This window comes from Narcine bancroftii, chromosome 1 (genome assembly GCF_036971445.1).
Source record: "Narcine bancroftii isolate sNarBan1 chromosome 1, sNarBan1.hap1, whole genome shotgun sequence".
Taxonomy (NCBI): Eukaryota; Metazoa; Chordata; class Chondrichthyes; order Torpediniformes; family Narcinidae; genus Narcine; species Narcine bancroftii.
In genome coordinates this window covers 250,979,437-251,123,615 of record NC_091469.1, presented here as the reverse complement: position 1 = coordinate 251,123,615, position 144,179 = coordinate 250,979,437, and the positions used below count along the sequence as shown (strand labels likewise).

At 43.0% G+C, this 144,179-nt stretch overlaps 1 protein-coding gene across 11 annotated transcripts; it reads left to right on the top strand.

Annotated features, from left to right (window-relative positions):
- Positions 1 to 24,805: 24,805 nt before the first annotated feature.
- Positions 24,806 to 115,392, top strand: LOC138741135 (oxysterols receptor LXR-alpha-like). 11 transcript variants are annotated; one of them, XM_069894762.1, is made up of 12 exons: positions 24,808 to 25,302; positions 26,040 to 26,196; positions 26,715 to 26,761; positions 76,390 to 76,440; positions 78,721 to 78,930; positions 87,555 to 87,827; positions 88,798 to 89,003; positions 91,444 to 91,623; positions 96,994 to 97,090; positions 100,718 to 100,831; positions 108,077 to 108,171; positions 114,731 to 115,392. In XM_069894762.1, the coding sequence occupies exons 3-12, from the start codon at positions 26,725 to 26,727 to the stop codon at positions 114,875 to 114,877; spliced, it is 1,410 nt and encodes a 469-aa protein (XP_069750863.1). In that variant the 5' UTR covers positions 24,808 to 25,302; positions 26,040 to 26,196; positions 26,715 to 26,724; the 3' UTR covers positions 114,878 to 115,392. The 11 variants fall into 11 exon arrangements, with proteins under 11 accessions (XP_069750857.1, XP_069750847.1, XP_069750839.1 ...); XM_069894756.1 differs by lacking the exon at positions 26,040 to 26,196 and having other exon boundaries at positions 24,806 to 25,302; positions 87,558 to 87,827; XM_069894746.1 differs by lacking the exon at positions 26,040 to 26,196 and having other exon boundaries at positions 24,807 to 25,302; positions 26,718 to 26,761.
- The last annotated feature ends 28,787 nt before the right edge of the window (positions 115,393 to 144,179 follow it).

Below are 144,179 nucleotides of genomic sequence, written 5' to 3'. Positions count from 1 at the left end.
TATATAACATTGTTGTATTTTCAAATTATCTTCCAATTTCCAGGTTGACATAATACATTTTTTTGCTACAGCTAGGGCTATCTTAACAAATCTTTTTTGTGCATCCTCCAAGTCAATTCCAAATTCTTTATTTTTTATGTTACTTAGGAGAAAGATCTCTGGATTCTTTGGTATATTGTTTTCTGTTATTTTATTTAATATCTGATTGAGATCATCCCAAAATTTTTCTACTCTCTCACATGTCCAGATTGCATGAATTGTTGTTCCCCTTTCTTTTTTACATCGAAAACATCTATCAGATACTGTTGGGTCCCATTTATTTAACTTTTGCGGTGTAATGTATAGTCTGTGTAACCAATTATATTGTATCATACGCAGCCTCGTATTTATTGTATTTCTCATCGTTCCAGAGCATAACTTCTCCCAAGTTTCCTTTTTTATCTTTATATTTAAATCTTGTTCCCATTTTTGTTTAGTTTTACCATTTGTTTCCTCATTTTCCTTTTCTTGCAGTTTAATATACATATTTTTTATAAATCTTTTGATTAACATTGTATCTGTAATCACATATTCAAGGTTACTTCCCTCTGGTAAACTCAAGTTGCTTCCTAATTTATCTTTCAAGTAGGATCTCAGTTGGTAATATGCCAGCGCTGTATCTCCCGTTATATTGTACTTATCTCTCATTTGTTCAAAGGATAAGAATCTACTTCCTGAAAAACAATTTTCTATTCTTTTAATCCCTTTTTTTTCCCATTTTCTAAAGGCAAGGTTGTCTATTGTAAAAGGGAGTAGCTTATTTTGCGTCAATATTAGTTTTGGTATTTGGTAATTTATTTTATTTCTTTCTACATGAATCTTCTTCCATATATTGAGGAGATGGTGTAATACTGGAGAAGTTCTATGTTGTACCAATTTTTCGTCCCATTTATATAATATGTGTTCAGGTATCTTTTCCCCTATTTTATCTAATTCTAGTCTCGTCCAGTCTGGTTTTTCCCTTGTTTGATAAAAATCTGATAGGTACCTTAATTGTGCGGCTCTATAATAATTTTTGAAGTTTGGCAATTGTAAGCCTCCTTGTTTATACCATTCTGTTAATTTGTCTAGTGCTATCCTCGGTTTCCCCCCTCTCCATAAAAATCTCCTTATTATTTTCTTTAACTCTTTGAAGAATTTTTCTGTCAGTTGTATTGGCAATGCCTGAAATAAGTATAGTATCCTTGGAAAAATGTTCATTTTAATACAGTTTATCCTTCCTATCAGTGTTAGTGGTAGCTCTTTCCAATGCTCTAAATAGTCCTGTAATTTTTTCATTAGTGGATTGTAATTGAGTTTATATAATTGGCCTAGATTTTTGTTTATTTGCACACCTAGGTATCTTATTGCCTGCGTTTGCCATCTGAATGGGGATTCCTCCTTAAATTTTGAGAAATCCGCGTTATTCATAGGCATTGCTTCACTTTTATTTACGTTTATCTTGTATCCCGACACTTCTCCATATTCCTTCAATTTCTTATATAGTTCTTTTATTGATAGTTCTGGTTCTGTTAAGTACACTATCACATCATCCGCAAACAGACTGATTTTATATTCCCTGTCTTTTATTTTTATTCCTTTTATATTATTATCTCTTCTTATCGATTCTGCTAGTGGTTCTATAGCTAGCGCAAACAATAATGGTGATAGTGGGCATCCCTGCCGCGTTGACCTGCTTAAGTTAAATTGCTTTGATACATGTCCATTTACTGTCACTTTCGCTAACGGTCCCTTATATAATGCTTTAATCCAATTAATATACTTCTCCGGTAAACTGAATTTTTGCAATACTTTGAACAAGTAATTCCATTCTACTCTGTCGAAGGCCTTCTCTGCGTCTAAAGCAACTGCTACTGCCGGTGCTTTATTTCCTTCTACTGCATGAATTAAGTTAATAAATTTACAAATATTGTCTGTTGTGCGTCTTTTTTTGATAAATCCAGTTTGGTCTAAATTTACCATTTTCGGTACCTGTTCTGCTAATCTGTTCGCTAATAGTTTAGCTATTATCTTATAATCTGTGTTTAGCAGAGATATTGGTCTATATGACGCTGGTGAGAGTGGATCTTTCCCTTGTTTTAGTATCACTGTAATTATTGCTGTTTTACATGAATCTGGTAAGTTTTGTGTCTCATCAATCTGGTTGATTACATCCAGGAGGGGCGGTATTATTAGGTCTTTAAATGTTTTGTAGAATTCTATTGGGATTCCATCCTCTCCTGGTGTCTTATTATTTGGTAAATTTTTTATTATCTCTTGTATTTCTACTGTTCCAAATGGTTCTGTTAATTTATTTTGTTCCTCTATTTGTAGTTTTGGTAGTTCAATTTTAGTCAAAAATTCATCTATTTTCCCTTCTTTCCCTTCGTTTTCGGTTCGGTATAATTGTTCATAGAATTCTCTGAAGTTTTCCTTAATTTCTTTTGGATTATATGTAATTTGTTTGTCTTTTTTCCTTGTTGCCAATAGCATTTTCTTAGTTTGCTCTGTCTTAAGCTGCCATGCTAGGATTTTGTGTGTTTTTTCCCCTAGTTCATAATATTTCTGTTTTGTCTTCATTATATTCTTCTCCACCTTATATGTTTGTAATGTTTCATATTTTATTTTTTTATCCGCCAATTCTCTTCTTTTGGTTGTATCTTCCTTTATTGCTAATTTTTTTTCTATGTTTATTATTTCCCTTTCCAACTGCTCTGTTTCCTGATTATAGTCCTTCTTCATCTTGGTTGCATAACTTATTATTTGCCCTCTAATGAATGCTTTCATTGCGTCCCATAGTATAAACTTATCTTCCACTGATTCTGTATTTACTTCAAAGTACATTTTTAATTGTTTTTCAATAAATTCTCTAAAATCCTGTCTTTTAAGTAGCATGGGGTTTAATCTCCATCTATACATTCTTGGAGGGATGTCTTCTAGCTCTATTGCCAATAACAGGGGTGAGTGGTCCGATAATAGTCTAGCTTTATATTCCGTTTTCCTAACTCTCCCTTGTATGTGGGCTGATAACAGGAATAGGTCTATCCTTGAGTATGTTTTATGTCTAGTCGAGTAGTATGAGTATTCCTTTTCTTTTGGGTTTTGTTTCCTCCATATGTCCACAAGTTTCATTTCTTGCATTGATTTAATTATAAATTTGGTTACTTTGTTCTTCCTGTTAATTTTTTTCCCCGTTTTATCCATATTTGGATCCAAATTCAGATTGAAATCCCCTCCTATTAGTATGTTCCCTTGCGTATTAGCTACCTTCAAAAAGATATCTTGCATAAACTTTTGATCTTCTTCGTTAGGTGAATATATATTAAGTAGATTCCAAAGCTCTGAATATATCTGACATTTTATCGTAACATATCTCCCTGCTGGATCTATTATTTCCTCTTCTATTTTGAATGGCACATTTTTGCTAATTAATATAGCCACTCCTCTTGCTTTTGAATTATACGATGCTGCTGTTACATGTCCTACCCAATCTCTCTTTAATTTCTTGTGCTCCAATTCAGTTAAGTGTGTTTCTTGGACAAATGCTATATCTATTTTTTCCTTTTTCAGTAAATTTAGTAGTTTCTTCCTTTTAATTTGGTTATGTATTCCATTAATATTTAGAGTCATATAGTTCAGCGTAGCCATTTTATATTTTGTTTATCTTCTCTTTCCGTTTTTCCATCATTACCTTTCCTCCTTTTCCATTTCTGTTTTCTTATTTTCAACTCTTTACCAGACAACATTCCTACAACATCCAACATTTTCCTTATTCTCCTATTTCTATCTTCTTTATCCCCAATCTCCCCTTCCCCTCCTGAGTTGCCCTTTATCCCTTGTCGGACAACCACATCTCCCCTCTCCATTTGGATTTGCGAATCCACTCGCAAGCGTCAACTGATTTTGCAGTGACCGCTCTTTTCCCCCACCCAGCCCCCCCCAGAAAAGATTTCGTTTTTTATATGTCACAAAGGTCACTCTTTTAGTTCCCTCCTTATTCTCTCTATTCCATTACCTTCCCTTATTAATTCTTGTCTATACTCTCTATGTTTTCCTCTAATTACAGATACTTTCACATATGCCCATTGTCTCTATTCACTCTTATACCTCTTTACCCGCATACATATCAATCGTGGTCATTTTTACCCTCCTTACCCGTCTTCATCCCTCAGTCTATTTTTGTCTTTACCCACATATATATCAATCGTGATAATTTTTGCTCTCATTACCCGTCTTCATCCCTCAGTCTATTTTTGTAATTGTTCTGCAAATTTTCGTGCTTCTTCTGGATCCGAGAATAGTCTGTTTTGTTGTCCTGGAATAAATATTTTCAATACCGCAGGATGCTTCAGTGTAAATTTATATCCTTTCTTCCATAAAATCGCTTTTGCTGCATTGAACTCTTTTCTCTTCTTTAGGAGTTCAAAGCTTATATCTGGATAAATGAAGATTTTTTGCCCTTTATACTCCAGTGGTTTGTTGCCCTCTCTTACTTTTTCCATTGTCTTCTCCAGTACCTTTTCTCTTGTAGTATATCTTAGGAATTTTACTACAATAGATCTTGGTTTTTGTTGTGGTTGTGGTTTAGGGGCCAATGCTCTATGTGCCCTTTCTATTTCCATTTCTTGCTGTAGTTCTGGACATCCTAGGGCCTTAGGGATCCATTCTTTTATAAACTCCCTCATATTCTTGCCTTCTACATCTTCCTTAAGGCCCACTATCTTTATGTTATTTCTTCTGTTATAATTTTCCATTATATCTATTTTTTGGGCTAGTAATTCTTGTGTCTCTTTAGTTTTTTTATTAGATTCCTCCAATTTCTTTTTTAAGTCTTCTACCTCCATTTCTGCTGCTATTGCCCGTTCTTCCATCTTGTCCATTTTTTTCCCCATTTCTGTTAAGGTCATATCCATTTTATTTATTTTCTTTTCTGTGTTGTTTATTCTTCTTCTTAAATCATTGAATTCCTGTGTTTGCCATTCTTTAAATGACTCCATGTATCCTCTAACAAGAGCAAGTACCTCCTTTACCTTGCCTTTCTTTTCTTCTTCTATTTCCCTGTACTCTTCCTCTTCCTCTTCTTCTTCCTCTAGGTTGACCATCTGTTGTTTCTTTGCTGCCCTTTCCTCCTCTTCTTTCTTGTTTCCATTGTCTTCTGTGGTCTCTTCTTGCTGCAGGTGTTCTGCAGCTGTCGTTGCCGGCTGTGGAGATCGACTCCCCAGCTGGTCCCCCCTCCCGTCGGTGTGTTTTTTTTCATGCGCGGTTGCGCACTTTTACTCGGCTCTGTGAGCCATTGTTGTAGTTCTCTTTCTACCGACCTGAGGTAGTGGGGTCTTCTCTCCACAGCGGGCCTCTTCGGACAGGTAAGGCCTTCACCTTTTTCCTCCGTTGTCTTCTCTTCCTCTCTTCTTTCCGTTGATTTTGATTTTTCTCCTTTTGTCTCCATCTTCTTTCCACCTTTATACTCACTTTTCTTTAACTTGTATTTCTGTGCCTTTGTATTTTCTCTTGTTTTTCCCGACTTTTCTGGAGAGGGCTGGAGTTCACCGTCCGGCCACTACTCCATCACGTGACTCCCCCTACAACAAGATTGTTGATTAGCCCCTTATCATTGCATAATACCCAATCTAAAATGGCCTACTCCCGAGTTGGTTCCTCGACATATTGGTCTAGATAACTGTCCCGTAAACATTCAAGGAATTCCTCCTCCTCAGTATTTTTACTAATTTGGCTAGTCCAATCTATATGCAAATTAAAGTTTCCCATGATGACAGCTGTTCCCTTATTGCTTTTCTAATTTCTCTTTTAATGCCTTCCCTCACCTCTACACTACTATTTGGAGGCCTATATACCACCCCCACTAACGTTTTCCGCCCCTTGCTATTCCTCAGTTCTACTCATATAGATTCCGCATCTTCCGAGTTGATATTCTTTCTGTCAATCGTGTCGGTCCATTCTCTCACAATCAATACTACTCCACCCCCTTTGCTTTCTTGCCCATCCCTCCTAAATATCATATACCCCGGGATGTTAAGTTCCCAGCCTTCCCCACCCTGCAGCCATGTTTCTGTAATCCCAATCAAATCATATTTGTTTATCTCAATTTATCTACCTTGTTCCGAATGCTTCTTGCATTAAGATATAAAGCCTTCAGATTTGCTTTTTTCACCCTCCTTGCTCTTTCTGATTTTTTACTTTCGCTGCCTAACCTAACTTTTCCTGTTTTATCTTTATCATACAGGTTCCCACCCCCCTGCCAAATTAGTTTAAACCGCACCCGATGGCTGTACCAAACCTAGCTGTCAATATATTGACCCCTTTTGGGTTTAGGTGTAACCCATCCTTCTTGTAGAGGTCATGCCTTCCCCCAAAGAGATCCCAATGATCCAAGAAGCCAAAACCCTGTCCTTTACACCAGCCCCTCAGCCACACTTTCATTTTTCTTAACCTTCCATTTTTGTCCTCAGTTGCACTTGGCACAGGTACCAAACCAGAGATCACCACCCTGGCTGTCCTATTTCTTAGTTTCTGTCCTAGCTCTCTGTAATCCTTTTTTAGTACTTCCTCCTTTTTATCTATGTCATTGGTACCCACATGTACCAAGACATCAGGCTGTTCGCCTTCCCCTTTTAGAATACCCTGGACCCGATTGGAGATATCCCGCACCCTTGCACCAGGGAGGCAGCACACCATGCGGGCATACCTATCTGGCTTACAGAATCTCCTGTTTGTATTTCTGACAATGGAGTCCCCAATGACCACTGCATTCCTCTTTACCTTTTGGTCCACCATGCCAGGCTCAGTGCCAGTGACCTGGTCACTGCTGCCAGCTTCTGTCAGGTCATCTCCCTCAACAGCATCCAACAAAATATACCTGTTACTGAGAGGGATATTCACAGGTGTGCTCTCCATTTTCCTGGTATTTTTCTTCCCTCCCCTCACAGTTACCCACTTACCTGACACATCTGGTCTTGGGGTAACTATGTCCCTGAAAGTTGAATCTATCAACTCCTCACTCTCCCTCACCAGCTGTAGGTCCTCAAGTTGCAGCTCCAGTTCCCCAACTTGGTCCTTAAGGAACTGCATCTCGGTGCACCTGACACAGATGTGGCTATTTGGGAGGGTGGGACTCACCCTGGTTCCCACATCTGACATCCAGTACAAAGCACTAACCCCATAGGCATGACTGAGCTAAAATAATGCCACTTACCCTTCTCCTCGCCTGCTTTTGCCTAAGCCTGTTGAGCCAAAGGCTGGAAGTCCCACTCCTTCAGTGCCCCACTCACTCAGTGCGCTGCTCCTCGCTGGCCGCTCCCTCCCCTTTTACTCCTTTTACTGGCCCCTTGACCAATTAACCCAGTCACTCTCTCCAAGCTCCTACTCCTCTGACTCACAGCTCAAACTCCAGCTGCTGCCTGCTCAGACTCCCAGCCTGATTTGAGTAGGCCCAAGCCCCAGTAAGCCCTTGTATTTAACTGCTTACCTCCACGTCACTCTCTCCGAGCTTCTCCTCCTTCGACTCCCAGCTCGAATTTACATATAGATTGGACTAACCAAATTAGTACGTCCAGCTATTTATTCTACTCACCCTCTGATGCTGTCTCTTGGCTCCTCCTCCTCTCACCCAACACCAGGCACTGACTCACTGTCTCCTCCGACCCCGAGTCTGACCTTTCTGAGCAGGGTAGTGAACTACAGGTTGCCGACCATGAGGGGGTGAGAGGACCATAATATTGCTTCTTAGCACTCTTGAGGTGGCACTGAAAGTCCAACCCCAGCAGCACTGCTGCGCAGAGCTGTGACATGATAAAGAGTTTAAAGTCCCTGTAAGTCATGGTCCCTGTAAGTCAGCATCAGTGGGACTTTGAGGCTAGGGTTCTAAAGCTTACAGGGCTTGCTTTAAGGGAGTAACACTGCACCGTATCGGGGTGGATAAAACTCTCAGTGCTCCTGCTGTTGAAAAGCCATCTTGTAACCTGATCGTTGATCGTCCATCATAGACTGGGAGAGTTAATGCAGGCTACTTTGATTCAGTACCACAGAAGCCGTGTTGGTTTGTGGTCAGGCCTGTAATTACTTTTGTGGCACCCACGTGGTGGCGTGGTTATCCCTGGAAGTTTGTGGCATCCAAGATGGCGGCCTCCATGTCACAGCATGGTCATCTCCAGAAAAATACAGCTGGCAGGATGGTGGCCCACGTGCAGCGGCACTGGGACTGGAAGCTGGCTGTGATCGCCATACCTTCACATAGAGTCCCTTCTTTCTGCACTTTGCTGGGCAGTGTTTTCAGGAATGCTTTGGTTGGCTGCAAAAGTAGCATTTTGGTTGCTCCTGGGAGACCACGGCTGTGGTGGGCTCACTCATTGGACGTGGTAGCGGACTTTAAGCGTCTGTCCCAAGATGGCTGCCTCGTGTGGACCCACGTCATTCATGAAGAAAGCTTCCAATGATTTCACAAGGTCGATCGCCCTTTTTAAGTCCAACTTACTCTGTTCAAGTCGCCTCTGGGGCACGTAGTCGAACTTGACATCTGTGACATAGGCATCCCACATTAGGTCCTCCATGTTTTTGGCATCCAACACTTACTGGAAGTTGCATGCTCGTTTGAATCCCCGCAGGGTCCGAAGAAACTTGTCGCTTGATTCATCCGGTCTCTGTCTGTGGGTAGCCAGCATGTGCCTGGCATATACTTCGTTGACTTTCTCCCTGTACTGGTCCTTGAGTATGTGTGGTGAAAGGCATTTGCATAGATATATGGACTGGCTAGTCCGAACCTTCCTGACCATCCCTGACCTTTCCTAACCCCTCCCTTGGCTTCTCCCTGGATTTCCCAATTGTTGGGCACTACCAGTTGCCCCAATAACCACAAGGACAAAGACTGAGGGGAACGATAGGCTTTATTATACAGAAGACTTGAGCTGGCCCGGATCAAAGCTAGGGAAATGCCGGGAAGGGAGAGGTGGCCCGACCTTTATGGCCTGGGTCCCAGGGGAGGAGTCCAGGTAAGAGTGTCATCGGGGGCAGGCCAGCCCGAGCCAATTAGTACACACAATCCATACCATTACACCAGTAAAGGCTGGCATGCCCGGACTTGCCTCCTCTTGCTCCTGTACCTGGAACCTGGCCAAGTCGTGTATCAGTAATGCTCAGGTTTTTGGTCATTAAAGCCGTTTGATCACTCCATCATGTCGATGTGATTATTGTGTGCACCAAAGTATGTCCATTGCCTCCATGGCCACAATTCCAGAGGAGTTTTGCAGAAAGACCTCAAAGCAGTGTAGCCAGAGTTCAAAGCAGTCTGAGGCGTTTGCAATTGCGGGTTAATCTCCAGCTTATTGGGCTTCAAGAGTTGTTCCATCATTGGAAAAAAATTATTGTAAATAAAATTGATGTGCTATCAATTACTTGAAAGATGGGAGTTACAGAACAATAGGCTTTTATGGACAATAAACTTAAATGTCATCCTGTGCTGTGACCCAGGCTTTTTGGGGAGGGGCTATGGTGTTGGAGCCTTTATACAGGGTCAAGAGGGAGGAGCCACGGATACAGTCACAGAGCATGGCGGAGCCAGGCAAATGAGTGTACAGCAGTTCACCACACTGAGTGCCCTGGTCCTCAATAAAAGCCTGCCACATTTGCAGTTTTGAAGCAGGAGCAAATCATCACATTAATGCAAGAGATACGAGGACTTCCACAAGAATGCAATATACAACAAGTGATTGAGCAAAGCTCTTTGGTGCCCATCAGAGTCAAAGAGGCTGTTTTCATAAAATGCCAAAGATCTCATGAAAAAGGAACAGTAGATTCTTGTATCATTAGGCACATTCCCACAATCTCCTTGCACTCTCATATATGCTAGATCATTCTTTTTTCTGACATTGCCTCTAGATTCCTGTCAACAATTGCAATCAGCTCCTTGCTGACAGCTGTTTGCTCCACCAGGGCACTGGAGCAAGTGAAACCAGTGCAATCAACCCCTATCTGGTTCTTGCTATCATTGACAATGCCCGTCACCTCCCATGTGTCTGGGATGAACTACTGGCTCCACTGAAAGTCCTGTGGAAGTTTAGAAAAGGGGTCCTATCTACCTTTCGGCAGCTGCCAAGTGTTTCCACAGGCCTGACAATACGACACACAGACTGAAGATGCTGGAATCTGGAGCAAAAATAAAATCTGCTCGAGGAACTCAGCAGGTAAAGCAGCTTTTGTGGGAGAAAAGTAGAGTTGACATTTTGGCATGTGAGCCTGCAAGAGTCTGAAACATCGACCATCCTTTTGCCTTCACAGATGCTGCTTGACTGGTTGAGTTCTTCCGGCAGGTTTTAGAGTCATAGAGTTGGGTCCCAGGTTCAACTTGTGTACCTTAGTTAGTATAAATATTGACCACTTAAATGTTTTCCTCGAGTCCTTCTCGTGGAGGAACCCCTCCTCACCAGAGTCCTTCTGATAAGACCCTTCTTGAGAACTGATGGACTAACTACCCTCAGCTTCTGTTCTGCTCTTAGTTGGCTAGTTCCCGATGCCTCACAATATGAAACCTGCACATTCTTTTGTTGACTTAAGGGTATTTCTAGTTTACATTGGTGTTAATTAATGCATCAATTATATTAACACATTAATTAATTAACAAAAATATTAATACATTTGTATAAAACTTTGAATGTGTTGGATTTTATGAGACTGATGTAGTGGGCGCACAGCGTGATATTACAAACCGCCACCGTCAGTTCACAGACTTACCTGACGCTTCGCGGGCTAGCAGTGCTGGGCACCAAAATACAGCGAGTGGATCAGATGAAGCCCCTGTCTAAAGGCACGGGGCGCTAATGGCTCATAGTTTTAACCTGCTGGTCCACAGGACCAGCAGCTGTTCACTAACGAGCTCATTAACAGGCAGGGAAATAAAGGTCTGTGTATGTCTGCAGTAAACCAGTCTTGAGTTGACTACCTTTGTGTGTGTTTGCCTTTATTTAGTAGCATCTACCGTAGTAGCTGCTACAAATTGGTGACCCTGACGTGATTCGAACTCGCAGCCATTTGATCTACACTGAGCTCATTACAGTCTGAATTGAATTTATTGTTCTTGAACTTTCCTCTGCTTTCAATTGCCAGGGCAAGACTTTATGTGCTTTTCCTCCCAATTCATCTTTGTTTAGTTCTTAAAATGCTTTTATTTTTCAATTTTATGTGTTCAGTGCATTATATTTGTTTACAAGCACTTAATATATTTCCTTGGAGATGGACTGTTGAAACTACTTTTCCAATTGTAGAATTTCTGTTTCCAGTCCTTCTATGTCTTCCATGTATTTCTTAATACCTTTTGTATATGAGATTATCTAAGGAAGGCTTTTAGCGTGTCCCATAAAATAAAATTATTGGGAGCAGAGGGATAGTTTATGTCACAGAACAACTTTATCTAGTCTCCAATAAATTTGCAAAATTTTGGTATTTTGAAAGTTTTGTACAAATTTATATAAATCAGAATCCCAAGAAGATCTAAGATTGATGGCTTCTTATCCATTGTTGACCTGCCCAAACTTGACCAAGAAGGTCGAGCAAATCTGGCCTTCCCCTTTACTTTAAAGAAACTGAAAAAGCCTTAGGCTCACTACAGTCCAATAAATCACCCGGGAGGCTGACTTCCCGCCAGAATTTTACAGAGAAATTAAAGAATTACATATCCATCATCATAGATGTAATTAATTTAGCATCTAAAACCCAATCTCTTCCTGAATCATTTTCTACTGCAATAATAAACTGATCCATACTAAACTGAGATTACAAATTTATTTCTAAGGCATTAGCTAACAGGCTTGGCCAATACTTGCTGAAATTAAGAAATCCAGACCAGAGTGGCTTTATTTTGAAATGCCAGTCAGCCAACAACCAATGTAGGCGCTTCAATATTATCCACTATACAAAGTATAAGGTTGAACTGAGTGTTGCTGAGGCTTTGGATGCTGAGAAAGCCTTTGACAGGCTGGAATGGCCATATTTATTTAGTCCTGGCCAGCTCAGGTTTGGGCAACTGTTTATTAACTGGGTTAAAACTCTTTATTACAGATCCAAAGCCAGGATCGCCACTAATGGATAGATTTCGGCAGTGTTCCCTTTGAGCAGGTCGAGTCAACAGGGTTGCTCCTTATCTCCAGGATTTTTCATCTCGACTACTGAGCCCTTAGCAGAAGCAATTAGACAAGACTCGGATATAACGGACTTTATGGTGGGTCAGACAAATCACAAAATTAATCTAATGGCAGGCTATGAAATCCTGTACATACTAGATCTGGTTAATTCCCTTACCAACAGCAAAGTTTCAGGATACAAGGTCAACTGAGAAAAAAGTGAAATCACCCCACTAACAAATTTTGATCACACTGAGCACCAGCAAAGAAGTTCATTCAATAGCCCTCATGTGGCATTAAATACCTTGGAATCTTTAGAATTTATGCAAACTTAATTATCTCCCACTACTTAGTAAAATTGAGGAAGACTTGAGGAGGTGGATGAACCTGCCCATCACTCTAATTGGCAGAGTCAACTGTGTAAAGATGAATATATTGCCAAGACTGCAGTACTTTTTCCAGTCCTTGTCAATTCCACTATCTCAAACCTTTTTTTACAAACCCGTAATAAGCATGTTGGACAGATTAATGGAACTGAAAAGAACCCATGGAAAAATTAACGTGGCATTATAGACTAGGAGGCATCCGGTTGCTTTGTTTCAAAAAATATTATTTGGTGGCCCAAATGAGATTGATTTCTGCATTTTTTTGAGGGTGATGATGTCCCCTCCTGGGTACAAATTGAATTGCACTCCCTAAAAGAGAAGGTGTATAATAATTTTATTCATAAATGGAATTCCAGAATTATAGCCAACTGGACTAACAACCCCATTTTAAAAGATTTGGTTAGAATATGGGGTGAGACCTGTGGAAGCTCTGGACTGAAAAGAGATTGTTACCGAAAACACCTTTAAGACAAAATTAAAATTATACTCATGACTTTGAACAACAAATTCTGGAAACTTGGTACCATAAGGGGATACAACGTCTGGAAGATTGTTATGAAAAAGGACTTCTCACATCATTTGAACAGTTGAAGAAGAAATAACTTGCCCAACAAGATCTTCTTTTGTTACCTCCAGTTAAGCCAATTTGGGCCCTGAAATGACTTTACTGGGACTCACTGAAGTAGAGAAATTACTGCATGAAGGAAGTGTCTGTAAATTACACAATGATAATTAAAAAATTTGTAACAAACATGTACATCAAACTGCAAGAAAATGAGAACGTGGAAACAAACGGTAAACCTAAACAAAAATGGGAACAAGATCTAAACATAAAGATAAAGAATGAAACATGGGAAAAGCTATGCTCCGGAACTATGAGAAATACAATAAACATGAGATTACGCATGATACAATATAACTGGATACACAGGCTATACATCACACCTCAAAAGTTAAATAAATGGGACCCAACAGTATCAGACAAATGTTTTCGCTGTAAAAAAAGGAAATGGGAACAACAATTCATGCAATTTGGACATGTGAGAAAGTGGAAAAATTTTGGGAAGATCTAAACCAGATATTAAATAAAATCACAAAAAGCAATATACCAAAAAACCCAGAGATCTTTCTCCTAAGTAATATAAGAAATAAAGAATTTGGACTCGATTTGGATGGAGCACAAAAAAGATTTGTTATGATAGCCCTAGCTGTAGCAAAAAAATGTATTACGTCAACCTGGAAATTAGAAGACAACTTGAGAATACAACAATGGTACATAGAAATGAATAAATGTATTCCATTAGAAAAAATAACATATAATTTAAGAAATAACATCACAATATTCGAACAAATATGGGAGCCATACATGAAATACAATAGAGAAATCCTACCATGGACTTCCACCACCTAAAATGACAGAAGGAGAAGACAACGAAAAGAACTGACTCAGTAAAATTTCTTGTTTATTTTTATTAAGTGATAACATTGTTTAACAGGTTTAATGTATCTTATAGATTGAACTTCAAATAAATGGGAAGGGGGGTGAGGGAGGGAGGGAAGGGAGGGGGGGGGAAAAGGGGGAGAAAATGACACTGTATATATTCAAGAGAAAAAATGTCTGTATGTATCTTGGTCAATATGGTTTATAGTGTGAAAAATAAAAAAATTTAAAAAAAAGTAAGTGTCTATAAATTTATTTCTAGAATGTACTTTTTATTGATGAGTGAAAGCCCAAAGCCAGGTATACATAAATCTAGAGTGAGATGGGAGTCAGATTTAGATAGAACAATTGCTTATTGGCTTCTATCAATGCCAGGTTCACTATAATTTTCTTCATCAGCTCTACCTCACCCCATAGAAATTATATCAATATAAACTTGAGATATCAGAGATGTGCTTTAGGTGTGGGATAGAGGTTGGTTCCTTCTTACGCTCCACCTGGCTCTGCACAAAGATGAGACTCTTCTGATATAGCCTGTGTGACTAAGATCAGTAGACCCAGAGCTTTGACTTCTGGGGAATTTTACAAATATTAGTAGATTGCTAACTAAATTTCAAAGTAAATTCACAGAAGTTGCATTATGTGTGGCCAGAAAATGCATAGCAATAACATGGAAATCTGACTCCCATCTCCTCATTGATAGGTGGTCTTCAAAAATGAACAACTGCATTCCACTTGTAAAGGTCACATACAGTCTCAGGAGGGGATGTAATGCCTTCCTAAAAATCTGGCTGCCCTACTTAGAATATCTAGATACCTCAATGCGCCACCATAGGGTTACGATCACTACTGATGAGCCAGCAGACCTCTAAAGATTTTAACATTGTGATACCATCATGTCTCTATGTGTTTACGCACTGACAATGGGATCTTTCCGTTTTTATTCTTGGGGAGGAGGTTGGAGGGATGGGTTCTCGTGTCGTTTTGTATTTTGTATGGTTGTTGATTGCTAAATATATTTAAAATGATAAATAAAATTTTACAAAACAAATTAATACAACTTGATTTATGCTTATGCTGGGATAGTTGCAGATACCGAAGGACAGTGAGGAGGACCCAGGATGTGTGTTGGTTAGCAATGACAGTCTAGTTAATAAAATTTCACTAGCCCTGATTTCTCTAAAATCACGTGACTTACAAGAATAAGGGGAACCAAAACTAGGGCACATCTCTGTAATTGGTCCACAATATGGTGCAACAAGGTCATTGCATAGTTGAGTGTCAGGTCACTCGTCTGAGAGCAACTGGTACCACGTAACCAAGTACTACTTGTCACATCGTCAAATGGTCAGCGACTAAACTGGCTCCCCCACCAGGCTTGCCTCATGCGGAGGGTGGCTAGCCACCCTGCAGGATGAAAAACAAGACCTGTCAAAGGGCGGATGAACCCTCTTGTGGGGTCAATGGCTATCTAGCAAACACTTGCTGTGAACCGTGGAAAGGGCATCCCTTGCATCAAAGCTTGGTCTGGCCATTCACTACAACAGAACTTCCCCCAGCCATCTTAGACCTCACCATGCTGCTAGATGTGAGGTGATGTCGAGAGGATCGGACTGGACCTGTGCAACCCTCTACTCATCTAAAATCCATTCACCCACATGTTGTACCTTTCTGAGGAGTGGGGTATCCTCATATCAAACCCTGAAAACTGACTGAAAGGAACCATCATCATCTTATGGGATTGATAGCCAATATATAGTTGAATGCTGATCAATAATGCTTGCTTCATAGGGGGAGACTGTTTTGAGATTGGTTAATATCAGATGCAATTGGAATATATAAACTCATGCATTTGTGTTTTCAGATAGCTCCTTGATCCTCTACAGAGGTGATAGACCTCCCACAGACCTGCTATATTGAATAAAGGAAATTGACTGAAGAAGATGAGACCAAGTCATTCATTCCTCAGGGGAATAAACTGCTGATTAAGTTCTCAGACAAGGAAGAGGTATCGATACCGATCCTCCACACTCTAACTTGAACCAATCAATGATCCATGAAGGTAATTGGAGGTGTGAAGCAAGGTGCTGCAGGCTCCTCCCTTCTTGCTAGGGTCTTCCTACATCGGATTGGTTAGGATGCGAGGCAGGGCTCTTGCCTCCTACCAGTTTGCAAAGATAAAAGGCACAGGATAGATAGAGTGATAGTGTGGATAAGGTGAAACCTGGGCAGGCAGTTGAGAAGGCTTGGATACTGCATGGTTTAAAAGTTACCTGCCAGCCTTGTTTCAGTGCCTGCCTGTCATTTACTTAGACAGGCACCTATTCACCTATATGAGGGTTTGATGTGTTGATCAGTTTAAATAAGGTTTTCTTAAACAGGGTTCAAAGAATTATTCAGGACCCCTAACATCCATCATACTGTATTTTTGACCCAGTAGCATCAAGATGGAGATACAGGAGCATCAAAATCAGGACTGACAGGCTGGGAAATAGATTCTTCCCGCAGGCTGTGAGATTGATGAACTGTATCCTGTAATCGAGTAAATCATTCTAAAATATTTATATTTATATTGAGACAGAATTGTGTTATTATTAAACTTTAGTTATAAAATATGTCATTTTAGTAAAGTTATTTAGTGGGTTAGATTTAGGGACACACAAAGACACATGCCCACACATAAACCATTTTGAGAGAGAAGCCTGGTGTCCTATCTCCAGCTGTAAACCATCTTGTATCACTGTTCAGTGGAAGCTGTGTAAACAGCCATAAAAACTGAAGTGATTGTTCATTGAAATGTTGAAGACAATGAATGTTTACTCAACAAAACATGTGTGTGCACAAGAAACCCATCTGTTGGTTAGCTGTGCAGACAGTCCAGAAGCATTTGCTCATTAACTTTTGGAAGAGAGGAACTTCAAATAAAATCAGCAATGACATCTTTAATATTGTACCAGTTTCTTCTGAAGTCAGAGAAATGCCAGTCTTCAGTGAAAGGGGTCCTGTTGTGGTGTTCTTCTCATCATGGGAGATGCACAGAATTAGTGGCAATGAAGAAAAGCCACTTCACTGTCTCTTGGTCAAAAGAGAGCCATTCTACTGTGTATATTTCTAATTTAACCCTTGCCTGGGTTTATGAAATCCTCATGGGAAACACAAGTTCTGAAACCTCTGTGCAAGAGAGGGGGATTTGTGGAAAATCATTGGTATGAAGAAACATTTCTCTGAAAACAAATCTACAAAGAATTTATGAATTTGAGAACTTTTGATCGACAGTTTTAAAGACTCTGAGTATTAACACAAAAGATTTCTGAGATTGAAATTTAAAATTAGAATTATGCCTGAATTGTAATAGTCAAGATAAAATGAAAGTCTAGTATGGTTAAAAAAAACAAGACATGGAATTATTAATCCAGGTAATAAAGTGCTAATTGTGTTCCCAATAAATTCTAATCCTCTTTGGGCAAAATTTTCAGATTGTATGAGATAGAATCGAAAGTAAATTAAATCAATTATGTAATTAAAACATCTGATCAGAGACGTAAAACACAGAGTTACCATGTCAACATATTAAAACCTTATTTTGAGAATTTGGATGTTAGCAAGAAGCAGCCTTCACCAGAGGTATTAGTTATTGACAAAAGTGAGGAGTTTATGGATCATGTGATGATACAAGCTGATTATTGTGAGGGTCATTTAAAAGAAAACATTGTTCCACTAATTCAAGTATTTTGCAGAATTTGGAGGATAAGTTGGCTCATCTGGCAGCCTCAGGAAAATAACATCTATATAGAACGAATATTGAAAAGTGCAAATTGGTAGATCAAGAAATTGAATGCAAGTTAAAGAATGATATTATTAGATGTTCTATCTCAGATTGGAGTTCACCTTGTGTCTTGGTACCCAAATCAGATGGAACAGTTAGATTTTGCACTGATTATAGAAAAGTTCATGTGGTAACAAAGACAGAGGCAAATCCTATCCCTAGGGTGGATGATTGTGTGGATAAGGTTGGAAAAGCTAAATTTCTTTAGAAGATGAATTTGTTAAAAGGTTACTGGTGTGTTCCCTTAACTCTGAGAGATGGAAAATTTTCTGCATTTGTAACACTGTCAAGTTTATATGAATACAGAGTTCTTCCATTTGGTATGAAGAATGTTCCAGGAACATTTCAAAGGATGATCAACTCTGTGACTCAAGATTCATAGCAAACAGATGCTTATATTGATGATTTGGTCATGGGGAATGGTACCTGGGAAGCATATATGTTTACATTAGAGAAATTGTTCAATAAACTTTCAGAAGCAAACCTTACCGTTAATTTAGCTAAAAGTGACCTTTGTCATGCTATGGTTCCTTATTTTAGTGATGTTGTTGGTGAAGGAAATTTATCCCAGCAAAAGTTCAGACCATTTCTGAGTTTCCCAAGTCCATGGGTAAGAAAGCTATTAGGAGATTTTTTAGAAATGGTAGAATATTATAGAAAGTTCTGTAAAAACTTTGCTGATATTGCTCTTCCTTTGACTAACCTTTTGAAAGAGGGTGAAAAGTTTATTTTGGCAACCATTTGTCAGGAAGCATTTGACAAACTGAAAACCACTTTCTTTAGCAGTTGATGCTAGTGATGAAGCGACAGGAGCTGTTCTAATACAAAAAATGACTGTGATAATATTGAACATCTAGTGGCTTACATATCTAAGAAACTCAATAAACGTCAAAAGAATGATTCTACTATTGAAAAAGAATTATTGTCCCTTGTAGGGTTCTGCAACATTTTGAGGTTTACATTTGCGACGTTATGGGACCAATTGTGGTTTACACTGCTCACAATCCTTTAGTGTTTTTGGGTAAAATGAAAAATAAAAATAGACAATTATTAAATTGGAGTTTTATTTTGCAAGAATATGATTTAATAATAACTCATATTAAAGGCAAGGATAATGTGATTACTGATTGCCTTTCAAGATGTTGAATTTGGATGTTGCTTCTGCAGTATTTGTTTGCATTACATTGTATAACATAAGAATGTAAAGTTTACCAGATAAATGGTAGATTGCAGTTTAAAAATGTGATCTTTAAAAAGCTTGTGACGGTGCACAGCCTAATGGCGAACCGGCCCCACTTGTATCACCACATGGTGGGGCAGCCATGGGGAAATGGCATTGTTGGGGGTTTCTTTTTGACTCCAACATCCCTTCCAGCGCGCACCCTGGGCAGCGATTATGACGTCACAATGCACCAAGTGTCTGAGCTCATGCTGCCCTTAAAGGGGGGCGCTGAACTTGAATAAAAACAGTCATTAATGACCATCAGTGTGGTGGAAGCTCCTCAGAGCGCCACTCTGGTGACCCCAAAGGGTCCAGACGGCCTTCTGGACCCAACTAATGATGGACACGGCAGCGGTTAACGCGGTAGCCCTCAAACTTCCCCCTTTCTGGCCACATCGACTATGGATGTGGTTTGGCCAAGTGGAGGTACAATTTCACCTTCGCAAAATCACAGCTGATACCACCAAGTTTTACCATGTCGTGGGTGCCCTCGATCAGGACACGGCGGCAAGGGTGGACGATATCACCCATTGGCCACCAGCGACCGAAAAGTACATAGCCCTCAAGAATCTGCTACTGGGGAAGTTTGGCCTCTCACCCCAGCAGCATGCGTCCAGACTCTTACATCTAAACGGGTTGGGGGACTGCAGCCTCTCAGCCCTCATGGACGAGATCCTGCCCTGGCAGAGGATTATGAGCCGTGCTTCCTCTTCAGACAGATCTTTCTAGAACAGATGCCAGAGGGCATTCAGCTCCATCTGTCTAAAGAGGACTTCTCCAACCCCCACAAGACAGCAACTTGGGTGGATGTCCTCTGGCGAGCTAAGGAGGAGAATGAGGCAGCACTCAGCCAGGTCTCCAAGCCAGCACCCCGTCATCAGCAAGATGCCCCCAGTGGCAAGCCCGAAGAAGCCCAGTCATTGTGATGCTTCTACAATCAGTGCTAGGGGGCTAAATCCCGTAAGTGCCGCCAGCCCTGTGATTACCAGGGAAATGGTCAGGCCAACTGCCGTTGATGGCTGCGATGGTTGGCCATGTGAACAGCCTCTTCTACATCCAAGACAGGTCCACAGGCCTCCGGTTCTTAGTCGACACAGGGGCTGAGCTGAGCGTCCTTCCCCCCCAAAGCACTGGAAACATGGATTCGAACTCCTGGTCCAACCCTGCAGTCTGCTAATGGTTCTGCAATCAAAATCTTTGGCAATCGTAGGGCACAGATACAGATCGGGGAAGAGAAGTTCACTTGGAAGTTCGTCCTGGCCTTGGTGAGCACGGCGCTATTGGGGGCTGACTTCCTAAGCATTCACGGCCTGCTAGTGGATGTGGGGGGAAGGAGGCTGCTCAACGCCCACACCTTCCACTCGGTGCGCCTGGGCATGGCAGACGACGCCAGGTCAGAGATCGCCACAATCGCCTCCACCGAAGATGAATTCGCTGGGATCCTCAGCGAGTTCTCTGCCATCCTGGAGCCTTGCTTCGACATCCCCTCCCCCCGACATGGAGTATTCCATTAAGTCTCCACACAAGGCTCCCTGAACCACATCAGGGCTAGATGGCTGCTGCCTGAGAAACTGAAGAAAGCTAAGGAGGAATTCTCCAGACTCCAGGTGTTGGGTATCGGTTGGCGATCGAACAGCGCTTGGTCGGCGCCACTAAACATGGTCCTGAAGTCATCGGGAGGTTGGAGGCCCTGCGGAGACTACAGACAGTTGAACAATGCCACAACTCCAGACAAGTACCCAGTCTCCCATATCCAAGACTTCGTGGCCAACCTCCACTTCATGTGGTTCTTTTCAAAGGTTGATCTGGATACCACCAGATCCCAGTCCACCCCGTCGACGTTGGAAAGACCACTATTATAACCCCCTTTGGCCTGTTCAAGTTTCTCTGCATGCTATTCGACCTGAAGAATGCTGCTCAAACATTCCAGCGCCTCATGGACGCAGTGGGTAAGGATTTGGACTTTGTCTTTATCTACCTAGATGACATACTGGTAGCTAGCCACAATCGCGAAGAGCACAAGGCCCATTTCCATACCCTGTTTGCCCTGCTGGCAGAATTCGGCTTCACGGTCAACAAGGCCAAATGCCAGTTCGGGAAACAAACTTTGCAGTTCCTGGGGCACACCATTACAGCATCTGGGGCAGCTCCAGCACTGGAGAAGGTGACAGCTGTCCAACATTTCCCCAAGCCCTCCTCCCTCAAAGGGCTACAGGAATTTGTGGGGATGGTGAACTTTTACCATTGATTCATCCCCAACGCTGCCTGCATCATGCACCCCCTGCTTACGCTGATAGTGACAAAGGAGAAGACCTTCGCCTGGTCAGGGGAGGCAGACAAGGCCTTTGCAGCAATGAAGCGGGCCCAGAAGCACACACAGTGCTATTGGTCAATGCTTCTGCCACGGCGGTCGGAGGGGTGCTCAAGCAGTGGCTGGATGGACAGTGGCGCCCGCTAGCCTTTTTCAGCAGGCAGTTGCGGCCTCCCAAACTCAAATACAGAGCATTCGACTGGGAACTCCTGGTCTGTACCTGGCCATCTGTCATTTTTGATATTTCCTAGAGGGCAGGATTTTTACTGTCTTTACCAACCACAAGCCCCTTACCCAAGCACTATCGATGGCCAAGGACCTGTGGTCAGCCAGGCAACAGCGCCAACTGTCCTACATCTCAGAATTCACAACGGACATCTGGCACAGGGCGGGTAAGGACAAAGTAGTCATTGACGTGCTCTCCCGCCCAGCCATCAGCACGCTAGCTCCCGGTCTCGACTACGCACAGCTCACACAGGCCCAACAGCGCGATGCTGCAACCCAGGCTCTCTGCACTGCAGTATCAGGGCTCCAGCTTGAGGATATCCACCTCCCCGATTCCACCTAGCTGCTGCTCTGCGATACCTCCACTAGCTCACCACACCCAGTAGTTCCACAGGACTGTAGGGCTAGGGTCGTCAGTTCCATCCATGATCTTGCCCACCCCTCAGTAAATACGTCCGCCTGGTGGCTCAGCGATTCGTCTGGCACAGCCTCAAGAAGGAGGTCGCAGCACTAGCCCACAACTGCATCCGATGCCAGACCTCCTAAGTCCACAGGCACTCGCAGGCCCCTGTCCAACATTTCGACCTTGCACTGAAAAGGTTCCAACATATCCACGTAAATGTCATGGGTACCAGGGAGTTGTGATACCTATTCACCATAGTGGACAGAGCTACCAGGTGGCTGGAAGCCATCCCGGTCCGTGAAGCATCAGCAAAGACGTGCACTAAAGCCCTGGTCGGCCAATGGATTGCTCATTTTGGCGTGCCGGTGCATATTACTAGCGACAGGGGCACTCAATTTACCTCCGCCCTATGGTCACAGCTGGTGAGGCTTTTAAGGGTAACACTGCACCACACCATGGCCTACCACCCACAGTCTAATGGGTTGGTAGAGAGGTTCGATTGTCACTTAAAGTCCACCCTGATGGCCAGGCTTTCCGGCCCTGACTGGATGGACGAGTTGCCCTGAGTCCTCCTTGGAATCAGAACAGCGCCCAAGGAAGACCTGCAAGCCTTGTCAGCTGAAATGGTCTACGCCGCACCACTCTCCCTGCCAGGAGAATTCTCCGGCCCACAAGCGGAGGCCAAGCACAGCGAAGGTGAGCAGCTTGCTGACTTCCATAAACACCTGGGCAACCTGACTCTCCGCCCCCATTGCACCACGGCACTTGACCGTCTCATCGACCCAAAGAACTCGCAATTCATCTTTGTCAAAAGGGGACCACAGAGAGCACCGCTGCAACACCCTTACGAAGGGCCGTACAAGGTTCTCCGGTGGTCAGGCAGAACTTTTACTTTGGATGTGGGGGGCAGGGAGGAATTGTTTACCATGGACCGATTGAAAGTCGCCCACCTAGACTTATCTCAACCGGTTCAGGTGGCCGTGCCCAAATGGTTGCCCAAGCAACAGGACCCATAGCCAGTTCTGGGGGGGGGGTGGTGGGGGGGGGGGTTGTGTGGCGACGCACAGCATAATGGCGAACCAGTCCCGCTTGTATCACCACGTGGTGGGTAAGCCATGGGGAAATGGTGTCGTCAGGGGTTTTTTCTTGACTCCAGCATCCCTTCCAGCGCATGTCCTGAGCAGCGATTATGACATCACAATGCACCAGGTGACTGAGCTCATGCTGCCGTTAAAGGGGTGCACTGAATTTGAATAAATTCAATGACCATCAGTGTGGTGGCAGTGATTTACTTCAGCTCCTCAGAGCACCACAAGCTTAACATTTCTTTTGTTGGAAGGAGGTTGATGGAAGTGTGTTATTATTGTTCTTTAGTTATAAAATATGCTGTTTTAGTAGTAATTTTGTGGGTTGGATTCAGAGACACATAAAGACACATACATACAGAAACCATTTTGACAGAGAGAGAGACAGTTGACTCCGACGTCCAGCTGTAAACCAGCTTGTATCATTGTTCAGTGGAAGCTATGTAAACAGCCATAAAAACTGGAGTGAATGCCCATTGAAATGCTGAAGACAATGAATGTTGTACACCTGTGTACAAAAGAAAGCTTGGTTAGCTGCGCAGACAGCCCGGAGACATTTGCTTGTTAACTTTTGGAAGAGGAACCAAGCAGAATTAGCATTGATGTGATGTCATGTAATTAAAGACAGATCAAGGAGACATCTTTAATATTGTCGAATTTAGAGAGTGCCATGGTCTTCAGTGAAAGAGGTCCTGTTGTGGTGCTCTTCTCATCATGGGAAATACAATCAGTGGCAATGAAGAGAAGCCACGTCACTGTCTCTTAGTCCAAAGAGGGCAGCTCAAGAGTCCATTTGTAACAGTCACTTCTTTTAACCCTTGCATTATTTTATGAAATCCTCATGGGAAACACAAGTTCCGAAACCTCCATGCAAGAGAAGGGGAATTGTGGAAAATAATTTGTATGAAGAAACATTTCTCCGAAAACAAATCTACAAAGAATTTGTGAGTTTGAGAACTTTTAAAGACTCTTGAGTTGCAACACAAAAGATTTCTGAAATTGAACTTTAAAATCATCTCTTCAGAATTATGCCTGAACCGTAATAGTTTGGGATTTTCCACACACACACACACACACATATACATTTGCACATAATGAGGTTAAGTTTAACCATATAACCGTTTACAGCACGGAAACAGGCCATGTCGGCCCTTCAAGTCCGTACCGGTTTACTTGAACAACTCCACTAACTCCACCGCAAACTCCTGAGGAAGTAGAGGCTTTCTTCATGATGCTTTAGATTAATAAAAAAATATTGTTTTGAATACACCATTATCTTGGTGAATTTCTATTGCTGCTGGTCTAGCTTGTAACAATGTATATTTATTTAATATTATATCTTTATTTCTATATGTATTAATCAATGATTCGTGGGAGCCCCATTATTGATGGACCCTGGTGTGCTTCAGTAACCTGCCATCAGCACAGGACCGAGCCCACAGGTTTGCAAAGAATATTTGGTTAAAATACAGCGCGCCATCACCGCCACGGCTTGAAAACAGCCACCAAAGTGTTCAAGAGCATTCAGCATATAAATCCAACCCCAACCTGCTAGAGGAACTCAGCGGGTCAAGCAGCAGCAATGGGAGAACAAAGAAGGGTTGACATTTCGGCGGGGGGCGGGGGCAACTCCTTTTCCTCCCCCTGATGCTGCTTCACCCCAATGAGTTCCCCCAGGGTTTGCACCTAAGTTGATGCTGTTGCATTACACTTGCAACACTGTAATCTTACCCCGCTCCACCAGCCCTCGCCCTCAGAGACGAGGGGGGGCCCGGTGAGCAGAAGGAGAGAGTGGCGAGGTCACCACCAGATACCGAACCGCCGGGATCCCCGAATGTTCATCGAGCGGGTTATCGGGATGTTGCTGTACGGCGTCAAGTCGAGATCTGCGCAATGGACTTGGGTCACGTTTTGACCAGAGTTTGCATGAGATTACGTGTTGTTTCAAGCAGGGATTCTGATGTCCACACCACACCTTTACCCCTACCTTGCTCGCCCTGCGTTTCGGAAGCCGAGCAGTATGTTGATCCTTGGCTATGTGTCAGGGAGAGAGTGTGCGACAGGGAGGGAGGGGGTGGAGTCAGGCACCAACCGAGAGAGCAGAGGCATGTGACGGCCACTGTTGTAGCAGAACACTGTCGGCAGAACAAGCTGGAAAACTTGGGCCGCGCTCCACACTCACCCTGCTCGCCTGATAGTGGGGTGACGTTCCCTGCTTTAAATTTCTGACTGCTCAAGAGAAGCGAATGCAAGCTTACAGGTCAGTTGTGTGCGGCGGACAGGTAGCACGTAAGTTGACGTTGCACCGCAGACGAAGTTTCCTGGTCATAGCAAGACTGGTCTCACTGGTCATTAGAGAGACCCGGGCTGCATTGCCTCTGTGTGAGTTAAGTCTGTTAAGTGTACCCACCCCCCCCCCCCGCACTTGCCCCTCATCATACTCCGTGTGGGAGAGAGTGACTTTAACATCACTTGAAATCAAGTCAGAGCGCATTTAAGCGTCAAGAACGATACCAATATCCACTAGAGATTTAGTTAGTCGCACAGGAGATCTTGGAGGCTTCATTTAGATGAGATGTTAAATCATCGTCTAGTCTACTCATTCAGTCTCATGGAACAATTTGTAGACATTCTCCCCATTGATCTAACTTTTAATTCCCTTCGCCCCTTCAATCCACACACACCACTAAAGAGAATTATTTCTGTGTCTATCTCCTAGGCATCAATACATTGGTGCAGGGAGGGCGGAGGTGTGGTTGAAACCTTGACCAACAATCCAGAGAACACAAGTTCATAAATTGACTATTTTGGAATTTGTAATCAGCTTTAAAACTATCTAAGGTGTAATGTTATCCTCAGTCAAAGTGATCGTGGAAACCTGCCAATCTCATCCAGTCTTGGAAAAAGGGTCCCGACCCAAAACGTTGACGGTCCATTTCTCTCCGTGGATACTGCCTGACCACTGAGTTCCTTCAGCTTTTTTTTTTATTTCTCAAGATTCCACCATTTGCAGTTTTATTGAGTCTGGCCCCTTTATATCCTCCACACCCTATCCAATGTGGTTGATCCTTGGAGCGACAGTTGTATCAAAACTATCAACATAGGTTGAAGAAAAAGGCTTGATAACACCATCACGGTTGGGTGGCAATGAATGGTGAGTTTGCCACTGATATCTATGTCATGAGATGGAGAGCTTGGCTAGTTGGGTTTCCTACACCTTGACAGTAATGCTTAAAGTACAGTGCATGTATTTTAGTTGTGAAACAGTCTTGGGTTTGAGGTCTTGTGTGATGTACAAATGTAAGTTACTTCATAGTTAGTCAAAAATAATGTTAAATTAAACAAAAAAAACCAGCAGATCCCGGGGTTGAGTACATACACACTGCAAAAATGCCAGAGAAACTCAGCAGGCCACACATCATCTACAGAAAAAAAAGCAATCGACGATTTGAGCCTGAGCCCTTCCTCGGGATCCCCAACAATGGGCTCAGGCCTGAAACATCAACTGTCTATTTCTTCTTATGGATACTGTGTGATCTGCTGAGTTTTTCCAGCACATTTGTGTATTGTAGTCAGAAATAAGTTACCTTTATTAAGCTCTTATTAACCTTAATACTTTTCAGCAATAACATTCGCCTGGTTACATTTCTTTTTTTCTAAATGTCTTCCTAGCAGGGACTGGATGAAATCAGGGGAAAGGCACAATTATGACGGGGATGGTGAGTTATTAGATAAAGAGTTCGAATACCACATAGGTGGCTCTAGAGCTCGAATTACGTGTCAATTTTAAAATCTATAATTTTATAGTTTCCTTACAAAATTTCAGATTGGCATAAAACTCAACTGGTTGTGTGATGTCATTTTAGACTGTGCTCTCTGCACTGAAACGATAGTCACTGAGATGGGGTGATAGTTACTACTAATGGCAGTCATGATTTTGAACATTCTACTAACCTTCTCCACTCTAAAGAAAATAATACGAGCATCTTCAGTCTCACTGGAAATCTTGTGCTCTACATTCTGAGTAATTAGTCCAGTAAATCTTTTTGACATTCTTTCCTTGACTTTGACATCCTTCTGAAGCATGAAGCCCAGAAATCCACACAGTTGTGATCCATCCAATACTCTATGTAATTTAGAACTTTCTGCTTCACAACATTTCACCGTAAGTAAAGTTCAAGATCCCATCTTTTTTTCCTGGACTTTACAAGTTGAAGTTTGTCGTCACATGTACCAAGATGCAGTGATAGAGATTATTTTACGAGCAGTCCAGCTAGACATACAAGTAAGGCACAGTACAGAAGTGCTGAGTTACAGAGAGAGATCAGTTGATACAGAGCAAAAGCAACATAATTTTACTCTTCTGATAATAGCAGGAAAGAAACTGACCTTGACTCTGGTGGTACCTGATCTTGTACCTGTGAATCTTCTTCTGACAGGAGGGAGTGAATAGTGTGGTCAGGGTGGGATGAGTTTTTTTAATACGTTGTTTGCTTTTCCAAGGGAATGGGCGAAATAGATGGAGTTGGTGGAGGGGAGGGATGGGAGTATGTGAGATTTCTGAACTGCATTAATAACTCTGCAGTTTCTTGCAGCCTTGTACAGACTAATTCCCACATTAAGCTAGATAATTTTCCTGTATTTTAAGGAATTCTCTACATAAATTCCCTAGATCTCTTTGTAATCCCCATGTCTAAAATTGTATTATTCTTTCCACCAAAACCTATTGAATTGTTTATTGTCAGGTTACTGAAATACTGTAAAAAGCTTTTCTTCTGTACTATCCAGGCAATCAACTCACATGTCAGATGATGCAATATAAACAAAGAAATGATCAGGTACAAAGCATAAGTCAAATAATTTAATTTAAAAAATGAAGACATACAGCATGGTAACTTGTCCTTTCAGCCCACAAGCCTTTGCCGGCTAATTACACCCAAGTAACCTAAATCACCCAGTAGGGAGGGAGGAAGCCCACGCAGACACGAGGAGAACATACAATCTTCTTACAGACAGTGTGGGGTTTGAACCCTGGTCCTGACTGCTGGTGCTGTAACAGCATTATGGTAACTGTATGCTAACCATGCCTGCCCCCTGTGGCATAGTGTTACAAGACACAGGGTGTAGAGAAAAGTAAAGTTGAAACAGTGCAGGGGGATCATCTTTTACCAGCGAGAATTTCATTTCAGAGTTTCATAACCACAGGAAATAAAATTTCCTTGAATCTCAACATTCTTATATTCAAGTACATGTATCTTCTATCTGAGGGGAGGGGGGTGGGAGGGAAACTCTATGACTGAGGTGGAATGGGCCCTTTAATATATTGGCACCTTTCTTGAGACAGAAAGCAATCTAGATGGCGTTGATGGAGGGGAGGTTGGTTTGCATGATGGCCTGAGCTGTGTTCACAACTCTCTTGGGAAGAGCAGCTCCCATCCCAAGCTGTGATGCATCCAGTTAGGATTCTTCCTTGGTAACATCACCTGATAACACACTGATTGCTTCCACGTGTGGTGCTGATGACAGCAATGCAATCATTGCAACCAACATATTCAATCCCTCCATGGCTCTTCAGTGGAAGAAACAGTCCTGTTGAAGGGTTCCGGCACAAAATGTTGATTGTTCTTTTTCTCCCACTGGTGTATTGTAACTTGCCGAGCTCCTCCAGCAGATTCTTTTGTTGCTCCAGAGTATTCACAGCCCTGATGTTGCATTTGACCCCAATTTTAACTTCCATCCACATATATGCTCCATCACAAAAACCATCCATTGATGTCACCTCCATGATGGTCCAATTCCAACCCTTGTTTATAAAACATAGACCAGTACAGCACAATGTAGTACCGACCTTTAGACCTACCTCCCACGTAACCCTCCATTTTAAATTCATCCATATGCCTGTCTCGTAGTCTCTAGAAATTCACCAATGTACCTGCTTCCACCACTGACCCAGGTAGTTCATTCCATGCACCAACCACTCTCTGGGTAAAAAACTTTCCTCTAATATCTCCCTTGAACTTTCCATCCATTACCTTATTGAGTATTGAGCTGCCACTCTATCTATTCCTCTTTATATCTTGTATACTTCTATCATGTCTCCTCTCATCCTCCCCTCTCCAAAGAGTAAAGCCCTAGCTTCCTTAATCTCTGCTCATAATGCATACTCTCAAAACCTGGTAAATCTCCACTGCACCCTTTTCAACGCTTCCACGGCTTTCCTATAATGAGGTGACCAGAACTGATCAGCTGATCTGTTGTTGAAACCTTTGGGCTTATTACCATCTTTCATTTTCCAACACACGAAAGGTGTTCAATCAAAATTGCTACTCTATTCCTTTTTCTTTCTTTGGCTTGGCTTCGCGGGCGAAGATTTATGGAGGGGTAATGTCCACGTCAGCTGCAGGCTCGTTTGTGGCTGACAAGTCTGATGCGGGACAGGCAGACACGGTTGCAGCGGTTGCAAGGGAAAATTGGTTGGTTGGGGTTGGGTGTTGGGTTTTTCCTCCTTTGACTTTTGTCAGTGAGGTGGGCTCTGCGGTCTTCTTCAAAGGAGGTTGCTGCCCGCCGAACTGTGAGGCGCCAAGATGCACGGTTTGAGGCGATATCAGCCCACTGGCGGTGTTCAATGTGGCAGGCACCAAGAGATTTCTTTAGGCAGTCCTTGTACCTCTTCTTTGCTGCACCTCTCGGTGGCCAGTGGAGAGCTCGCCATATAACACGATCTTGGGAAGGCAATGGTCCTCCATCTGGAGACGTGACCTACCCAGCGCAGTTGGATCTTCAGCAGCGTGGATTCGATGCTGTCGGCCTCTGCCATCTCGAGTACTTCGATGTTGGTGATGAAGTCGCTCCAATGAATGTTGAGGATGGAGCGGAAACAACGCTGGTGGAAGCGTTCTAGGAGCCTTAGGTGATGCCGGTAGAGGACCCATGATTCGGAGCCGAACAGGAGTGTGGTTATGACAGCGGCTCTGTATACCACGTTTATGACACTCCATCCCCGGTAGTATCTTGAGATGGGGTAGAAATTCATCCTCAGTGGCTTCTGTGGAAATGCATATACAAAATAACAATTTTCTACTGATTAAGTTCAAGCATAGAAAGCAGAAGAATGCTTAATGAATAATGATTAATATTTTTCAAATTTATTTAAATTTAGTCGTACAGCATGGTTACAGGCCCTTCTCCCCCAAGAGCCCATGGTCCCCAAATACACCAATGAACCTACAACCCCTGTACGTTTTTGAAGGATCAGAGGAAACCAGAGCATCCTTAAGCAACTGGGTTGAATTTCTGCTGTTTTATCTTTTTTGCTTACAATTCCTTCCCTACATCCACAGTCGAATGATCCTCTGAGGTCAATTCTCTTAATACATGAGCATCCCTGAGTTTAGTCACTCCTCTGTTGTCAGCTTTACTTTCAGCATAATGGAAGTTCTTATCAGTTTCTTTTTCTCTCATATTTAAAGATGCATTTTAAATTGCTGTGGTTTAGTTTCAGAATTGTTTAATAGCCCTTGCATGTAATTTTAGGAGGTTTTCTTTTTTAAAGAAACAGAAAGAGTAAAATATAAATTATTTTTAAGAAATCTGTTCTCTGAAAAGGAACAGCTGGCTATGATGGTGTAACGTGAGATTTAAATAAGGTTCGGTGGGTTCACAGAGAAGTGCGTCCAGACACAGGCTAAAAACAAAGGATGATCTTTATTGTACACACAGGGACTTCGTACAAGGGAAGGCACAAAACAGCACTTAATACTAAAACTACATAGGCTATCACATCGGATTACAGGGATCTCCATTACCAGTGGCTGCCTACTCTCTTTTTATTACACACGTGCAGTAATATTCGGTAATTAGCACACTCTTACAAGACAGGGATCTCAACACTCCTGATTCCCTGTAGCATCGGGGTGCAGCTCAGTGCAATACTGTGGTCTAAATGCAGTGCCCACCTTACCAATGACTCTTCCAGTCATTTCCACAATTCGCAACCTGGCACAGAGCAGTGTTCTTAGTCAGGACCAAGGAGCAAAGAGACTGATCAGCTGAATGTGGTAGGCTTTTAAAGTGCAGCAAGCTGTGGAGTCCAGCCCAGGTAATCAGTAAGTGATTTAAATTGTCAGTTGTGCATGAATAGGTGGGCGATTCCCACCTTGATTGACAGGTGATGCGACTTCTGACTAGGTTCCAGGCGAAGAGGTCACATGGCCCTCCACAATTCACATTCCCACCAAGTTCCAGCTGGAGAGGCCACATGACCCTCCTCAATCCACACTACAGATGGAGCCCCTAGATCTTTCCATATTAACTGAGCTGAATATAGGTGATGACCTTAGTCATGTAGCTACATGCATTCAAGTTGACCTGGTAACAGGACCATCCCTCTTTCTTCTCATTGGCCTCCATTGGTTTTCTAGTACTTGCAACCATATCCTCAACCATCTATAAGGTGATGGAAAGATCTAGGGGCTCCATCTGTAGTGTGGATCAAGGACCAAGGCTTTGCATTGCAGATGGTTCATAACTAATGAGTAGATCTTTAGCCTGATGCTGGCTTTCCTTGATATTCTTGATATAGTTTCTTCGAGCCACATGCATTCTAAACTAAATTGTGCTTAATGCTCTTCAGGTATGCCACAGTCATCACTGGCACTTCTTCTCTCCCCGACCTCTGCCTGCTCCACACTACAGTGGTGTTTCTCAATGATAATTTTTATATTTGGCCAAGATCTATTTACTGGTCTAATTGTTACATTGTGACATGGATATTGTATTATTTATTTATTGTGTTGTTTCTTTATTGTCACATATTGAGATACAGTGAAAAACATTGTTTTGCATGCTATCCAGGCAAGTTGACCCAGATGTACAACAGGTAGTGAATAAAATGAGGATATGCAAAAAGGTGCCACATTTTGTTGCCATTTTTTAGGCTCCTCTTCAGACAAACTCTCCTCTGCTTTCTGCCTGAAATTCGCATGGTTTTCTTACAACACACAAGTCTACTAGGTCCATTAAAACCATGTGCTCTCAGAGCACAATCCTATCTCTCTTGAAGCAAAAATCAAACTGCTGGAGGATCTCGGAGTGGGGTGGTGGGGGGGGGGGGGGGGGTCAAACCATCACTGGGAGAAAAGGAACAGTGAGCATTTGAAGTCGGAGCCCTTCAACAAGACTTGATGCTGATTGACCTTCCAGCAGATTGCTTTTTGCTCCAGGTTCCAATATCTGCAGTCTCTCCTGTTCCTATTCTTCCGATATTTACTTCACATACTCCCCCTATTCTCCTCCTATCCTCTTATACAGTAGAGGTAATTAATAGTAACCAAGTGACCTACCAACCATCTTTTGGATAGGAAAAATTCCACAACCCTGGGGGCAGGAGAATGTGCCAGCTCCACAGTATCAAGCTCAAGTCACTGGACTTGTGAGACCTCAGTATTACCCACAGTATCGTTATGTCATTCTTAGAACCCTTGCATTTCTTATAGTGGTGAGGAATATGATCTTTTGGCACAATCAAGAGATATTCTCAAAAACCTTCTTTGCTACTTCTGATTGAACCGAGCATGCAACAGGCTGGCAATAGCACACACCTGGTTACATCTGTCACATTTCAGTCTCTTGGATAGAGTAAAGGCAAGCTGGCTTTTTCGAATGAAGCTGGGTAAGACAAGAACTAGAGGACATACATTAATGGTGAAATGTTTAAAGGGAAAGAGTGGTGAGAGTGCAGAAAGAGCTGTAAGCTGAAGAGGTGAATATGGGCTCGATTTGACATTTAAGAAAAATTGGTTAGGTACATGGATGGGAGGATATGGAGGACTATGGTCTGGATGCAGTTCATTGGAACTAGATAGAATGATACTTTGGAATGGAGTAGATGAACGAAAGAGCCTGCTTCTGTGCTGTCATGTTCTATGGTTCTGTGGAAGGGTAGTTTAATTAAGCGATACATCATGGTAACAGGCCCTTCTGGCCTACAGGCCTATGGCGTTCAAATCCACCAATGAACCTATAAGTCCCACGGAAGGAAAAGGATCCTATGTCCAAAACCAACCACCCTTTCTAGTACCTAGTGTCTGCATGGCCCACATTGACCTCTTCTGTCTCCTCGGGGTCCACATTGGCCTCTTCTGTCTCCTCGGGGTCCACATTGGCCTCTTCTGTCTCCTCGGGGCCCACATTGGCCTCTTCTGTCTCCTCGGGGCCCACATTGGCCTCTTCTGTCTCCTTGGGGCCCACATTGGCCTCTTCTGTCTCCTCGGGGCCCACATTGGCCTCTTCTGTTTCCTCGGGGCCCACATTGGCCTCTTCTGTCTCCTTGGGGCCCACATTGGCCTCTTCTGTCTCCTTGGGGCCCACATTGGCCTCTTCTGTCTCCTCGGGGCCCACATTGGCCTCTTCTGTCTCCTTGGGGCCCACATTGGCCTCTTCTGTCTCCTTGGGGCCCACATTGGCCTCTTCTGTCTCCTTGGGGCCCACATTGGCCTCTTCTGTCTCCTCGGAACCCACAGAACTAGAATGGAGCAAATCATATTCAACCCAAGAGGCTACTGACAGTGGAAAAATGAAGAGAGAAAAAGACTTTTATAAATCCATTACATCTTTCAAAATGCAAATTAACATTGTTCTCTCCAATACCATTATATTCGGCTGCATTTCAAGTTCATTAATTTTTATCTTCGCTGTATAAAGGACACTACTTGACCTGCTGAATTTCTCCAGCTTTGAGTTTTACTTCAACCAAGGAGTTTGCAGAGGGAGTCACGTGATGGAGTAGTGGCCGGACGGTGAACTCCAGCCCTCTCCAGAAAAGTCGGGAAAAACAAGAGAAAAACAAAGGCACAGAAATACAAGTTAAAGAAAAGTGAATATAAAGGTGGAAAGAAGATGGAGACAAAAGGAGAAAAATCAAAATCAACGGAAAGAAGAGAGGAAGAGAAGACAACGGAGGAAAAAGGTGAAGGCCTTACCTGTCCGAAGAGGCCCGCTGCGGAGAGAAGACCCCACTACCTCAGGTCGGTAGAAAGAGAACTACAACAATGGCTCACAGAGCCGAGTAAAAGTGCGCAACCGCGCATGCGCGACTCCTCGCGCATGCGCGATGCGCATGAAAAAAAACACACCGACGGGAGGGGGGACCAGCTGGGGAGTCGATCTCCACAGCCGGCAACGACAGCTGCAGAACACCTGCAGCAAGAAGAGACCACAGAAGACAATGGAAACAAGAAAGAAGAGGAGGAAAGGGCACCAAAGAAACAACAGATGGCCAACCCAGAGGAAGAAGAAGAGGAAGAGGAAGAGTACAGGGAAATAGAAGAAGAAAAGAAAGGCAAGGTAAAGGAGGTACTTGCTCTTGTTAGAGGATACATGGAGTCATTTAAAGAATGGCAAACACAGGAATTCAATGATTTAAGAAGAAGAATAAACAACACAGAAAAGAAAATAAATAAAATGGATATGACCTTAACAGAAATGGGGAAAAAAATGGACAAGATGGAAGAACGGGCAATAGCAGCAGAAATGGAGGTAGAAGACTTAAAAAAGAAATTGGAGGAATCTAATAAAAAAACTAAAGAGACACAAGAATTACTAGCCCAAAAAATAGATATAATGGAAAATTATAACAGAAGAAATAACATAAAGATAGTGGGCCTTAAGGAAGATGTAGAAGGCAAGAATATGAGGGAGTTTATAAAAGAATGGATCCCTAAGGCCCTAGGATGTCCAGAACTACAGCAAGAAATGGAAATAGAAAGGGCACATAGAGCATTGGCCCCTAAACCACAACCACAACAAAAACCAAGATCTATTGTAGTAAAATTCCTAAGATATACTACAAGAGAAAAGGTACTGGAGAAGACAATGGAAAAAGTAAGAGAGGGCAACAAACCACTGGAGTATAAAGGGCAAAAAATCTTCATTTATCCAGATATAAGCTTTGAACTCCTAAAGAAGAGAAAAGAGTTCAATGCAGCAAAAGCGATTTTGTGGAAGAAAGGATATAAATTTACACTGAAGCATCCTGCGGTATTGAAAATATTTATTCCAGGACAACAAAACAGACTATTCTCGGATCCAGAAGAAGCACGAAAATTTGCAGAACAATTACAAAAATAGACTGAGGGATGAAGACGGGTAATGAGAGCAAAAATTATCACGATTGATATGTATGTGGGTAAAGACAAAAATAGACTGAGGGATGAAGACGGGTAAGGAGGGTAAAAATGACCACGATTGATATGTATGCGGGTAAAGAGGTATAAGAGTGAATAGAGACAATGGGCATATGTGAAAGTATCTGTAATTAGAGGAAAACATAGAGAGTATAGACAAGAATTAATAAGGGAAGGTAATGGAATAGAGAGAATAAGGAGGGAACTAAAAGAGTGACCTTTGTGACATATAAAAAACGAAATCTTTTCTGGGGGGGGCTGGGTGGGGGAAAAGAGCGGTCACTGCAAAATCAGTTGACGCTTGCGAGTGGATTCGCAAATCCAAATGGAGAGGGGAGATGTGGTTGTCCGACAAGGGATAAAGGGCAACTCAGGAGGGGAAGGGGAGATTGGGGATAAAGAAGATAGAAATAGGAGAATAAGGAAAATGTTGGATGTTGTAGGAATGTTGTCTGGTAAAGAGTTGAAAATAAGAAAACAGAAATGGAAAAGGAGGAAAGGTAATGATGGAAAAACGGAAAAAGAAGATAAACAAAATATAAAATGGCTACGCTGAACTATATGACTCTAAATATTAATGGAATACATAACCAAATTAAAAGGAAGAAACTACTAAATTTACTGAAAAAGGAAAAAATAGATATAGCATTTGTCCAAGAAACACACTTAACTGAATTGGAGCACAAGAAATTAAAGAGAGATTGGGTAGGACATGTAACAGCAGCATCGTATAATTCAAAAGCAAGAGGAGTGGCTATATTAATTAGCAAAAATGTGCCATTTAAAATAGAAGAGGAAATAATAGATCCAGCAGGGAGATATGTTATGATAAAATGTCAGATATATTCAGAGCTTTGGAATCTACTTAATATATATTCACCTAACGAAGAAGATCAAAAGTTTATGCAAGATATCTTTTTGAAGGTAGCTAATACGCAAGGGAACATACTAATAGGAGGGGATTTCAATCTGAATTTGGATCCAAATATGGATAAAACGGGGAAAAAAATTAACAGGAAGAACAAAGTAACCAAATTTATAATTAAATCAATGCAAGAAATGAAACTTGTGGACATATGGAGGAAACAAAACCCAAATGAAAAGGAATACTCATACTACTCAACTAGACATAAAACATACTCAAGGATAGACCTATTCCTGTTATCAGCCCACATACAAGGGAGAGTTAGGAAAACGGAATATAAAGCTAGACTATTATCGGACCACTCACCCCTGTTATTGGCAATAGAGCTAGAAGACATCCCTCCAAGAATGTATAGATGGAGATTAAACCCCATGCTACTTAAAAGACAGGATTTTAGAGAATTTATTGAAAAACAATTAAAAATGTACTTTGAAGTAAATACGGAATCAGTGGAAGATAAGTTTATACTATGGGACGCAATGAAAGCATTCATTAGAGGGCAAATAATAAGTTATGCAACCAAGATGAAGAAGGACTATAATCAGGAAACAGAGCAGTTGGAAAGGGAAATAATAAACATAGAAAAAAAATTAGCAATAAAGGAAGATACAACCAAAAGAAGAGAATTGGCGGATAAAAAAATAAAATATGAAACATTACAAACATATAAGGTGGAGAAGAATATAATGAAGACAAAACAGAAATATTATGAACTAGGGGAAAAAACACACAAAATCCTAGCATGGCAGCTTAAGACAGAGCAAACTAAGAAAATGGTATTGGCAACAAGGAAAAAAGACAAACAAATTACATATAATCCAAAAGAAATTAAGGAAAACTTCAGAGAATTCTATGAACAATTATACCGAACCGAAAACGAAGGAAAAGAAGGGAAAATAGATGAATTTTTGACTAAAATTGAACTACCAAAACTACAAATAGAGGAACAAAATAAATTAACAGAACCATTTGGAACAGTAGAAATACAAGAGATAATAAAAAATTTACCAAATAATAAGACACCAGGAGAGGATGGACTCCCAATAGAATTCTACAAAACATTTAAAGACCTAATAATACCGCCCCTCCTGGACGTAATCAACCAGATTGATGAGACACAAAACTTACCAGATTCATGTAAAACAGCAATAATTACAGTGATACTAAAACAAGGGAAAGATCCACTCTCACCAGCGTCATATAGACCAATATCTCTGCTAAACACAGATTATAAGATAATAGCTAAACTATTAGCAAACAGATTAGCAGAACAGGTACCGAAAATGGTAAATTTAGACCAAACTGGATTTATCAAAAAAAGACGCACAACAGACAATATTTGTAAATTTATTAACTTAATTCATGCAGTAGAAGGAAATAAAGCACCGGCAGTAGCAGTTGCTTTAGACGCAGAGAAGGCCTTCGACAGAGTAGAATGGAATTACTTGTTCAAAGTATTGCAAAAATTCAGTTTACCGGAGAAGTATATTATTTGGATTAAAGCATTATATAAGGGACCGTTAGCGAAAGTGACAGTAAATGGACATGTATCAAAGCAATTTAACTTAAGCAGGTCAACGCGGCAGGGATGCCCACTATCACCATTATTGTTTGCGCTAGCTATAGAACCACTAGCAGAATCGATAAGAAGAGATAATAATATAAAAGGAATAAAAATAAAAGACAGGGAATATAAAATCAGTCTGTTTGCGGATGATGTGATAGTGTACTTAACAGAACCAGAACTATCAATAAAAGAACTATATAAGAAATTGAAGGAATATGGAGAAGTGTCGGGATACAAGATAAACGTAAATAAAAGTGAAGCAATGCCTATGAATAACGCGGATTTCTCAAAATTTAAGGAGGAATCCCCATTCAGATGGCAAACGCAGGCAATAAGATACCTAGGTGTGCAAATAAACAAAAATCTAGGCCAATTATATAAACTCAATTACAATCCACTAATGAAAAAATTACAGGACGATTTAGAGCATTGGAAAGAGCTACCACTAACACTGATAGGAAGGATAAACTGTATTAAAATGAACATTTTTCCAAGGATACTATACTTATTTCAGGCATTGCCAATACAACTGACAGAAAAATTCTTCAAAGAGTTAAAGAAAATAATAAGGAGATTTTTATGGAGAGGGGGGAAACCGAGGATAGCACTAGACAAATTAACAGAATGGTATAAACAAGGAGGCTTACAATTGCCAAACTTCAAAAATTATTATAGAGCCGCACAATTAAGATACCTATCAGATTTTTATCAAACAAGGGAAAAACCAGACTGGACGAGACTAGAATTAGATAAAATAGGGGAAAAGATACCTGAACACATATTATATAAATGGGACGAAAAATTGGTACAACATAGAACTTCTCCAGTATTACACCATCTCCTCAATATATGGAAGAAGATTCATGTAGAAAGAAATAAAATAAATTACCAAATACCAAAACTAATATTGACGCAAAATAAGCTACTCCCTTTTACAATAGACAACCTTGCCTTTAGAAAATGGGAAAAAAAAGGGATTAAAAGAATAGAAAATTGTTTTTCAGGAAGTAGATTCTTATCCTTTGAACAAATGAGAGATAAGTACAATATAACGGGAGATACAGCGCTGGCATATTACCAACTGAGATCCTACTTGAAAGATAAATTAGGAAGCAACTTGAGTTTACCAGAGGGAAGTAACCTTGAATATGTGATTACAGATACAATGTTAATCAAAAGATTTATAAAAAATATGTATATTAAACTGCAAGAAAAGGAAAATGAGGAAACAAATGGTAAAACTAAACAAAAATGGGAACAAGATTTAAATATAAAGATAAAAAAGGAAACATGGGAGAAGTTATGCTCTGGAACGATGAGAAATACAATAAATACGAGGCTGCGTATGATACAATATAATTGGTTACACAGACTATACATTACACCGCAAAAGTTAAATAAATGGGACCCAACAGTATCTGATAGATGTTTTCGATGTAAAAAAGAAAGGGGAACAACAATTCATGCAATCTGGACATGTGAGAGAGTAGAAAAATTTTGGGATGATCTCAATCAGATATTAAATAAAATAACAGAAAACAATATACCAAAGAATCCAGAGATCTTTCTCCTAAGTAACATAAAAAATAAAGAATTTGGAATTGACTTGGAGGATGCACAAAAAAGATTTGTTAAGATAGCCCTAGCCGTAGCAAAAAAATGTATTATGTCAACCTGGAAATTGGAAGATAATTTGAAAATACAACAATGGTATATAGAAATGAATAAATGTATTCCATTAGAAAAAATAACATATAGTTTAAGAAATAATATTGAAATATTCGAACAAGTATGGGAGCCTTACATTAAATACAATAGCGAAAACCTACCGGGAACAAACATTACCTAAGTTGATGGAAGGAGAAGAAAAGAAAAGAATGGACTCAGTAGAATTTCTGGTGTATTTTTGTTGAATGACAACATTGTCTAACTGAATTAATGCAACCTAGATTGTATAACTAAAATGGATGAGAGGGGGGGGGATGGGGGGGTGGCTTGGGAGGAGGGAGGGGGGAGGGAGAAAAAGTCACTGTAAATGTGTGGAAAAGAAAAAGTGTATATCATGGCTATTGTGATTTATGGTGTGAAAAATAAAAAATTTAAAAAAAAAAAAAAAAAAAAAAAAAAAAAAAAAAACCAAGGAGTTTGCAGATTTTTGTATTTTACTTCATTATCATTTGAATATACGTAAACAATCAGACAAGACAGCATTTTTCTGGACTAGGTGCATACAAATTTAATACGCAGCACATCATAATTTCATATATGCATAAAGATAAAATTTAAAATGCTAATATATAAAATATATTACAGCACCAGTGATCTGGGTTCGAATCCCATACTGTCTGTAATGAGTTTGCATGTTCTCCCCATGTCTGTATGGGCTTTCCCCAGGCACTCTGGTTTCCTCCCACCCTTCAAAAAACATAAGGCGGTTGTAGGTTGATTGGTGTATTTGGGTGGCACAGGCTCATAGGCCGGAAAGGTTGTTACTGTGCTGTATGTCTAATTAAAATTTTAAATGTAAATGTTTTGGGGTGATTTACTTAGTTACATGATACTGTTCATTAATCTCACAGCTTGTGGGAAGAAGTTATTTCCCAGCATCCTGATTTTGATGCTTCTGTACTTCCTTCCTGATGGTCGTGGGTCAAAGATACTGTGTGCTGGGTGGAAAGGATTCTAAATAATTCTTTGAGCCCTGTTGAAGCAACATTCCCAGTGAATGCCTTCAGTAGAAGAAAGGGAGGCCCCATTGACCTTCTAGGCCGTTTTGATTATCCTTTGTATCGCCTTCGGGTCTGATGCTTCCCAGCTTCTGTCCCACATGGTGATGCAGCCAGACTGTTGGTGGTTGCACTTAAACAATATTATTCTACATAGTTTTCTATTTCTTTGGCATTACCTTTTTTCTAAAGAACAGCGAGAAATTGTGGCAGAGCACGTTTTGCACATATTCCCTTCAGTAACCTAAGATGTATTCCATAGATAATATTCTCCACTTTTAATGATGGTTGATCTTTTGGTATCAACTCAATATCTATGTTTAAGCCCATCTAATACTGCAGCTGGCTCCTCCTTCCCTGTTGCAGCAGTATCATCCTCTGCTTTGGAAGAAACCAATGCAAGCTATCCATTTAGAATCAACTCAACCATGACCAATGCAATATGCAAAAACACTTTTGCTCCCTGATCAGACTCTCCTTTCCTCTGGACTGCTTTCCAGTCAATATATTTTTTAATCAATAAAAGGACAGGACAGGTAGACCAGTGATTATTGCTACACCAGTGACCTGGGTTCGAATCTGGTGCTGTCTGTAAGGACTTTCTATATTCTTATGTATGCATGGGTTTCCTTCAGATGCTCTGCTCTCCTCCCACCCTCTTTAAAAAAACACACACATAAAGGATTTGTAGGTTAATTGGTGCATTTGGGTGGCATAGACTCAAAGGACGGAAGGCCTGTTAACTTGCTGCACGTCTAAAAATGTACAGTTGGCATCTCCCCTCATCACTGTTTTCATTTTTCCTTCTCATATCTTTCAACCTTGCAGACAGGAATATTAAATAATCTTCTGTGTTATAAACTGAGGAAACCTGGGACTATTTTATGCTAGAACATGCACACTAACACTGTAAGAGCCATATCACACTTGAGGGTGGTGCGTGCTCTAGCATAAAATAGTCTCAGGTTTCCTCAATTTATAATATTCTGTAAGTAGTAATTAAAGCTGCGTAAACTGCTAATTTAAATCAGAGATTAATAGGTGTACAGTGATCTGGAGCCAGTACAATGAGGCAACAATGAAGAAAACACACCAACAACTCTACCTTCAGAAGAGTCTGACGAGGTTTGACATGTTGTCAAATATTCTATCGAATGTCGACAGTGTACTGGGGGAAGTCTACTGACTGGTTGCATCACAGGTTGGCTTGGAATCTTGAGTGTCCAGCATTGCAGAAAGCTGTAGAAAATGGCAAACCTAGCTAAGTCTGTGACGGGCACCAACCTCTCGTCCATTGAAAACATCTAGGTGAGACGCTGCTGCAAGAAGGCAGCCAACATCATAAAGGACTCCCCTCACTCTGGTCACGACCTTTGGACAGAAGATAGAGGTTCCTGAAGTCCAATGCCGCTAGTTTTTTTTACAACAGCTATTAGGTACTTGACTCTCCCTGTCAAATCCTAATCCTAACCATAAACTACTTTGTCCGTGTATCCGAAAGGTCATTTTTTTTGCACTATCTGCAACTGTAAATAGCTATCCATCTATCTATTTATGCTTAGTATCTCATTTCCTGTCTTGTATGTTGTTATTTAATGTTGCTGCATCTTATTTACTCATTTGGCTGCAGCAGGTAAGAATTTTGGTCATCTCATCCCACCAAGATATAAAAGGAGATGTGGAAAAGCTGAGGAAATGAAGTTCACATACTTACGAACTATGATTACTATAAATGGCAGATCAAACTCGAGCAACTAGAAGGGCCGAGATGGCCTGTTTCCGTACTGTAATTGTTATATGTTATATGGTTATATGTCTAATCGTCCCTCTTTAACAGTTATTACCACTGTACTGCAGTACACAAAAGTGCTGGAGAAACTCAGCGGGAACAAGCCACTGTGAGGGGTGGGGGGGAATGGCAGTGCCCATGTGGAGGTTTGGAAGTGTGAACAAGATTGGGGTGGAGGGGGATGGAACCAAAGAGGAGGATCAGAATAGGTGGGGTGTTGGGTGGGAATGGTTGGGTGGGAGTGCTGTCACACCTCCTTCATCTCCACACTCCACGGTCCCAAACAGCCCTGCCAAGTGAAGCAACATTCCATATACACCTCTAATTTAAAAAAAAATGTGGGTATATAGAATAAGATGCTGCTTGAGGTGGGTACTATTTCAAAACTTAAGAAACATTTGGATGGATGCATGGATAAGGTGTGTTTAGAGGGATTCAAGTGAATGGTGAAAGTTTGCAGATTGTAGTAATGCTGGAGGAATTCAGCAGGTCTCAAAGTGTCCATAGGAGGTAAAGATATATAAATGATGGTTCAAGCCTAAGCCCTTCTTCAACGTATGATAGGCACCTGAATTAAAAAGCTGGGGAGAAAGAAAGAAAAGGCGGGAGAGGAGTACAGACCACAGACAAAAGGTCTTAACTGGATATGGGTAGGAGGACAGGAGATGAAAGGTGAGAATTGATGGGGGTGGGGGGGGAGGGAGTTTGGCTCTGTGAATGCAGAGCTGGGAAAAAGGAAAGAGAGAAGAGACTGAACTAGAGGAAAGAATGGGGATAGATGGGAGGTGGGGGCTAACGGAAACTGGAGAAGTCGACGTTAATGCCATCTGGTTGGAGGGTACCAAATGGTGTTTTTTGTACAATTTGCAGGTGGTCTCAGTCTGGCAGTGCATGAGAACATGTCTACAAGGGAAAAGGGCAGGGAATTGAAATGGGTGGCTATTGGGAGGGATACGAGCCAAACACATGCAGGTGGGACTAGTGTGGGTGGGACATTTACGTCAGCATGGGCAAGTTGGGCCAAAGTGACTGTTTTTATGCTGCATGACGCTATGATTCCAAATCTCCACATTTTCATCTCAAAACTGCTGCTTTGAAATCCAACATATCTCTGCTGATGTGTGATGCTCAGATCTCAACATGGAATTGGAAATGGATCCATCTCTTTGCTGTGTTAGTAATAAGCTCACTAAGGGTATGGAGACCCTGGGCAAGATCTCTTATCAGTCACCAGTGCTTCTCCATTTACCCCCTCATTACTCCGACTTGAAGATCGTTGGGCTCCAGCAAACTTGGAAACTCAACACAACTTTAGCCTCTATTCCAGTTCCTTCCTCAAGCTCTGGCACGGCTTGAACTCAACTTAAAACACAATCCCCTCAGCTTCAACTTCATTCTCAGCCATAATTGCAATATTTAACATATCTCATGAAACAAGGTTGTCAGAGCTGGGGCTTTTTTGAGTGACAGAGGATGAGAGGTGACTTAATAGAGGTATGTAAGATCATGAGGAGCTTAGATGGGATGGACAGCCAGCACCTTTTCCTTGGGGGACAATAGCAAATACCAGAATCCATCCGTTTAAGGTGAGTGGAGGAAAGTTGAGGGGACGTCAAAGGTAATGCTTTTTTGCGCCGAGAGTGGAGGGTGCCTGGAATGCATTGTGGAGGCTGGTACAATAGAGACATTGAAAAGATTCTTAGATGTAGGTAAAATAGAGGATTATGGGTGTGAGGCAGGGAAGGATTTGATTGTCGTGGAGTAAGTTTGTATAGGTTGGCTGAACGACATGGGGTTGTACTGTGCTATAATATTCTATGCTCCAGGTTGTCTCCAGACCAAAATTCAACATAATGTCAACTATAATCTGAAAGTCAACAACAATTGCAACCTCAACCAAAAGCTCCAAACTAACTAAAATGCCAAACTCCATTGAAATCTAAACTCCAATCAAATGGCAAACATGACACTAATCAAACAGAACCACCCAACCCCACATCAAACAGGAGACCCTGGGGAAGACTTCTCATCAGTCACCAGTACTTCTGAATTTAATCCCATCACTCTGGCTTGAAGATTGTTGGATTCCAGGCCAAGGTTAATCCTCATCTTGAATGAACCTTAATACTGGCACAGAATTCATTGTTAATTGAAAACAAACACTGCGATCGCAACCTAAAATGCTCAAACTCAGCAAGGACAAATCCTAGTCTCAATCCTGACTCCAAACCTCTAAAATAAATGGTGGCACAGTAGCATAGCAATTAGTGCAATGCTATTACAGTGTCAGTGACCCCGGTTGGAATTGGTGCTTTCTGTAAGGAGTTTGTATTTTCTTCCACATTTGTGCAGGGTGTCCTCCATGTTCCAAAGATGTACAGCATTGTAAAGTTAGTTGAGTATTTTTGAGTGATGTGGGCTCATGGGCCAGAAGCTGCATCTCTAAATTTTAAAAAAATTAAAAAAAAAATTAAACAGGCCTGGCAATTAGAAAACAATGAATCTAGCACCAATAAGATTGGACAACAATTTTTTACATAAGGTTTTCTTCCTGAAATCGGGCATTATGATGGACAACTTTAAGATGAACACAAAGATAATTTCAGATTTACTGTATCATGTAGGAAGTTGGAGAAATATTGAATGAACTTTTATTGAATTTAGCATGTTTAATTACATAATGATGCTGACTTATTGTGCTTGTTCAACTGACCTAAAATATTTTGCCACTAATTTTCATTTGTACTCAGCATCTGATGCCTCTCATGGCAGTGTCTAGCATTGATGCATTCTAGTTGCCCTGATACCGCTTTTCCATGGTCGCAATGTCCTGCTGAAACCTTTCACCATGTTCGTTACTGACTGAACCAAGATCAGCAGGGAAGAACTCCAAGTGCGAATTTAATAAATTGTTAAGTACACTCACTACGCTATTGCTTGAAGAACATGTGCATCAGCATGTGTTCAATCTATATCAATGTAATGTACAGCATCTGTATATGTGAGCTGCTTTTATGGCCTGTCTGCATGTATCCTGATTAAGCATGCCCAGGCCTAAGACAACATCTGTATAGCACCTGCACTGAGTGCATGCCCAGGCATGCTTGGACTGACCAAAACAGCTTGTTTTGTTGACAATATAGTAGTAGACAAAATTTGACAGGAAATCACAAAAATAGGTTATATCTAAAAAAAATGGCATATGATAGGAAAGTTTTAAGGTAATTTTTGTGATCAGCAGCCCCAAATCCATAAAATATACCCACGTGTTCAGGAAGAAAAATCTTTGTTGTCCAGCGTAATCGGGAAATCCAGTGCCCTTTCATAGTTTAAAGATAGGACATATCTAAAGCAAACTCACACAGGATCTCGAAAGGTATAATTTTCCTGAGGCCTTGGTCTGAACATCTTCCCTAATTAGTGAGCACGATTGCTCCTTCAATAAGAATTTGGATAGTTATCCTAAACTCAACAGTTTAACCCCAGTTTAACCCAGTACAGAAGCAAATAGAGTTGGATTAAATGCAATGAAAATATGGACCAAATCAGATTGGGACTAACAGTGACACCATCTTCAATTTCAATCCCAGCAAACATAAAATCCATTCAGAATTCCAAGCCCAACCTCAATCATAATGATAAAAAACAATTGCAACCATAAACTCTCCCCAATTCAACTCCAATATCACCTCAATAGGCCAAAACCTCAGTTCAATCCCATCCTTACATTCAGCCTCAGACCCAACTCCAACCCAAATAATAAACTCAAACCCAACTTTAATAAAATGTTTACCCCATGTCCTACCCAGAACCTTAGACTTTCTTTCCCCCCCCTCTCCCTATTCTTCCTACCCTACCATACCATTTCCCATCAAACCTCAGGCATGTCTACTTCAGTCACAACCTTGCACTGTATTAGATTAGCTAATTCAAAACAAATTACTCTTGGGAACATTTATTCCTTCTTCACCAAATAGTAATATGGCGGCATGGTTTGTGTGGCAGCTACAGTGCCAGAGACCCAGGTTCGTGCAAAATAATCGAGGACCCCTTCCACCCCGCACTCAGCATCATTCAGCTGCTCCTGTTGGGAAAGAGATACAGGAGTATCACCAGGCTGAGAAACACTTTCCTCCCACACTCCAAAACCTATAAGGGTGAATGGTTAATTGAGTGTAATTGGGTGGCACGGTTTCAGTGGCTGGAATCGGCTTCTTCCTTGTGGTAAATAAATAAATTTAAATTTTATTAACAGCTTGAACTCCACTAAGCTCTCCATTCACTGAAGCCCCTTTTCCACTGGCATTCCAGTTAATAGGCTGTGCAGTGTCCCTGAGATAGGAAGCCCTTTGTGCCGTTTCCACTGGGCCACCCTTAATTGGGACACTAATTGCTTTTCCACTGAACACAACTCATCCCCGGGGATCGGAGGGTTCTACCTTCAAATGGAAATGGGTGACTTTCTGCTGTCCCTTTTCCACTGGTTTTATCAGCATGCTGACATCAGCAAATGCTGGGGATACAAGTAGGGGTAGAGGTAGTTAATCCCCGGTGTGAAATGATGTCATTTAACGCTGGCGTTCGGACAGTGTTCCTTTTCCACTGGACCCTGTCCCAGTAAGTTCCCAGGAATCAACTAGGAATTTACTGGGACAGGGTGCCAGTGGAAAAGGGGCTTAAGATACTGGAGCCATGAAATGTGAACCTTAATGGGATATAATTCCAAATTTTTCTTCTGTTCTTTCTGTCTTATTGACTTCTTCAATGTTGTTTTTTTGGGATGGGAAATAGAGGTCAGTTAATGCTGGTTGTGTAAGTGTACCCTTATAGGAAGAGTAGGTTACATAAAGAACTGAGCATTTTATAGCATTTTAAGCTATTTCAACTTGGAGTAAGGTAAATAGGATTTGAGACAATCAATGCAGGGTCTAAGCCATTGACCTATCGGACACAGAAGATGGGGAGCTCAGCAGAATATGACTAGCTAGAAGAAATGCTGACAGGAAGTATGTTAGCATTTTTCTGTATTTAAAAATTTATTTACAGGAATTGTAAACAGACAAATTTGGGCTCTTCTCTATATTAGTTGCACAATTTGTTCTGAATTTCCTATAGATTTCACTTGAGACTGCATATTAAGGGTTCGAGTAAAAATGAATTGAAAGCTTATTGAATGCTGTTGCCTCAGTATTACTTCCTTAGCTCCCAGCCTACATGTTGCACTGCCTCAGGTATGTGAGTCATCACTCAGCGCTCTCATGACTTGAAGTCAATGGGAAATCTCCAGGCACAGATGAATTTTTAAAGATCACACATCCAGCCCTGCTGTTAATGCACCCTGGTTTCAATAGACTAATCTGCTTCCTCGAGGGGGAAATGATCATTTAAATATTTTGGAAAGGTAGTTGCCTCAGATCTGATTTTAATGACTGCAAACTTGGTGTCCAAAGGATCCTAGCAACTGAAGACATTTGACAATGGTTACATCTAACAGCTCAATGGATTTCCTGCATTCCACGGGTGGCTCAGAAGGGGTGGTATGTTTTCATCTAGGCCCACATGCACACCTTGCTTTGTGCCACTAGCTAATACACCTCTGCATTCTGATTCTTCCAAACCCGCAGCTCCAATATCTCTTAAAACCAATTTCCTTGATCTTTGATCTCCTTCACACCTTCCAGACTACCTTAAACCTCCCAACCTCTGATCCCCTCACTCCCATCAGCTTCCTGATGGTAGCAGTGAGAAAAGTTCATGGCCTGGGTGGTGAGGGTCCTTGATGTTAGAAGCTGCTTTCTCGAGGCACCACCTCTTAAAAATATCCGTAATGGAGTGAATACTAGTTTAAAAAAATTTTTTAACAGGTCAATTTGATCCTACGAGTCCATACCGCTCAATGTGCACCCCATTAACCTACGCCCCAATAACCTACGCCTCATTAACCACCCCATTTACCTACACCTCAGTACGTTTTCGAAGGGTAGGAGGAAACCGGAGCCCGCTGACAAAAACCCATGCAGCATGGGGAGAACGTACAAACTCCTGATCACTGGCGCTGTAAAGGCGTCGCACGAAACCAAACGAATGCAAGTTTACAACCCTTTGTAGCCTGTTCCTGTCCTGTGCATTGGCACCTCCATATCAGACAGTGATGCTGTCTGTCAGTCTGGTCTCCACGGTGCACCTGTAGAAATTTGCAAGAGTCTTTGGAGACATACCAAATCTCAGCAAACGCCTAATGAAATAGATTGCATCGATATGATGGTCCCAGCATAGGCTTTCCCAGATGTAAAATGATTTTCTACCCATTTCACTGGTGCTCACTCGATGTGTTTTCCTGGCTTCCCCATCAATTACTTATTTTTACTGATGTTGAGTGCAAGGTGGATGTTGTGACACCGCTTATCTATCTCACTCCTGTACACTTCTTTATTGCCATCTGTGATTCTGCCCACAGTCACAGTATTGTCAGCAAATTTGCTGATGGCATTTGAATTAAGCCTAGCTACACAGTTATGGGTTAAGTGGGCTAAGCACACATCGTTGAGGTGCACCTCAAGGGAGGAGGAGATGTTGTTACCATTCTGCACTGACTCTGGTCTTCCAATGAGGAAGTCAAGGTTCCAGTTTCAGAGGGGACTGCAGGGGCCCAGGGTTTGAAGCTTGCTGACCAGTACGATGGGAAAACTGAGCTATAATCGATTCCAGCACAGTACAGGCCCTTCAGCCCAAGATGTTGTGCCAACCTATGTAAAACTACTCCACAATAAATATAACCTTTCCCTCCCTCACACCCATAACCCTCTATTTTTCTTACACCCATGTGACAGACTCTTTTGAATATCCCTATTGTTCCAGCCTGCACCAACACCCCCAGCAAGGCCGTCTGGGGATCTCTGTGTGTGGGGAAAAAAATTACCTCTGACATCTCTCCAAATCTTTACTAATTCAGATTGGCTGAGAAATATAGAAAGAGCAGGAGTGATAAACAAAAAGAAAGAGAGAAAAAGGTATACCCAAATATCTCATCTCTCATGGCCCATCCCTTCGCAAGTGAAGATAAACACGGTGCCTTGTAGCTCTTCTGTCCCACAGAACTTTTGTTCTGTTTTCCATGGAGCTTTAGGCACCATGTGCCAGGGCAATGACTTGGAGGCGAGTGCTTGCCCAGGACAAATGCCTCCCTCTGGGTCCCACACCACTGGGCCTGGAGGAGTGCGAGGCATGACAGCCAGAGTGATGCGGGTGTTCAAGACCATGCTCGCTGGCCATTGTCCTTACGGATCCTTCACCCACCAAGTTTGCTGCTGCAAATTGCTAGGGAAACTGTTTCCTGCGCTCTGCCACAGCTGCCAGCCCCTGCTGCCAGACTGACATGTGCTATTTGCCCATAGCTGGGGCCCTTTCCAGCTACTGACGGCTGGAAAGAGGAAAATAGAAGAGAGAGATAGCAGTCAAAGAATGAGAGAAGGCAAGAAGCAGAGAAAGCAAGAGACAAAGGTGGACGGCCAGCACCTTTTTTCCCAGGGCGACAATAGCGAATTCGAGAGGACAATTGTTTAAAGTGAGTGGAGGAAAGTTTAGGGGAGCTAGGTTTTTTTTCCACACAGAGAGTGGTGAGTGTCTGGAATGCGTTGCCAGAGGTGGTGGTGGAGGCTGGTACAATATGGACATTTAAAAGATCCTTAGATAGGCACATGGATGTCAGAAAAATGGAGGGTTATGGCTGTGAGGGAGGGAAGGGTTGGATTGTTGTGGAGTAGGTTCACACAGGTTGGCACAACATCATGGGCAAAGGGGTTATACTGTGGTGGAATGCTTGATGTTCCACAGATAATAAAGTGATGAGATAGAAGGTGAGAAGCGCAGGTACGCATGGTGAGAATTGAGGTAGATTGTCTAACAGACTGAGAAAGAGATAAAGGAAGACCAATCCAGGCCCAGCATGGAGTTGTTATGAGATTTAACCCTTGATTTATTGAACCAAGGTTGAAGCTGGATGCAAGTTATCTGCTGTAAACCTCTATTTTCTCTGCAGTCTGTCCTTTGATAGCCAAGTGTCATTCTTTGATCACATCATGCAACAGTCAGTGACCTTGCATTGTGTGAAATGCTCATGAAAGATAGAGAGAGGATGAATAAAAGACGGCAAGCTGTCAAGAGCCAGGCAAGCTGGAGAGAGTTACATTGCTTGTTATTCCAGAGAGTCAACTTATTCAGCTGTGATTTCACTGAAACCTCACCAGACTAACTAAAACAAGAGATAGATCTCCCTGGGAATAGAGAGGAAGGAACCCCATGGAGAGGAGGGAGGAAGGGTCAAGCAGCTTCATGCAGCTAACAAGACAGGCCTTTCACTGAAGGAACTGAAAAGTTGAATGCTGCACTTATCTTGAAATTTCTGTTGCTTCTAGAGTCTTTATGACCCAATTGAAAGGAGGATAAACTCTCTACTATTGTGGGAAAGCCTTAGAATTGGGACTAAAGGGATCATGTTAGGTTATTGACCTCTGTAGAGTCACCACTGAAACAGGTTTCTGTCAAACATTCTCACAGGGAATATTGATGGCGACTATTGGCACAGAGGAAGAGTGGGAGGAATAGGAGTTCAGTTAAAGTAAAAGCATGAACATTTTGACAATGCTGTCCATGTACTTTTTCTGCTTTGTCCAAGAATCAGAGTATTTGAGGCTCTTTCACTCGCACACTCTGGGGAGTTGGACATGCTGGGTGTAAAGAATTCTAACAAGGCTTCAGTTACATGGTGCAAAGGGTTGAGGATGCGACAAAGGAGGGAGATTTGGATGAAAGTAAAGCATAGCAGGTAGATTTAGCATCAAGGCTTTTGAAAGTGGGTCATCGTGGGTGATTTAACCTAGTCCTAAACAACTACAAGCTCTACATTCTTGCTTCAAAACCGTTCACGCCTGCACTAAAACAACCAACACATGCCTCAATCATGTACATCATTTTCAAACCTGACCAAAAGCACTCACAAACCTATGAATCACATCACTTCCAAAACTGTAGCAATTTCCAGTCCCCAGCCAGTTCAGCTCACTGCAAAACGAGTTCAGCTCACCGCAAAGCCAGCACAATCGCACTACAAAACCAATCCACCCGACCATGCTGATTACTGCAGTCTACGTTCCACTTTCAGCTAATAAGGGTGAAGCAATGAAGGAGCGTTGCAGTGCCATCTGTGAAGCCCTGACCTCCCACGATGACAGTGCCATTACTGTAACCATGACAATCTAAAAGCAGTTTTACCACAGTTTCAACAGCATGTAAACTTCAGTCCAGAGGAGAGAACACCCTGGATGCGCACAAACTTGCCACTTGCCCTCCACCTTAGATACTCTGATCATCTATCAGTCCTGTTAACCCCAGCATACAGACCGCTGGCAAAACAAACAAAGTCAATTTGCAGGGAAATCAGGACATGGACAGGGTGGGGGTGGGGTTGGAGATGGGGAAAGGCTCTACAGAGGCGCTAAAGGACTGGAGCTGCTTCAGGGATCAGGGAGGTGGTCACCTACAACAGTCATGTAAACATCAAGGAGTACATAAGCTCAGTGACTGGCTACAGCAGCAGGGGGATTGAGGATGTCACTGAGATCAAATGCTGCACAACCAGGGCTAAACAGAAACCATGGTGGGACACAGAGCTCCAGTCACATCTCACAGCTTGTGATGCTGCCTTCAGAACAGGATAGGATGGCACCAAGACCAGACAGGGGAGAATTCTCCTGTCAAATTCAGAAGACAAAATGTTGGTATGCACAGAAACTTCACAGGTAGCTGGCGACGCAAGGTACATGTGGCAAGATATCAAAAGTATAACAGACCACAACACAACCTTGCAAGTCAAAGACAATGATACCTCCCTTCTGGACAGACAAACAACATCTTCTATGCATGGTTTGATGAGAAGAGCAGGTTGACACCGAGGAAAGCTCCATGTACCCCTAATCAATGAGTTCCCTGGATCACTGTGGCCGAGGTGAGTAGAACTCTATCCAATGTGAACCCACAGAAGGCAGTGGGACTGGACAATATACCTGGCGGGATACCTGAAGGACTGCCCAGACCAACTGAGGGAGGTCTTATAGACATCTTCAACACATCTCTGCAGAAGTCCATCGTTCCCATGGGTTTAAAGACAGCCACCATCATCCTGGTACCAAAGAGGGCGACAGTAACAGGCCTCAATGACTGTGGCACTGACCTCCACTATTATGAAATGCTTCGAGCGTCTGGTGATGGGATGCATCAAAGCACACCTCTCAGAGATGCTGAACTCATTTTAATTCACCTACAGACAGAATCATTGAGGCTTGTCCCTCCATCCTGACCCACCTGGAAAATGACACCTCATACGCCAGGCTTCAGCTCAGCATTTAATATGATCATTCCCCAGAGCCTGGTACAAAAGCTGTCCTCACTGGGACTCAACACCCCTCTCTTTAACTGGGTTCTGGACTTCCTAACAGAAAAACTACAGTTATGTCCTTAATGGTAGCAGAACATCGAGCACTGTCGCACTGAGCACTGGTGCACCTGAGGGCTGTGTGCTCAGCCTGCTCCTTTTCATGCTACTGACCCACGATTGCATTGCCAGATCCAGCTCTAACAGTGTCATCAAGTTTTCAGATGACACATCAGTAAGTGGCCTCATCAGCAACAACGATGAGTCAGACTACAGAGAGGAGGTGGAAAATCTTGTGTTATGGTGTGAGAATAACAACCTGAATTTCAAAGTGGATAAGACAAAGGAGATGATTGTAGCTTTCAGGAGGACAGGGATGACCACCCTCCACTACACACCTATAGTGGAGAGCATCAAGCTTCTTGGAGTCCACTTTAGAAGTGACCTATCCTGGTCACACATCTCCTCACTTGTCAGGAAGGCACAACGGCAACTGCACTTCCTGAGAAGACTGAAGCGGGCAAGGCCACCGTCAACAGGAGCTCTATCAATAGCGTCCTGGCCAGCTGCATCATAGTGTGGTACGGTTGCTGTAGAGCAGAAGATTGGATGTCAATCCACAATATCATAAGTGTGGCAAAGGATCACTGGGGTCTCCTTCCCCTCCCATCGTCGTGATCTACTGGGATTGTTGGAAAGTAGCTTGCAAATTGTTAAGGACCTTTACCACCCTGCACACAGCATCTCCCAGCTACTCCTGTTGGGAAAGAGATACAGGAGAATCAGAGCTAGGTTGAGAAACAGCTTCTTCCCACGGGCAGTGAGTCTGCTGGACATCTGATGAAGTGCTCATACAAACCCTTCAAAAATTGTCTATTATTTAGCAATATTTATTTATTTTTCTATATGTTCTGCATATAAATCACTTGCAAGCATATGTACTATGTCTATAAATATGTTTGGATATATTTACTCCAAGGACTGGAGAAATGCTGTATTGTCCAGTTATACTTTACAATTATATGATAATAATGAGCTTGAACTCGCATGGGGAGACCAGACCCACACACAATGTTGTAAAAGCAGTCTAAATTCTCTTGCAAAAATGATCAACGTTCCATTTGTCTTCTTTATTGCTTATAGGCCCTGTACCTCCTCGCAGACCACACTACCACCTAGCTTTGTATCGATAACAAGCATGGGTATATGTTCTATATGATAATTTCATTCACATCATTGATATAGGTTATAAACATTAGGGGTCATAGCGCAATCCCTCTGACAGCTTAGTTCTCAAAACCTCCCAATGTGATAATATGCAAATCTATACTCTTCATTTCAATCTCAGCAAAACGAAGGAGCTGATCATCCACTTGGGAAGCTTAAAGGTGCACACGTCCTGGTCTGTCTCAACAGTACTAAGTTGGAGAGCTTTAAGTTTTCAGGTGTAAGCATGACCAGCAATCTGTCCTGGTTCAACCACATTAACACCGTGGCAAAGAAAATGCAGCAACACTGCTCTTGCCTTCAAAGCTTAAAGAAGTCTCCAACGTCTGTTGCTAATTTCTACAGATGCACCATAAAAAGTATCCTGTCTGGATACAACACGACTTGGGATGGCAACTTCTCTGCCCAAGAGTGTGCAAAGAGTGGTCAACACAGCTCAGATCATTGCCCCAATCTCCCCACCTTTGACTCTATCTGCACTTCACACTGCCTCGGGAAAGCAGCTAACATATTGAAAGAGAAACACAAACACTGTAGCTATTCTCTCCTCCTGATTACCGTGTTTTCACTCATATAATGTGCATGCGCAATTAACACGCAGATACATACAGTTAGTCAACTTCTGACCTACACAAGTTATGTCCATCCACATATACGACCAAAATTTAAAAAAAAAGTTTTTCTGGCCTCGGAGCATGGATCCCGCAGAGATCAATGCAGTCACAGTGAAACTGCCCTCCCTTCTGGACACATCGCCCAGGTACATGGTTTGGGCAGGCGGAGATGCAATTTAGCCTCAGGAACATTTCTTCAGAGGCCACGATGTTTTACTACGTCGTGAGCGTACTCGATGAGTAGACCGTGGCCAGGGTGGACGACTTCATCCATGACCCGCCAGCCAAGGGTAAATACCCTGCCCTCAAGAACCTCCTCCTTGGCACATTCGGTCTCTCCCTACAGCAGCACATCTCCAGACTCCTGCATCTAGACAGGCTAGGAGACAGAGCACCATTGGCCCTGATGGATGAGATGCTGGCGCTGGCAGAGGATCACAAGCCCTGCTTCTTGCTCTCCCAGATCTTCTTGGAGCAGATGCCCGAAGACATTCAGCTCCTGCTGGTGGACGAGGACTTCACGGACCCATGGCGAGTCACGGCCCGAGCAGATACCCTCTGGAGAACCAAAAGGGAAAATGAAGCCGCCCTCAGCCAGGTCACCCACCCAGGGCCCAGCCGGTCACAGCACCCCCTCCCCACCCCCCCAAGCATAAGCCGGAGGAGCACCACCCCACCTGGTGCTTCTACCACCAATTCTGGGGGGCTCAAGCTCGTAAGTGCAGGCAGCCCTGTACCTTTCAGGGAAACAACTTGGCCAGCTGCCGTTAATGACTACAGCGGCTGGTCATGTGAACAGCCTCCTGCATGTGACCGATAAGTCCACCGGCCAGCGTTTCCTGGTGGACACCGGAGCAGAACTGAACATCTTAACCCTGACCGCCCTCGAGACCCGCACCCGAGCATGGGGTTCCACCCTGCAGGCAGCCAACGGTTCCACCATCAAAACTTTCGGCACCCGCAGGGTGCAGATCCAGAATGGGAAAGACAAGTTCTGCTGGAGGTTCGTGCTGGCTTCAGTGGGTACTGCGCTGTTGGGGGCCGACTTCCTCAGAGTGCATGGCCTGCTGGTGGATGTGAAGGGCAAACGACTAGTCAATGCTCACACTTTCCACTCAGTCCGCCTCGATGCCACGGAAGCCTGCAAGCCAGAGATAGCTGCCATCACCGCTCCCAGGGACAAGTACTCCAGCATACTCGATGAGTTCCCCACCATCATGCAGCCGCAGTTCACCACCACCATGGCCCACCATGGGGTCTATCATCACATCTCCACGCAAGGCTCCCAGCTGCATGCCAAGTCCAGGCGACTACCACCTGAAAAGCTACAGCTGGCCAAGGAGGAGTTCTCCCTCCTGCAAGAGTTGAGGATCGTCCACCAGTCCGACAGTCCCTGGGCCTCCCCCCTCCATATGGTCCCTAAGTCTTCTGGGGGCTGGCGACCCTGCGGGGATTATCAGCGCCTGAATGACATGACTATACCAGACAGGTATCCCATCCCACACATTCAAGACTTGCAGCAAACCTACATGGCACCAAGGACTTCTCGAAAGTTGACCTGGTCCGCGGCTACCATCAGATCCCGGTCCATCCTGGTCATCGGCAAGACCGCAATTGTCACCCTGTTGGGGCTGTTTGAATTCTTGCGGATGCCCTTTGGATTTAAAAACACGGCCCAGACCTTCCAGTGCCTGATAGACGAAGTGGGCAGGGACCTGGACTTTGTGTTCATATACCTCGATGATATTCTTATTGCCAGCCATGACCACGAGAAGCACAAGGCCCATCTCTGCACCCTGTTTGCCCGTTTGGCAGAGTTTGGCTTCACAGTCAACGTGGCCAAGTGCCAGTTTGGCAAGCAGACGCTGCAGTTCCTGGGACACACCATCTCGGCGGCCGGAGCTGCACCGGCACCAGGAAAAGTCAAGGCCTTGTGTCAGTTTCCAAAACCCACCACCCTCAAGGGCCCGCAAGAGTTTGTTGGTATGGTGAATTTTTACCATCGGTCATCCCCGGTGAGGCCCGCATCATGCAGCTGTTATTCTCGAGGATCGCTGAAAAAGACAAAGTCCTGGTTTGGTCAGAAGAGGCTGAGGGCACCTTCACAGCAACAAAGGAAGTGCTGGCGAGTGCCACCCCCACCCAGAGGCCCAAACCGTGCTCTCGGTAGACACCTTGGCCACAGCCGTTGGGGGTGTACTTGAGCAGTGGCTCAACGGACAGTGGCGCCCGCTGGCCTTCTTCAGCAGACACCTTCGAACTCCGGAGCTCAAGTACAGCGCCTGGCTCTGTACCTGGCCATCCGACACTTCTGGTACTTCCTGGAGAGCAGGCCGTTCATTGCATTCACTGATCCCAAGCCACTCATCCAGGCCTTCGCAATGGCCAAAGATCCCTGGTCGGCTCGCCAGCAGCGCCACCTCTCCTAATTGTTGGAGTTCACTACCGACATCCAGCACAGGACAGGAAGAGACAATGTCGTGGCAGACGCGCTCTCTCAACCCACAATCCACAACCTTGCCCCTGGCCTAAACTACACCCAGTTGGTGCAGGCACAGAGGGAAGACGCAGAAACGCAGGCCCTCCGTACCACCATTACAGGACTCCGCCTCCAGGACATGGGTTTGCCGGGCAGCCCAGACATACTGCTCTGTGACATTTCCACTGGTTCGCTGTGCTTGGTAGTTCCGCTGCAATGGAGGTCGCGGGCCTTCAGCATGGTCCACGATCTAGCACACCCCTCAGTCAAGACATCGGTGTGGATGGTGGCAGAGCGGTTTGTTTGGTACAGGCTCAAGAAGGAGGTAGCCCAAATGGCGAGGAGCTGCATTTAGTGCCAGACCTCCAAGATCCAGTGGTACACGAAGGCCCCGATTCAGCAGTTCAACCCGGCCATTATAAGGTTCCACCACATACATGTTGATATCGTGGGCCTCCTACCGGTGTCCAGGGAGGTGTGCTATCTGCTAATGGTGGTCGACCAGACTACGAGATGGCCAGAAGCCATCCCCATTAAGGACACTTCCGCCGAAACGTGCGCCAGGAACTTGCTTGCTCACTGGATCACCAGGTTCGGAGTCCTGGCGCACATCACCAGCGACATAGTCGCCCAGTTCACCTCTGCCCTCTGGACACAGTTGGCGAGCCTGCTGGGGGTTAAGCTCCACCACACCATGGCGTATCACCCACAAGCTAATGGCCTGGTGGAGTGATTTCACCGCCACCTGAAGTCGGCCCTCATGGCCCACCTCACCAGTCCCGGATAGGCAGACGAGATGCCCTGGGTCCTCCTCGGCATCAGGACAGCTCCGAAGGAGTTGGTGTATGGTGCGCCACTGTTGCTACCTGGTGAGTTATTCAGCCCGGAAACAGAGTCCATGACCAATCACCCAACCCTGTTGGCAGATCTCAGCAAAAACTTGCCTCGCTGGCCCCTCCGCCTCCTACGCACCACAGTGCCCGATCAGCCTGGCTACCCAAAGAGCTGGATGCGGCTGAATTTGTCTTCGTCCGGCACAGCCCGCACACTGCGCCCCTGCAGTGCCCTTATGAAGGTCCGTACAGCGTCCTGCAGTGGTCCAGCAAGACCTTCACATTGGACATTGGGGGTAAAAGTGACCTGTTTACGGTAGACCGCCTCAAGACTGCGCACCCGGACTTCATTCAACTGGTTCAACTGGCTCAGCCTAAGCGCTGAGGCCGTCCGCCCAAGCGGTGGGAAGCATAAGCCGGTTCTGGGTGGGGTTGTGTGGTGGCGCACATATTCATGGTGAACCAGCCCCACTTGTACTGATGTGTGGTGGGGTAGCCACGAGAAGATGGCACCGTCGGAGGACCTCCTTGCCTCATGGCTTTAGCCCAACGTGTGCCTCAGGCAGCCGTGAAGACATCCCACGTGGAGGCATAGCTCATGCTGCCCTTAAAGGGGCGTGCACGGGATTTGAATAAAAAACGATCATTGAGAACATCCAACGTGATGGTCGTTAGTCTCCTTCATCGTAGTTGCCGCCACACCCTTGCATTTTGTGCTCTGTGCATATTAACTTTGAGATCTAGAGTAGTTTTGACAATGCGAGGAATCAAATGCAAATCTTACACCGCTAACTTCAAAGTGAAAGTAGTTACGAGAGCAGAAGAAACTAGCCACAGAATTCGAGGTTGGTGAATCATCCTTCATGAATGGAGGAAAGAGAAAGATGAGCTTGAGAAAATAAACCTAGGAAAACACGCATGTCGTGGCCCCAAAACTAAATGGCCCCGGGTATGTGACTTGAAGGATTGGGTTCTTAGTTGGAGAGAACAAAATCAGGCTGTATCTACAGTTCACCATTCAGATGAAAGCGCATGTGAAAGAGGCAAGGCGGGTTTCCCATGGATATCAAAGTTTATGAAGTAAATATTTTATATTCAACATGTAAAAAAAGTTCTGGTATAGCGTCCTTATAGAGATAACATGTGGTGGGTTACCCAGTTTGTAAAAAAGCATAAAATGTGTGTTATTTGCGTAAAAATACGGTGCCCTTTTCCTCATGGAATTTTATGAGACTCGTAGAATCTTTTAGGATTCTCCCTTACCTTATCCGCCAAGGATATTTCACGTCCTCTTTTTGCTCTCCTGATGTCTCTTGGAAGTGTACTCCGACTTCTTTTATACTCCTCAAGGATGTTGCTTGGACTTGCGGAACTGAGTTACAGTGACAGGTTAAATCGGTTAGGAAGATTCCCTAGAGCATTGAAGAATTAGGGGAGATTTGATAGGAGTGTACAAAATTATGAAGGGTATAGACAACAGTAAATGCAAGCAGGAGTTTTCTACTGAGGTTAGGTGAGACCAGAACTAGAGGACATGGGTTAAGGCTCAAAAGTGAAATGTTTAAAGGGAACATTGGGGGCAGAGAGTGGTGAGAGTGTGACGAATGCGGGCTCAATTTTTGACATTCAGGAAAAATTTGGATAAGTACATGGATGGGAGGAGTAGGAAGGTTTTGGTCTGGGTGAAGGTCAATGGGGAGCATAATAGTTTGGCACAGACTAGATGGGCTGAAGGACCTGTTTGTGTGCTGCAGTGTTCTATGGTTCTAAGGGATTCACTTGCATATACCTAACATATACCTTCTTTCTTTGTTGACCAAAGCCTCAATATCCCTCATCATTCAAGATTCCTGTATCCTACCAGCTTTGCCTTTCACTCTATATAAGAACATGTTGGCCCTAAACTTACTCAATCTCAATCTTGCCAGATGACCTTTTACCTCACACAGTCTCTCTCAATCAACCTCTGTGAGTTCCTGTCTAATGCTATTAATTTAGGACTTTAACTTGAGGTGGGCCACGAGGGCCTATCTTTTTACAAGACTCTTTTAACCTCAGAGTGCTCCCCCACAGGCCCTTCCATTTTTTTGCCCCACCTCATTTCCCAAGAGGAGGTCATGCATTGGCCCCTTTCTGGTAGAGCCCTCTATTTGAGAGAACTTTCCTGGATGCATTTAACAAATTTTGCCCCATCCAAGCCTGTTGCAGTCCTGGTCAACAGATGTTTGGAAGATTGAGTGGGGTCTTGATTGAAACACAAGATCCTGATTGTTCTTAGAATCAAAGCATCATACAACATGGAAACAGTCCCTTTGGCTCAACTTGCAAATATCCCACCCACACTAGTCCCACCTGCCTGCTTTCAACCCCTACCCCTCTAAACCCATGTTTTTCATGTATCTGTCCAGTTTTTTTGAAACATTCCAATATTTCCTGCCTCAATCACCTCTTCCGGCAGCCATTTCCATCCACCCACTCCCCTGTGTAAAACAAAATGTTATCCCTTAGGTTCCTGTTTAATCTCTCCCCCTCACCCTAAACCTGTGTCCTCTGGTTACCCCTTCTCTGGGCAAAAGACTCTCTTCATTCAAGGCAAGGCATGCATGAAGAGATTGTTTCCTTTTATGGGATAATCTAAAAATATTTACAAGAAGGAGGTCTCCATTTAGTATAGAAGTGAGAAGTTCCTTCTCTCAGATGGTCAGGTCCTCAAAGGGCAGTGGAAGCTGGGTATTGGAATACGTAGATCAATTCTTAGAAACCTGAGGCAGTGATAGGTTGCTGCAGGTCGACTAGAAGGTGACGGTTACAATCAGATCAGCCCTGATCTTGTGGAATACAACCCAATGAATCAAGTGGCCTCCTCCAGCTTCTCAATGGTAATGCCATGCATTATAAATTATAACAATGAGAGCTGCTGGCAGGTGAATGCATAACCTGCTGCTAGAATAGTGCATGCAGTAAAACTTATGACGTTGGCTTTCAGTCATGGAGCTATACACTATGGCACAAGCCCTTCAGCCCAAGGCGTCCATGCCAACCAAACTGGCATTCTGGCTCAGTCTCATTTGCCTCCATTTAGGCCATTTCCTTTTAAACCCTTCAAATCCATAAATCTATTCAAACGCCTTTGGAATTTTGAAATTGTATCAACTTCCACAGCTGCTTCTGGGCACACCACCTTCAGAGTGAGAAGTTTGCCTCTCAGGTCCCTCTTAAATCTTTCCCCTCTCACTTAAGCCCACACTCTCTAATTTCAGCATGGTCTAACCTGTGGGATAAAAACTGGTCATTGCAATGCTGGTCAGCTGGTGTGCTTGAAGTTTTTGTGCAAAGAACAGCCGTCCATTTATGAAGATAGCCTTCATTCTGGCACAGGACGGTTCCCACAAATTGAGACCCACAAATTGAGAGGCAGGAATGATTGGCTGTGAATGAACGCATAGTGCGGGTTACTAGCCTCCCTAGAAATGATCATCAGGAAGCTGCACTGATCATGAACTATCAATGAACACTGAGAGGATGTATTCCCTCTCTGTGAAGGAACATGTGGATTTAAACTAGGATCTCTCATGTTCACAAGCATACATTGGGATGCATCTCGGGGAAGCTTGCAATGGCAGCAACTCCCTAATCCTAGTTTGCATGCTGATGTGAGCTACAGATGAAGCCTCTTCTTGGACTGTACTCCTTGAAGAATGAGGGGGGACCTCGTAGAAGCATTTTGAATGAGGAAAGGCCTGGACAGGGTAGATTTGACGGTTGTTTCCCATAGTAGGGGAATCTGGACAAGAGGGCACAACTTCAGGATTGAAGGGCACCCATTTTAAACAGAGGTGTGGAAGAATTTCCTTAGCCAGAGAGTGGTGAATCTCTGGAAATTGCTACCATGGGTGTCTATGGAGGCCAGGTCATTGGGTGTATTTAAGGCAGAGATTGATAGGTATCTGAATAGTCAGGGTACCAAAGGTTATGGGGAAGAAGGCAGGAGAGTGGAGCTGAGAGGGAGAATGGATCAGCTCATGATGAGCCTGGTGGAGCAGACCCGACGGGGCAAAAGACTTACTACTGATCCTATTTCTTATAGTCTTCTGGAGTAGAGAAATTCAGTGGTTTCCCTAATCTAGTTGTGAGTAGATATATACATAAGTTGTGGTCTGTATTGACTCCTGCAGCTAAGACTGAGGGTGACCTTGACTTCAAGTGTGAAGAGTCCATGCACACCTATGTAGTTGAGGTTTTATGTCACAGTTTTATCTCAGTGATAACTGCCTGGTGCAAGTGCGGTCCATGTAGACATTGCTCCTCTTTGAAAAGTGGATGAGAACCTGGCCCCCATAAACTTTGGATGGATGAACTCTTTGGTGATGAGTCCTTGTATATTTTCTCATATTTAGTTCTCTTGAGGGCAAGAAGAGAGATATATCTGGACAAATATCAGTTTTAGTTTTTTTATTTAAAAAAAAATTGGGCAACACATTTAGCATAGCAGTTAGAGCCAGTGGCCAGGATTTGAATCCACTACTGCCTGCAAGGAGTTTGTACGTCTTCCTATGACCAGCGTGGGTGCTTCGGTTTCATCCCAAGTTCCACAGACATATTATGAGGATTGGTAGGTTAATTGGGCAGCATGAGTTTCAATGGCCGGAATTGGCTTCAACTATTTTATAAATCAATTAAAAATATTAGTTGGGGTGGCATTTGAATAAGCAAGGAAGGCTTGTTTACAGTGCAAGGGTACAGCTGGCTGACTCTGAATAGGCTTAATGCGATAGTCATCATGTTCAACAGCATAGAAACAGGCCCTTTGGCCCATCTTGTCCATCTAGACCAAACTGATCATACCCCTTATCCCATATTCAGCCCATGTCCCTCTAAATCTGTCCAATCCATGTACCTGTCTAATGTCTTTTCAACATTACAATTGTCCCTGCCTCTACCACTTCCTGCGTTTCAGATACCGTCCACCCTCTGTGTGAAGCAGAAGCCCTTTAGCTCCTGATTAAACCTTTCCTTAAATCTATGCCCTTTAGGTTTACATTCCCTGGCCCTGAGAGAAAGACCATGACCAAAAAGGCGATGATGTTTCAGAACAAGCAGTAAATGCCGGGTAATTCATTTAGAGATACAACGTGGTAACAGGTCCTTCTGACCCACAAACACGTGCCTCCCAAATACACCAATTGATCTACTAAGACCCCATACATCTTTGGAATGTGGTAGGAAACTGGAGCACATGGAGGAAACCCTCACAGACACGGGGAAAGTGAACCAACTCCTTGCAGTCAGTGGCCGGTTCAAACCCGGTTTGCTGGCACTCTAATAGGATTTCTCTAACTATTACACAAATCGTGCCACCCCAATCTGCAGGTACAATTACTAAGGCAAGTATATGCAAATTTGCTTTATTAATTTTGGAGAACACAATATTTTTTCCACTGTTGCGTGAACAAATGGCATGCATGCATTGTGAAAGCGAAAAGGGATACGGGTAAAGTGTTGTTCTGGAAGAAGAGTCACTGAATCCTTGGGGTATGACTGAGTGAGAAATTGTGGAAAGGAGAAGTTATTGCAATTGCTTGGATATTGGCTACTGGGCTGCCAGGAAGCATGTGCTAAGTGAGGGTGATGTTCAGTTGACCAGTTTCATTTCTGCTGTCACTTGCTGATTTTGCCAGCTCCGCGTGGGCGCATGGAAATGGCTCTTAGTATTTCTTAGACAGCTTGGAGACTTGGACAGATTTCCCACATCCAGAAAGGAGAAGTTTGATGTGTATGTTCAGCCAACGCCCTAATCCGTGGGAAGCCTCAGCGAACCCTCGTGTCCAATTATTTTGGAGCTAAATGACATCTCTCTCTCTCTTTCTCTCTCTGCACTGGACTTGTCTCCACCATTACTGCAGTCTTAGAAATATAGAGGGACGTTACCATTTACCATTTAAAATGGTGAGGTTCAGCAGGCAGGCAAAATCGCATTTGAGTGGGAAAGGTCAGTGAAAATTATGGATAGACCTTTGTTTCTTTGAATCCTGGAATAATTGAATGATATAACTGAACTGAGGGCTGACAGGTTCAGCTCTGACAGAATCATCTGATTTGAGGATGACACAATGGTAGTTGCCCTCATCAGCAACAAAGAGGAGGTTGAAAGAGGTATGTGGTGGAAGAGCGACAACCCGAGTCTCAAGGTGAGCAAGACAAAGGAGATGATTGTGGACTTCAGGAAGACCAAGGACCACTCCCCACTGCACAGAAATGGCTTCATTGTCGAGAGAGTAGGAAACATAAAGTTCCTTGGCATCTTCATTAGTCTGGAAGGTACAGCAGCGCCCTCACTTCCTAAGGGGGTTGAGGAGGGCAAGGCTACCGGCCCCCATCCTAATAACGTTCTACTGGACAGGAGCACAATAGAGAGTGTCCTTGCTGGCTTCATCATTGTGTGTGGTATGGTAGTTCCAAAGCAACAGATCAGAGGTCAGTACAGATCGTGATTAAAACTGCTGAAAAGATCATTGGGTTTTCCCCTTCCCTCTATTGACAATATCTACATGAGTGGTGCTTAAAGAGGCCTCAGTGAATTATTGAGGACTGTATCATCCTGCTCTCAGTATATTTGAGACACCTCCTTCAAGAAAGTACTGGAGTATAAAAACTAGGACTGCCAGGCTGGGAAACAGCTTCTTCCGGCAGGCGGTGAAACTGTCGAACAACCTTGGAAACCCATAAATTATTTTTACATATATTTTAGATCACAATGTATATATATCGTTTGTATGTCAGGTGTACTGTGAGGCTGGAGATGCACTGTGTGGTAAACCACTGGATGTATATATTTATCTGTCTGGGCTCACCCATTGGCCGACTGTACCTGTGGCTCCTCCCATAGGTTCCTGAATAAAGGTGACAGTCCCTCAGCCCCATTCCCAGTTCAGGTCAGTTGACCAGCAGGGATGTGCCTTCATTCTATTGCTAATAAAAGCCTATCAGTTTTGTTGAACTTCAGTCTTTTGAGGGGGCGTGACAAGATGGTGTAGAGTCTAGACATGCAATCTCGACCTCTCTGACCAGACCTATAAATACCTGTTTTTTAACCTTTTGTTTTCAAGTTTAAACTTTTTAAATTTTAGTTTAAAGTATTAAGGAATTATTATGGCCACTAATGGTAAAAAGACTAAACCTCAAGTTCATAAGAAGTTAAATTTTCGAAGTGCTGAAGATTTGGGGCCTAGACGACTTGATACACCCCCAGGCTCAATCTCTTCATTGTCTAAACCCCAAAGATAGCCTGTGGGGGCTGAAAAAAAAATCTATTGCTCACCAAATGAAGGATGGCGCTGGAATTACCCGTTCTCCGGAAGAAGGTGCATGTTCCCAAGAAGTGGACCCCGATTTGGAAAGCCTTTCGATTTCAATGGAGGGAGCACACAGGAAGACGACTCCATTGTTGGAAATGCATCAGGTAACATTTCAATCTGAAGAAATAGTTTTTCTTCGTGAATTGATGAGAAATCAACGAGATATAGGGGGAGACCAGCGGCGACCCTCTGAGGAAGTCGGGGTGCCGTCGCTGGGAGTCCAGACCCGCAGTAAAACTTTTAAAATGCCCTCTGTTGAGTTGCTGCAGGAGCTGCACTTACCTTGTTCTGCCACTATGTCAGAGAGAGCAGAGCTGAGATTTACGGATTCACAGTGTATGCAATTGAATGCAATTATTCAAGCTGTTATAAAATCTGGAATGGATTTGTTGACATCTCAAATGAATGAAATGTTTCAAATGAATACTGGTATAAGTTCAGAATTAAATATGTTTAAGACACGTGTGGATGCATCTTACGAAGAATTAAAAAAACTTCAGACTGCTTTTTTGGACTGTAAACAATGAGTGACTTCTAACAGAAATAGTGTTGAAGGTGGAAAAATCAGTCATAGAATTAGGAGAACATGAGAAGGAGCCAGAAAGAAAAATAGATTATTTGGAAAATCAAAGCAGAAGGAATAATGTGAAAATTGTTGGTTTGCCAGAAGGTATAGAAGGACAAGATCCTCTTTGCTTTTTTAAAGACTGGATTCCACAAATATTAGGGCAATAATTTTTCTCTGAGGGATTGGCACTGGAAAGAGCCCATAGAGCTTTAAGAAGAATACCCTCAGCTGGTCAACCACTGAGACCGGTAATAATTCGATGTTTGAGTTATTTGGATAGAGAAGCAATACTTCGACTTGCCGTACAAAATGCGAGACAACAACAAACTCCATTATTGATTCAGAATAGCAGAGTTTTTTTAAAATCCTGATCTGTATCAACATGTCATTCAATGTCGGCATCGATTCAATCCAGTTAAAGAAGTTTTGTGGAGTAAAGGTTATAAGTCTACTTTTCATTACCCTGCAGTGTTGAAGGTGTTTTACGGAGACTATCAATTTCAGTTTTTTGAAACTGATCGTGAAGCAATGATTTTTGCTGATTCATTGCCAGATATAAGAGGACCAAGACATAGTCCACCATTATCTCCAAAAGAAAAATTTGGTAGCTCTGGAAATGGAAGAAATGGCAGAAATGGGAAAAACAGGAATGGAGTCTACCTCTTTCCAAAATGGGATCTTCGAGATTGCAATCTTCTGGATGAAAAGAAGAATTTTCTTATTCTATTCTTTTCTTTTGTTATTATGATATTTTGATGTTATTGACTGTTTGGCTGGGGAGGGAGAGATTTGCACTAAGTTCTTTACTAGTCATCAGCCACTGGTGGGCAACCCACACCCAATTTTTGTTTAGGGGCTTACTACCTTTTGGTAGTTTTTTTGGGGGGGATTTTCTTTTCTTTATTTTTAAAAATTTTTTTTAGTTTTTAATTTGTGATTTTTTTTTAATTGGAGGGCCTATATACGTTGATTTGAGTTTTTATATAAAGATATTATTGGTATTTATTAATAATTGTAGATATGTCAAAGTTGAGGTTTGCTACTTTTAATGTTCGAGGATTAAATAGTGCGATTAAATGTAAGCGAGTCTTGGCGTATATTAAGAAAATGAAAAATGATATTGCCTTTTTACAAGAAACACATTTGAATGTGAAGGAAAGCATGAAATTAAAAAGGGATTGGGTTGGGCATGTATATTCTTCTTCATTTAATTCTAGAGCAAAAGGTGTAGCAATTTTGATACATAAAAATTTATCTTTTGAATTACAATCAATGGAGGAAAAGGCAGGATGTATTCTTAAATTGAATTGTAAGATTTTTAGTGAATTTTGGACTTTACTTAATATTTATGCCCCAAATGTAGATGATGAAATATTTATTTCGGATGCATGTTTATGTGAATGTCAAGCTAATGATAATATTTTAGTTGGTGGTGATTTTAATTGTGTTTTGGAACCTTTATTAGATAAATCTCCGAAGAAAGTTTAAAAAATCCAAGATGGCAATCCAGGTTCAAGCGTTGATGAACGATCTTAATTTAGTAGATATTTGGAGATGTCTTAATCTGACAGAGAAAGATTTTTGCTTTTATTCATCTAGACATGAATCATTTTCAAGGATTGACTTCTTTTTAGTATCGGCACATTTACAAGGGAAAATACAACAAGCGGAATATAAAAGTAGGGTGATTTCAGATCATTTCCTGTTATATTTTACATATGAAACTTCTGAGAAAATTCAAATAGCTTATCGTTGGAGATTTAATACAATGTTGTTAAAAATATGGAATTTACTGATTTTTTGAAAAAACAAATTAATTTTTTTTGAAAGAAAATTCTAATTCTGTTCGAAGTAAGTTTGTATTATGGGATGCTATGAAAGCCTATTTGAGAGGACAAATAATTAGTTATACTTCTAAAATAAAAAAAGAATCGATTAAATCAGAGTCTTGAATTAGAGAAACAGATTGATGAGTTAGAAAATGAATTTCAGAAAGATGCTACAGAAGATCAGAAAATAGACTGATATTGGAGGATGGAGATATACAGGAGTTAGAAGAACCATTTACTGATTCGGAAATTAAAATGGCTATGCTAGAAATGCCGAACGATAAATCGCCTGGTGATGATGGATTATCGGTTGAATTTTATAAAATTTTTTATGATGATTTATCTACAGTGTTTGGGGATGTATTACGTCAAGTTTGATAACATTATTATTTACCTGAGTCTTGTTCTAGTGCTTTAATTACAGTAATTCCTAAAAAAGATAGAGATCCTTTGAAAGTATCTTCATATAGACCAATTTTGTTGTTAAATGTAGATTATAAAAATAATAGCTAAAATATTAGCGAATAGATTGGCTAAATTTTTACCAAAGTTGATTCATATTGATCAAACAGGTTTTATAAAGAATAGATATGCTTCAGATAACATTTTGCGCGTGATTAGTTTGATTAATAGATTTCGACAATCTTTAGATAATCCGATGGTGATATCCTTAGATGCAGAAAAAGCATTTGATAGAGTTGAATGGAATTTTTTGTTTAAAATTTTGGAGAAATTTAAGTTTGGTCCTTCTTTTATTGGTTGGATTAGGGCTCTATATAGTAAACCGGTAGCTAGAGTATTGACGAATGATTTGATTTCTGAATCTTTTAAATTAACTCGATCAACTCGTCAAGGTTGTCCTTTATCACCAGCTTTGTTTGAGTTAGTGATTGAACCTTTAGCACAGTTGATAAGACAAAATACACAGATACAAGGTATGAAAGATTTAGATGAGGAGTATAAAATTAATTTATTTACTGATGATGTATTGGTGTATTTAATAAATCCAGCTCAGTCACTTTTGCATTTGAAGGAATGTTTAATACAATATGGATGTCTTTCTGGATATAAAGTTAATTGGGGAAAAAGTGAAATATTACCAGTAAGTGAAGGAGATTATTCAGTTTATAAGAATATTATTAATTTGAAGTGGACTAATCGAATTAAATATCTGGGTATAATGTTGAATGTTAATTATCAATATTTATATAAATTAAATTATGCTCCGTTAATGAAAAATATTAAAACTGATTTGATTAAATGGAAAGATTTACCTATTAATTTAATGGGAAGGATAAATACAATTAAGATTAATATCTTTCCGTGTATACAATATTTGTTTCAATCTATTCCGTATTTACTTGATAAATTATTTTTTCGAGATTTAAATAAAACGGTTAGGGAGATTTTATGGAGGGGTAAATTTTCGAAAGTAGCTTTGAATAAATTAACTTGGAAATATGAGTTAGGGGGACTACATTTACCACATTTTCAAATTTATTATGAGGCAGCCCAACTTAAATTTATTAGTTCATTGATGGATTTTGTACGGCCTCCTAGTTGGGCTAAAATTGAGGTGGCAAGTATTTCTGAATTTGAAATACATCAATTTTTGTTTAGGTGGAATATAAATTTGTTACAACAATATAATGTGCCTATACTAAAATATTTAATGAAGTTATGGATAAAGAAAAATAAAATGATAGTTTCTAGGGGTAAATTATTGGCTTTGACTCCATTGTATAATAATCATGTGCCTCAGATTGAAGAGACTGCCATCCGTGCGGTACCGGATGTAAACACATTCTTCGTTGTTGAGGTCTTTATTGGCTTGTTTCAGCATCATGCTGAAGAAGATAGTAAAGAGGGTTGGTGCGAGGACGCAGCCATGCTTCACGCCGTTGTCAATGGAGAAGGGTTCGGAGAGCTCATTGCTGTATCTAACCCGACCTTGTTGGTTTTCATGCAGTTGGATAACCATGTTGAGGAACTTGGGGGGGCATCCGAGGCGCTCTAGTATTTGCAAAGCCCTTTCCTGCTCACGGAGTCAAAGGCTTGGGTGAGGTCAACAAAGGTGATGTAGAGTCAATATTCATTGGAATGACTTCATCACCAACATCGAAGTACTCGAGCTGGCAGAGTCCGCAAGCATCGAATACATGCTGCTGAAGACCCAACTGCGCTGGGTGGGTCACGTCTCCAGAATGGAGGACCATCACCTTCCCAAGATCGTGATCTATGGCGAGATCTCCACTGGCCACCGAGACAGAGGTGCACCAAAGAAGAGGTACAAGGACTGCTTAAAGAAATCTCTTGGTGCCTGCCACATTGACCACCGCCAGTGGGCTGATATCACCTCCAACCGTGCATCTTGGTGCCTCACAGTTCAGCGGGCAGCAACCTCCTTTGAAGAAGACCGCATAGCCCACCTCACTGACAAAAGACACAGGAGGAAAAACCCAACACCCAACCCCAACCAACCAATTTTCCCTTGCAACCGCTGCAACCGTGCCTGCCTGTCCCGCATCGGACTTGTCAGTCACCAACGAGCCTGCAGCAGACGTGGACATACCTCTCCATAAATCTTCGTCCGCGAAGCCAAGCCAAAGGAATAATAATCAATATTTCTTTTTCAATACATAATCAAAGTTTATTGCATTGGAGATTTAAAGGTGTGAAAAATTTGGGAGATTGTTTTAAAGAGGATAAGTTTTTATCTTTTAATCAGATGAAGGAAGATTTTGGTATTGGTAAGAATTCTTTATTTCTTTATTATCAAATTCGATCTTTGGTAAAATGTATGTTTGGTAGAGATATGATTTTACCTGAAATGACTAAATTTGAGACTTTTCTTATGAAGGTACCAGTGAAGGGTTATATTTCATTTATGTATCAAATATTACAGGATGGTATAGATAAAAAGGGTTGGGATAGATCTAAAATTAAATGGGAAGCGGATATTGGTTTTATTTTTTCTGAAGAGGATTGGTTAGATACCTGTTATGATAGTGTAACTAGATTGATAAATGCACATTATGCAAGGATTAATTACAATTTTTTGCATCAATTATATTTGACACCTGAAAAATTTAAAAAATATGGTTTTAATGAATCAGATTTGTGTTTTAGATATGGTGATACGGTTGGAACTTTTTTTCATGCTGTTTGGTTATGTATACATGTACAATCTTTATGGAAGAAAATTCATTCATTTTTAGAATATCTGTATAAGATTAAAATCATTTTAGATCCAACAGTATTTTTATTGGGTAGTTTGCAACCTCTGAAAGGTTTAGATAAATTCCAGCTTGCTTTTGTATATTTAGCTTTATCTGTAGTGAAAATATGTATTGCTAGTACGTGGAAAGATACAAATATGATTGATATTAATAGATGGCATAATGAGGTGAAATATTGTTTAATAATGGAAAAAATTACGTATGGTAATTATAATTTTTTTATTAATAAGTGGCTGTTATACTCGGAATATTTACATTTCAATTTATATTGATTAGATTTTATTATGTATATTTAACTTTTTCTTTAATATTCTTTCTTTTTTCTTTTTTCTTGCTGAAGGGGGCGTTCTTTTCTTTTTTTTTCTTTATTTTTCTATATATATGAAAAAAAATTCATGTTCATGTTTAATTGCTGTGTATGTCATATTATTTGTTTTATAAAGTTTAAAAAAATGGTTTGGCACAGACTAGAAGGGCTGAAGGGTCTGTTTCTGTGCTGTAATGTTCTATGGTTGTTTCAGTCTCCCATGATTTTATTAGGTCACCCGTCAGCCTCCTACTCTCCAGTGTTTAAAAACCTATGTTGGTCCAATCTCTCCCCTTAAATCATACCCTCTAAACTGTACAACATCCTGGTAAATCTCCTTTTGTACCTTTTCAAAAGCCTCCACACCCTTCCTGTAATGGGGCAACCAGAATTGCATACAATATTCCAAATGTAGCCTCACCAAATTTTATACCGCTACAATGTGACCTCCTCATTTTTATACTCAATGCCCTTCCCAATGAAGACAAGCAACCATATGCCTTCTTTACCACCCAATCTACTTGTGTGGCCACTATCAATGAGCAATGGACCTGGATCCCAGATCTCTCTGCACATCAATAAGCCTGACCTGTAACTATATATTTGACCTCAACTCATCTGGATTAAACCCAATCGGCCATTTCTCTGCCCGTATCTTTAACTGATCTTTATCCTGTTGTATTCCCTCTACATTCTCCACAACTCCACCAATCTTTGTATCATCCACAAACTTATTAACCCACGCACCTACTTTTAAATCATCGTCATTTCCATAAATCATAAAGAACAGGGTCCACAATGCTGATCCCTGTGGAACACCACAGGTCATGGACCTCTAGCCCAAATATACCCTTCCACCATTACCATCTGTCTTCTACGAGTCAGCCAATTTCATATCTAAATCATTAACTCACCATGGATGCCGTGGTTTGGGGAAAGCGAGGCCATTCATCATGCAGTGCTTGCAGTGTTGGCAGGAAAAATCGGGTTGCTATTTTTCTCTGCTTCAAACAACTGCGAGCCATTTACAAGGAAGCACGTTTTCAGAGTTCTTCATTCACTGCACCATGTGAATGAAATGGCCACACACACACACACACACACACACACACACACACACACACACACACACACACACACACACACACACACACACACACACACACACCCTGTCACTATTGCGGACAGAGCAAAGATGCTCAGAAAAGCGAACTCCCAGTTTCTCCGATGTAGAGAAGGTCACAAAGGGAGCACTAGATGCAGTAGTTAACTCCTGTGGATACTTGAAAGGACTGTTTGGGGCCCAAATTGTGGTGAGGGAGGAGGTGTGAGGGCAAATGTGGTATTTCCTGCAGATTGGTGGGGAGGGCTAAGTAGATGAGAGAATCAAGGAGGGTCCCTATGGAAGGCAGAGATGGGAGGTGATATCCACAACATGATTCCACTACCAGACAATTCAGCGTCCCACTTCCATACTCACAGTGTCTGTCCATGGCCTCTTACTATCCCACCAAAACCACCCAAAAATTGGAGGAACAATACTTGATTTTCCAACCTGACCCTCTCCAACTGGATGGCATTAATATCGACTTCTCCAATTTCCGTTAGCCTACTCTCCATTCTCCCTCCCATCCCTGTCTTCGGTCCCCTGTCTTCTTTCCCTCAGGTCACCACCCTCTTCCATCTCTTTTCAGAGAGTTATCCCCCCCACCACTTGCAGCCATGCCCTCCCTCCCTCCTCCACCTATTACCTCCTGCCTCTGGGACCGTGCTCCTCTACGAACCCCTCCCCCACTACCATTCTGTCTGGGCGCCTGCTGACATTTTTCCATACCTTTATGAAGGGCTCAAGCCTGAAACACTGGTTATGTATTTTTATCTTTGCTATATAAAGCACACAGTTTGAACTGCTGAGTTTCTCCAGCACTGTGTTTTTCAGTTAACATGAGAATCAGAATTTATTGTCATGAACAAGTCATAAAATTCGGTGTTTTACAGCAGCATCACGGGGCAAATGACATTACTCTAAAAAAATTAAATAATAATAACTATACTAGTGGACGAAAAGTGAGGCAGCGTCTTTGGTTCATTAATTATTCAGGAATCTGATGGCAACTGGGAAGAAGCTGTCCTTGTGTTGCTGAGTGCGCATCTTCATGCTCCTGTATGTTTTTCCTGATGATAGCAGAGTGAAGAGGGCATGGCCTGGGTGGTGGGGATCCTTGAGGATAGAGGCTCCTTTCTTAAGACACTGCCTCATTGATATCCTCGATGGAGTGAAGTCTGGTGCCTGTGATATTGCAGACTGAGCTAACAACTCTCTGGAGTTTATTCTTGTTCTGAGAGTTGGTGCCTCCATACCAGGCAGTGATGCAACCAGCCAGAATGTTCTCTACAGTACATCTGTAGAAGTTGGCGAGAGTCTTCAGTGACATACTGAATCTCCTCAGACACCTCTCAAAGTATAGCCACTGGTGAGCCTTCTTTGTGATTTCATCAACATGGAGGCTCTAGGACAGATTCTCGGAGATATTGACACCCAGGAATTTGTAGTTCTTGACCCTCTCCACTATTGAGCCCTCGATGAGGATTGGGCCGTGTTCCCTTGACTTCCTCCTGAAGTCCACAATCATCTCCTTGGTTTTGCTGACGTTGACTGCAAGGTTGTTGCTACACCATTCAACTATTGATCTATTTCCTTCCTTTATGCTTCCTCATTGCTGTTTGTGTTTCTGTTGTCAACTATGGTGTCCTGGGCAAACTTGTAGATGGTATTGGAATTGTGCCTGACCACACAGTCATGGGTGTATAATGAGTAGAGCAGTGGGGTAAGCACGCATCCTTGGGGTGCACCGTTAATGATCAGTGAGGAGGAGACATTGTTTCCATTTCATATTGACTGTGGGCTTCTGATGAGAAAGTCAAGGATCCAGTGGCAGAGGTCTAGAGTTTGTAGCTTCTTGACCAGCACTGGGGAATAATGGTATTGAAGGCTGAGTTATAATCTATGAAAAGTAGCCATGTGTATGAGTTGCTGTTGTCAAGGTGATCCAGTGCTGAGTGGAGAGGGAGCGATATTGCATCTGCTGTGGAGCGATGGTGACGATAGATGAATTGCAGTGGGTCCAGATCTTTACTTAGGAAGCTGTTAATTCTGGCCATGACCAGCCTCTCAAATCATTTCATCACAGTAGATGTTAGTGCTACTGGATGGTAGTCATTGAGGCAGCCTACACTCTCTTCTTGGGGTCCAGGATGATTGATGCTGTTATCACAAGCACACCGGAATTACTAAAGTGATAGGTTCTCGTTGCTGTTAAACCAGGAGTGTGCAGATGCTGGGGTTGAGTGCAATCCACATGTGTGCTGGAGAAACTCAACAGGTCACAGAGCATCCATAGGAAGTAAAGGGTAACCAACATTTTGGGCCTGGGCCCTTCGTCAGGTATACATTTGTGTACTGCACGGTTTTGCATTACTTACTGAATACAATATTCAAGATTATTTTATTGTATGTAATACACAAAATTTAGTTTAGTTTGCTGTAACAGAAAATGCCTGGTGTCCTTTACAGTCAGAGAAAGAGAAGCAGAAGTGAGTCCTCCCAGTGACACTGAGTGTCCATGAATTCACCTCCAGCACTCTTGCAATTCCTCTGCCAAATAGACCAGTCCAAACGATCGGCAACCCGAGTTCCAGGTTCAAACCTTCAGCACAATTGGGAAGCCTTCATTGCCCTCAGCACCTTCTTGCATTCCAGTTCTGATACCCAGTATCCCTACAGTCAGCCTCCAGCAGCCCACAGCCTAGAGTGAATCCCTTGACCACAGTTTCCAGCAACCCATAGCCTGCGTGGATAACAGCCCTCCGCCGATGTATTCTTCAGCTATAAAGTTCCTCACTGGTCCACCGCCATGGTCACCGTTCTGTGGGGTCATATCCTCTTTCTCAAGCAGGGATGGTCTCCCTGTTTTCTTGGTGTCCTGCTCTAGTCCTCTGCTTCCCCGGAGTCTGCAACCCCTTGAGGCTGCTGCTGAACACAGGTGCCGCCATCTTGGGCCCAGTCTCCTCAGTCACAGGATTTAAAAAAAAACACCTTTAACAAGCCATTTAAACTATGTGCAGAGCCATCAGTAGTTGGACTGGGCAGCGAAACCTGGCGGAGGAGTGCTGTGCCTCCTTTTCCCAGGCCCACACCAGTGGGAGCACTGTCATTGAAGCAGTTCCAATAAAACATTGAAACCTTGTTGGAGGCAGTTCAGAGAAAATGTATTAGATTGATTCCTGATATGAAGACATTTGACTTGGGAGGAAAATTTAAACAGGTTGACGTTTAGAAGCGTGAGTGGTAATCTTATTAAATGTACACAATTATGAGAGGATTTGACAAGACAGTGATAAGATATTTTCCTTCAGGGTGGAATTTAGAAATACTGATATAGTTGCAGAAGGAATAAAAGATTGTCCATCTAAACTGGAGATGAGAAATTATTATGTCTCAGGGGATAGTGAGTTTATTGAGGATGAGATTTTTATAACTATGGATATTAATGGTTAATGGGAACAGGCTAGAAAATGGAGCTAAGGATAAGATTAGACCTGTTATGATCTCACTAAATGGCAGGGCAAGCTGTAGAGGCCTATTTCTGCTATTTCTTATTAAAGTAAATGTTGAGTAAGTCTCTCTCTCTCTTTCGCTCTCGGTCCCTCTCATTCTCTCTCTCCCTCTCATTCTCTTTCTCTCCCTATCTTCTTTTACCCCTGTCTCCCTTTCCTTCTCTCAACATTACGGACGCCAGTCTTCACTCCATTGAGGACATCCATTCTTTCTTAAGAAAGAAGCCTCTATTCTCAAGGATCCCCACCACACAGGCCATGCCCTCTTCACTCTGCTACCATCAGGGAAAAGGGACAGGAGCCTAAAGGCGAGCTCTCAGCAGCACAAGGACAGTTTCTTCCCCGCTGCCATCAGATTCCTGAATAATCAATGAACCACAGACACTGCCTCACTTTGACCTTTTCTTCCGCTATTTTTACTTATTTTGTAATGTGGCTTATATAAATGTTTGCACTGTGACGCTGCCACAAAGCATCAAATTTCGTTGACAATAAATTCTGATTCTGAAATTCCCTCTCTCTTACTTTCTCTTTCCCCACTCCCATTTTTCCTCTCTTTTTCCTGCTTCTCTCTGTTGCCCTTTCCTGCTTTCTCCTGTCTCTTTTATGGATCAATACTGTCTGAGTTCTCAATGATAACTCCTGGCTGTTCTTGTTGCAGGTTGGGTTACTGTGATGAGAAGGATGTCAATGCTATCTGATAATGATTATGGTAAGGCATTATGTTCACCAATTTAACACTCAGATGAGAAACTACAGGGATTTTAGCACCAACAAATGTATTTGACACAAGATTTAATATTTCTAAACACTATTTGTATGTTCATTTTCAATATAACTTCTAGTTCTGTATCTCAATCAGGCATTCACATCAGTGGTGCCCATCCAATTTGCAGGTGGCCTTGGGTTGGCAGTGCATGAGGCCATGGACAGACATGTAGGAGTGGTAATGATGTGTGGCTAGCGACTGAAAGGTCCCTGTTATTGTAGAGGACAGAGTAAAGATGCTCAATGAAGTGATCTCCCAGTCTTTCTCCAGTCTTACTGACGCCACAACAGGAGCACCAGATGCAGTGCATGGCCCCTGCAGAGTGTTTGGGGCCCTGATTGGTGGTGACGGAGGAGGTGTGGGCACAAGTGGAGTATTTCCTGTGGTCACAGGGGGTAGGTACCAAGGGACCAATTAGTAGGAATGGGTGAGTGGATGAGGAAATCACAGAGGAAGTAGTCCATACAGAATGTGGAGGGGAGGGGAAGATGTGTCTGGTGGTAGGATCAGGCTATAGGTGCCGGAAATGCATTGGTTGCGGAGGATGGTGGGGTGGTAGGTAAAGACAAAGGGAATCCTGGCTTTGCTGTGTCTTGTGGATGTGGCCAAGGCAGATGTGCAGAAAGTAGAGGAGATGAAGGGAAGGGCTGAGTTGATTGAAGTAAAGGGGAAGCCACATTTTCTAATGAAGGAGGCTATCTCGGTTGTTCTGGATGGAAGACCTCATCCTGGAAGCAGATGCAGCAGAACAATGCACTGCTTTCCTGTTATTTATTGCATTGGGGTTTTAATTGACGTTACAGTGTTCAAAAAAATTAGTTGTTTGCCTGTAAACAATGCATTGAATGTACATGGATGGCAACCAATAGCTATTGTGATTTGCAAATTGAGCGTCCCTGACTGATTTGTAACTGCACTTCAAAGTAATTAATATGATTGTGTTGGTCAACAAGGACCTTTGTTTAAACAACACTTCAAAATTTTCTCAATTATCATTAAACTCAGTTATATCTTGTCCCTCTCTCTCTTTCTGTGATATCCTCCCTCTCTAAAACCAACTAAAATACCTGCCCTTGCTGACCACTGAAATTGCCCATGTCTGCTTTCAGCTTGTCCTGCCTTCTCACTCTGTCATCGAGTCATACAGTGCAGAACAGGCCCTTCGGTCCAGCTCTTTTTCCCTCCACACTATATGGGCACTCTGGGCCCAGTCTTGACCATATTGAGGCCTGTGTGAAGTCTGCTTGTTCCAGTTGTAACTAGATTAATGTTCTCTGTGTGCTTCAGTCTCGCAACACCCAGAGATGTGTGGGTCAGTGTGTCAACTGACTGCTGTAAACTGCCTCTGGTGTGTAGGTAGGTGATCAAATCTGGGGAGATTTGAGTATAAATGAGTTGTTTGATGGACTGCAGGCCAAAGGGCCTGTTTTTTAAAAATATTTTTTTAAATACCAGAGAATGTGGGTTGAGGATGAAAGAGGAAAAGTTTAAAGGGAGAATTAGAGGGAACTTCTTCACACAGAGAGTGGTGAGAGTGGAATGAGCTGCCAGCTGAATGGGTAAATGCAGACTTAATTTTGACATTTTAAATAATTTAGATGGGTACATGGATGGGAAGGGTATGGAGGGATATGTCTGGGTGAAGGTCAATGGGACTAGGTAGAATAATAGTTCAGCCTTTTTCTGTGCTGGAGTGTCTTATGTTCTAACTTAGACATAGCTGTACACCACGGTAACAGGCCCTTACGGCCCACAATCCCATGCTGCCCAAATACACCAATTAACCTCTAAATCCTGTATGTTTTTGAAGGGTAGGAGGAAATCTTACCACCAGAGGAATCTCAAGCAGACACTGGGAGAACGTATAAACTCATTGCAGACAGTGCCAAATACAAGCCTGGGACGCTGGCACTGTAATAGCGTCACTCCACCCGCTGTGCTGTATTTCTTGACATAAATGCCTTGGTACATTTTTGTTGGCCCATACAAATGGAAGCTGTTGATTGGGCATGACTTTGATGTTTCTGAAAATCATTGAATCACATGGTACAGGAAATACTATTGGAAACGTTTAATGAATTGCTACGTCATGTTCCATTTCAACAATTCACTTGATTACATTGTAAATTCCCTTCCATCATCCTCTCCAACAGTGTAATCAACATTATAATTGCCCATGTCTCCCTATTCCCTGTGTTCTGAAATAAGACTTGTGCCTTGCAGGAGAAAGGTTTCTTCTGCACATACCAGCGCCACTGGTGGATGTGAGCAGGAATCAACCAGGCAGCAGGCTTTGGAAAGACCGAGATGTTGTAAGAATTACAAGAGCTCAGCACAATTACTCCGGATACCTGGATGGAGCAGCCCACAGCTACTGGACTGGAAATGTGAAACTGGAGGAAGGCCTCTCATTTTCAGCCAATCAGAACTTGGGTGAGACAATCATACCTTGTTCTGAGCTGGGATCATGTGTCTGTCTATCTTCTCTCCTCAGAGCCACACACTATAAAGAGAAGCAGGGATGGTGTAGGCAATGGTGGGTGAGGACAGGGTTTTAAGGGCGTTTTCAATAAAGAAAGATGCCATTCAGCCCAATGAGTCCATGCCAACTCACCGAGCAATTCCAATGCTCCACTATGTTTTCCTGTAACCCTCTTCTCTCACTGTTCCAATCAACCTACCATGGATCCCACCATTTATCTTTACCCTAAATGCAGCTAATACCTGCCATATTTCTTTAGGATAAGGGATAAAACTGGAGTGTCCAGAGGGAAATCTATCTGGACACTGTACAAGCTCTATGAAGGTAGCATAGGAGAATAGGAGTGGACCTGGGTCACTGGAATTGTTAAGCAGCAGGTCCATTATGCACAGTATAGCACCTTGCGGTGGGGTGTTATAGTCATACAATGTGGAAACAGGTGCTTCGGCCTTACTCACCTATGTTGACCAAAAATTGCCCCATCCACACTAGTCCCACCTGCCTGCATTTCCCTCAATACCATTAAACCCTTCCTGTCCAGGTACCCTACCTGACAAAGGGCCCAGGCATGAAGCGTTGGTCACCCTTTACTTTCTATGGACGCAGAGTAACCTGCTGGGTTGTGTGTACAGCACTAACTCAAATCTCCCTCTCTTTTAATTTGTATCTTGCACTTCTTGTTTAACTCTGTCCATGCATCCATCCAAATGTTGGGAGAAGTAGATTTCAGCAAAAGTAAGCAGTGAGATACCAAGGACTAGGGAGGGGAGAGCCAATAAGAAGACTTATTAAGGGGTGGTGGTGGGGAGAATTATTAAGAAACAAGGGACGGTTGGGAAAGATAACAAGGTGAAGGTTGGTTGGAATCAAGTATTGAATCAATAAAGGAGCATGGTATGAGTTTGCTGAAGGAGTGAGACAGTTAAGCAAGAGTCTGCAGATGTTGGGGTTGAGAGAACAATACAAAACATGCTGAAGAAACACAGCAGGTCATGCAGTGCCTACTGTGCAAAGCTGATGAAATCTTCTTAGTCACAAACGCCTTGGAGGGTGGCAAAGCCTTGTTAATCACTGCTCCTCTGACTGGAGGAGACGTAAAAAGGAGATTCACTAAAACAAAGGCAAGAGTAAAAATAAATAATTCTGAGGCTGAGGTGCGGATGCTGGAGAAATGGGGAGAGAGACAGGGTATGTAGGATGCAGCATCTGCGAAGAAAGGAAGATTGAGTTAAAGCTGTAAATTGGTCAAAAGTGGCTGGGTTCTGATACAAACTGGAAAAACTGGTTATCTGAAATCATTGAATTCACTCAGTGTTGAGTGCTAATGGCTGTAATGTGCTCCTCTGGAAGATGAGACGCTGTTCACACTTTCCTGGGCTTCGCTGGATTATAAGAGAAGGAGATTTGAGTTAGTGCTGCACACTGATTTGCTGGAGAAACTCAGCAGGTCACACAGCATCCAGAGGAAGTAAAGGGTAACCAATGTTTTGGGCCCTTTGCCTCCTGCTTCTGCAGAATATCTTGTAAGACTCTGAAATTTGTGCGAGTGGGGTTTTGCATCCGCAGGACTAGGGCTGTCAAGCCTGTCATGCTTCTCAACATAATTAGTGACTTCTGCCCGGGTTACAACTTTGTGACAATTCCTGATAGCCTTCAATTCTCCAATCTTTCAAAGGTTTACCTACCTTGGTGGGCACGGTTGGCGAAGTGGTTAGTGCAACGCCTTCACAGCGCCAGTGATCAGGACTGGGCTGGGGGTCGAATCCCGCGCTGTTTGTAGGGAGTTTGTATGTTCTCCCCATGTCTGTGTGGGTTTTCCCTGGGGGCTCCAGTTTCCTCCCACCCTTCCAAATGTACCAGGGGTGTACATTAATGGGCAGTAAATTGGGCGGCACAGACTCCTGGGCCTCTATGTCTGTGCTGTATGTCTAAATTTAAATTTAAAAATTTAGTTACTTCCAGCAATCTAGCCTCCACAATCCCCTGGGATAGGAAATTCCAGAGATTCACTACACTCTGCAAAATAAATTATACACCTCTGTTCTAAATGACTGGCCCCTTTTTGTTCCCTCATTCAACTTTCTCCCACCCTCCAAAAATCAATGCATTATCTTCCACAAACAAATCTGTGTGATTAATCTCTGACTTTTGACATTTAAATAGAACATTTTTTTAGTTTTATACTTTCCATTGGAATATATTTGAATAATGTTGTAAAACAAGACAATCTGCAGGTGTTGGGGATGAGTGCAATGCACATAAGGCTGGAGGAACTCAACAGGTTACACAGCATCCGGAGGGTAACCAATGCTTTGGGCCTGAGTCCTTCTCTTCCCCCTTCCCTTCCTTCTCCTAAAATTCAACTAATTGACCAGTAATTCCTTGGTTAATCCCTTTCTCCCATTTTCTAAGCAATCTTGCAATGTCAGCCACCAATCCTCTACCTGCACTCTTGTTAACCAGAAATAACTGAAAATGGTCATAAACTCTTCAGTTTCCTTCCTTACTTTAGCAGATTAGGATACAGCTCATCCCAGTCGGGAGATTTATCTATTTTCAAGACACTAAGGGCCTATTTTATTGATGGCATACTTCTCCTCCAATACTGGGTCCCACTCTCAGCAGACAATGGTAAAATATTCACGAAGAATCTTCCCCGAATCTTTCCCTCCTCACATGAGCCACCCTTTTCATCCCTTATAGCCTCCATTTTCTCCTCAGTTATTGTCTTGCCTTTTTTTTTGCTCCTACAGGACAATCCTTAGATGATCTTTGAATTTACCTGCAGGTTTTTTCAGTTCCTTCTCTCTGCTTTCCTAATGTAATGTTCCCCTCCATTTTCAACATGTTTCCAAGCATTCTGCTGTTTTTAGCTCTTGCAGTTTGATATTAATTGAACATAGAAATCTACAGCACAGTACAGGCCCTTCGGCCCACAGTGTTTTGCCGACCTAATAACCTACTCCAATAGCTGCCTAGAATTCCCCTACTGCATAACTCTCCAATTTTCTCAGTTCCTTGTACCTATCCAATGAACTCCAGCTCCCATATCTCAGCCCAGCTCTGCATTCTATCAATGTCCCTTTGCAACCTCCGGCAACCTTCCAGAATATCTTCAAATCTACTAACCCACTCTTGCATTTCCTCATCCAGGTCATTTATAAAATTCACAAAGAGGTCACCATTGGTCACTGACCTCCATAGAGAATATGAACTATTGACACTGCCTTGTCTTGTTAAGCTGATTCTGTATCCACAAAGCAAGGCCTCCTTGGATTCTATACCTCCTTACTTTCTGAGTGAACCTTGCATGGGGAATCTTATCAAATGCCTTTTCATATCTCTTGTAAGCTTTTCCTTTCTTCTTAACTAAATTTTCCACATCCCTCGTGCACCATGGTTCTTTCAGCTTACCATATACACTACATTCATCAGACTACTTTCGTTAATATTCTTTGTTACATCCTCAAAGAATTTAACCAGACCCGTGAGGCACAGCTTTCCCCTGATGAAGTCATGCTGACTATCCCTAATCAGATTTTGCCTCTCTAAATGCTTGTAAATCCTATCTCCCAAGATCTTCTCTAACAGATTCTCCTCCACTGGTCTATAATCACCTGGGTTATCTCTACTCCCTTTCTTGAACAGGGGAACAACATTTACATCCCTCCAATCCTCCAGTATTTCTCCGGTCCCCAGTGACAATACGGAGATCATCATTAGTGGCTCAGCAAACTCCTACCTCATTTCCCACCATCACCTTGGGTAAATCTTGTCTGGTCCTGGCGACTTACCTAACTTTATGCCTTTCAAAATCTCCAGCACATCCTCTTTCTTTATGTCAGTATGTTCAAGCATTTCAGTCCACTCTAAGTCATCCTCGTAATTTCCAAGGTCCTTCCCTCTGGTGAATACTGAAGCAAAGTACTCATTAAGGACCTGCTATGGTCTCCGACTCCATACATGTTTCCACAATCACCCCTGATGGGTTCTATTCTCACACAACTTATCCCCTTGTTCTTCTCAGAATGCCTTGGGGTTTTCCTTCATCCTGCTTGCCAAGGTCTTCTCATGGCCCCTTCTAGCTCTCAGTGTTTTCTTAAGCTATTTCGTGGCAAGCTTGTAATTCTCCAGCTCTATCAGTTCCTATCTTTTCATATCTCTTGCAAGCTTTTCCTTTCTTCTTAACTAAATTTTCCACATCCCTTGTGCACCATGGTTCTTTCAGTTTACCATTCTTTCCTGCCTCAATTGGAATATACTTGTACAAAGCATTATGCAAATGTTCTCTGAACATGTTTCTGCTGTACTTTTCACCAGGTACATCTACTCCCAATTTATGCTCCCAAGCTCTTGCCCAACAGCATCATATTTTCCCCTACCCCAATTAAATGTTTTCCCAAATTGTCTATACTTGTCCTTCACCATTATGGTAAAGGAGAGAGAGAGAGTTGTGATCACTTTCTCCAAAATATTCACCCACTGAGAGATCTGACACCTGATCTAGTTCATTTCCCAATACCAGGTCAAGCATTGCCTCTCCTCTCATTGGCCTACCTACATTGTGTCAGGAAACCCTCCTGAGCACACCTAACAAATTCTACTCCAGCTAAACCCTTCACTCTAAGATGGTGCCAATCAATATTTGGAAAATAAAATCACCCATTACTACAAACTTGTTATTTTTGTACCTTTCCAGAATCTGCCTCTCTATCTGCACCTTGATGTCTCCATTACTATTGGAGAGTCTGTAATATACGCACGGTATGGTTATCAGAATCAGAATTTATTGTCATCAACAAGTCATGAAATATGGTGTTTTGTGGTCACTTCACAGTGCAAACATTCATATTATAACCATCTTACAACATTACCATAAAAAATATAAAAAATAACAGTGCATGAAATGTGAGGCCGGGTCTGTGGTTCAGTGATCTTTCAGGAATCTGATGGCAACGGGGAAGAAGCTGCCCTTGTGCCACTGAGTGCTCGTCTTCAGACTCCTGTACATTTTTTGAATAATTTATTTTTGATTTTTTTCAAAAATATACATAGTAACTTTTAAAATATACAATATATTAAACTTTTTCTTACAAACAAAACAAAAACAAAACAGTTCTCCCTCCCTCACCCCCCCCCCCCATCCCTTTCCGTCACAGTCAGAGCTTACATATATTTTAAATATATAGAGTACATTTGGGGAAAATATATTTTTGTATATATAATAGTTACTTTTATACCCTTTTTTGTTCCTTTTTTAATCAATGTATCTGGGCCCCTATGTGGTGGCTCCTGTACCTTTACCCCGATGGTAGCAGAGTGAAGAGGGCATGGCCTGGGTGGTGGGGGTCTTTGAAGATAGAGGCTGCTTTCATAAGACACCGCCTCATGTGGATATCCTTGATGGAGTGAAGCCTGGTGCCTATGGCATTGCAGGCCGAGTTAACAACCCTCTGGAGATTTTTCTTGTCCTGAGAGTTGGTGCCTCCAGACCAGGCAGTGAACATATATATATGCTCGCCATGGCAGGCATCTCAAACAGCCTCTGACAACCAAGTCCAACTCCTGGCCTTCATGTTCTTATACCTGGCAGAGCAGGAGAAGGGGCAAAGGTGGGGCACTGGTGCCTTGAAACCAGTTGCTCCAGGCAGATGGGACTCGTTAACCATGGATAATAATTTATCTAGGAGAGGGAAAACTTCAATTTCAAACCTCCGCTGCCTTGTGGCTCTACCTACTCATGGGACTGCTGTATCCAGCACTGGCACAACAACTCCTGCGATGCTGCTGGCACCAAACCGTATCGACTTTTGTCGTTCCTTTGAATCTGTCATTACCATGGAAAGGGGTGGTCTCACTGCATGGGCAGCAGATAGATCTCCATATCAACTCTTCCCTGGCCTGCACCCTGGAGAGGGTACTCCAACTTTATCTACCAGAGGTGTATCACACATGGTTGACTACGACTGACGGAGGCCACACACACCTTCCTCAGAGGAGATCCCAGTGATCCACAAACCTGAACCCTTGACCCCTGCACCAGCCCCTCAGCCACGTATTCATCTTCCACAGCTTTCTATTCCTCCCCTCAGTGGCACAAGGCTCAAGCAGCAATCCAGAGATCACCACCCTTGATGTCTTTTCCTTCCTTTACCTTCCTTCCTCACTCCCTATATTCACCTTTCAGGACCTCCTTACTTTTCCTATCCATGTTGTCAGTACCAACGTGGACCACGACACTGGGCTTCTCACCACCCGTCTCAAGAATTCTATGGATTTGATCAGAGACATTCCTGGCACCTGGGAGGCAACATTACAACTGAGAGTCTCAATCCCATCCACAGAATCTCCTGTCTATTTTCATCACTGAATCCCCAGTCACTATTGCTCTCCTTTCCTCCATTCTGAGCCAAAGCATCAAACCCTGTAAGGTCACCCCCCCCAAAAAAAACAGTATCCAAAATGATATACAGTAAACCCCTGTTATCCAGAATTCAAGCAACTAGCAAAAAAAATAAATTCATACAATTTTAAAAAGATAAATAAGAATAAATAAAAATTTAAATAAAATTATGAGTAAATATTCTTAGAAGTAACACATAAACTTTTGGTGAAGATGGGAGTGAATATTCAGTCAGTGAAGCAGCTTGGTCGAGCTTTGAATAAAATATCGTCGCCCAGGATGAAGAGCTGGTGGAGGCTGCTTGCTGTTGGAGGCGGGGGGGGGGGGGGGGATTCTCTTAAAGTGCCTCCTTATCTCTGCTTCATAACGGTCTTTATTAGTTTATTAATAAGTATATTAGCAGGGCTTTATCTGTAAACTTGGGGGAGGTTGGGGGGGATTAATTATGATGTTATTGTTTGTCTTTTGGGTGGCTCCATGAAGGGGGAGAAACCTGCAGATGCAGCGATGGTTAAATGTTTTCAAAGAATATGACTGAAAATAAAGTAAAATGCTTTAAAGTTTCGATATTCAACCAAGTGAAGTTTTTTCAGTGTAAGTACAGTATAGTATTTATGTCTTTTTATGCAGGTGTATTCGTTAGGCATTGTAAGAGTGAGTCTCAGGCAACTAGAAAACTCACTTATCCGGCATCTAACAATCCCTGGAGGTGTTGGATACCAGGGATTTTACTTTATTGTTATTATGGGGAAATGGTCATGGGGATATCTTGCACAGACTCCCTCTTCCATTTTCCCTCACCTGACAGTCACCCTCACCTGCTTAATCTTCAATTTTTTTGTCTTGCCCTGCCCTGCGTGGACAATTTCAACTCAAGGGATTTAGATTTGCCAATCCATTTTTCTTTGTGGGTACGTGTTGGCCCTGATCCTCTTGAATCTCCTTTACATCAGCCAGCATTCTGAGACTGATAAGTCAAGTGGTCTCACTTGACCGCATTTTAGGCCTATACCCTCCATGCTGCTCTCATCTATGTAGTTATCCAAGTGTTTCTTAAAGGAAACCAACATTACCTGCCTTCACCACCTGGTCTGGCATGTGCCAACCACTCTCTGAATGAAGAACTTTACTCTCACGTCCCTTCTAAACCCCTCAATTACAGTTATGCCTTAGACGACACTTCCCAATCTCTCATATTTCCCAATTTCAAAACGTCATCATCACAGAAATGTAAGCAACGATATTCCGAATTACTATCTTTAATATTACAAATAAATCAATCTTTGTATTTGCAGCTGTAAGTAACTTTAATTCATTGATAAAACATTTTGCATAACTTCGCATTGAGATTTTCATACAATGAATAAACAAAACAAACTGTATAATAATGATATTCAACTTTAAACAGATATAAAAGAAATAAACAAAATAAGATAAATTAAGATGATAAGAAATGATTAAGACGAAATCAAAGAAAAGTATTTTGAGCTCATGCATCTTTCATGGTTCTTCCAAGAATGAGAAAGCAAGCTCCAAGTCTGCCAAATATTAAGGCATATGATGTCATAGTAACTATGGTAACACTACAAACAATAATTATCCTGAAAGGGATAGACACAAAATTACTAAGAAGCAAAAACACAAGGTTTTATCCTTTACAATGTCCTCTCACTTCAGAAGCTCCCACACTAGGAAACTGAATATCACAATTCACCTTTTCTCTAACCCGCATACTTCTAGAGAACCTTGAAGCTTTATTGGAGAGAGTTAAAGGAGAAAGAGTTCATGAAGGTGATGGTTTTGGAAAGGCTTAAGTAAAATGATAAGCAGAGGGAATTTAGTAGGTGAATTGTGTGAGTGGAGAATAAACAGGGACCATGTAAACTTTATAGCAACATAAAGGGAATGGAGAAAATGGAGGCAGGAATTTACCAGTAGAAGATGGGGAGATGCTGAGGTGCAGACCGGTGCTGACATCTGTCAGCAGATCTCACAGTCAGCAATGCAGCCTGTGTAGGATTACGGGTGACTCACCAAGCACATGTGTGCGTGCAGCCTGCAACCCTCTCGCTGAGGGTCCTTGCTGCTCATGGTTTTGAGACGGTGCCTCTTGCTCCACATGTAGTCCTTTCACTCATTGTGCAACCCCTCCTTGTGCCTATGTACTCCCAGTAGCAGAGCAGCACGCTGAGAAGCGGAAGAAAGGTCCGGCCCCGAAGATGCTGGGTAATGAAGTGTGCAGCGTGTGCGGAGACAAAGCCTCTGGCTTCCATTACAATGTGCTGAGCTGCGAGGGCTGCAAGGGCTTCTTCAGGCGGAGTATCATCAAGAGTGCACAGTATTCCTGCAAGAATGGAGGCCAGTGCGAAATGGACTTGTACATGCGGAGGAAGTGCCAGGATTGTCGGCTCCGCAAATGTCGCCAGGCAGGAATGTTGGAGCGATGTGAGTCTTCCGATAGGAACAGTAATCAGTGCCTACAGAGAGCATTATAACTGCCCTGAACTTGTGGGAGAAAAGTGTGGGAACAAAGTAATTCCAAAGGGAGTGGCACTGGGAAACAAATATTTTGAGGGGAAATTGCCTTGAATTCGATGGACTGCATGATACCAGGTCAATGTTCATCTACAAAGTAAGAGACAATAGAGAAAAATTATGTGCAGGTATATCCCTGAGTTAAAAGGGCCTGAGAACCTCCCCAACCACCTCCCCCCCCCACCCCCATCATAAGGTACAGATTTTTTTCTTTAAACCCATTTTATACAACTCAGTCACGAGCTCTCTTTGAGAAATAATGTTTTTAAAAACTGCTCACACTGCTGGACCATTTCGATGTCCTGGCCAATTCCACACCCAAGTGTCTTTCTCTGTGGGCAGCAATTCCATCAGTACAGCATGTAAATATTTCACATTAGTTATGGAAGCAGGATTACTTGTGGATCAGATAGAGGCAAAGGAGGAAAAACCCAACACCCAACCCCAACCAACCAATTTTCCCCTGCAACCGCTGCAACCGTGTCTGCCTGTCCCGCATCGGACTTGTCAGCCACAAACGAGCCTGCAGCTGACGTGGACTTTTTACCCCCTCCATAAATCTTCGTCCGCGAAGCCAAGCCAAAGAGATGTCAGGTGCATACAATTTTCCAGTAAGGTGAAAGGGAACTATACTAAACTTAAGATGTTTCCTTGAGGAACCGAGATCAGGGTACCAGTCAGGGTGAACACACCTTTCTGCAGAGGAGCTTTGCCAGGTACTAACCTCTCACTAAGGGACAAGTATTCAGAGGGTATCTCCAGAGTTTTGGTGAGGGCGGGCCAGTCATGGAACAGCTGTTTGGGGCTGCAGGGTGTGAGCAGGAGCTGCTGATTGTCCATTCAGTCCTCAGTCTGCACTAACGCTCATGGTTACACCCAGGTGTCCTGTCCGAAGAACAGATTCGACGGAAGAAGTTGAAGAAGTTGGAGGAAGTGGTGATGAAAGCAGTGAAGGTGACCCCTGGTTCCCTGTCTGGCTGGGATATTCCCAAACTCAACATAACACAGATTGAGATGATCAGAAGACTGGTCATGGCACAGCAACAGTGCAACAAACGTTCCTTCGGTGACCAGTTGAAAGTGACTGTAAGTTGTGCTAGAGTCTGACTGTGAAATGAGGTCAGGAGAAAAAAATCAGGTCGAAAAGCCCACTGTAGCACAGTACTCCCCCTCCCACACTGCGGCCCCCCCCACTTCATTACTCCCCCTCCCACACTACAGTTCCCCTCCCCTTTTGTTAGTCCTCCTCCCACACTGTGGTCCCCCCACTTCATTACTCCCCCTCCCACACTGCAGACCCCCCTTCATTACTCCCCCTCCCACACTACAGTTCCCCTCCCCTTTTGTTAGTCCCCCTCCCACACTGCAGTTCCCCTCCCCCTCCCACACTGCAGTTCCCCTCCCCGTTCATTACTCCACATTCCACACTGCAGTTCCCCTCCCCCTTCATTACTCCCCATCCCACACTGCAGTTCCCCTCCCCGTTCATTACTCCACATTCCACACTGCAGTTCTCCTCCCCCTTCATTACTCCCCATCCCACACTGTAGTTCCCCCTTCATTACTCCTCCTCCCACACTGCAGTTCCCCTCCCCCTTCATTACTCCCCCTTCCACACTGCAGTTCCCCCCTTCGTCACTCTCCCTCCCACACTGCAGTCCCCCCCCCACTTCGTTACTCCCCCTCCCACAGAACTCCTTCTTTTTGCCTTTTGGCAGTAAATCAGTACCACCTCTTTATTAGTCATCATCCACTGTTACGTTAGTCTACAATTCAGGCTATTCACATAAAACTTGTTACAAAGTTGAAAGATGCTTTTTTCAGTGGATACCAGTGTTGGGGAGCCAACCATTCCCAGAGACCCTCCAAATTGCCCGTGAGCACTGAGTGCTCCTTCTCCAGGGACACGTGCATCCTCAGAAGAGGGGTAGGCAGTCAGTCTGAGCCAAACGTTCAACTGCCGGCTGCCTGGACCCATGGTTGGCCATCTTGGCCAGGCCCAGTACCAGACCGATGAGGACAACCCTCAACTGGCCCTCCCTCCTCTGTACCAGGTGGCCAAAGGTCAGGGGCATGAAGGTAAAATGCGGCCAGAACTTAAGGAGCAATCCCTTCACAAGCTCGCGAGCAGGGGCAGCAGCCTTGCACACTCCATATCTCAGTGAAACGCTCTCTCAACCAAGCCATTGAAGTGACAGATGGCCGGTGAGTCTGTGAATCGATCCAACTCATGACCAGGCCCACCACCTTCATGGTTTGTAGGCAAATCACAGATTTCCCCACTCGCTGGAATGGCCAAGCTGCCATCGCTCCCCAGCATCGCCTTTGTGCATTTTCCAACTGTGATAGTTGGGGACATGTTTCATGACTGCATTCACCTCTTCCAGTGATCCAAAGGAATTACTGGCCACTGGGGTCACTGAAGTCACTGGTCCGGTGTGACTCCTGTCCAGGTCTTTTGGAAGACGGTTCTGCCATAGATATGAAAAACAAACAGGCTGGACTACTGAATAAAACAATAATCCAAAACAGGAAAGGACAAGTCTCATGTTGACAGAAGTCATTGCTCAATCCTCCTTGGAGCAGCTCAATCCTCCTTGGAGCACACCATCCCCTATTTCCCATGTGAAAACAAGAGTCTGAGTCATAAATCCTTTATCCGGATGATGAGATAGCAGACTGTGAACTGAAATCCCCAAATGCTTCACGGACTGGTTCTCTGGCAATCCACCAAAGCCTCCTGAACCCCTTGAAGATGAGGCCGAGGCTCCCAGGCCTTTGAGACAACGTTGAAAAGTCATCAACAACTGACTGCCGAGCTAATCAATGATGAACCAGTGGTCGAGTGTTCAACTTTTAACAAACCGATTAGACAATTCCTTGGTGGAGTAAATCCACCCTTGCAAACCACCAGTGAACTATATAGCTGGAGACAGCAGAGCTTTACTCACAAGTAGTATTCTTCTGCTTGAGAACTCCCAGACCACACACTCAAAGCCTCCTTTTGATTCAAATTTAAAATTTCATTTCAGCTGTTTAAATCATTTGCCTTTCTCCGTCTTCCAGGCATGCAGACCACCATCACTCCCACAGCACTGCCCCTCGTGCACTGCAATGGTCCCTCATCAATGTCCCTCTCCAATTCAGGGCTCCCTTAGAAGCAGAATTGGGGGACAACAACTTAAATTGAAAGACACAAGCCATGGTGGGATTGTGAAAAGGAGATATGAGAGATGAAAAAATCCTTTGATGCAGAGAAGGGGTTGCTCTGGATGTCAGGGATTGGTGCTGGGCACACAGCCGTTCACACCATACATAGGAGTGATTTGGGAGAAGGGACTGGGTGTAACGTATCTGCTCCTCCCTCCCCTCCTCTCCCCCCATTTTGTATTCAGGCACATGCCTGACTGCTTATACCTATGGATGCTGCGTGACTTGCTGAGTTTCTCCAGCACACTTGAGCATTGCACTCGACCCCAGCGTCTGCAGACTCTCTTGTTTGATTGCACTGTCCTTTTTCCTACAGCCATGGCCACAGAGCATTGATTCCCACAGTCGCGAAGTGAGGCAGCAGAGGTTTGCCCACTTTACAGAACTAGCAATCATCTCAGTCCAGGAGTTGGTTGACTTTTCAAAACATGTGCCAGGGTTCCTGGATCTCACCCGTGAAGATCAGATTGCTCTGCTCAAGACTTCCACTATTGAGGTATGCTTCTATCCCTGCAGGTTAGGAGTTCCAAACATTCACTTTGCAAATCTAATTCACTGTGCTGTCCCTGGAGAGGTCAAAGGGATGGGCAAGTGTGTTGAATGCAGGAGTGGGTGTTTAACATTGGGTTTATCACAGTGGACTTGGAGCGGGTGAGTGATCTGAAATTCTCAATATATCCGGGTAGGGTCGAGGGTAAGGAGAGTGTGTTTAACACTGTCCCCAAGTGGATTGGGCATGCATGCTTCACCTATTAAATTACAAGTGAGGAGACCATTAGGTCCATCAAGTCTAAGACCAGTTCCATCAATGCATTCCTCCACTTGTTTCCCTGTAACCTATTTCTTTCACATGCCCTCGAAGATGAGGCCGAGGCTCCCAGGCCTTTGAGACAACGTTGAAAAGTCATCAACAACTGACTGCCGAGCTAATCAGTGATGAACCAGTGGTCGAGTGTTCAACTTTTAACAAACCAATTAGACAATTCCTTGGTGGAGTAAATCCACCCTTGCAAACCACCAGTGAACTATATAGCTGGAGACAGCAGAGCTTTACTCACAATTCACGATTACTCACGATTCTAAGCCCATCCATCTACCAGGAACAATTTACGGTGGTAGGTAAACCTACCAACCACGTGTCTTGGGATGTGAAGGAGACTGGAGAATCTGGAGGAAGCATTCTTGGTTACAAGGAGAACGTGCAAACTCCACTTAAACAGCAGCCATTATCATTTTATACTTCTCATTTCGGACTCCATTCAACCTTCTAACTTTCCTTGAATCCAAACATTCTCATTGATCTCTCTCCTGGAACATCACAACCATATCAGTACTCACTCACAAGCATTATTATTACAATGTTAGTGTAATTGTCCTGCTATACATTCTATGCCTCAACTCACAAAGGAAAGCTTTCTGCATACCCCTCCTTCTTTACTTAAATTTGAATGAATCTGTGGGAGGGGCATTGTGTTTAACAGCAACATTATCAGAATGATCTGGGAAGTAGCTGAGCTGAGACACTGAATGTGCCAGGGGTATGTGGTTGAATTTAATATTGGGATTACAAACTCCTAGAGTCCAGCTCTCATGTCTGGCTGCTGCAACAGCAGGGACCTCCCAGTGACAACCCATTTTCATTCCACACTCCATTCCTGCCCTGACACGGCTACTCAGGCCTCATGCACGGCCAAACTGAGGCCACTTGCAAATTGCAAGAACACCTTATATTCTGTCTTGACAATCGCCAACCAGATGTCATTAACACCGACTTCTCCAGTTTTCGTTATCCACCCTTGTTTCTCTCTCTCTTTCCCTACCTCTCCATCCCTCCAGTTCCCCATCCCCCTTTCCTATCAGAACTACCCTCTGCACTCTCTCCATCAATGCTCGCTTTTTTTCTCTTCTACCCACTCACCTGTACCCACCTATTGCCTCTTATCTGTTAGCCTGTGCTCCTCCCCCCTCCTCTCCTCCTTCTCCCACTCCCATCACCTGTTTTTCTCTTGTACCTGACAAAGGGCCCAGGCCCGAAAAGTTGGTTACCCTTTACTTCCTAGGGACCTGCTGAGTTTCTCCAGCACATTTGTCCATTGCACTTGATCTCAGCATCTATCCCATTGACGCCTCCCCCAACCTCTTGCTGAGTGTTGTGTTTCACGTGGGATTCTCAGTGAGCCCTAGAACTGGGTGAGCGTCTTTAAACCTGGTGCCTTGCCCTGTGTTATACTTCTTGCATCCTGGTTTGTTCTCCAGTGCTGGGCGGTGGATTGTTGTTGGAGCCTGGATTTTTCCCTGGGAACATCTTTGCCTCATGACCCTTTGCCTTAGGTTTCACCCCACAGTTGTTACCATATCTGGACACGCTGCCCTGGTTTTACCCTGCAGTCCTCACCTTACACCTACCAACTGACTTGAGTTGTACACTGATGTTCTCACCAAAATGCATACACCTCTGAACATGCAAACTCCACACAAACAGTAGCCCTCATTATTTTATACTCCTCATTTTATACACCTTTTCCTGGCACATAGCTCTTTGTAAGACTGCTTTGGTAATCATATTACAAACACACAGAAATTGCCTGAATCTGAAATGTCGGCAATGTAACTTTACCTCTTGTGGACGCTGCGAGACCGGCCGAGATCCTCCAGCATTTCGGTGTGTTTTTACTGCAATCACAGCATCTGCAGGCTTTCATGCTTCACTTAGTAGTCATATTATTGAGTGTGGGGAGCAGGCCCTTGGCCAGGGTGGGTAAGTTGAGCCAAAGGGCGTGTTTCCATGCTATGTGACTAGTGGTCTTAAGGATCCATGGATTTTGATTTGAAGGTTCTTCCACCATCTTCCCTTTTGTATGTTCCCTTGCCTCTTTGTGCCTATTTAAGTACATAAGTGAAAGGAGGAAGGTTTAGGAGACTCATCGGGATAATTTTAATTTTGGTGCCTGGAATGCATTGCCGGGGGTGGTGGTGGAAGTTGTAACGATAGGGGGCATTTCAGACACTGTTAGACAGGCATATAGATGAAAGGAAAATAGAGGTTATGAGGTAAGAAAGGGTTAAAAATGTAAGTTTGTATAGGCCAGCACAACATTGTGGGCTGAAGGGCCTGTACTGTGCTGTAATGTCCTATATCCTTGATGATGTTCCCCACTGAGCTGGGCAGGCTGGCCCGCCTGCTGAACTGGTAGCCCCTCCCCTTAAGACCCAGAATAAAGGCCGAGAGCCCTAGTCTCCTCATTCATACCTGCCCTTGAGCCAGCAGCATGCTGAGGCATGCTAGGATCTTTAGATCAACAAAGCCTTTGGCCATTACTTCATGTGTGGGGGTGGTCATTGATCTCAGTACAATTTATTATCTAAAGTTTTAAGCACCATGGACAAAGCGATTCAGTTGGAGAAGCTGGAGATTGACCCAAAAGACCCAGAGGCCTCTGTGAAATTCGACATGTGGCTACACTGCTTGAAGGCCTACGAGGCACCATGAAATCACAGCAGACAACGACAAGTATGACCTAATGTTCACACCGGTGGGCCATCGTGCGTACCAGCTGATCCGCGATTGCACGGGGTATGAAGAGACTATGGCCTTACTTCGGCAACAGTACAGAGAGCCGAGGAATGCCATGCCCACGCGCTTCCAGCTTGGCTCCCGACACCAAGGCCCAGGTGAGACTGCGGGAGCCGGGTCGTGACGGTGGCAGAGTATCAGGAGGAGGTCATCCATGATGGGCTGGTCACTGGGTTCCGCTCCCAACACATCTGTGAACGACTCCTGGAGAAGGGTGATCAGTCCCTACAGGAGGTTGTGCAGATGGCCCGGGCCATGGAGACGGCCCAGAAGAATGCAGAGGCCTACACAGTAGGCCACGCAGCCCCCAGATATGCAGAATAGGTGGCTCCATCTTGGAATTCGGGGCCCCTGCCCCTGACTGCCACCGTAACTGCCAAGTACACAAGGTGCAACTACTGTGGCCAGAACAAGCATCCACGAAAGTACTGTCCTGCATATAGCGTGACTTGCTCAAACTGTCGGCGGAAAAGGCACAATGCAAGGGCAGCGCTGCGTGGGACCCATGACCCGCGTCATCATTTTGGATTGAGCAGCTCCGGTTGTTACTTCCAGTTGCAGAGAATCGAAACTCTGGGCCCACGTCATGACAAGGAGAGACGTCACTGCTGGTTTCGCTTCTGGGCCCCACCGCGTGCGATCAATGGTGGTGGCCATCTTCGCGATCTCCTGGGTAGTCATCTTGGTGGCTGCCGACTCAACGACATGGCAGCAGGGGGTCAGACAGCAAACTGACGTTAGCCTCGATCATCTTGGACCAGTCAGCCACCCCAGCTGGTACAGTCCATGATGGACATAGAGGTAAATGGTCACACTATGGGTTGCCTGTTCAACAAGGGGAGCACCGCCGAATGCTACTCCCTGACCGTGTCCCCTGCAAAGTGCTGCGTAGCACTAGCCTGCAAGTTCCTCTCAACAGAAATCCGCGTGAAGTGCTCTGTGAACCTAACCATGGGGGGGGGGGGGGGGGATGAAATACAAAAATGTCAGATTGCTGGTGCGCCCCCGTCATTTTGGGACTGGGTTTCCAGTGCCAGCTAAAAGGGGGTGCTGATGCAATTTGACAGCCTCCCATCACCACACATAGTCAGGAACGACCAGTTCTGGGTGGTCCTGCTCCCCCACCTTTTGGAGAGGCCCAATCACACACCTGGAGGCTGGGCAGTACTGCCAACCTGCAGCCTGGCCACCCTACAGTTCCCTCCTCCCCCCCCCACTGTTCCAAAACCTCAGCCCAGACTGTAGGCCAGTGGCCACTAAGAGCAGACAGTACAGCCCGGAGGACAGGGGATTCGTTAAGTCCGAGGTGGAACAGTTGCTGAGGGAGGGCATAATAGAGCCCAGTAATAGTCCATGGAGGGTACAAGTGCTGGTGGTAAAGGGGGCAGAGAAAAACCAGATGGTGATTGACTACAGTCAAACCATCAACTGCTTCACCCTATTGGATGCCTACCCCCTGCCCCAAATTGATGACACTGTGAATGGGATCGCAAAATACAGGGTCTTCTCGATCATAGATCTCATCAGCATACCATCAGATCACTATCCATCCAAAGGACTGGCCCTATGCCCCAAATTGATGACACGATGAATGAGATCGCAAAATACAGGGTCTTCTTCGATCATAGATCTCAAGTCAGCGTACCATCAGATCACTATCCGTCCAAAGGACGGCATTTGAGGCTATCAGTTGACTGTACCAATTCTTACGGGTCCCTTTCAGCCTTACAAATGAGGTGTCAGTGTTCCAAAGGGAAATAGACAACAGTGGGTTAAAAGCCACTAACCCATACTTGGATAACGTCACCATATGCTGCCATGATCAGAAAGAAAACAACGACAACCTGCGGAGGTTCCTGACCACTGAAAATGTCCTCAACCTAACATACAACCAGAAGAAGTGTGTGTTCAGCATGAATCGGCTGGCGATCCTGGGGTACATGGTGGAGCAGGGTGTGATTGCCCCGACCCTGAGTGCATACACCCCCTCCTGCGTTCTTCAGTGTGTCTCGTAATTACATCAAACACATCCTCTTGTCGACTTCCTTTGTTATAATCAACTTAATCAGACAATCTTCTGTTAACAAATCCATTCCAACTGTCCTGATTAATCAATGCCTCTCCAAAACAAATGTTTATTCTGTCCCTTGAAATGGATTTGAATAACTTACTCATCACCAAAGTTAAGCAAAATAGCCTCAAAGCAAACTTCTTATTTTTGTCCTGAATTAAATTGACGTATTTAACCTTTGATATCCTTGTGATTTGATTGTTTTTTTAAATCTTTTCCAGATAATGTTGCTGGAAACATCACGAAGGTATGACCCTCAGCTAGAGTGCATCACCTTTCTGGATTTTAGTTACAACCGTGAGGACTTTGCCAGGGCAGGTGAGCGATTCTCCTTCACTGCTTGTCCACACATTGTCGCTTTGGGAGTTTGGTTGCTGACAAACAACAATGGTGGCACAAATTTCAGCTGAGGTCTGAACCCTGATGCACTGGCTTGGCTGCATTGGGCTCTGGGGAATCTAGGACATGGAACTTTGATGCTTGCAGCTCTGTAGCACTTTACGTATCCTAGTGACAGTCCCAGCAACCAGTCCTCTGCCAAGGACTGCTGGGAAGTCCTGCCAGCAATCTACACACAAGGTCTGTGGAACTGATGTTTTTCTCCTGGAGACTGTTTCAGCTCGTCTTTGAAGTGTTTTACTCTGACATATTCTGAGGACGAGTTACGTAAACATAGACTGTATGGATGCACCAAAACTTTTACTTGCTGCAGACACACGGGGACGTGAGATACACCAACTGCAATGACCACCATATGACACGAGACAGAAAAGAGATGACAAAAAGGACACTGCTGAAAAAAGTGACATTTTTATAGCGCTGGCAGTTTTTATGGTGGTGACAGTCTAGTTTATGATTAGGATAAGGGTAGAACGGGGCGGTTCATGAGCCTGATGGCTGTTGGATCAAAATTGTCCTTGAACATCGAAGTTTGCCTGAAGGGATTGTGTGTGGAGGTTATGACTAAGCTGGTTAGAACATAAGGGCATAAGAACCAGGAGCAGAAGTTGAGCTGTTGAGCCTGGTCTGGCTGTGGACTCAGTTCCACTTACCATACTTTTCCCCATAACTCTACTTTGCAAACAATATCTAACTCTGTCTTAAATATATTTAATGAGGCAACCTCCACGATGTCCTTGGACTGAATTTTGCAGATTCGCCACTTCCCAACTCTGCCCTAAATCTACTCCCCCCAAATCTCGAGGCTGCGCCCTCTAGTTCTAGACATCTCCCAGAGGAAACAACTTTCCTGCCTCTCTCTTATCTGTCGCTTTCATTATTTTCATACATTTCCATAAGATCCCCTCTCATTCTTTTGAATTCCAGCAAGTATAGTCCCAGGCAACTTGATCTCTCCTCATTAGCTAACCCTCTCATCTCCAGATCTCAATCTGGTGAACCTCTTCTGCTCCACCTCCATAATTTCTCAAGTCAGGAGACCAGTCTGCATGCAGTACTCCAGGTGCGGCCTCACAAATACCCTGTACTGTTGCAGCAGAACCTTCCTGCTCTTAAGTTCAATCCCTTCATCAAAGAAGGCCAATGTTCTATTTGCCCTCTTGATTACCTGTTGTACCTGCAAACCAACCTTTTGAGATTTATGCCTAAGCACCCCCAAGTCCCTTTGCACAATAGAACACTGCAATCTTTCACAATTTAAATAATAAACGGATCTACTATATTTTCTTCCAAGTGGATGACCTCACATTTACCAACATTGTTCTCCATCTGCCAGACCTTTGCCCTCTCTCTTAACCTATCTCTATCTCAGTTCCTACTCTCCACATCCTGTGCAAAATTTGCTTTTCCACTCAATGTAGTGTCACCAGAAAACGTAGATACACCATACTTAGTCCCCTCTTCCAGATCATTTGGGTTTATAGTAAACAGTTATGGGCTCAGCACTCCATTCACCACCAATTGCCAACAAGACAACACTCATATAATCCAACTCTCCACCTTCCATTGAATAACTAATCCTCCATTCATACAAGTACATTATTCCCAATTTCATGCTGTGAATGTCTTCTATAAGGCACCTTATCAAATGACTGTGGAAATATAACATTCACCTGTTCCCCTCAATTCAATGGGCTTATATATGTGTAGGTTATACAGATATATATATTTATTTTTTTCCAAAAGATCTAAATTTATTACACAGGATCTCCTCTTCCTTGATCCATGCTGCATCTGTCTAATGGAATAACTTCTGTCCAGTTGTCTCTCTATTTCTTCCCTCATGATAGCTTCAAGCATTTTCCCTCCTTCCTTCAGGTGTTAAGTTTAACTGACCTATAGTTACCTGTCTTCTGCCTACATCCTTTTGTCAAGCAGTGGTGTGACATTTGCTGTCTTTCCATCCACCTGGACCTGCCCAGAGTACAGAGAATTTGAGGATGCATCTTCCTTTAGGTCCACTAGTTTTCTCAGTGATTTCTTCAGTAACAACAACTGTATTGAAATCCTTACTTCCCATCACATCCCTAACACTACTCTTTGGCATGTTATAGGTCTTCCACTGTGAAGACCTCGACCATTTCCACATTACCTCATATTAATTCCCCTGTCTCATATATTGGGGGTCCTTTATGATGTTAGCAGCCTTCTTGAGGCAGCATCTCACATAGATGTTTGCAATAGATGGGAGGTTGGTGCCTGTGATGAACTTGGCTAGGTTTGTTACCTTTTGTAGTCTTCTGCATTCCAGGGCCGTCGAAGTATCAAACCAGCCCGTGATTCAAACAGCCAGCATACTTACCACAGTGCCCCTGTAGAAATTTATTAGAGTATTTGACGACATGCCACATTTCCTCAGACTTGGAAAGTAGAGGGATTGATGTACCTTCTTCATGGTTGTATCGATGTGATGGGGCCAGGAGAGGTCCTCCAATATGTGGACTCCCAGGGACTTGAACTTACCAATACTCTGTACCACCAATTCACCCATCCTCTTGTCACAGCTCCCCTTGCAGGATCACAGTGATCTTTTAAATATTAGCAATCACTCATTTACTGACATGATGAACAAAGTCTGGACAAATTCAGCAGGTCAAGTGGCATCAGTAAGGGGGAGTGGGGGGGAAAGAGGACCTCCATCATGAGTGAGGGAATATCGCCAGTGTATAGAGATGAAGAAGGCTGAGATGGGGGCCAGTAGTTGAGGCGTGGATTGAGGAGTGATGGATGACGGGCAGATGGATCCAGGTGGGGGATTTGTGAGTTGGAAGCTAACGGCAGACAGGTTTGGGGGAGAGGTGAAGGTGGAGACAGATGTTGGAGGGTGATAAGCAGTGATTGTGCAGAATCTGGTAAGTAAGGAAGGAGATAATAGGAACCATTAAAAGTGATCAGTAGGGCAGAGGGAACCAGCTGAGGATCAGGAAGGGCGGGGGGGGGGAAGGAAAAAGACAGAGAGAGAGATAGAAAGATGAAAAGGAGGGATGGGGGCTAGAGGGAGGATATGGGAAATGGAATAGAAGTGAGGGGACTGGAGGTGGATCAGAAGGCGAAAGAGAGGGGAACAGGGGAGGTTAGCGAGATTGGAAAATTCTATGTCCCCTAGTTTGCATTGGACCTCACTATGGCAGGGGAGAAGGTTCAGGATGGGTATGTTGGTGTGAGAGTGGGGAGGGGAGGTGAAAATGGCATACACTGGCTTGGACATTGAGATTGAGCCTGGATGCTTTGATGCATTCGGTGTCTTGCTATAGCCTTCAAAATATTGGCAAGACTGGTTTGCTGAGCACCTATGTTCTGTCCATAATAGACATCCTGACCTCCTGGTCACATGCCATTTCACCTCCCCTCCACAACAATGCATGCATTGGCTGGATATATAAAGGGCAGTTTTTATTGCAACACAGTACAATGTGGACACACAGAGAACCGGGATCCTGTTCTAATGAATTATTTCTTTTACATCTTTCTCTCTGCCTGATACAGGTCTACAGTTTGAATTTATCAACTCCATCTTTGAGTTCTCTAAATGTATGAATGATCTACAACTGGATGATGCTGAATATGCTCTTCTAATTACCATCAACCTCTTCTCAGCAGGTATGGAGTTTTGCCCATCATTGCTTTTGAGGGGTGGATCTGACCATTTGCCTCATCTATCAGTCTGCAATTGTCACCGGCACCGTGAAGTTAATCAATCCTCCCAAAATTTAAGCGATCTCATTTCTCAAACCAAAGCTTGCACTTTCAAAAGTAATTTTTTTTCTGGCTAAGCAATTACTTGGATTCAAGGATGATTTGGGTCCACTCCTGTTCTATGGTACCAAGCAGCCTGAAATCTGTTGACTTTGTCACAGTGGGTCAGGTGATGTTAGTGGATTGGGGGTGGGGTTATTTCAGATTTTGTGCACCTTTCAGCTGCATATAGAAACCTGAGAGGCTCAGCTGCTTCCCTTTTTTATTGAGTAGTTACAGAACAGGGTGAGTCAGCGAGGATTTTCCACCAGAAAGTGAACGAGGGAGCACTCAGCCTAGGGTGTGGATCAGAAACATTGGGAAGAGACAGATTTCAGAAGTTGTGACCAGGCGGCAGATTATATCAGTTTACCAACATTCCTGCTCACTGAGGTACAAATGGAGAAGTTTACACCAATCTTTAGGAAGATGCTGCTGGAGTCTCAGCAAAGGAAGATTCTGGATGCTCTTGAAGCCAAGTGATTTTAGAAAGACTCACGAAGCCTAATGGTGAGGGAGGTGACAATAGGAACTTCAGAGACTCAGGCCGATAATCTTCCAGTAAATCACCAAGATCTTCAGGTCTGGAAAATTACAAATATTACACTTTGTTCAAAACAAATGTGCAAGGATAAACCGAGTAACTACACACCAGTCAGCTTAATCTAGGAGGTGAGGAAAGCCTTAATCAATAGCAGGCATTTGGACAACCTGGATTGATTAGATTTTGATTGTTGAGTTTTCCCTCTTCTCTCCACTTTCATATATCATAAACACTTTTTTCTTAACGTTTTCAGACATTTATCAAATCATTAAATTCGGGTCTTAAACTATCCAGTTGGGGAGAGATGAGTTCCCACGTCTTCTCCCTATGCCATCTTGCCACTCCCCCTCCTGGATTGATTAGATGAAGCTGGCATGGATCTGTTGACAGCCAATTGTCCAACTTGATTGAATTTTTTGGATTGGTGAGGGAGAAGTAGTTAATTTGATACATGGACTTTCGATGTCATCAAGAAGGGCTGTAGAGTAAAAGGAACTGTAGCAGCAGGATGAGTAACTTCATTGAAGGACCCAATGTTTAGAGTAAACACACTATATATATATATATATATATATTGTGGTCTTGGGTATACAGTGCACGTATATGTAGATGGCATATTCCGGTAAATGAAAGGCATAGTGAACTGTGAGACTGACTATAAAAGATTTTAGAGAAATATAGACAGACTGGTTGAATGGGTGTATGAAATTCAATGTTGGGATTTGTGATGTCTCATATTTTGGGAGGAAGAATGAGAAGAGGCCAGATAAAATGGAATCTTTATTCCACACTTGCTTGGCCACAGCTGGAGCTTTGTGCCTCCCCCTTGGCACTGTACTTGAGAATGTTTTGGAAAGGGTGCAAATGAGGTAATGATTCTGTGGTTGAGGTGCATCAGTTAAGTGGATAGACTGGGGAAGATAGGTGCTCTCCTTGGAACAGTGAAGCTGCAAGAGAGATAATTAAAATCATGTAGGATAGATAGAGGAAAGGTACTCCCATGGGCATTGAATGAAGGGCAGGGAATGAGGGCCAGTGGCAAAAGGACCAAAAATGATGTGAGCAAGACATCGGGTCTCAAGTGCCAACCAGGGCTAAGATATGGACGGAGATTCAATTCTGGTATTCAAGAGACAGGTTCTGATTGAAAAGAACTAGGGGGAAAAGGTAGACGAGGGAGCCAATTGTTCCAATGTAGAGTCAGCAAAGGCCCACCGAGCCAAAGGGCCTCTTCACTCAATGATGCTATGAAAGTTGATGTTAGATCTTGTGAAAGACTGGGTCTTTTGGGAATACTAAATCGTGTGAGAATGATATTCCTGAGCAAGGACCAGAGACAAAATTCCTCTGCAAAATCAATAGAATTGAAACTCTGGAAGATTAGGTTAGGATAGTTTTCTAAATCAATATATCGTGGTGCCAACCAGAGAGAGAGCAATACTGGATCCATTGTTAGAGAGCGAGACAGGACAGGTGACAGAAGTATGTGTATGGGAAATTTTGAGAGTACAGAGTTTGAATGATTCTGTAAGGATTAAAGGCAAAGTTAACAGGCATAAGGAACCTTGGTTTTCAAGGGATATTAGGGATCTGGTTAAGAAGGAGAGAGGAGGTACATAGCAGGTATAGGCAACATGGAACAAATGAGATACTTGAGGAGTATAAAGAATGCATGAAAAAATAAGAGGGAAATTAGGAGGGCTACAAGAAGACATGAGGTTACTTTGGCAGACAAGGTGAAGGAAAATCTGAAGAGCTTCTGCAGGTATATTAAAAGCAAATGGATAGTAAAGGTCAAAATTGGTCCACTGAAAGATCAGAGTGGTTGGCTGTTTGGAGCCAGAAGAGATGGAGAGATCTTAAATGGAGTTTTCTGCATCTGTATTTACTCAAGAAACAGGCAGAGTGTCTAGGGAAGAGAGGCAAATTAAAGATGAGGTGCTTGCTATCTTAAAGCAAATAAGGGTGAATAAATCCCCAGGGCCTGACAAGATATTTTCTCACACCTTGACAGAGGCTCGTGCAGAAGTTGCAGGAGACCTGGCAAATATCTTCAAAATATCCCAGGAAATTATTAGCTGGTGAGCCTGATGTCAGTAGGTAAGTTAGTGGAAAAAGTTCTCAGAGATCAGATATACAAGTATTTGGATAATTATTGACTGATGAGGGATAGTCAACATGGCTTTGTGCCTAGTAGGTCATGTTCAATAATTCTCAGAGTTTTTCAAGGAGATTACTAGGCAAGTTGATGAAGGAAAGGTTGTGGATGTTGTCTCCGTGGATATTAGTAAGGCCTTTGACAAAGTCCAACATAGGAGGTTAGAAAGGTTCAGTCGCTCAGTATTCATGGTGAGGTAGCAAAGTGGATTGGACATTGGCTTTATGGGAGAAGCTGGAGAGTGATAGTGGATGATTGCCCCTTTGACTGGAGGCCTGTATATTAAAAGCAAAGGATACCCCAGCTGGAAAAAATGGGTTCCAAATTGCAGATGGAATTTAATGCAGGCAATATAAGATGCTGCATTCTGGAAGGACAAACCAAGGTAGGCATACATGGTGCATGGCACCCAGGAGTATGGTAGAGCAGAGGGGTATGGGAAATAAAAACACACTGAAATGCTGGAGGTACTTAGATGGTCTTTTCAGCATCCATAAAAAGCAAAGATATATTGGCGACATTTTGGGCCTGAGCCCTTCTTCAAGGGATGAGGCAGAAATAGGAAATCTCAGGAAGTCTCAGAATTCAGCCAAGGCCAGCTGGGGGAGGAATCCAGACCAGCAAAGTGTGTTAATTGGATGTGATAAGGGGAGAGGTAGGAATTTATCACATATGTACAAAAGGAGATAGGGAAAAGGGAGAGACAGAGCTGGGAAGAAGGCGATTGGGAAGAAGTGGGGTGAGGGGTGGGGTTTAACGAAAGCCACAGAAGTCGATACTAATGCCGTCCGGAAGATGAAGAGTTGTTCCTCCAATCTGTGGGTGGTCTCAGTCTGGCAGTGCATGAGACCATGGACAGACATGTTAGTGAAAGAATGGGATGGGGAATTGAAATGAGTGGTCACTGGGAGATCCTCACTATTGTTGCAAACAGAGGCGAGGTGCTCAACAGATTGATCTCCCAGTCTGCATCTAGTCTCTCCAACGTAGAAGAGGGATATAGGAATACAGATGTCATATGTAGATGGGATCGTAAAGAGAGCTTTTGGCACATTGTCCTTCATAAATCAAAGTATTGAGTATAGGATTTGGGATATTATTGTAAAGGTTTAAGACCTTGGTGAGGCCAAATTTGAAGGATTGTGTGCAGTTTTGGTCATTTAACTATAGAAAATATATCAATAAAATTGAAACAGTGCAGAGAATATTTACTAGGATGTTGCTGGGACTCATGAGGGGGCATTTGTGGACCATGAACCCCATGCCCCTCACCCCCACCCACCCAGGCCAGATTCAATGAGCACAACTCACAGCGAATGGCAGTTTGTGTCCCCTGCAATTACCCTAATGCCCCCCCCCACCCCCGATTAGATTTGTTCTGATGCCAACTCTGCTGGGACTTGAGGAACTCACTTAGAGGGAAGTTAGGACTTAATTCCCTAGAGTGTAAGAATGATGGGAAATTTGATCGAGGTATACAAAATTATGAGGAGGATAGATAGCGTAAATGCAAGTAGGCTTTTTCCACTAAGGGTAGGTGAGATACAAACCAAAGGACATGGGTCAAGGGTGAAAGGGGAGAAGTTTAGGGAGAGCAATAAAAGGAATTTCTTTTTTTTTTTGAAAATTTTATTTAATAATCATAATAATTCATACAATAAAAATACAAACAAAGACATAGCATTTTAACCTTTTACAACCCCCACCCCCAACCCTAATTCATTCCACCCTCCCAACCCCCCTCTAAACTACACAGAAAGTGATGGGAGTATGGAATGAGCTGCCAGCTGAGTGGTAAATATGGGCTCAATTTTAACATTTAAGAAAAATTTGGATACGAAGGACATGGATTGGGTGCAGGTCAGTGGGACAAGGCATAATAATTGTTTGCCACAAATTAAAAGGGCCAAGTCCTGTTTTCTGTGCTGCAGTGTTCGAGGTGGGGAGAATGTGTTTTGAAATACCAGTTTTTATCTGGAAGTGAAATTCCAATTCTAACCCACCCTGGAGTAGCTCTCTGATCTGATTTCTATCTCACTGGCTTTAGAAAAATGAATAGAGCCAAGGTGTTTGACCAAGAGCAGGTGGACTCGTTATGTATGGCAGATTCGTCAGTCTGTCAATTCTCCAGAGCAGTTGGCCTATTGAGTGGTCAGTTGTTGCTTAATTGGTGGCATCCTTCCATCTGAGTCACATGAGGGTGCTTCATCCCCTCCAGAGACCTGGGAAATTATTAAGGAGAACAGAGACACGGTTGCACTGCTGGTGAACCTGCCTCTAAATCTAGATATTAAACGGAGGCTCCATCAGCTCTTTCAGGTGGGTGGAAGTAATCCATGATCTGGGCATGAACTGTTGGTTACCCATAACTTCCTTTGGATGCTGGGTGATCTGCTGAGTTTCTCCAGCTTGCTTGTGTCTTTCAAGTTGTTTCTTTAATGAGAAGGGAGGACCCTTAGAAAAGAGAATATAAGGAAAGAAGTTTTGAATAATCTCAGGAAATAACCCAAGGTGTTCAGCATTGACCAATCACCTATGGGACATCTTTGCCTCCATCCAAGCACTAATGTAAATATAATTCACTGAATTGCATTCAATTGCCAAATATACTTAGCACAAAAATGACCAGATAAATGCTGTGGACTACAGAACACATAACATCACAGCATAGTACAGGCCCTCCTCCACAACAATCTAACCCTTCCCTCCCTCACACACACAACCTCCAATTTTCTTACATCTATGTGCCTAGCTCAGTCTTTTAAATGTCCCTGTGGTACCAGCCTCCACTCTCTGCTTAAAAAAAACTACCTCTAATATCTCCCTTAAACTTTCCTCCACTCACCTTAAACAGAGGTCCTCTGGTATTTGGTGTCGTTGCCCCGGGACAAGGGTGCTGGCTGTCCCCTTAATCTTATATACAGGTGGCCTAGACTTCCGACCGTCAGGAGTTATGTCCACCCGCACATACGACCAAAATTAAAAAAAAACTTTATTAAAATTACTGTACAAGTACATATTTTGTATGAAAAGTACTGTGTACAGTGGTCCTTACTCCCAGCAGCAGCCCGAGGTCCTTGCTCCCCGTTCCCTGCAGCAGCCTGAGGTCCCTGTTCCCCGTTCCCCATGGCTTCCCGAGGTCCCCATTCCCTGACGTACAGCCAAACCCGAGTTATAACCAATCATTCAGTCCCCACTACAGTCGTAAGTTGGGGTCCATCTGTACCTCTATTAAGTCACCTCTCATCCTTTCTCATTCCAAGAGAAAAGCCCTAGCTTTGTAAACCTTCCTTCGTAAGACATGTTCTACAATGCAGGCAGCATTCAGATAAATATCCTCTGCACCCTCTCTAAAACTTCTGCACCCTTCATGTAGTGAGGCAACCAGAACTGAACACAATACCAGAATTTTATAGAGCTGCAACATTACCTCATGGCTCTAGAACTCAATCCCCCGACTAATGAAGGCCAACACACCATATGCATTCTTAACCATCCTATCCACTTACATGACAACCCTGGGAGATCTGTGGACTTGGACCCCAAGATTCATCTGTTCTTCCACACTGTTAAGCATCCTGCTATTATCCATGTACTCCACCTTCCAAGTTCGACCTTCCAAAGTGCATTACTTCACACTTATCCAGGTTGAACTCCATCTGCCAACTCTGCCTCCTGTCTGTATCCTGTGATAACCTATGACATCCTTCTACACCATCCACAATACCTCTAACCTTTGTACCATCTGCAAACTTACTGATCTTCCCCTCCACTTATTAAAATCACAAAGAACTGGGGTCCCAGAACAGATCCCTGTGGAATGCCACTAGTCGCCAACTTTCAGGCAGAATACATTCCATCCATTAGTACCCTCTGCTTTCTGGAGGCAAGCCAATTCCAAATCCGAGCAGCCAAGGTTGCATGGATCCCATGGTTCATGACTTTCTGAATGGAGAACCTTGTCAAATGCCTGACTAAAATCCATTTTCACCTCATCCACCATCTTAGCTTCATCAATTTCCTTTGTCACCTCCTCGAAAAACGCAGTTAAGGCATTGTGAGGCATGATCAGCCCCTTTCAAAGCCAAGCCGACTATCCCTGAGAAGATGATGTTTTTCTAATTATAGAGGGATGGCCTATTGGTTTTGGAAGCAACTGATGGAACAGGGTTGTCGTGCAATATTACATCCAAATGATGGTAGCTCAGCACACCGCTCAGCCTCGGCCTGTATCAAGGATTGGTAACCCCAAGGTGGGGGTGGGGGGGGAGGAGGAGAAAATATGACACAGGTCATTGCGCTGAGCCACCTACCTTTACAGATGGGACCATCAGAGTTTGCTGTGTGTCCACTTCTATTTAGATGGCACCGAGGGAATGGCACTGAATCTTCTTGTTACTTTTGCCAGACCGCCCGAATGTTCATGACCACGGGATGGTGGAAAGGCTCCAGCAGCCTTATGTTGAGGCCCTTCACTCCTACACAAGGATAAAGAGACCAGATGTGAGTGATGGGATATCAACCCCAGTGCCCTCATTTCATTGACAATCATCGGAAATGCATCTTCAGATTTCACAATTTGTCAAGGATTAATTTGTTTACAATTACTTGCTGAAACCTGCAGAAGCCAATCACACATCTACCGAAGCAACATCTGGGGGTCACCCTTATAGCAAGAGGTGTTGATTACACCAAGCTCACCTCCCTTGGGATGCTACTGACTCCATTCCTGGCATTCGCCAGTGTTGCCTGTCCACCAACCCCTCAAACTGGGTTGTCACTGCCTCCTTTCACAATACGACAAGGAGCATCCCTGCACCAGCCTTGACGCTGAGGCACTCCAAGCAGGGTGCCCAAAATCTCAACTCCTTGTACTTTTCAGTACATGTGAATAAACTGCAGTGCATGCACGTTACTCAGTTGATCACAGCCCAAATGACGTGCAACCAATCCCTCTCAGCTTTTACTCCTACATTTCTCTTGATAAACTTTTGTTCATCTTGACGGGGCAGTGAGGTTGGCGTAACGGTTACAGCGCCAGCGATCAGGACTGGGGTTCAAATCCCACGTTGTCTGTAAGGAGTTTGTATGTTCTCCCTGCTTCTGCGTGGGTTTTTCCCGGGGACTCCGGTTTCCTTCCATCATTCGAAATGTACCAAGGGTGTAGGTTGATTGGGTGTAAATTGGGTAGCATTGGCTCATGAGCCGAAATGGCCTATTACTGAGCTGTATGTCTACATTTATAATTTAAATTTAAATTTGACATTGATGATGTCTTGTGTTCCTGGTGAAGTGTCATCTTCACTTTCTCCCTTATTCCTGAAATTATTTCTGTTGTTTTCTTTGATTTTCATTTTCTCGATCCACGAACAACAGTAATTTGACCAGTTGCATCCACACTAACCAATGGTTGAGTTACCTGTCTGCATTAATCCTATTGGCCAGCCCTTGGCCTTGTAGCCTTCCATGCCTCAGCCATTCAAGTGCTCCCTAAGATGCTTCTTAAATGCCGTCAGTGACTCTGCTTCCACCATTCTCTCTGGCAGCACTATCCAAATACAATCCCCTTCAGAATTTCTTCTCCCTTACTCCAAATTGATATCCTCCAGTTTTGATTGATGGGGGAAGAGTTTCATGCAGTCTACCTCTAGTCTAACTCTATTGACCTCATTTCATATCCCCTCTCTCCTCCTCTGCTCCAGGGAGAGCAAATCCAGCCTCTCCTCCCAATTAAAACAATCCATCTTTGGCAACATGTACCCCTGGAAAGGTGGTGGGTGGGGAGAAGGTAGGAAAATGGGGTTGAAATGGATAGTAAGCCAGCCATGATGAAATGGTGGGGTGGGCTTGATGGGTAGAAGGGACTAATTAGACCAAAAGACCATAAGGCATAGGAGCCAAAAGAGACTATTCAGCCCATCAAGTCTGTCCCACCATTCAATCATGAGCTGATCCATTTTCCCCCTCAGCCCTACTGCCTGGCCTTCTCCCTATAATCTTTGATGCCCTGGCTAATCAAGAACCATTTAATCTCTGCCTTAAATACACCCAATGACCTGGCCACAAAAGCCTGTGACAACAAATTCCATAGATTTACCACCTTATAGCTGAAGAAATTGCTCCCCATCTCTGTTCTGAGCTGACGCCCTTCAATCTTGAAGTTGTGTGCTCTTGTCTAGACTCTCCCACCATGGGAAGCAGACATCTACTCTGTCCATAACTTTGATTCAAAATTTTTCAATGAGATCCCTCCTTTTTCTCCAAAATTCCAATGAATACAGGCCAAGACCTGTCCTGTGTGTTCACATCCTGTCATATGGTGACCAGAGGTGCATGAAGTGCTCCAGCTGAGGTCTGACTGATCCTCTCTGCTCAAGTCTGTGTAATCTAGGCCTTTCTTTATCTTGCTGACTTGCTATTGGCAAAGATCAAAAAGATTGTAAGATATTTCCCTTTTTAAAAATTCTTTCCGACATGCTAATTATCCTTAAAGATGCCCTGTAAAATGACAATAAGCTGCCACACTGTTCCCTTGGTCACTGAACAAACCAGCAATATTCTTCTTATAACCATATACAGCACAGAACAGGCCAGTTTGGCCCTACTAGTCCATGCCGGAACAAATCCCCACCCTCCTAGTCCCACTGACCAGAACCTGGTCCATACCCCTCCAATCCTCTCCCCTCCATGAAATTATCCAGTCTTTCCTTAAATGTAAATAACATCCCTGCTTCAACCACCTCCGCTGGAAGCTTATTCCACATCCCAACCACCCTTTGCGTGAAGGAATTTCCCCTCATGTTCCCCTTATAATTTTCCCCCTTCAATCTCAAACCATGCCCTCTGGTTTGTATATCCCCCACTCTTAATTGAACAAGCCTATCCACGTTGACTCTCTCTGTTCCTTTTAAAATCTTGAACACCTCCACCAAATCCCCCCTCAATCTTCTACGCTCCAGAGAAAAAAGCCCCAGGCTGCTCAACCTTTCTCTGTAACTCAAACCCTGACATCCTGTCAACATTCTCGTGAACCTTCTCTGCACTCTCTCTATTTTGTTTATATCCTTCCTATAATTTGGTGACCAAAAATGCACACAGTATTCCAAATTTGGCCTCACCAATGCCTTGTACAATTTCATCATAACATCCCAACTCTTGAATTCAATACTCCGATTTATGAAGGCCAACATTCCAAATGCCTTCTTCACCACTCAATCTACCTGAGTATCAACTTTGAGGGTACTATTTACCATAACTCCTAAATCCCTTTGTTGCTCTGCACTCCTCAATTGTCTACCATTCAATATATATGACCTATTTAGATTTGCCTTTCCAAAATTCAACATTTCACACTTATCAGTATTAAATTCCATCAGCCATTTCTCAGCCCACTCCTCTAGCTTTCCTATAACTCTTATTAAGCTACGGTAATCTTCCTCACTGTCCACAATACCACCAATCTTTGTATCATCTGCAAACTTACTTATCCAATTCACCACCCCTTCTTCCAGATCGTTAATATATATAACAAACAATAGTGGACCCAGGACCGATCCCTGAGGAACTCCACTAGTCACTGGCCTCCAATTTGACAAACAATTTTCTACCAGTACTCTCTGACACCTCCCATCCAACCATTGCTGAATCCATTTAACTACCTCCTTATTTATACCTAACCCCTTCACCTTTTTTCCTAACCTCCTGTGGGCAACTTTGTTAAAAGCTTTACTAAAGTCTAAATAGACAACATCCACAGGCTTCCCTTCATCAATCTTTTTTGTAACCCCCTCGAAAAACTCTATAAGGTTTGTTAAGCATGATCTACCCCTGACAAAACCATGCTGACTACTTCCTATCAATCCCTGTTCTTCCAAATATTTGTAAATGCCATCCCTCAGAACATTTTCCATCAACTTACCCACCACAGACGTCAAACTCACAGGTCTATAATTTCCAGGCTTACATTTGGACCCTTTCTTAAACAGAGGAACAACATGAGCCACCCTTCAATCCTTTGGCACTACCCCCGTGACCAGTGATATCCTAAACATCTCTGTTAATGGCTCCACTATCTGTACACTAGTCTCCCTGAGTGTCCTTGGGAATACTTTGTCCGGACCCGGAGATTTGTCCACCTTTATCTTGCCATCACTACCTCCTCGGTTATCCTTAAATGATTCATGACCTCGCCACTATTTTTCTTTACTTCAACTGGTACAATATTTTTTTTCCCTAGTGAATACCGAGGAAAAGAAATCATTTAAAATTTCCCCCATCTCCTCTGACTTCTCACTTAGCCTATCTACAAGGGGTCCAATTCTATCCCTCACTAATCTTTTACTTTTAATATACCTATAGAAACCCTTTGGATTTATTCTTACTCTGCCTGCCAAAGCCTCTTCGTGCCTCTTTTTGGCCTTTCTAATTTCTTTTTTAAGATTTTTTCTACACTCCTTGTCATCCTCTTTCAATTTCTCATCACCCTGCTGTTTATACCTCTTGTACACCTCCCTCTTTCTCCTAACCAAATTTCTAATATTCCTCAAAAACCAATGCTCCCTATGACTTCCAGCCTTTCCTTTGATCCTCACTGGGACATATCTACTCTGTACTCTCAAAATTTCTTCTTTGAATATTCTCCATTTTTCATTTACATCCTTTCCAGAAAAAATCATGTCCCACTCAATACTCCTCAAATCCATTCTTATTCCTTTGAAATTTGCTTTTCTCCAATCCAGAAACTCAACTTTAGGCCCTTCTTTGCTCTTCCCTAAAACTACCCTAAAACTAATAGAGTTGTGATCACTAGACCCAATTTGTTCTCCAACATTAACCTCAGACACCTGACCTATTTCGTTCCCTAACAGGAGATCCAGTATTACACCATCCCGAGTTGGCTCCTCTACGTATTGATTAAGAAAACTATCTTGTACACATTTGACAAACTCTAGCCCATCCAGCCCTCTTACTGTATGGGTATCCCAATCAATGTGAGGGAAGTTAAAATCTCCCATGATCACTACCTTATGTTTATTACACATATATGCTATCTCCTTACAAATTTGTTCTTCCAATTTTCTTGGCCCATTTGGTGGTCTATAATACACTCCTATTAGTGCCCTCATGCCTCCTCCACCCCTCAATTCCACCCAAATAGCCTCATTGGACGATCCTTCCAAACCATCCTGCCACCTCACAGCAGTAATGTCCTCCTTAACAAGCAGAGCAACTCCCCCCCCTTTTTTTTTTTACCCCCTGTTCTATCACATCTAAAACATTTGTATTCTGGAATATTTAGTTGCCAGTCCTGTCCCTCCTGTAACCAGGTCTCACTAATTGCCACAACATCATGATTCCAAGTGCCAATCCATGCTCTAAGCTCATCTACCTTGTTCACTATGCTTCTTGCATTAAAGTACATGCATTTCAGAGAATGACCCTCACATATATTCCCTTTTTTACCTTTTACCTTAACCTCCATCCTTCCTTTATTATCTTTATCATTCTTAATTAGGTGGCCATGCACCCCAGACACTGCTCACAAACTCTGCTCCCCAACCCCCTGCCAAACTAGTTTAAACCCTCCCCCACAGCTCTAGTAAATCTGCTTGCCAGGATATTGGTTCCCCTCCAGTTCAAGTGGAGTCCGTCCCTTTTGTACAGGTCTGACCTTCCCCAGAAGAGATCCCAATGATCCAAAAATCTTATCCGCTGCCCCCTGCACCAGCTCTTTAGCCACCCATTCAACCTCCACATCCTCCTATTATTACCCTCTCTAGCACGAGGTACTGGCAGTAATCCAGAGATTACTACCTTAGAGGTCCTGTTTTTTAACTTCCTGCCTAATTCTATGTATTCCTGTTTCAGGACCTCATCCCTACTTCTAACTAAGTCATTGGTCCCCACATGGACCACGACTTCTGGCTGCTCCTTCCCCTTGCAGAATTCTGTGAACTCGATCAGAGACATTCCTGACCCTAGCACCAGGGAGGCAACAGACCAACCTGGATCCCCGATCTCATCCAATAAACCTCCTATCTGTCCCTCTGACAAGTGAGTCCCCAACCACAATTACCCTGTTCTTATCCCTCCTTCCCTTCTGAGCCTCAAGGGCAGCCCCTGTGCCAGAGACCTGACCCCCACGACTCGTCCCTGATAGGCTGTTCCCCCCAGCAGTATCCAATGCCGAATACATGTTGCTGAGGGGCACTTCCACTGGGGTACTCTGCACTGGCACTCTCCCTCCTTTCCTCACAGTCACCCAATTCCCTGACTCCTGCCTTCTAGGGGTGACTGTCTCCCTGTAACTCCTCTCTATCACTGCCTCTGCTTCTGTTATGATCCTCAGTTCATCCAATTGCAACTCAAGCTCTCTAACACGGTCGCTCATGAGTTGCAATTGGATGCACCTTTTGCAGGTGTAGTCGTCAGGAACAGCTGTGCTGTCTCTGACTTCCCACATCCCACAATTGGAGCACTTGACTACCTCAGCTGACTCCATTACCTCCTTTCCAATGTATATAGGTTATTTAAAAGAAAAACTAAGCAAATCATACTAAAAGACTAACCAAAAAGGATACCTTACCACACAGGGAGCTCCTTCTTAGCCCCTGCTCACCGAAGTCCCTCGAGCCAAAGTCCCAAGTCTCCACTCCTTCACTGCCTCACTTAATCTTCATTTGATTGCTGAGGAACTTTCTATCCCATTGCCCTTTGCTTAACAAATTCTTTCAACCATCTTTACCCAAGGGGACTGCATTCCTAGACCACCATGGCAAATTGCTTCACCATTACAGCCCCATGGGCAACTGTAATTAGATGGAGGATAACTTGCCCTTTGACTTAATGACTATGCATTACTCTGTCATGGGGAGAGTGTTAGATTGTATCCATGCACGATTGTATTGTTAATGTAACTGAGTTAAACCCCTTTGTACCAGTTGAGACGGACAATTTCTTTCTGGGTTATGCTCACCTCTTGCCCCAGCCCAAAACCAACCTTCCTGTGAGAGTGAGCTCACCTTGTCTGATGTTCTCAGCTGCCATCATCCATCTCTTGCAGGACCACTTGATGTTCCCACGAATGTTGATGAAACTGGTCTGCCTGCGGACTCTGAGCAGTGTCCATTCTGAACAAGTCTTCGCACTGCGGCTCCAGGATAAACAGTTGCCACCCCTCCTCTCAGAGATCTGGGACATGCAGGAATGATTTTGGGACTGACTGTGAAGGACCCATCTCACTCAGCCTGGGAAGGAGGGTCATGAGTGGATGGGGTAACAAAAGGGCTCGGTTCACAGGAAGGAGGAGGGAGAGCACCAACCAGAATTATCAATGCAAACGCCTTACAGAGATGCTTTGAAATGAGTTTTTAAGTTGGATGTAGACAGATCCATTTTGCTAAGCTTGGATTAGATGATTGGCCTATTTTGACATTAACCAATGGTCTTAATGTTGCCTTCAGACTACACGGAACTCACCAGAAGCAGGCTGGTCTCTGCTGGGTTCAGCACGATCAGAGTGTGGAGTCAGCTGCTCTCATCTTTGCGACGTAACCAACGTCAGCAGTTGGCTTAGGACATGGACTTTATTCATCATGGGACAGGCAATGGAAAATCCCTAAGGGAGCTTTAGCGGAGTAACAAGATTTAGAGCAAACCCTGTATCAAAAGCGAAAATATTTTTGTTACTAATGCACTAAAAGCAATCTAATTCCTGCACAATAATATTCATTTGGCATCTGTTATTCAATCCAAGCTGGTATTTACTTAGGCCAGTGTTTCCCTAACTGGGCTCCGCAGAAAAGTCCAGGGGTTCCGCAGAAGAAATGACAGGGATTAGTAGGGGAGACACGTGCGACCCTCCGCCAATGCTCACCTCGGTTGCTCTTGCACAATACCCGCTCCCCATCCCTGCTCCAATCAGCACCTGGGCTTACATGTCTGACAAAGGGTCCGATGGCAGGGGTGGGGGGGTGGTTTGGCATGGGTATTTTTTGAATGCCTTCTTGATAGTGCACGACTGCTTGTGAATGCAGTAAGTGGAGCTCCCCAAGAGCCGAGTGAATTAACCAGTCCAGACTGCTTCCTCTTTGCAGTGACTTCCTTGCTGGGTTCTCTTTCCTCTCAGACACTTTCATAGACTAGAATCCATAAATAATAACACCTGGACTCCCAGATCAGTACCTATTTTACAGTGTTTACTACTCCCAAGCTGGAGACCACTGTTGACCAGGTTAACCAGATTGTCACAGAAATGTTTTTCCTGTAAGTACACAGTTTTGGTGTTCTACAAAGGGCATCTCCCTTTCCGATACCCTGAGCCATTTTCTATATATAAGAGAATGGAAATAGTGGAATGTTTTGCACATCTCTGAGTGCAGCCCCAACATCAGTAAAGCATAACGCTGTACAGAACCAACCAACCTGCTCTTACGGTTCTGTACAAAATCTTAAACATTAGTCGCCCCCAGCACATTGCTAAGGCTTACACTGAATGTAATTGGTACCACCTTCGATCTCAGACCCTTGACTTGTGTCCTCTGGAACGAAAAAGGCAGCTAACGCACAAGAACACAGTGGTTCCTCTGGCAAAGCTGCTGCCTCATTGGGCCAGCGACCCAGGTTCAACCCCAACCTTGGCTGGCTGCTGTCAGTGTGGAGTTTGCATGTTCTTCCCGTGACTCCTGTGATCTCCTCCCAATGACGTGAAGGTCGGTATGTTAATTGGCCGCTGTAAACTGCCCTTTGTATAGTGAGTGGGAGAGGTGGTGGAACTCCAGGGAGAATCATGATTGGATTAGTGCACATGGGTGCTTAATGGTCAGCGCAGATACAGAGGGCAGAATCATTCCTTGACCTCTTCCCAACTGCACATCATCCTGAATGGGAACACATTCAGTTTCTGCTGGGTTACATTTCTGGAATTCTTTAATTATCAGCTCCATATCAAACCCAGCACTTTGGCAGTATGGTCACTGACATCTAACCATGGTACGAGTAACACTTGCCTACTCATGCAGAGAGTTTGCATAGTTGCAGTGTCTCTTGTGCTCTTCCAACACCTGTTCCAAGGAGAGAAATTTCAGGTTCTTCTACCAGTCCATGTAACTGGAATCCCTTTTCCCCGCAATCATTCCAGAAGGTCACTTCTGTTCAAATGCTACATCCCCTCCTGCATCTGTTTGTTAATGCAAGCGATTGTCATACTCAAACGTAGCCTGGAAGAAATTCGACATCATGTAGTGGTAGAGTTGTCACGGTTAATTTGTGTGTGAATGAATGTGTACGTGACAGAGGGAGAAAGAGAGTGTATGTGAGGGAGTCAGAGAGACAGTGTGTGTGAGAGTGTACATATGCAAGTATGTAGATGTGTGGGAGTATGGTGTTTGCATTAGAGAGATGAGAAGGGGTAAAGGAGTGAGAAAGGTTAAATGGCAGCTGGAGAAATGACTACAAGGTGCATGAAAATGGTGCTTGGTTGGAGTCACGTTCTGAAAACTCCATCGTAAGTCGAGAAAACCGCAAGTTGATAATAGATACTGTCCGGTACCTGGTTTAGGTGGCGCTGCTGTCGATTGATTAAGTTGTACAGGTATCACCATTAACATTAACATCTGAAATCCCACTGGGCATGAAGATTGCTTGCAGCTTTGAACTAAAATTAATTGCTGGATGGTGGGGATGTTAACATCAATTTTCTTCTCTTCTGATTAAGCTTGAGAGCAGCTCATTGAGTCGTTGAATGACTCAAAGACTTGTTGACTCAAACCAAGGCTTTTATTAACAAAAGACTGGAGCGTGGTGCATTGAGGTCGACCAGTCCAGACTGACCTAGGTCTGGTTAGGTGCAGCCTTTTATGACCTGGCTAGTAGGTGTGGCTACAGCTCTTAGCCAATCATTATTGCTATATACAAATATATACAGTGGTGATAGGATCCCATACTATCACAGGGGCCTCGACACTTCTTGATGGTTTATCAGGCGTAGTCTTCAGGAAGATATCAATTTTGACTGGACAGTTTGTTTTTTTTCTTTTCATTGTATATTTCTCTGTAGCAAGCAAGAGCTTCCTGTCAGCTCTTGCAAATCTCTCATAATTGACTTCCGTTTCTTCTAACATCTGTACTCCACTATTCATAGTAGCGAGCACCTCAGCCACTCTCTTTGCTGTGAACTATATTGGTGCTTCGTGGTATAACTTCCAGCTCCTCATTGGAAAGCTCTCCAGCCTCAATGCCAACAAGCTGATGAATGCCTTCTTCATCCATTTCCAATTCTAGCTGTTCCCAAGCACTAATATCTTGTTATTTATTTTATAAACAGTAGAATCTTTGTTAAAGTCTTTGAAAGTATTCACAAATGTCTTCAAAAATTTCTTCCAAATGCCGTTCATGCATTGCCTTGTTACTTCTTCCCATGCGCTCGGCCACATTCAATCAATTCAAGAGCCTGGGCAAACATTTGGTGTAAATAGTACGTAGCTATTGCACCTTGCTCTATTGATTGAATGAGCGGTTATGTTCAGTGGCAAAAATACAACCTTTATATCAGGATGCATGTTGCCGATGGGCTGTGGTTGCCCTAGAGCATTGTCAACAGTCAGAAGAATCTTGAGTGGTATGTTGTCTTGACAACAATATTCTTTTGCCTGGGGAATAAAACAGTTCAAAAACCAGTCTTCAAATAATGCTAATATCATCCAGACTTTCTTGTTATGGCGATAATAAACAGGAAGCATACACCTGCTGACATTCTTGAATGCTCTAGGGTTCTCAGTATGGTAGATTAAGAAAGGGTTCGATTTGAACCCTGCAACATTTCCACCCAAAAGCAACGTTACACGGTCTTTGAATCCTGGCATTGTTTTGGCTTCTTGATGAATGTAGGTACACTTACATTTCTAGAACAAGCTCGTTTCATCAACATTAAATATTTTTCATCAACAATGATCCTACAGTGCAAAAAGAACAAGAAAATGATCAGACATAGTCGAGTCGAAGGTCAGTAAAAGTCATTTTACTCAGTCACGCATAGCTTTTTAAAACCCTGCACGTTCCAAATGATGTCATCGTATTCTGATGTCACGACGTCACTCAGAACCTCCCGAGCCGATTTGATTATGCCTCCAGTGAGTCGCTACATGCCACCACCTCCTCCAAACCAGCGATAGGAGGCTAAACCTATCTAAACCCATTACTGTCCACCGCTCCTGGGCGGTCGTCCACACCTTCACATTGAGGTTTGTGGTAAGGGCCGATCGAGGTTGAGATGAGTAGACTTTAGTCAGTCATTCGTAAATGTCCCTAGATGCCCCCCAATTTCCAGTACACAAGTTGTATAATTGTTTTGTAGCACTCTGAAGGGGCCCTTATGTGGCTTCTGTCAGGGTGTCTCTACACACAAACTCACAGTCCCGCAGTTCCTTTTGGATGAAGGGTGTCATTGATCCATGCCTTGACGTGGGAACCGGGGCTAATTTTCCAAGCCATTCCTGCAGTCTGTCTAAGACTTCAGTCGGTGGCACCTTCTGTCCACATGCAGTGGGCACAAACTCCCCAGGTACAATGAGCGGGGCTCCATAAACCAACTCATCCGATGAGGAGCTGAGATCCTCCTTGGGTGCCATTCTTATTCCCAGAAGGATCCAGGGAAGCTCGTCTGCCCTATCAGGTCCCTCGAGGCAGGTCATCATGTGCCTTATGGAATTGCTCCACCAGGCCATTCAACTGCGGGTAGTAGGCTGTCATGTGGTGGAGCTGCATTCCCAGCATTGTGACAAAACGTCCCAGCGTACAGAGGTAAACTGTGGACCTTTGTCAGAGGTGACATGTGTGGGTAGGCTGAACCGAGATACACAGGCAGAAATAAAAGCTTTGGTACATGAATCGGTCAATGAGTCCATCATAGGAAAGGCCTCCAGCCACCTAACATCTGTTGATGACCATTATCAAATACCTCGACCCTCGTGACACTGGAAGCGGGCCGATAATGTCGACATACACATGGTAGAATCTGTGCTGTGGAGGCTGGAAAGGCTGAAGCAGCGCATTCACGTGCCTTTGCACTTTTGCAGAATGGCCATCCATGCACGCCTTTGCCCTTTAGATGACCTGCATTTTGAGTCAATGCCATACAAACTTGTCGGTTATCAGGTGGACCATTGGAGGGGTGGGACATTCTGCGAATGGCATCGAAAATGCAACATCTCCATGCAGCAGGGATGATAGGGAAAGGCTGACCTGTGGAAACATCGCCCAGGAGAGTGGTACCTTGCGGCTCAAAGGCTACATCCTCAATTTGCAGATTCGAGTCAGCAGTTCTATAAGCCAGGAGTTCGTCGTCCTGGTGCTGTAGCCCACACCTGGAAAGAGGGAATGTATTGCTTGAACGAAGAAGCAGGACAGAGCATCAGCCACCACATTACTCGAACTGGAGATGTGTTTAATCCTGGTTGAAAACTCGGATATGTAACATCAGTGATGTTGCTGGTGGACTGATCAGGGATCTGATGCCTTCGCGAAGGCAAACATTAGCAGTTTATGGTCAGTAAAAACCGTGAACTCCCTGCCTTCCAAAAAATAGCAGAAGTGTCTGACCATTTAGGTACAGCATCAGCAGTTCCATATCGAATGTGCTGTCTTTCATTTCTGGAGGGTGGTGCCTTCTAAAAAATGCTAGAGGCTTCCATTGTCCAAAACCCCAGTCTACTGCTGCATCAGACACATCTGTTGTCAAGGTGGTTGGCACATCCATTTATGGATAGACCAGCAATGTTGCCTTCGCTAGGGCATTTTTGGCCTGCTGGAATGCTACCGTTGCCTCTTCCGTCCATTCGAGTTCTTTGGCATCACTGGACATGAGGTCGAAAAGGGGTTTCATAATATAAGCTGCAGAGGGTAGAAAGCAACGATAGAAATTGACCATCCCCACAAATTCCTGGAGTCCTTTGATCATATTGGGCCTCGCAAATTTGAGGATGATTTCCACCTTGCCAGGCAATGGAACGACGCTCCAGCTGCTGATCTGATGTCCCAAGAACTCGACAGAGGACTGTCTGAATTGGCAGGGTTTACATTTAGCCTGAACTCCTGTAGGCAATGGCAGAGTAAACGCAGATGCTGCAGGTACTCTTTGCTGGCAACAAGAATGTTGTCCAAGTATTCGAAAAGGAAGTCCATTCCATGCCCCACTGCACCCATTAGTCACTGGAATGTTCTCAAAAATTTGAAGAGGCCAAATGGTCTTTGGCACATCCTCTGGGTTTACAGGTATTTGGTGGTATCCATGCACTGTCAATTTTAGAAAATGTCCTGGCCTCATGAAAATTATCTGTAAAGTCCTTTATATGGGGAACAGGGTAGTAGTCTGCAGTGGTTCATTGAGACACCTGTAATCCCCACAAGGTCTCCAGCCTTCCATGACTTTGGGCACCATATGTAGCGGGGAAGCCCACGGGCTATCAGACCTACGTATGATTCCAAGTTCCTCCAGTTTGTGGAACTCTTGTTTTGCAAGCCGCAACTTGTCAGGTGGCAGACGTTGGGTTCGGTCATGTAGAGGAGGTCCTTGGGTGAGGGTGTGGTGTGCGACACCATGTTTGAGTGTGGCAGTAAAGAACTGGTGAGTGACAATGTCCAGAAAATCTGCAAGAAGTTTGGCAAATTCGTTGTTCGAATACTCCTCGGAGTCTAGGTGCGGGACGGGTAATTTGGCTTTTCCAAGGCAGAAAGTCTGGAATATTGTGGTGTTCACCAACTGGCACATTTTAAAGTCCACCGTCAGTGAGAGGGCTCTGATGATGTCGGCACTCAGCAACAGCTGGGACACAGCAACAAGAATGAACTTCCATGTGAACTTAATGTCTCCAAATTTCAGGGTATATTCAGTGTACCATGTATAACCATATAACCACTTACAGCACAGAACAGGCCAGTTCGGCCCTACTAGTCCATGCCGTAACAAATCCCCACCCTCCTAGTCCCACTGACCAGCACCCAGTCCATACCCCTCCAGTCCTCTCCATGTAACTATCCAGTCTTTCCTTAAATGTAACCAACGATCCCGCCTCAACCACGTCTGCCGGAAGCTCATTCCACATCCCTACCACACTTTGCGTAAAGAAATTTCCCCTCATGTTCCCCTTATAATTTTCCCCCTTCAATCTTAAACCATACCCTCTAGTTTGAATCTCCCCCACTCGTAATTGAAAAAGCCTATCCACATTTACTCTGTCTGTCCCTTTTAAAATCTTAAACACCTCTATCAAGTCCCCCCTCAATCTTCTACGCTCCAGAGAAAAAAGCCCTAGTCTGCACAACCTTTTCCTGTAACTCAAACCTTGAAATCCTGTCAACATTCTCGTGAACCTTCTCTGTACTCTCTCTATTTGTTTATATCCTTCCTATAATTTGGTGACTAAAACTGTACACAGTACTCCAAATTTGGCCTCACCAATGCCTTGTACAATTTCATCATAACCTCCCTACTCTTGAATTCAATACTCCGATTTATGAAGGCCAACATTCCAAATGCCTTCTTCATCACAGCATCTACCTGAGTATCAGCCTTGAGGGTACTATTTACAATCACTCCTAAATCCCTTTGTTGCTCTGCACATCTCAATAGCCTACCATTTAATGCATATGACCTATTTAGATTTGCCTTTCCAAAATGTAACACCTCACACTTATCTGTATTAAATTCCATCAGCCATTTCTCAGCCCACACCTCCAGCCTTCATAAATCACCTTTTAATCTACGGTAATCTTCCTCACTGTCCACAACACTACCGCAAACATGCTTATCCAATTCTCCACCCCTACTTCCAGATTGTTAATATATATAACAAACAATAGTGGACCGAGGACCGATCCCTGAGGAACTCCACTAGTCACCGGCCTCCAATTGGACAAACAATTTTCTACCACTACTCTCTGACACCTCCCATTCAACCATTGCTGAATCCATTTCACTACCTCCTTATTTATACCTAATGCCTCCACCTTTTTTCCTAACCTCCTGTGGGGAACTTTGTTAAAAGTTTTACTAAAGTCTAAATAGACAACATCCACAGCTTTCCCTTCATCAACCTTTTTTGTAACCCCCTTGAAAAACTCAATCAGGTTTGTCAAGCATGATCTACCCCTGACAAAACCATACTGATTACTCCTTATCAATCCTTGTACCTCCAAATATTTCTAAATACCATCCCTCAGAACACTTTCCATCAACTTACCCACCACAGATGTCAGACTCACGGGCCTATAATTCCCAGGTTTACATTTGGACCCTTTCTTAAACAACGGAACTACATGCGCCACCCTCCAATCCTTTGGCACTACCCCCATGACCAGTGACATCCTAAATATCTCTGTTAATGGCCCCACTATCTGTCCACAAGCCTCCCTGAGTGTCCTTGGGAATATTTTGTCCGGTCCCGGAGATTTATCCACCTTTATCTTTTTCAACACAGCCATCACTACCTCCTTGGTTATCCTTATATTCTTCATGACCTCCCCACTATTTTTCTTTACTTCAACTGGGTCAATATTTTTTTCCCTAGTGAATACCGAGGAAAATAAATCATTCAAAATTTCCCCCATTTCCTCTAACTTCTCACTCAGCCTACCTTCGCTATCTACAAGGGGTCCAATTTTATCCTTCACTAATCTTTTACTTTTAATGTACCTATAGAAACCCTTTGGATTTATATTTACTCTGTCTGCCAAAGCCTCTTCGTGCCTTTTTTTGGCCTTTCTAATTTTTTTCTTAAGAAATTGAACTGTTATTCACCACAGTGAGTGCTGGATTCACCCTCCTGGTATGGGTGTCAAAGCCTAAAGGAGGAAGGACACTAACCTCCGCACCCGTGTCAACTAGAAATTTGCGCTGGGAGAGTTTGTCCCAGCCTTAGAGTAGGCTGTCACAATGGCCATGGCGTTTTCCTGAAAGTGTGCAAGGGGGTTGGCAGTGGCGAACTCCATAACCCCAACATTCATGGTAAAAACAGCAGGTAGTTGTCACAGATTTATGCTTGTCCGTGGGAATGTCCACCCTCGATGCGGTACTCATGGAGCCTGGGCCTTTGGGTGTGACGCAACACTAATTTCTGTGGGCCTTGCATCTTGCTGTTTCGCACACTACAGAATGTCTGCGCAGGCGGCCACTGTTCGAGGGTTAACAAAATCCTTGTCAGCCAACATGATGTCTTCTGGCATATGCTTTAAAAACAACTGCTTGAAGAGCAAGCAAGGCTTATGGCTGTCTGCCAATACCAACATGTCGCTCATTAACTCTGAATGGGTGTGGTCCCCAGGCCATCGATGTGGAGGAGCCGTAGAGTTTGCTCATGTTGAGAGAGACCATAAACCCAGAGAAGGAGGGTTTTTAGGGCTTCGTATTTGCCAAAAGCTGGTGGGTCCCGAAGGAAATCCATTACTTGACTGGCCGTGTCCTGGTCGAGGGCACTTACCACATGATAGTATTTATGACATCCACTTCTATCTTGTGAATGTTCAGCCTGTCTGAACCAAACTTCTGGTCCAAAAGGCAGGCAGTTCGAGCAAAACTGCTGCATTGTGCATGTTTGGGCCCATCGGGGACACCAATACAGCAACTGTATCACAGTGTGAAATGAGAAAATGATCAAATGTAGTCAAGTCGAAGTTCAGTAAAAATCATTTAGTCAAACAGTCACGCGCAGCTTTTGTAAACCACGCACGTTCCAAATGATGTAGAAACAATGAAACATAGAAGATAGGAACAGGAGTAGGTCATTCGACCCTTCGAGCCTGCTCCGCCATTCAACGAGATCATGGCTGATCTTAAAGTTCAGTACCTCGTCCCCGCCTTCTCTCCGTAACCTTTAATACCCTATACTGAAGAAATATATCTAATTCCCTCTTAAATATATTCAATGAACCTGCCTCTACTGCCCTCTGTGGCAATGAATTCCACAGATTCACCACCCTCTGGGTAAAGAAATTCCTCCTCATCTCGGTCCTAAATGGTTTGCCTATTATCCTCGAACCATGGCCCTGGGTTCTGGACTCCCCCACCATTGGAAACATCCCTTCTGCATCCACTCTGTCCAGTCCTGCCAGAATTTTATATGTCTCTATGAGATCCCCTCTCAATCTTCTAAACTCCAGCGAGTACAATCCCAATTTGCGCAATCTTTCCTCATAAGTCATTCCTGCCATTCCAGGTATCAGCCTGGTGAATCGCCTCTGCACTCCCTCCATTGCAAGAACATCCTTCCTTAGATAAGGTGACCAAAACTGCACACAATATTCCAGGTGGGGTCTCACCAAGGCCCTGTACAGCTGCAGTAAGGTATCCTTGTTCCTGTACTCAAACCCTCTTGATATGAAGGCCAACATACCATTTGCTTTTTTAACCGCCTGCTGTACCTCCATGCTCGCCTTCAGAGACTGGTGTACAAGTACCCCTAGGTCTCTCTGCACTTCCCCATCTCTTAATCTATTGCCATTCAAATAGTAATCTGCCCTCCGGATTGTATTACCAAAGTGGATAACCTCACATTTATCCACATTGTAGTGCATTTGCCATGTATCTGCCCAGTCCCTCAATTTATCCAAATCACAGTGGAGCTTCCTGACCCCCCCTCTTCCATGCACACAACCCCTCCTAGCTTAGTGTCATCTGCAAATTTGGAGATATTACATCCAATCCCCTCATCCAGATCATTAATGTAAATTGTGAACAGCTGGGGTCCCAGTACAGATCCCTTTGGCACCCCACTGGTCACCGCATGCCACTCAGAAAATGAGCCATTTAATCCAACTCTCTGTCTTCTACCTGCCAGCCAGTTCTCAATCCACATCAATACTTTGCCCCCAATCCCATGAGCCTTGATTTTGGAAGCCAGTCGTTTATGCGGGACCTTATCGAAGGCCTTTTGGAAGTCCAGGTACACCACATCCACTGGCTCTCCCCCATCTATTTTACCTGTCACCATCTCAAAGAATTCCAATAGATTTGTCAAGCACGATTTACCTTTTGTAAATCCATGTTGACTCTGTCCGATCCCTTCTCTGCTAGTCATATGCTCCTCTATTACATCCTTAATAATGGATTCCATCATTTTGCCCACTACTGATGTAAGGCTCACCGGCCTATAATTCCCTGCTTTTTCTCTACCCCCCTTTTTAAATAGTGGGGTAACATTAGCTACCCTCCAATCCATGGGTACTGATCCTGAGTCTATCGAGTTCTGGAAAATAATTCTTAAAGCATCTGCTATCTGAATGGCCACTTCCTTAAGTACCCTAGGATATGGATTATCAGGCCCCTGGAATTTATCTGCCTTCAATCCCATCAATTTCCCCAAGACCATGTCCTTAGAGATACTGATTTCTTTCAGTTCCTCCCTTGCATTAGTCTCTATGTTTCCCAAAATCCTTGGGAAGTTATTTGTATCCTCTCTTGTGAAAACAGAACTAAAGTAAGAATTTAATTGCTCTGCCATTTCCTTATTCCCCTTTATATATTCCCCTGATTCCAACTGCAAAGGACCTACTCTGGATTTCACCAATCTTTTCCTCTTGACATATTTATAAAAGCTTTTGCAGTCGGTTTTTATATTTTCCGCAAGCTTACTTTCGTAATTTATTTTTGCTCTCTTGATTAATCCCTTTGTCCTCCTTTGGTGCATCTTGAACTGCTCCCAGTCTTCGGTTGTGGTACTTTTTTTGGCCAATTGATATGCTCTCTCTTTGTCGTCACATTGTGCACAGTGCAGCTCTTCCTTAAAAACTTTGGCAGCTTCAGTATTGGCACTTGCTACGTCAATACTGACCTTCACATTATGAACATTTTGACACATTTTGAAGCATTGGAACCTCCATGACTTGCAGTAAACGTTTGCGTGCACATAGGATCATCAGAACACTCTCTAAGTGTATCAAAAAGGCTTCTTGCTTAGCTTGTATTGTCAGTGGCTAAGTGGTATCCCCTTTTGTATTTGATCTTCTATTCATGTGACAAACAATCTTTCCATATCATCAATGGGCCCAGCTCTTTTCTTCGTGATGATCGTGGAACTCACTGATGTTAACGATTTCACTGCATCACTGATTCGATTCATACACTCTTCACCCTCTCCCACTGGGAGAACCATAGAACACTACAGCACAGAAAACAGGCCATTTGGCCCTTCCAGTCTGTGCTGAAACATCATTCCACTCGTCCCACTGACCTGCACCCAGTCCATAACCCTCCAGACCGCTCCCATCCATGTATCTATCCAATTTATTCTTAAAGCATAAGAATGAGCCTGCATTAACCACGTCAGGTGGCAGCTCATTCCATGCTCACACCATTTGCTGAGTAGAGGTTCCCTCTAATGTTCCCCCAAAACTTTTCACCTTTCACCCTAAAGTCATGTCCTCTCATATTTATCTCTCTTAATCTAAGTGGAAACAGCCTATTAGCATTTACTCTGTCTATACGCCTCATAATTTTGTATCAAATCTCCCCTCATTCTTCTATGCTCCAAAGGATAAAGACCCTACCTGTTTAATCTTTCTCCATCCAGCCAATGTCAAGTCCACTTTACTACCTCACCATGAATACTGAGCAACTGAACCTTCCTGACTAAACTCCCATGTAGGACCTTGTCAAAGGCCTTATTAAAGTCCATGTAGAAAATATCCACAGCCTTTCCTTCATCACCTTTTCTGGTAACCTCCTGGAAAAAATAACTCCATAAGATTGGTTAAACATGACCTACAAAGCGACATTGACTATTTCTAATCAGTACTTGGCTATCCAAATAATTGTATATCTGATCCCTAAGAACACATCCCAATACCTATAACTGATGTAAAGCTCACCGGCCTATAATTTCCTGGTTTATTTTTGGAGCCTTTTTTAAACAATGGAACAATGTGAGGTACTCTCCAGTCCTCCAGCACCTCACTTGTGTTTAAGGACATTTTAAATATTTCTGCCAGAGCCCCTGCAATTTCTACACCAGCCTCCCTCTTGTCAGGAATATCTTGTCAGGCCCTAGGGATTCATCATCCTTTATTTATCTTAAGACAGCAAGCACCTCCTTCTCTTTAATCTGTACAGGTTCCATGACCTCACTGCTTGTTTTCCTTACTTCCTTCGACTGAGCCACTTTCCTGAGTAAATACTGAAGCAAAACCCCATTTAAGTTCTCCATCTTTTCTGGCTCCATACAGAGCCCACCACTTTGATCTTCAAGGGGACTAATTTGTCTCATCATTTTGTTCTTAATATACCCTGTAGAAACCCTTAGGATTTTCCTTCACATTGTCTGCCGAAGCAACTTCACGTCTTCTTTTAGCCCTCCCTGATTCCTTGCTTTTTTTCTTGGATTTTCATTTCCTCCATGTTTCCTATACCTGCTATACACCTCTTTCTTCTTTCAAAACAGATCCCCATTTTCCCATGAAGACAATTCCCTCTGCCTGTTAACTTTGCCTTTGATCCTGACAAGAATATACAAACTCTGTACTCTCAAAATTTCAGCTTTGAAGGTTTTCCACTTACCTCGCATATCCGTCCAAGGAAACACCATCCCAATCCACGTATTCTAGATCCTTTCTCATTTCCTCAAAATTGGCCTTTCTCCAATTTAGAATTTCAACCTGAGGCCCAGACCTAACCCAGACATAATTAACTTGAAACTAATGGCATTATGATCTTTGGACCAAAAATGTTCCCCTACACATACTGCTGTCACCTGTCCTGTCTTATTCCCTAATAGGAGATCCACTATTGCACTCTCATTGGTACCTCTATATGTTGATTTATAAAATTTTCCTGAACACATTTGTAAAACTCCCAGCAATCTATAATACAACCCCATGAGTGTGGTTATACCTTTCCTTTTCCTCAGCTCCACCCATATAGCCTCTGTAGATGAGCCCTCTGGTCTGTCCTGCCTGAGCCCAGCTGTGATATTTTCCGAGATGAGCAATGCCACTCCTCCCCCTTTCATCCCCCCCATTCTATTATGTCTGAAACAACAGCAGCCCAGAACACTGCCCCTCCTTCAACCAAGTTTCACTGATGGCCACAATGTCATAATTCCATGTGCCAATTCACACTCTTAAGCTTGTCTTCCTTTCCTACAATACTCCTTGCTTTGTAATAGATGCACCTGAGAATATTTCCACCGCATAAAACCCATTGACTTCTAACAATGCATGTAATTTTCACATCGTCTTTTTCTTCCTCCATTTCTCTATCTGCTCTGGCACCCTGAGTTCCATTACCCTCCAAACCTAGTTTAAACCCACCGGAGCAGCACTCGCAATCCTTACCACAAGGATATTTGTCCCCTTCCAGTTCAGATGGAAACTGTCCCATTGGAACAGGCCCCACCTTCCTTAGAAGAGAGCCCAATGATTGAGAAACCTGAAGTCCTCCCTCCAACACCATGTCTTTAGCCACATGTTAAGCTGCATCTCACCTCACTAACATGTGGCATGGGTAGCAAATCTGAGGTCAATACCCTGAAGGACCTGTCCTTTAACTGTCGTGGTTCATTGAATGCCAAGAATGACCAGGAGACACAGAAGAATAATTCTGGAAGTTAGTTGTCAGCCATGGACCCCAACTGCCTGGTTTACTCTCTAGCCAGTCAAAAAACTGATGTCCAAGCCCTGCATTTTGTTTAACTTCTTTCCTTAATTTTTTAATTTTATCCATTACCTTTGTAAAAGATCCCTCAGGGCTAGTGTTATTTGGTATAAAAGTACACCTTTTTCCACCAGTAGCCAGTCTAACACTTGTCTATTTTGCCATGCCATTTTACTGGTGGCACCTAATTGCTGTCCTAAGGCTTCAAGTGCGTCATCAATGTAATTGATAAATCTCTGTTGATTGTAATATATATAATTTATCCATTCAATGTTTTTACTAACCCCTATCATGGCCTCCCATCTAGTGGCAATTTCATTTCTTGCCTGAAATTCATTGGGATACCCCTAGGCTATCGATTTGAACTGTCGAGTTGGACTCATGTTTTCTCTTTTTCCGTTGCATTGTCTGGTGGAACAAGGTGCCAAATTGTACTTCAGGGGACACTGCAGCCTCTTGAATTAGCATAACACACACACAGGTACCTGCCCTCGTTTCCCCCAAGGAACATACTGTAACTGCCTTTGTCCTTTTCGATAACAGTGGCATTATTCTCCCCTCCTTTCCCTTCTTGCTCTGACTTTCTCCCCTATCCGACTCCTCATCACTTCATTTCTCTTTTTTTTTCTTAGATTTGGCTCTGGGTTTGTAATTTTTAATGAGTTCCTCCATCTCATCACATCAACTTACATGGAAAGATCCTTCTTTTGGCCATTTTGTAATGAGATTTTTGGTTCTCTTTTCCCATTTCTCCAAAATTTCTGTGATCTAATTTTGGCTTCCTGAAACCTTTTACTCAGTATTTCTACTGCCGTTCCTTTTTCTGTCATGTTGCTCTTTGGTAAGGTGTTCCTCAGAATTTCTCAACTTATTTATACTTTTGCTACTTTACCTGCACTACTTTTATGTCTATGCATGCAACAAAGGGACTGCAGTTAGAATGGGTGACTTTAATCTACATGTAAATTGGGTGAACCAAATTGGTAAGGGTAATGAGGAAGAGGATTTCTTAGAATGCATGCGGGATTGTTTTCTAAATCAGCATGTTGAGGAATTGATGAGGGAAGAAGCCATTCTAGACTGGACACTGAGTAAATGGAGAAGGGTTATTGCAGGGATTAAAGTCAGATAAATCCTCAGGGCTGGATGGTCTGCACCCAAGAGTGGTGAAGGAAGTAGTCCAGGAAATAGTGGATGCATTAGTGATAATTTTTCAAACCTCCTTAGATACTGGATTAGTTTCTGAGGATTGGAGGGTGGCCAAAGTAACCCTACTCGGGAAACTACAGACCAGTTAGCCTGACATCAGTTGTAGGGAAGGCACTAGAATCAGTTATTAAAGAAGCAATCACAGTACATTTGGAGAGTAGTGGTATCGTCGAACAGAGTCAGCATGGTTTTGTGAAGGGAAAATCATGTTTGACGATCCTAATAGAGTGATGTAGAATGACTTACTTTAGTAAGTCATTTGATAAGGTTCTGCACAGAAGACTAGCATATAAACTTAAAGAGCACGGTATAGGAGGTATGGTATTAAGGTGGATGGAGAATTGGTTGATGGACAGGAAGCAAAGAGTAGGTATAAATGGGTTCTTTTCGGAATGGCAGCCAGTGACTAGTGGGGTACCGCAGGGCTCTGTGCTGGAGCCACAGTTGTTTACAATATATATCAACTACTTAGATGTGGGAAAAGATAGCAATATGTCAAAATTAGCAGAAGTTGGGTAGTGGGGTTGACTGTGTTGAGGATTCTAGAGGAGTACAGAGTAATTTGGACAAATTAGGCGAGTGGGCCAAGACATGGCAGATGAAATATAATGTGGATAAATGCGAGGTTATCCACTTTAGAGGTAAGAACAGGAAAGAGGATGATTATATAAATGGTATCTGTCTAGGAAAAGGGGAGATACAGAAAGACTTGGGTGATGCTGTGCACCAGTCGTTGCAGGTGCAGCAGGTGGTGAGGAGGGCGAATGGTATGTTGGTATTCATAGCAAGAGGATGTGAGTCCAGGAGTAAGGAGATCCTGCTACAGCTGTACAGGGCCTTGGTGAGACCACACCTGGAGTACTGTGTGTAGTTTTGGTCTCCTTATCAGAGGAAGGACATCCTCACCATGGATGGGGTGCAGAGAAGATTCACTAGAATGATACCAGAGACGGAAGGACTTGCATTTGAAGAAAGGTTGGATAGAGTAGACTTGTATTCTCTGGAATTTAGAAAATTGAAGGGGGAATTTTATAGAAACATATAAAATTTTTAACGGTTTATACAAACTAGATGCAGGTAAGTTGTTTCCAATGCTGGGAAAAACCAAAACCAGGGGTTACAGTTTAAGGACAAGGGGGAAGTTTTTTAGGTCTGAGATGAGGAAAAATTTCTTCTCTCAGAGGGTGGTGGATCTGTGGAATTATTTGCCACAGTAAGTAGTTGAGGCTGGTTCCTTGTCAATATTTAAGAGTAGGTTAGATTTGGCCCTTGTGGCTAAGGGGATCAAGGGGTATGGGGAGAAGGCAGGAACTGGGTACTGATTAGCGATGATCATATTGAATAGTGGTGTAGGCTTGAAGGGCCAAATGGTCTACTCCTGCACATATTTTTTCTATATGTTTCTATCCTTATAGTTAAACTTGTTGCCATTTAAATTATTTATTAAGCTATCCTCACCTCCCTACTTTGTTCTGCCAGTGCAGACCCCTACCTAGGGCGGTATCTGCAGAACTTTCTTTTATACCTTGTCTATTCAGACCCTTACATTTCTTAAGGTGGTATCCACGAGGACTATGCCCTGGTCTGTCCAGAAAAACGTAATCCACCGTGACTTACCAACACCACGTGGAATTTCTTTTTACTTATTTTCTGTTATCTTAACCATACTCACCCCCACTGTAGTTTCTCCTGAACAATCCTCTGAGCCTCCTTTAACTACAATTTTGCCAGATTCTTTGAGTTGGAGAGACAGTTGTTTCACACTCCTGTGTCCCCAAAACAAACAGAACTTTTAGTCCAAATTTTTAGCAAAAGCACTTACCTTAATTCTTTTAATCTTGTGAGGGTCCCCGAGGGACCAGGAAGCATCCTCAAGCTGCTGTTCCCTTTGTGCCTTTTTCTGACCCTGCTCACAGCACTGAATTTGCCGTGGTTCATCGAATGCCGAGAATGACCAGGAGATGCAGAAGATTCTTCAAGAAGTTTAAACTTTTATTTGCAAACAAAAGCTGTGACAATCAAAGAACTAGTCACTGACCGCCCGCACAACACAGCGCATAGCCTTTTTTTCCTGACTTAATTACATTTCTGCACCCAATCATTCATAACCATATATCTCAGCAGGATACCATCCCTCAGCTCACCACAATTAGTTTCTACTCATTAATCTAATCATGGTTTGAACCACTCATTTCATCATATCCTGCCACCTGCAACCTTATCTTTTACTCATTCACTGTGGCATAGTGTAGTAAATACTGAATAAATTGTTACTTTTGTAGCATAGTGTGTATAGTGTAATAAATATAGAACATATAGATTGTTACATAGTAATGGATTAATGAATACATAATAAATTGTATATAGATCATGTGGTTTATTTTTCATCCAACCTAGTCCCTGAACTCTCTTTGCAGGACCTCCTCACCCTTCCTACCCACATCATTTTTGAGGGGGATTATTTTATTTATATTTTCAAATCAACATAAAAGAAATGTAATCTTATCATTCAATGTTGATTTTGGATAAGAAAAAAACAAGAAAAAAAAGAACAAGCCCTCACCTTCCCCTCCCATCCACCCAGGGGGAAGAAAAGGAGAGAAATAGACAATAGAATTGAAGGGAGAAAATAAAAAGGGACAAAAAAAGAAGAAAAAGAAAAAGGTTTCATTGGAATCATCAGTTTCTGCCAAGGGACAAATATCCTGACTTTCCTGGAATCCCAGGTAGTTCCTGGATGCCGAGGGCAGGGGGGGGGGGAGCATCGTTAAGAATGTACACCTACGTGTTGAAGATATGGACTCCAAATTTTGAGAAAAACATTGTGTCTTCTCCTGAGATTATAAATTATTTTCTCCAGGGGAATACAAGCATATATTTTTGGTTTCCAACAGGTCATATCTAGATGGGAATCAGATTTCCAGGTAACCACTATACACTTCTTGGCGATCGCCAATGCAATCTTTACAAATTCAAATGGGTGTTTCGACAGCCTCATTTTAGGTCTTATATCCGCTATATTCCCCAATATAAACAATTTTGGTATCTGTATAAATCAAATCTTAGTGATTCATTCTAGAAGATTTCCCAGAAAGTCCCCACCTTGGAACATGACCAGGTTGAATATAAAAAGTTTACTGTTTCTTTGCCGCATCTAAAACATTGATCTGATATTTCTGATTTTAATTTGTGTAATTTTGCAGTGTAAGATATAGTTGGAGCAAAAAATCGTATTGCGCCAATCTATAATTTACCTTAATATTATTGGTCATGTTGTCCCGACATAAGTTGGACCAGCGTTTATTGACAATCAGTTTACCCAAATCTATCTCCCATCTTTGTCTAGATTTATGTCACCCCCTGTTTCAAGTACCCATTTGAAGTAGGAAATATGCCTTTGAAATAAATTTCTTTGTCGTTCCCTTTTGAACCAGATTCTCTACTTCACTGCACTGCGGTGAGGTCATCATTGGACCCAATTTGTCCCTTAAAAAAGATTTTAATTAAAAATAGCTGAAGATATTATTAGTTATGGCATAATTGGTTTTTAATTATTTTGAATACTTTATTTATAAATTTTAAAAACACAGTAATAGTTACATTACATTCAATTCTAAAAATTGTTTCAAAAATTATACATTTGGTATATATCATCCCACCCCACCAACCCACCCTCCCACCTCCTATCCCCACTCCTAAAAAAGAAAAATCTTGGAGAACACCAAGAAAATAAAACAATAAAGTTTATTGGAAGTTACCAAGAAGTGAAGTCTTCAGAGAGCCAATCATACAGGGAAACCAACATTTTGTAAATATGGGCTCCATATTTTAAAAAAATATATTTATCTCGCGGATTATAAGTAATTTTCTCTAATGATGTACAATTACCAAGATCTGCACATCACCTTTCCATACCTAAATCTATTTCTGACTTCCGTGATATTGCTATACCTTTCCTAACAACTGCTAAAGCAATTTGCACAAATTCAATTTGATAAGTATTTAATTTTAATTTTATTTTTTTTAGCTTAATATTACTCAATAAAAATACATCAAGACCTGTGGGAATTTGACCCCAATAATCCATTCCAAAAAATTACCTGCTCCTGACCAAAATGGAATAACTTCAGGACATTGTCAAGTTGAATGCAAAAAAGCTCCAATTGCAGATCTACACCTAAACCATAAATCTGATATGGCAGAATTTAATCTATTTAATTGTTGTAGAGTCAAATAAAACTGATGTAAAAAATTATATTGAACTAAACTCTATCTTCCATTTATAAGTTTAGTCCTATTATTCTTACACAAATCCATCCAATCTTTCTCCCTTATATGAGTATTTAAATCTATTTCCCATCTTAATCTTGATTTAAACACACCAATTTTGGGGGCCTTAGTTTGAAGTAAATTATACATTACTGAAATTAATGTATTTTCAATAGTGTTAGAAATCAATAATTCTCATTCACTTTGACTGGGTAATGTCAAAGTAGAATCTATTTTGCCAGATAAAAAAAAGCTTTAACTTGATAGGAACAAAATAAAGTATTACCAGGTACATTAAATGTTTCTCTCATTCTTTCAAATATTATAAATCCCCCATCCTCAAAACAACCTTCAATCTTCTTAATACCCTTCTGTCTCCAAATCCTCAAAATTGGTTATCCATTGAAAAAGGAATAAGCCTATTTTGATATAGAGGCATTTTCCTAGATATTAAACTTTTCATACCAATTCTATTATCAATATTATTCCACAACTCAAACAAATGTTTCAAAATGGGTGATTCCCTACTTCCAAATAACAGTTTAGAATTCCATTTATAGATAAAATCCTGAGGATTCATATCTCCTATTGCATTAAATTCTATAGAAGCCCAAACTGGAATATTATCTAAACTAAACAGTACATTTATAAATCTCAATTGAGCTGCTTTATAAAATCATTCCTAAAATGAGGAAACCCCCTAATTCACAGTTCCAAGTCAATCTTTCCAGAGACCCTAGGCATTTTATCTTTCCATAAAATTTCCTAACCATCTTTAAAAATCTTTGAAGGAATTGGAATAAAGATTGATTGAAAAAGATATTGAATTCTATGAAAACATTCATTTTAACATAATTTACTCTGCCAAATAAAATAATAGGTAAATTATTCCACTTTTTAAAATCTGCAACAATTCTATTAAGCAAAGATAAATAATTCAATTTATATACATTTTTCAAATCATTATCAATTCAAATACCTAAATATTTAATGCCTACATCTGGCCATCTTAATTTTGTGACCATTTTACAATCTGTACCTACAGCTAAGGGCCTAATCGCACTTTTTTCCCCAATTAACTTTATACCCAGAAACTTCCCCATATTCTTTCAATCTAATCTGTAATTGGGAGAAATAATTTATAAGATCAGTTAAATAAACCAAAACATCATCAGCAAACAGATCAATTTTATATTCTTCCTGATTCACTTTAATCTTCGAGTCTTGTCTAATATTTTCAGCTGAATGTTCAATTCCTAAAATAAACAAAGCTGGGGCAAAGGACAGTCTTGTCGATTTGATCCAGTTAATGGAAAAGAGGCAGATATTTGTCTATTAGTAATAACCTTTGCCAAAGGATTTTATATAAAGCTTTACCCCAATTTTTAAACATAGAACCAATAGAGTTTGTGAAATGTGTGCAAGATAGTTTTTTTACAACAATATGTAGAGGTGCCGACCAGAGAAGGAGCAGTGTTAGACCTACTGTTGGCAAATGGGATGGGTCAAGTGACGGAGGTTAGTGTTGGCGAGCACTTCGGGTCCAGTGATCATAATGCCATCAGCTTCAATGTCATTATGGAAAGAGAGAAATCAGGGCCAAGGATTGAGGTTTTTGATTGGGGAAAAGCTAGATTTGAGGAGATGCGAAAGGACTTGCAGGGTGTGCATTGGGACAATTTGTTTTATGGGCAGGATGTAGTAGAGAGATGGAAGTCTTTTAAAGATCAGATTTTGAGAGTGCAAAAGCTTTATGTTCCTGTTAGGTTAAAAGGAAGGGCAAAAGGTTTGAGAGAGCCGTGGTTTTCAAGGAATATTGGAAACTTGGTTCGAAGAAAAAGGGAGGCGTACATTAGATATAAGAAGCATGGAGTTAAGGAGATGTTTGAAAGATACATTGAATGTAAGAGGAATCTTAAGAGAGGAATTAGGAAAGCTAAAAGAAGGTACGAGAAAACTATGGCAAGCAGGGTGAAAACTAATCCAAAAGAGTTCTACAAATATGTTAATGGTAAGAGGAAAGCTAGAGACAAAATTGGTCCCTTAGAAAATCAGAGTGGAAAACTGTGTGTGGAACCTAGAGAAATGGGGGAGATATTGAACAGTTTCTTTTCTTCGGTATTCACTAAGGAGAAGGATATTGGGAGATGTGGGATAAAAAAAGCAAATTGGGTAAATATGGGGAATATAGAGATTACAAAAGGTGTAGTTTTAAGGCTTTTGAAGAATATAAAGGTGGATAAGTCTCCGGGACCAGACGGGATCTTCCCCAGGACATTGAGAGAAGTGAAGGAGGAAATAGCAGAGGCTCTGGCGGTAATTTTTCAAATGTCATTAGATATGGGGATAGTGCCGGAGGATTGGCGCATTGCGCATGTGGTTCCGTTATTTAAAAAGGGTTCAAGGAGGAAGCCTGGCAACTATCGGCCTGTAAGTTTGACGTCTGTGGTAGGTAAATTAATGGAGAAAATTCTTAGAGATAGTACTTATAAACATCTGGATAGACAGGGTCTGATCAGGAGCACTCAACATGGATTTGTGGGAGGAAGGTCATGTTTGACCAATCTGATTGAATTTTTTGAAGAGGTGACTAGGAATGTGGATGAGGGTAGCGCAGTGGATGTTGTCTATATGGACTTCAGTAAGGCCTTCGATAAGGTACCACATGGAAGGTTAGTTAGGAAGGTGCAGTCTTTAGGTATAAATTTTGAGATAGTCAAATGGATTGAACATTGGCTGAAAGGGAGAGGCCAGAGAGTGGTAGTGGATAATTGTCTGTCAGGTTGGAGGCCGGTGACCAGTGGTGTGCCTCAAGGATCTGTATTGGGCCCATTGTTGTTTGTTATATACATTAATGATCTAGATGATGGGGTGGTGAATTGGATTAGTAAATATGCAGACGATACTAAGATAGGTGGAATAGTGGATAATGAAGAAGGTTTTCAAGGATTGCAGAGGGATTTGGGCTGCTTAGAAAAGTGGGCTGAAAAATGGCAGATGGAATTTAATGCTGATAAGTGTGAGGTGCTTCATTTTGGTAAGAAGAATCAGAATAGGACATATGTGGTAAATGGGAGAGCATTGAGGAATACAGAAGAGCAGAAAGATTTAGGAGTGACGGTACATCGTTCCCTGAAGGTAGAAACTCACGTGAATAGGGTGGTGAAGAAGGCTTTTAGTATGCTGGCCTTTATCAATCATTGCATGGAATATAGGAGTTGGGAGGTGATGTTGAGATTGTATAAGACGTTGGTGCGGCCTAATTTGGAGTTCTGTGTGCAGTTCTGGTCGCCTAATTATAGGAAGGATATAAACAGAGTGGAGAGAGTGCAGAGAAGGTTTACCAGAATGTTGCCTGGGTTTAAGCATCTGGAGTATGGGGAGAGATTGGACAGATTGGGTCTTTATTCTTTGGAGCGTAGAAGGTTGAGAGGGGATTTGATAGAAGTATTTAAGATTATGAAAGGGATAGACAGAATGGATGTGGATAGACTATTTCCGTTAAGAGGAGGAAAGTTTAAAACAAGAGGACATGAGTTAAGAATTAAGGGGCAGAGGTTTAGAGGTAACATGAGGGGGAACTTCTTTACTCAGAGAGTGGTAGCTGTGTGGAATGATCTTCCGGGAGAAATAGTGGCGGCGGAGTCAATTGTATTATTTAAGAAAAGGTTGGACAGCTATATGGATGAGAGGAAGATGGAGGGTTATGGGCATTGTGCAGGGAGGTGGGATTAGAAAGGAGTGTTTGGTTCGGTGCGGACTAGAAGGGCCTAATGGCCTGTTTCCGTGCTGTAATTGTTATGTTATGTTATGTTACTTTTCAGTTGTTCGATTGCCTTATATGTCTCATCCAGGGTGGGAACCTCATCCAGCTCTAGCCTTAGGGGCTGTTGAGGGAGCTGGAGCAGGGCGGAATCTTGGACTGAGCGGTTGGTACTGAAAAGAGATTGGAAGTGTTCTGACCATCGGTTGAGGATGGAGATCTTGTCGCTGAGGAGGACTTTGCCGTCTGAGCTGCGCAGCGGGCTTTGGACTTGGGGTGAGGGGCCGTACACAGCCTTTAGAGCCTCGTAGAAACCCCTGAAGTCGCCAATGTCCGCGCTGAGCTGTGTTCGTTTGGCGAGGCTAGTCCACCACTCATTTTGGATCTCCCGGAGTTTGCGCTGAAGATGGCTGCATGCGCGACGGAAGGCAAAGCAGCAGGTATGGATGGAATCCCCCCAGAAGTCTGGAAGGCTGGCGGCAAAACTCTGCATGCCAAACTGCATGAGTTTTTCAAGCTTTGTTGGGACCAAGGTAAACTGCCTCAGGATCTTCGTGATGCCACCATCATCACCCTGTACAAAAACAAAGGCGAGAAATCAGACTGCTCAAACTACAGGGGAATCACGTTGCTCTCCATTGCAGGCAAAATCTTCGCTAGGATTCTACTAAATAGAATAATACCTAGTGTCGCTGAGAATATTCTCCCAGAATCACAGTGCGGCTTTCGCGCAAACAGAGGAACCACTGACATGGTCTTTGCCCTCAGACAGCTCCAAGAAAAGTGCAGAGAACAAAACAAAGGACTCTACATCACCTTTGTTGACCTCACCAAAGCCTTCGACACCGTGAGCAGGAAAGGGCTTTGGCAAATACTAGAGCGCATCGGATGTCCCCCAAAGTTCCTCAACATGATTATCCAACTGCACGAAAACCAACAAGGTCGGGTCAGATACAGCAATGAGCTCTCTGAACCCTTCTCCATTAACAATGGCGTGAAGCAAGGCTGTGTTCTCGCACCAACCCTCTTTTCAATCTTCTTCAGCATGATGCTGAACCAAGCCATGAAAGACCCCAACAATGAAGATGCTGTTTACATCCGGTACCGCACGGATGGCAGTCTCTTCAATCTGAGGCGCCTGCAAGCTCACACCAAGACACAAGAGAAACTTGTCCGTGAACTACTCTTTGCAGATGATGCCGCTTTAGTTGCCCATTCAGAGCCAGCTCTTCAGCGCTTGACGTCCTGCTTTGCGGAAACTGCCAAAATGTTTGGCCTGGAAGTCAGCCTGAAGAAAACTGAGGTCCTCCATCAGCCAGCTCCCCACCATGACTACCAGCCCCCCCACATCTCCATCGGGCACACAAAACTCAAAACGGTCAACCAGTTTACCTATCTCGGCTGCACCATTTCATCAGATGCAAGGATCGACAATGAGATAGACAACAGACTCGCCAAGGCAAATAGCGCCTTTGGAAGACTACACAAAAGAGTCTGGAAAAACAACCAACTGAAAAACCTCACAAAGATAAGCGTATACAGAGCCGTTGTCATACCCACACTCCTGTTCGGCTCCGAATCATGGGTCCTCTACCGGCACCACCTACGGCTCCTAGAACGCTTCCACCAGCGTTGTCTCCGCTCCATCCTCAACATCCATTGGAGCGCTCACACCCCTAACGTCGAGGTACTCGAGATGGCAGAGGTCGACAGCATCGAGTCCACGCTGCTGAAGATCCAGCTGCGCTGGATGGGTCACGTCTCCAGAATGGTGGACCATCGCCTTCCCAAGATCGTATTATATGGCGAGCTCTCCACTGGCCACCGTGACAGAGGTGCACCAAAGAAAAGGTACAAGGACTGCCTAAAGAAATCTCTTGGTGCCTGCCACATTGACCACCGCCAGTGGGCTGATAACGCCTCAAACCGTGCATCTTGGCGCCTCACAGTTTGGCGGGCAGCAGCCTCCTTTGAAGAAGACCGCAGAGCCCACCTCACTGACAAAAGGCAAAGGAGGAAAAACCCAACACCCAACCCCAACCAACCAATTTTCCCTTGCAACCGCTGCAATCGTGTCTGCCTGTCCCGCATCGGACTGGTCAGCTACAAACGAGCCTGCAGCTGACGTGGACTTTTTACCCCCTCCATAAATCTTCGTCCGCGAAGCCAAGCCAAAGAAAAGAAAGAGATGTTATGTTGATACCAAACTTCTCCGGTTCTTTAATCAAAAAATTCCATTCTAATCTATCAAAAACTTTTTCTGCGTCAAAATTTACTGCTATGGTATTAACCCCTTTTCCTTAAATTAAATTAATTAAGCTAATTAATCTTGCAATATTGTCTGCTGAATACTGTGTGATCCATATGAATTAAGTTAGGTAAACAGTTAAAAAATCTATTTGCTAAAATTTTTGCAAAAATGTTATAATCCACATTCAATAAAGATATCAAATGCAGGATCAACAAACCTTTATCTTTCTTTGGTATAACTAATTATTGCTGCTGAAAAAGAATCTGGCAAAGAATGGGATTCTGTCACCTGCTTCAACACCTCCATAAACGGAGGTATTAAAAGATCCTTAAATTTCTTATAAAATTCCATATTCTCCTGGAGATTTACCATTCAGTAATGAACTAAGCACTTCATTAATTTCTCTTATTTTAAAAGGAGCATCTTAAATATTCTGATCTTAATATGTCAAGCTAGACATATTTATCTGAGATAAAAATTTATCAACTTCATTGTCAGTAAATTCTGACCTACATAAATCGGAATAAAAAATCTTTAAATACATCATTAACTTCTCTAGAATTACAAGTCATCATCTTTGAATTCTTCCTGGAAGCATTAATTATTCTAGACAATTGCTCAGTTTTTAACTGCCAAACTAAAACTTTATGAGCTATTTCTGCTAATTCATAATATGTTTGCTTAGTTCTATCAATTAGTTCTTCAGTCCTATACATCTGGATCACATTAAAATGTAACTTTTTCTTTATTAATTCCTTTCTTTTCTCATCTGTAGGTTTTTTCTGTAATACCTTTTCCAAATATTTCCCTTTCTAACTGATCAACTCTTTTGTATAATCTTTCTTAATTTTTGATGTAAAACCTATCATATGTCCTCTCAAATATACTTTTAATGCATCCCACACAATAAATTTATTGAGAACAGAATTAGACTTTAATTCTAAAAAATCCTGAATATGCTTTCTTATAAAATCACAAAAAATTGTCCTTTTTAACAATGTTGAATTTAATCGGCATCTATAAAGCATTTGCTCCTCTTCCAAAAACAAATACAATATTAAAAGTGGTGGATGATCAATTAAAATTCTAGCCTTATAATCCACATTCATAGTGTTTCCTTGCAATTGCACCGAGATTAAAAATAAATCTATTCTAGATTAATATTTGGTTTTTAATTGATAAAGTTACATTAATTTCCCCAGCTCATAATAATCCTCGATATGCCTGATCCATTTTTGGGACCAAGTGTCTGGGATTTTATTGTCCATTGGAAAAAGAATAAACCTATTATTAGCTAGAAGCATTTTAGGAGATAGGCTCATTTTGTCCCAATTTGATAATTAGTCCCTGAATTTGGTTAGGAGAAAAAGGGAGGTGTACAAAAAGTATAAAGAACAGGGAGCTGACAATTTGAAGGAGGACTACAAGGAGTGTAGAAGGAATCTTAAGAAAGAAATTAGAAAGGCCAAAAAAAGGCACGAAGAGGCTTTGGCAGACAAAGTAAAAATAAATCCAAAGGGTTTCTATAAGTACATTAAAAGTAAAAGATTAGTGAGGGATAAAATTGGACCCCTTGTAGATAGAGAGGGTAGGCTGAGTGAGAAGTCAGAGGAAATGGGGGAAATTTTGAATGATTTCTTTGCCTCGGTATTCACTAGGGAAAAAAATATTGAACCAGTTGAGGTAAAGAAAAATAGTGGGGAGGAAATGAAGCATATAAGGATAACTGAGGAGGTAGTGATGGCTGTATTGAAAAAGATAAAGGTGGATAAATCTCCGGGACCGGACAAAATATTCCCAAGAACACTCAGGGAGGCTAGTGGACAGATAGTGGGGCCATTAACAGAGATATTTAGGATGTCACTGGCCACGGGAGTAGTGCCAAAGGATTAGAGGGTGGCGCATGTGGTTCTGCTGTTTAAGAAAGGGTCTAAATGTAAACCTGGGAATTATAGGCCCGTAAGTCTGACGTCTGTGGTGGGCAAGTTGATGGAAAGTGTTCTGAGGGATGGCATTTACAAATATTTGGAGGTACAGGGATTGCTAGGGAGTAATCAGTATGGTTTTGTCAGGGGTAGATCATGCTTGACAAACCTGATTGAGTTTTTCAAGGGGGTTACAAAAAAGGTTGATGAAGGGAAAGCTGTGGATGTTGTCTATTTAGACAACATGTTGTCTTTTGACAAAGGTCCCGACAGGAAGTTAGGAAAAAAGGTGGAGGCATTAGGTATAAATGAGGAGGTAGTGAAATGGATTCAGCAATGGTTGGATGGGAGGTGTCAGAGAGTAGTGGTAGAAAATTGTTTGTCCAATTGGAGGCCGGTGACTAGTGGAGTTCCTCAGGGATCGGTCCTCGGTCCACTATTGTTTGTTATATATTAACAATCTGGAAGTAGGGGTGGAGAATTGGATAAGCAAGTTTGCGGTAGTGTTGTGGACAGTGAGGAAGATTACCGTAGATTAAAAGGTGATTTAGGAAGGCTGGAGGTGAGGGCTGAGAAATGGCTGATGGAATTTAATACAGATAAGTGTGAGGTGTTACATTTTGGAAAGGCAAATCTAAATAGGTCATATGCATTAAATGATAGGCTATTGAGATGTGCAGAGCAACAAAGGGATTTAGGAGTTGTGGTAAATAGTACCCTCAAGGCTGATAACTCAGGTAGATGGAGTGGTGAAGAAGGCATTTGGAATGTTGGCCTTCATAAATCGGAGTATTGAATTCAAGAGTAGGGAGGTTATGATGAAATTGTACAAGGCATTGGTGAGGCCAAATTTGGAGTACTGTGTACAGTTTTGGTCACCAAATTATAGAAAAGATATAAACAAAATAGAGAGAGTGCAGAGAAGGTTCACGAGAATGTTGACAGGATTTCAAGGTTTGAGTTACAGGGAAAGGTTGTGCAGACTGGGGCTTTTTTTCTCTGGAGCGTAGAAGATTGAGAGGGGACTTGATAGAGGTGTTTAAGATTTTAAAAGGGACAAACAGAGTAAACGTGGATAGGATTTTTCAATTAAGAGTGGGGGAGATTCAAACTAAAGGACATGGTTTAAGATTGAAGGGGGAATATTATAAGGGGGAATATTATAAGGGGAACATGAGGGGAAATTTCTTTACGCAAAGGGTGGTAGGGATGTGGAATGAACTTCTGACAGACGTGGTCGAGGCGGGATCATTGGTTACATTTAAGGAAAGACTGGATAGTTACATGGATAGAAGAGGACTGGAGGGGTATGGACCGGGTGCTGGTCAGTGGGACTAGGAGGGTGGGGATTTGTTACGGCATGGACTAGTAGGGCCGAACTGGCCTGTTCTGTGCTGTAAGTAGTTATATGGTTATATGGTTATTTTATTCCAAATATTAATTATATGTTTTAATAAG

Excerpts from the sequence above, each read along its gene's own strand:
- LOC138741135 (XM_069894738.1), top strand. Across the intron at positions 91,624-96,993 it reads TCAAGACTTCCACTATTGAG|ATAATGTTGCTGGAAACATC; the intron begins GTATGCTTCTAT and ends AATCTTTTCCAG. Across the intron at positions 97,091-100,717 it reads TGAGGACTTTGCCAGGGCAG|GTCTACAGTTTGAATTTATC; the intron begins GTGAGCGATTCT and ends TGCCTGATACAG.